At 40.4% G+C, this 136,668-nt stretch overlaps 6 protein-coding genes across 7 annotated transcripts; 1 reads left to right on the forward strand and 5 right to left on the reverse strand.

Annotated features, from left to right (window-relative positions):
- The first annotated feature begins 4,042 nt into the window (after positions 1-4,042).
- Positions 4,043-26,328, forward strand: Gp6 (glycoprotein VI platelet). 2 transcript variants are annotated; one of them, XM_075942400.1, is made up of 9 exons: positions 4,043-4,397; positions 7,595-7,866; positions 9,209-9,253; positions 13,657-13,692; positions 13,787-14,044; positions 15,261-15,548; positions 19,893-19,946; positions 21,251-21,301; positions 22,837-26,328. In XM_075942400.1, the coding sequence occupies exons 2-9, from the start codon at positions 7,833-7,835 to the stop codon at positions 23,007-23,009; spliced, it is 939 nt and encodes a 312-aa protein (XP_075798515.1). In that variant the 5' UTR covers positions 4,043-4,397; positions 7,595-7,832; the 3' UTR covers positions 23,010-26,328. The 2 variants fall into 2 exon arrangements, with proteins under 2 accessions (XP_075798515.1, XP_075798522.1); XM_075942407.1 differs by having other exon boundaries at positions 24,355-26,328.
- Positions 26,329-30,899: 4,571 nt separating this feature from the next.
- On the reverse strand, positions 30,900-44,749 carry Nlrp2 (NLR family pyrin domain containing 2). Its single transcript, XM_075987361.1, is given in 9 exon segments — positions 30,900-31,038; positions 33,332-33,408; positions 33,634-33,802; positions 34,825-34,885; positions 34,888-34,994; positions 36,765-36,956; positions 39,466-39,636; positions 41,901-42,356; positions 44,727-44,749. Coding segments are annotated over 9 exon segments (1,395 nt in total).
- Positions 44,750-51,675: 6,926 nt separating this feature from the next.
- Ncr1 (natural cytotoxicity triggering receptor 1) lies at positions 51,676-69,248 on the reverse strand. The gene is made up of 7 exons (XM_075942109.1): positions 69,064-69,248; positions 68,952-68,987; positions 68,484-68,768; positions 55,460-55,738; positions 55,211-55,258; positions 53,102-53,152; positions 51,676-52,975 (listed from the first exon to the last, which is right to left on the reverse strand). Exons 1-7 carry the CDS (start codon positions 69,209-69,211, stop codon positions 52,725-52,727), a joined length of 1,098 nt encoding a protein of 365 aa, XP_075798224.1. The 5' UTR covers positions 69,212-69,248; the 3' UTR covers positions 51,676-52,724.
- Positions 69,249-78,152: 8,904 nt separating this feature from the next.
- Fcar (Fc alpha receptor) lies at positions 78,153-94,795 on the reverse strand. Its single transcript, XM_075987442.1, has 5 exons — positions 94,762-94,795; positions 93,988-94,020; positions 91,097-91,378; positions 80,114-80,401; positions 78,153-78,319 (listed from the first exon to the last, which is right to left on the reverse strand). The coding sequence occupies exons 1-5, from the start codon at positions 94,793-94,795 to the stop codon at positions 78,153-78,155; spliced, it is 804 nt and encodes a 267-aa protein (XP_075843557.1).
- A 3,685-nt stretch (positions 94,796-98,480) lies between these two features.
- On the reverse strand, positions 98,481-100,011 carry LOC142842440 (killer cell immunoglobulin-like receptor 3DL1). Its single transcript, XM_075959164.1, has 3 exons — positions 99,850-100,011; positions 99,323-99,369; positions 98,481-99,225 (listed from the first exon to the last, which is right to left on the reverse strand). The coding sequence occupies exons 1-3, from the start codon at positions 100,001-100,003 to the stop codon at positions 99,079-99,081; spliced, it is 348 nt and encodes a 115-aa protein (XP_075815279.1). The 5' UTR covers positions 100,004-100,011; the 3' UTR covers positions 98,481-99,078.
- A 1,179-nt stretch (positions 100,012-101,190) lies between these two features.
- On the reverse strand, positions 101,191-109,679 carry LOC142858324 (killer cell immunoglobulin-like receptor 3DL1). Its single transcript, XM_075987538.1, has 5 exons — positions 109,646-109,679; positions 105,073-105,357; positions 104,446-104,751; positions 101,934-102,227; positions 101,191-101,249 (listed from the first exon to the last, which is right to left on the reverse strand). Exons 1-5 carry the CDS (start codon positions 109,677-109,679, stop codon positions 101,191-101,193), a joined length of 978 nt encoding a protein of 325 aa, XP_075843653.1.
- Positions 109,680-136,668: the final 26,989 nt, after the last annotated feature.

Below are 136,668 nucleotides of genomic sequence, written 5' to 3' on the forward strand. Positions count from 1 at the left end.
CTCTATAAGGGAGAAATACTAGTCATCACGGAAGAGGAAGCTGTGGCTGCTAGCTTTTGCCCATGCTGGTCAAATAATTTATAAACAGTCTTACTTGGACCAGAGGAAGGCTTTGCTATCCCTCTGGGCCCTACCTGGTGAAGGCTTTGCCATTTTCGTGGTTTGGAGGCATTGGGGTCCTTGGCATGGGTGTGTCCATGCCAACAATTCATATTTACATCAGGACATCATATTCATGTATGAAGTTTTTAAAGAATAAAAATTATAACAAAACAATGCTTTCAATAAATGTTGACAAAAGAAGGTAGGAAGTAGGCATGGTGATGAAATGGTTAAGTTGATGCCACCTTGTCCTTATTCTATTTTGTGTCTGCCTAGCCACTCATCAGTCTTCACTCTCATACCCAAACATAGGCACATCCACTTTGGCGATGCTTTTGGGACTGTTCATGACACTGGTCCTGGGTCAGATGGGCTAACTGGTGTTTGTTTATGCTAAAACACAAAACTAAAATAACTAAAAGGAAGTGTAAATCAGAAATAATTTTCATGTGGTATCTGGAAAACACCAAAAACTCTCTGCAAAAACATAGATGTTTCCCTCAGTAAATTTGGAGCCTGGGGGGTCACCGGAGAGGATAGAAGGGGAGAGGGGAGGAAGGAAGGGGAACGGAGAAAAAAATGTATAGCACAATAAAAACAAAACAAAACAAAAAACCAAAACCAAAAAAAAAAAAAACCGCATAGATGTTGCTCAGACCCTCCTCAAACACTGATGTAATTGTGATTTTTGTCTTTAAAAATACTGTACCCCTGAACTTTGACATCAAGAGACTCTGAGGGATGAGCCCTGATCTTGGCTGCTGGTTAACAAAAGGACCCACACACTGTGAATTGGCTTTGTTAGTGTGGTTGTCAAGATTTGTCTGTCATGGGTCATGTCAATGACTTGCATCTGCAGCCTCAGCTGCCACTTGAGGTAAGAGGATTACCTCTAGATCAAGGCCAGCCTTTGCACACAGTGAGTTTCAGGTCAGTAGTGAGCTCCCAGGTCTGGTCAGATGACTCCCTGGGTAGAGGTGCTTGCTGTTAAACCTGAAGACCTGGGTTTGATCCCTGAGATCTACATGGTAGGAGAGGACTGACTCTTGAGTAAGACCTTGCCTATAAAAATATGAAGAAAGGGGAAAGGAGGGGAAATGGGGGAGAAGTTATAAGGGAGGAACTGAAAGGTAGGTTTGATCCAATCACATTAGATACATGTGTGAATAATAAACAAAATATTTAGAGAGTTACCAAGGAGAAAAAGAATGAAAAGGAAGCTAAGAAGAAGGATGGATGCAGGGGTAGTGAGCTGTGGTGAGCTAGTTTTGGGAGGAATAGAAGAATTAGGAGAAACTGAGAGCACAGTGGACGCAAACTGGGAATAGTGGGGAAGTAGTGCGGCCATTTCTGGGGAGGGAGAGATGATTGGCACGTGGAGGTGTATCTTAGACTCTGCTTCTGAATCTGTTAGCCTCACAGGGTGCATGTATCTTGTAAATTGTCTGTTAAGAGAGGAGAGAAATGCAAGCTCATATCACCATATTAGGGTAATGTTCAGCACCGTTGGGAATTGGAGAAGTGAAAATTGTAGAACTGGGTGTGGTGGCACCTAGGTGTAATACCAGCACTTGGGAGGTGGAGGCAGGAGAATCAGGAACTTGAGGTCACTGTTGGCTACATGTTTTAGGTCAGCCTGCAGTACATGAGACCCCATGTCATAGCACCACCATTATCAAGAGCAGCAACAACAATAACAACAGCAAAATTCTTTTAAAAATTTTACTTAAATAACATTTTTTTCATTTATTTTTACATACTGACTGCAGTTCCTTCCCCCCTCCACTGCTTCCCATCTACCCCTCATCATCCACTCCACTCCTCTGTCTCCATCCAGAAAGGGGAAGGCCTCCCAAGGGCTTGAACAAAGCATGGCATATCAAGGTGAGACAGGACCAAATTCCTCCTTTTGTGTCAAGCCTGGGTAAGGTAATCCAGCATTTTGTTCCCCAAAGCAGCTAAGTTTCAGGGACAAGTCCTGATCTCACTGCTAGGAGCCTTACAAAGAGACTAAGCTGCACAACTGTCACACACATGCAGAGGGCCTAGGTTGGTCCCATGCAGGCTCGCTGACTATTAGTCCAGAGTCCATGAGCTCCCATGAGCTCAGGCCAGCTGTCTCTCTGGGTTGTCCTCTTCATGACCTCCCTGACTCATACAATCACTCATTTCTTCAGGAGTACTTCTGGGGATCAGCCCAGTTCTTGTCTGTGGACCTCTGCATCTGCTTCCATCTGTTACTAGATAGAGTATCTCTGATGACAATTAGGGTAGTCATCAATCTGATTACAGTATACGGCCAGTATAGGCCACCTCTCCAGTATTGCTAGGAGTCTTAGCTGGGGTCATCCTTGTGTATTCCTGGGGGTTTCCCTGGTGCCGGGTTTCTTCCTAACCCTGAAATGCGCCCCCATCAAGATGTTCCCTTTGGTATAATACCCCTCTGTCCTGCCCCAACCCATTTCCTGTGCCCAGCTCACTCATCCCTCTTCCTCAAGTTCCCAGATCTGTATCCCTCCAGCCTTGTCCCCAGATTACCAGGAGATCTCTATTTCCCCTTCCCATGGAAATCCATGTATCCCCTCGTGGGTCCTGCTCACCAGCAAAATTCTAAAGTTGTAGAAACAATGTGATATTATTTCATAACAACTATGTGGGATTTCATGGTATTCTCACATTTATATGTTGAAATCCTAACCTTTGGTGGTTTAGAATGTGAGCTTATTTAGAAATAGATTGTGAAGGCATAACTAATATAGTTAAAATGAAATGCTAGTGGAATATAGTGGAAGCCTAATCTGATATAACTGGTTACATCATGAAAAGAAGAAGTTTGGACATAGAGCATGCATACAATATGCATAGCACATACATACACCCCTAACAGTGCACACACACACACACACACACACACACATACACACACACCACATATAAAACACAAACACCACATAGCAAACACAAAGTATATACACACACCACAAGGAACATATACACTTAGCCTACACATCAAGCACACACATATACATGCACCAATACCACACAACACAAAAACATAGCACACACACACACACACACACACACACAAATGCCACTATTTTACAATGAAGACATATACTGGGTCAACACACCCATAAACAAAGAAGTGCCAAGAATTTCCAGTATCTGGGGTTGGTGGTATTAGAAAAAGGGGAAGATAGACTCAGTTAGAAGAACATAGTCTTCTTTGAAGGAACTAACCCTCAATTTCAGACTTCCAGTAAAGTTAAGTTTAGATCATGCAGTCTACGGCAAGTTCACAGACTGATGTGCCCTCAGATTGGCAGACCTTAGAAGGCTGGATGGCCCTGGAGTGTATGGGGGAGGTACAGCGACCCTCATTCTGCTGGAAGAGAAGAAGCTTGTGTGTTACTATTTGTTTCAACAATAATGATAACAACAATAAATAATAATAATAATAGGGTATATGTGTGTATGGACATATTTGCGCCAAGGTCCATATGTGGAGGTCAAAGGGAAACTTGATGGAGTTGGTTCTTTCTGTCCAACTTTAAATTGGTTCTGCAGATCAAACCCAGGTTCTTGGGTTTGCATGACAAGTGCCCTTACCCACTGAGCTAGGGATTGGATGCAGGTCACCTGGCTTGGCAGCAAACACTTTTACCTACTGAATCATCGGTCAGCCTCCAGCGTGTATCAGTTCTTAAATGAAATTTAACATCAAGTGAAGTAGACTTAACAGTTCGGATTACCAGGAGGTAATTCTCTCCTGAGTACATGAGCTGTGTTTAGCATACTGGTGTGCCATTTCATTCAACCATTTCAACCATGGGTTGCACATGCAATGGTGGTCCTATAAGATTATAATAGAGCTGAGACATCCCTATTGACTACTGAAATTAGTCATTGTAATTTGGTGACTCAGTGTATTCTCATTTTAATAGATCTACTGCACTGGTGATCACACAATAGTATAGCATGTACCCTTACTTTGTATAGTTAGAACAATTTTTTGTGGTAATCCATCATCTCCGGCTCTTATAAACTTTCTGCCCCCTCTTCCATGATGGTTTCTGAGCCTTTGGAGGAAGGGATGTGATATAGCTAATTTTTTTTTTACTTTAAAAATTACATTGCAACACAATGGATTTCATGATATCTTTATACAAATGTATCATATACTTTGCTCATATTTACCTTCATTACTTTCTCTAGCCATCTCTTACTGGCCCCATTCCTGCTCCAAATGGTTTCCCTTCAACTTTCGTGTGATTGTATATTGAAGACAGTCTTATGTAAGTACATTAAGGGTGCATACAGAGTGATGGCCAATTATTGCTTACAGTAAAGATATTTGCCAGAAGCAAAGACCTATATTTTGAGACCTGTATTTTGTTTATGCCATCTTAAATTCACAAGTAAGATATTCACCTTTGCAGGGCAAGTTCCAGACCTAGGGCTTTGTGGGAGCCTAGCCAGTTTGGATGTTCACCTTCCTAGACCAGGATGGAGGGGGGAGGACTTTGGACTTTCCACAGGGCAGGGAACCCTGACTGCTCTTCAGACTGGAGAGGGAGGGGGAGAGGAGTGGGGGGAGGGGGAGAGGAGTGGGGGAAGAGGGAGAGGAGTGGGGGGAGAGGGAGAGGAGTGGGAGGCTGGGAGGAGGCGGAAATTTTTTTTTTCAATAAAAAAAAAGAACACTGGCCACAGAATCAAAAAAAAAAAAAAAAAAAAAGAAATTAACCTAGTGAGACCTGCAGGCCCCAGGCTTTAGAAGCAATTAGCATTTCCTTTGTTAGTTCACAGTCACAGACCTCAGTATTTCCTTATCAGCTAGGGATGTCTCCAGACCTAAATTCTGGCATCCTACCACGCCTCCCCCTTGCCTGTTTGCTATATAACAGCTCCTGAGGAATAATAAAATGGGCATCTTGATGAGAAAGCAAGACTTGCTGTCATTTCTCATGTCTCTTGTTCCCTCCATTCCCTTCTCTTCCCGGTTTGTCAGGAACCCCAGTTCATGTCCCACTTGTCTGGACAGGTATTTGGATATAATCTGTCTGGTTATTCTTGGTAAAGTTGCAGAGCATACTGTGTTAGAAGTAGATAAATGTCCTGCAGATGTATAAGGAGAGGATAAACTCCTAGCATCCAAAGGACAGATGAATGATTTTTACACTACTGTGCAGTTTATAATACAACATATGGGGCTGAAGGTGTGATTCAGTGGTAGATAATCTGCATAGAATTTCCAGTGAAGGGCTCAGAGTGTGGCTCAGTGATAGAGCTCCTGCTCTAGAATCCCCCAGTAAGGGGTGGGGACATGAGTCAGTGGAAGAACACCTGCCTAGAATTCCCCAGTGAGGGGCTTGGGGTGTGGCTCAGTGGTAGAACTGCTGCCCTAGAATCTCCCAGTGAGGGGCTGGGGTGTGGCTCAGTGGTAGAGCTCCTGCCTAGGACCCCCCAGTGAGGGGCTGGGACATGGCTCAGTGGTAGAGCTCCTGCCTAGGACCCCCCAGTGAGGGGCTGGGGACATGGCTCAGGGGTAGACCATTTGCCTAGAATCCCTAGTGAAGGGTGTAGCTGTGACTCAGTGGTAGAACACTGGTCTAGAATTCACAAGTGAGGGTCTGATGATGTGGGTATGTTGTAGAGTGGAGTACCTGTTTAGTATCTGCCAAAGAGATACCACAGATGTGGCTCAACGTTAGCAAGCTTTGCTTAAACCTACCAGTAAGGGATGAGGCTGTGGCTCAATGGTTAGAACACTTACCTAATCCATGAAAGGCCTTGGTTCAGTTTGTAACATTGCAAAAAATTAATAGAAAAAAATCTTTCAAGACTCATTTTTGATGTATAAGTGGCAAGGTCACCACCAAAGGTGTGCTATGGTTAGAGTGTTATGGCTTCAGCTCCAGGCCCTGCCATGTGTTGACAAGATTCAAGAAGCAGATGCCAAGGCAAACCTTTTCCGACAGAGCTTGCACCACATTGTACTCTCTCCAGCAGGCACACCGGCTCCAACACCACCACATCTTCACAGTATTTGCTGGTTTTCATTTCTTATCACATATTCTGTAGTAATTTCATACATGAATACAACATATTAGATCATATCTATCCCCTCTCCTAGAACCCTACCACACAGCCCTCCCAACTTCACGCTTCTCCTTTCTCCTTCTTCTCTTCTTAAGATTTATTTTTAATTTATGTGTGCATATGCCACATGTGTGCAGGTACCTGCAGAGGCCATAGAAGGGTGTCAGATTCCACAGAGCTACAGTTATAGGTGGTTGTTAGCCACCCAGTGTAAATGTCTAGATGTGAATTGGGTCCACTGGAAGAGTGGCAAGTACTCTTGATCATGGTCATGTCTTCAGCCACTTTCTCTCCTCCTCCTCTTTCACTTCTTCCCTTCCTCTTCTTTTTATAATTTCCTAAATCAAATTAGTGCTGCCCATGCACAGAGAGTTGCAGGGCCATCCCCTGAAACATGGACAACCTACAATGGTCAAACCACTGAAGAAAGATGACTTTCCCTCCATCAGCAACCATTACCTGCCAAAAGCTCATTGATTAGGGCTGAGATAATTTTTAAAAAATTAATTATGTGTTTGTATGTGAGTTTGCACACATTAGTGTAATTGGCTGTAGACTCCAGAAGAGGGCATTGGAGTCCCTGGAGCTGGGGTTACAGGAAACCCACTGTGGATGCTGAAAGGTGAGGTCCTTTGGGGGAATAGCAAGTGCTGTGCTTTTAACTGCTAAGCAGTCTCTCCACCCTCCAGGAATGAGGTATTTTTCACCTTTTGGAGTATAATGATCTTAGTAGGAACATATGTTTGGAGAGCACAATAAAGTAACTACCTACATGGCCACTCCATTAGGAGGGAAGGTTTTTTTATTGTAAGCAAGATATAGAGAATATCCAGAGTAGAGAGGGAAAGAAACAGACTGGACATGGCAAGGGTTATGGAAGTGGGAATAGCAGAAGATGGCAGAGGTAGCAAGAGATAGTGGGGGGCTGGGGAGAAATCTTGCTGTTATATAGAGAACAAATGGCTATACAGGAGAAGGGAAGCCTGGAAAGGTGAGAAGGTCCCGTATGCCAGTGTGGGGCGTTTGAAATGTATACTAGGTACTTGTGAATAGGGACTGACTGTAGGAGTCTGGAGGCCAGCATGGGCTTTGATACGCAACCATAGGCATATACCAGCAGAGAGCCATATCTCCCTTGTGTCAGAGGTAAGGGAGATGACTCCTTTTGCAAGACTGGAGCTGTTTCACAAGTTCCTGAGGAATGCTGGCTTTTATATAGCTACCTTCTATAGTATAGCTCAAGCTGGGCCAAGAGAGTCATACTGCCCAGCCCTCTGGAATTTGGGGAATTGGAGTGTCCTTTAAACCAGACAGTATGAAGTTTGGACCAGCCTTTCCCCAGTGACTACTAGGAATTTTATGGGAGTCTAGGACATGCATCATGTTCCTGCAGGCAGACAGATGGCTGACATACAGCTGGCGAGAGGAGATAAGTGGTGGCTTCAAGAGCTAACGTGCAAGTCATTCTACTGAGGAGATGGCCCTGTCTTGATGACTCTCAATTAGGAAAGCCGAGGCTTGTAGAATCAGGAAGGAGGGAATTCTTCGCCCCCATCACATCCTGTGCCTATGTTTCAGGCATCTACAACTTCCCTGCTGGGCCACATGGCTCAGGACCAGACTGTAGAACCATGTCTCCAGTCTTACCTGCTTTCTTCTATCTTGGTGAGTCCTGAGGGTTGACCTGGGAAGTACTGTGAAACCGTCTCTGTGTACACAGGAATGAAAACCATCTTATCAGTGGTGAATCTCAGAACAAGAATGGGAGGCTATGAGGTTCCATTTGTTGGAAGGAAGAACAGAGATGTGATGCATTTGGGTTAATTGTTTCGATTTGCTTTGGCTTGGCCAGGACACTTGAACAGGTGTTTCAGGCCTTGCCACACTTACCACCTTTATACCAGCAACACGAGGGCTGTTTTCTTTCCTCCCTTCCTCCTCCTCTAGCCACTTAAAAGTCATTAATCATTTATTTATTTGCTTATTCAGGTGTGTGTGTGTGTGTGTGTGTTCTTGTGTACCATGGAGGTTAGAGGGCATCTTATTTCCTTCCATCATGTTATGTCTTGGGGAATCAAACTCAGGCCATCTATTTTGGTGGCAAGCATCCTTACTTATTGAGTCACCTCATTGGCCCTCTTTTTTTCTTTCCTCTTCATAGCTTTCTTTTCTTTCTTCTTGCCTTTTAAAACTTTACAAGTCATTTCTTTTTCACTTGCTTCTTTTCTCCCCCTCTTCTTCCTCATTCTGTTTTTTCTCTTTATTTCACATTTATTTGTTCCCATGTGGGCTTGATAACATTTGGGCTAGTTCACAATTCTAATCTGTCTGTATGTGCTTTGATAGCAGAGCACATTAGAATCTTTGCCAAATGACACACGGTGGAGCATGTGTTTTTCTTGCCCACTCTTTACCACGCGGGTACTTTCAGGTTGCATCATTACTTCCTTATTTTATTAGAAGAACTTCATGGCCTAAAGAGGTAGAGTAGACAGAGGACTGTTGAGTTCTTGGGAATAAGAGGAATCCTCTGAATACAAGCAATCTGTCACTCACTCTTTAATACAATAATGCAATGCTTATTATGGGTTAGACATTATTCTGTGACGTCTTCTTCTTCCCTCTTTGTTTTTTTTAAAAATATAACTCAATTAATGCCCCATAGCTGAATGAGGCAGGGACAGTAATTGACCTCACTTTATAAGTAAATAAACTAAAACTTCAGAAGGTTAAGCACTTTGTGACATAGCAGGGATTCAAATATAAACCAAGGAGTTTTGCTGCTATCTCTACATTTATTTTCCAACATGAAAGACCAATTTGATGGTTTATTCTGCTTATGAAAATAATTTATATGTTTTATAACAATTTAAATATCATGCATGTGACTCTGTTTCTGGACTTTGCTCAGTCACGGGTCTTTCTTTCCTTATACTCATGCCACACTCTTATTTTAAAATTTAATTTATCTCCACACTTTAAAATGCTTATATTCTTCCTTTTGTAGGTGGGAGGAGAGACCTGTCTGTTCCTTTTTTCATTGTCATAAAAGGTAAATATACTTACAGTGAAAGAAAATGATGTTTTGATAAATGTCCACACATAAAATAGCTAACTTAAGCTAATTAACATATGCATTGCATATATGCTAATTTTTGTTTTTAGGATATTTATTATTTTGTTTTTACATCCCAACCAAAGTTTCCCCTTCCTCTTCTCCTCCTAGTTCCTCCCCCAACTCCTCTTTCTCTCCCCCATCTACTCCTCTTCCTCTGTTTCTCTTCAGATACGGGTGGACCTCCCATGGATATCAGTCAGCCACGGTATACTAAGTTGCAGTGAGACTAGTTACCTCCTCTTCTACTAAGGCTGAATGAGGCAATTTGGTTGGAGGAATGGGTGCCAAAAGCAGGCCACAGAGTCAGAGACAGCCTCTGCTACCCCTGTTAGGAGTCTTACAAGAAGATCGCATATATTCTAATTTCTAAAATGATGAGAACATTAAAAAATTCAGAATAAAATACTACATGTTGCTACCTCTCAGCACTGAAAATACCTGTTGCAGAGTCCATGCTGGCATTTGGCTGTTCTCATCCTGCTCTCTACCCTAACCTTCTCCAGCTTATTAACTTCCTCCCAGGTTCTCATCCCTATATAACCCTTCCATTTCAGCCCTGTGCCCTGTTGGTGATCTCTTGGTCTCTTCTCTCATCCTCTCTCTGTCCTTTCAACACACAGCCTCTTTTCTCACAGCCCAGTTCATTTTACTGGTCATATTCAGTCTACTGCTTTCCTCTCCCTGCTCTGGAAGCTTCCAGATGGTTTGGGCTGTACTCTCTCCCTCACATCTACAATAAAAACCTTCCTCTCAACCATAAAATATGTTATTAATAACAAACGAACCATACACAGAGAGCATGTGGCAGCACACACAAGACCTGACAGGGTCAAGCCAGGCAGAGTCCCACTCCAATCAAGAAGTTATTTATAAGTGATGTCCACTGACAAAGGGAAAATCAGTTTTCTCTAATGGAGTGTTTACTGGGTACATTATACTCCATATTTCAGGGTAGGTTCATGCTCTGGAGTAAATATGAACCCCATGTTTTTGTATTATTTTTGACTAATTGCCTTTTGTTTGTTTGTTTGACTTTTTTTTTTTAAAGCAAGACAGAACATAAAGTTGAGAGGACAGGGAGGTGAGGAGGATTTTGGAGGAATTAGTGGAGGGCAAACATGATCAAAATACACTGTATGAAAATTATTTTATTATAAAAAGTTACAGTCCCCTAACACACACACACAGAGAGAGAAAGAGAGAGAGAGAGAGAGAGAGAGAGAGAGAGAGAGAGAGAAAGAGAAAGAGAGAGAGAAAGAGAGAGAGAGAAAGAGGAGAGAAATTAACCAGACACACAGACTACACAACTCAATGAACTTCTGTATAGTTAGTGTAGACATTCAGAACAGAAGCTGTGGAACTCAACATTGGATTTTACACTTTCACAATCAAATACATTTTTATGCTCTTGTCTTCGTTAGGTTAGGGTTTTATTTCTGTGAAGAGACACCATGACCAGGGCTACTCTTATAAAGTAAAGCATTTAACTGGAGAGGCTTACAGTTCAGAGACTTAGTCCATTATTGTCATGGCAGGAAGCGTGGTGGTGTCCAGGCAGACATGAGAGTTCTACATCTGGATCCTCAGGCAGCAGAAAGAGAATGCCACAGTGGGTGTGGCTTGAGCATCTGAAACTTTACAGCCCACTCCTAGTGACACACTTCTTCCAAAAAAGGCCACACTTTTTAATAGTGTCTCTCCCTATGGGCTTATGGGAGTCAGTTTTACTTAAACATCACACCATTTATCGATCACCCAAAACAAAAAAATCCATGACAGAATTAGAACTGGAAAAACAACAGAATTTACATCCTCTTTCCTGACTCATATCCATCAGCTGCATCCAGTTCTTCTTTATTCCCCAATATTCAGCCTTTCTCCCTCTCTTTTCTTCATGTTATATTGTACCCACATATATATTTGTTTACACATACACATATTGATTCAATGCCTCATACCTTGTATTCTAAGTCATCCATTTTCCTGTAAATGTTTTAATTACATTTTTCTTTAGAGTGGAATAATATTCCATAAAATATTGTTGTTATTGTAGTTACTACCCTGTTCAATATAGCTCTTGAATTTGTCTGTCTGACCGAAATTACTCCTCCTCTGATTACAATCTTCCCCAGTCCCTACCCCACCACCTATAACCACCATTCCATTTTCTTTGCTTTTATGAGTTTCCAAGTGCATCTTCTTTCCTGCTAAACTCTTCTGCTAGCATTTGGATCTGTTTACTACTAGATGTGAGGTCATGGGTGAGATACTGTAGGCTGATTACAAAACAGAATTGGAAGATGGTGGCTGTGAATCTAGACATCCAAATCTCCATCTTCATCAAGGAAATCAACATTTGTTTACAGTATGTATAGAGTTAAATTTTTTACAGATATGAAAATATGAAAAGGAAAAGCTAAAGGAGCCAAGAGCATGTGTATTGGGGGAATGATGGGATGAGTCTCGACAGGATGGGGAGAAATCCTTGTTTTGACTTAAAATATATTTTAAGATTTATTTTTTTACTTTTCATGTATGTATATTTATCCATATGTATATATGTGCACTCATGGAAGCCTAGAGAGGGTGTTGGATCCCCTGGACTTAAGTGAGCCACTACACAGTGGTGCTGAGATCCAGTCCTAGCTGCCTTGAAAGAGCAGCAAGTGCTCTTAACCTCTAAGCAATTTCTCCAGCTCCTTGGCTCAAAATTTTTTATTTAAAAAATACACATAATTATGTTAAGTGAAATAACTCAGACAAAGGAGTGAAAATACGGTGTTGTGGGATATTTGTACACTGTGTGAGGATGCATTGCTGTGATTGGTGTAATAAAGAGTTGAATGGCCAATAGCGAGGCCAGAGAAGATAGGTGGAATTTTCTGGGAGAGAGAGGAAGAGGAGGAGGAATCTAGGTGCATGGGTTGTGACAGCAAGATGCCAGGGAGATACTGAAGAGGTTGGACATATGGAACAGAATAGAGGTACCCAAGCCATGTGAAAGAACATAGGTTAATAAAAGCAGGTTAATTTAAGTTAGAAGAGCTAGTGGGACAATCCTAAACTAATGGCCAAGCATTTCTAATTAATAATAAATCTCTGTGCCATTATTTTTAGACTGGTGGTTTGATGAAAAAGTATTGCTACAATATAGTGTTTTCTCTCATATGGGGAACTTAGATTTAAAATTTTGTGTGTGGTGTGTGTGTGAGTGTGTCTGTGTGTGATTGTTATGTAGGTTTTAAAACCAGAGAGAGGATCATGAGAGAGTAGAAAGAGATCTTAAGGGATATGGAAAATAGAGAGGACAATGGAATTTACATATTAAGAAACTGGGAGGGGGCGGGACTGAAGGAAGGACTGTGGGAGGGGAGTGAATGAGTGAAGAGAACATAGTATATGTATGAAGATGCCACACTGTAACCCATTATTTTGTATGCTAGACTAAAATTAATTAAATATTGTTAGTGACATTTAGTACATTGAAGTTACGGTGCAGTCAGCACTTCTGTCTTCTTCCATGACATTCTTTCCACTCCCGAAGAAACTCTGCACTTATTGAACACGGACCCACTTCTATCCTCCAACATAAGCGCTGGGCTGCACCTATTGCTTTACCTTTTCTGAACACTTCACATAAGTGATACCGCAAACATTTCTTCAACTTTCAAAGAATGAGTTACTTGAGAATTTTGTGTGATGTGTTTAGATCACATTCACTTCCCCCATAATCCACTACTTTTCACTATTCACACAACTTTTCTTTGTGCGTGTATTTTTAAATTTAAACCTCTCAAGTAATTTGTGCTGTCCATGTAGTCTTGGGTATGTGGGCTTCCACTGGATCACAATCAAATTATGGGGCGGTAGCACACCCTTAAAGAAAACGAACTCTCTCTCCTAGTAGCTATCAAATGCCAATAACTCACTGTTGGGACTTCATGCTCACCATTCCTCTCCTGACTGGGATTTGGTTTTGAGAGCCAGCCTTTTCCAGCTGAATGATATGCAGCAGTATCTTCTGAAATAGTAAAGCAATTATGATCTGGGTGTGTAGGTCAGTTGAGTGACTTGCCTAGCATCGGTGAGAGCCTGGGTTCTATCCCCAGTACCACACAAAACCAGGTGTGGTGATGTATGAATGCCTACAATCCCAGCACTCACGGGATGGAGGCAGTGGGATCAGAAATTCAAGACCATCCTCTGTTACAGACCAAGTCTGAGGCCAGCCTAGGTTGCGTACATCAACACAAATGTGAGATAATTATGATACAAGTTAATGCACATGCATAGCTCTCCACTCAAGGGAGTCTCTAGTCTCTGGTTCTTTTTCTCAGGGCTGTGTGTACTGCAAGTGATGCAAGCCCAGAGCGGTGAGTACATCTTCCCAGTACCCCCATGCCTCCCCAGGATTCAACTAGTAAGAGATCATTGATGCTAACCTAGAGGCTGTGCTTCCCTCCCAAGGCCCATTCCCTAAGCCTTCACTCTGGGCTGAGCCCAGTTCCCTGGTGGCCCTGAAGCAGTCAGTCACTCTGAGGTGCCAGGGGCCTCCGGTTGTGGATTTATATCGCCTGGAGAAACTGAAATCTCAGAAATATGAAGATCAAAACTTTCTCTTCATTAAGAGCATGCAAATAAGCCACGCTGGACGCTACCGCTGCTCATATCAGAATGGGAGTCACTGGTCTCCCCCAAGCGACCACCTTGAGCTAATAGCTACAGGTAACTGGAGGGAGGGATGGGGTGTTGTTGGTCTTGTGGCTCCAGTTCTGGACTTGGAGAGGGTGAAAGTGAGGCATGTGGGTGCTAGATGGTAAACCCTAAATTCCCTGGTGCTAGTGTTAGAATGAGACAAACGAGTCTTGGTCTTGCTTAGTATATTCAGTGAATATAGGGGTGGTGTCTCCAGAACAGTCATCAGTCAAGACAAGTTTCATTTTAATGTGATGCAAGAAATTAAAAAATCATTCTTGGATAATTTCATGCCTGCAAACAATGAACTATAAATCATGCCCATCGCCTACGCCACACCTTCAACACTATGCCATTTCTCCTAACACATCCCTTCCCAACTTCATGTTTTCCCCTTAAAATAAAACTCACTAAGTCTAGTTAGAGCTGCCTATCTTTGCATGGGTATGGGGACATCCCTGGAAAAGATTTTTCTTCCCCCAACAGCTGTCAGCTGCTGGCAACTCCTCAGTTAGGAAGGCCCTCTCCCTTCCAATATTAAAATACTGGCTTGATCTTGTATAGGTGTTCATAGCTGCTGTGAGATCATATTTTATAAATCTTCTCCATGCTTTTAATTTTTTCCTGCTCCCTCTTCCTCAGTGTTTCTTGAGTCTTAGAAGGCATGTGCATTAAGTCTTCTGTGTAGGCCTGAGCTAGATTGTCATGTAGTCTCAGAGTTTTTTTTAAATATTATTTTTAAAATAATCTTTTTTTTTATTTTACATACCAATTCCAGTTCCCTCTCCCTCTCCTCCTCCTGCTCCCTTTACCTTACCTTTTCCCATTCCCCATCTTCTCCTCAGAGAGGGTGAGGCATCCCATGGGGAACCAACAAAGTCTGTCACGTCACTTGAGGCAGAATGAAGCTGGCCCCACCCCCGAATCTAGGCTGCGCAAGCCATTCCTCCAAAGGGAATGGGCTCCAAAAAGCCAGTTCGTGCACTAGGGATAGATACTGGTTCCATTGCCAGTGGCCCTGCAAACTGCCCAAGAAAGGATGCCTTAACTGCGCTTCCCCTGTAATCAGACTGAGACCTAACCTAATTATCATCATAGAATCTTCATCCAGTAACTAATGGAAGCAGGTGCAGAGATCCTCAGCTAAGCACTGGGCCCAGTTCTTGTATTTGCAGAGTTTTAAGCACCTACAGAGTCATCTCCTCCTCGTGCTTCCTGTCTTTAACACAGTTTTCTCTCTTTCCAGGCGTTTATGGTAAGCCCTCCCTCTCAGCTTATCCGAGCTCAGCAGTTCCTCCAGGCAGGGACGTGACTCTGCAGTGCCGGACAAAATATGGTTTTGATCAATTTGCTCTACACAAAGACCAGGATACTGGGCTTTATAAGAAACATGAGAGATGGTACCACCGGGCTAATTTCTCCATCATCAAAGTGACTGCTGCTCACAGCGGGATTTACCGGTGTTACTGCTTTTCCAGCTCATCTCCATACCTGTGGTCAGCCCCCAGTGACCCCCTGGTGCTTGTGGTTACAGGTAAGTAGGTCCAAACCCAAGATTCTTTTCTCTAGTATTTGTAAACCCTTGTGGAAATTTCGAGGGAGTCAGAGGTTTGGCCAACGAGAGCCTCCAGCTCCAGTCAGCTTTGGAGGTGTATGAGTGTCTTACAGCTGCTGTAACAAATCACAACAGACTCTCGCTGGCTCACTGTAATGTAAATTTATTGCCTTAGCATTGTGAAGGTCTCAAGTCTGTGAAAGGTCTCACGGTTATAAAATAAAGCTGTCAATTATTGCAGTTACAGTTGCATCAGGTACTTACACGGCCATCAACAGAGGGATGAATAAAGATATTAAATGTAGTTCTTAAACAAAGGGATATTTTTTAGCCATTAGGACAGATGTCACATGTTTTCTCTCGTTTGTGAGTCATAGATTTTATATAGATACATAAGGTATGGTTTCCTAGTCTGGTAGGAGTCTGTGGACAGCTTCAGATGTGTAAATCTCCACCAGTGTACCCTACGAAATTGTACTAGGATATACTTACTTAAGCCTGACCATATCTTCAGAATGGTAGAGTCACTGAATCTCTGCTTACTTGTTACTGAAAGTGACAGTTATCTGCAGCTATAGTATATATAGTGTGTGCGGTCATATGCTCACAAGGGAGCCAGTACTCAATACAGCTCAACTGCTCACACTCATAAACCTGCCCGTCCTGGGATGATGGGAGAGAGGATGAGGAACTACTGATTGGAGGATCATATGCATATGAGGCCTTTGTGAAAGGTATTGTTTCCCTGATTTCTTCCTCAGACAATTTGACATTTGTATATAAGAAAGCTACTGATTTTTTTAGTTACTCTTGTATTCAGCCACATTGCTGAAAATATTTATCAGTTGTAGCAGTTATATGGTGGAACATTAGGGTCATGTATGTGTGCTATTATATCATTTGCAAATAAAGATACTCTAACATTAAAAAAAAATCTTATTTCTACGTGCAACAGGAAAGCTGAAGCAAAACTATCTAGGGCAGTGGTTCTCAACCTGTGCGTCATGATTCTTTATGGAGGTTGAATGACTCTTCCACAAGGGTTGCTAAGACCGTCATAAAACCTACATATTCACATTACAATTCAGAACAGTAGCAAAATCACAGTTACGAAGTAGCCCTGAAAATAATGGTTGGGGGTCACCACAACCATTATTAAACTGGATTAAAGGGTAACAGCGTTAGGAAGTTTGAGAACCACTAATCTAGGATAAGCAAGGGGACTAATGGGAGGGATGAGAAAGTGGAGGGAAGCAGGGCAGGGAAAATCTGTTCAAAGTACATTATATACATACATATATACATACATATGCATTTTCATATAAATACACAAAATAGCCGTACATAATCTAGTATAATAAAGAAACAGTTAAGGACAACAAAAAGTTACAAAGGTCTGTGGTATATAAAAAAATCAAATTAAATAAAATGAAATGCATTGTTGAAATTTTAGTGGCAAAATCCCTTTTGTTTATTTTTTGGGAGCACTTTGGGTCTGTTAGCCTTAAATTGATTTGGACTAGCGGGTCACTCTTCGGTGACAAAAACCTGAGAGAGAGGACTGAAGATAGAGAAGACGAAGTTTGGGACTGGAAGTCTTGCACATGCTGTGACTTATGCCAAGCAAACCTTTTAGGAAACTCACTTAGATACTATTTTCAGGGGAGAAATGGGACAGAGAGAGCAGAAGCTATCATGCAATGAGATGAAAGTCAGCATGGGGCTGACCAAGCACTGTTACACAAAGGGAACACAGTGTCTCAAGATCATGCCAGAGTGAGCACACAGTGGCCTTATGACTGACAACTCCAGTTGTCTCAGTGGGGAAAGGCCAAGTTTCTAGGAACCAGAACTTTTGACTCTTTTAAGGTCCTGGCCCCCAGTCCGGAGCAAGGACAAAGAACTAAGTTACTTTTGTCCTTTCTTCAGGGCATCTGAAAAAGCCCTGGGTCCATACTGCTCTCTACATTTTGTCATTGTGTCAAGTTGCCTGGGAAAAATTTACAGGAAGAACGATTCATTTTTGTTTATAGTGTCAGAGACTTCACCCGTATTCCTGGGGTCATGGTAAGGCAGAAGAACTTCAAGGCAGAAAGATGTAGTAGAGCAAGGTCATTGAGCTTGTAGCAGTCAGGAAGGAAAATGACCATAGGAAGGGACTAAGTCAAGCTATACTCTCCAAAGACATACACCCTCAGTGACTGACTTCACATTCTCCCACTACCCAATAGCACATTCAGAATTTGAATCCATCGGTGGGTTAATCCATTGGTAGTGTTGGATCTTGATGTGGGATACCCCTCTGTATGCTGTGAATATCTGTTACTCCCATTGGTTGGTAAATAAAGCTGCTTTGGCCTATGGCAAGACAGGACAGAGCCAGGTGGAAAATCCAAGCAGAGAGGCAGGGAGAAGAAGGGCGGAGTCTGAGAGACACCAGCCTCTGAGGAAGCACGACATGTAAAATATAAGGTAGCAAGCCACCAACCATGTGGCCAAACATAGATAAACATTATGCGTTAATTTAAGTTGTAAGAGCTAGTTAATAACAAGTCTGAACTAATAGGCCTAATAGTTTGTAATTAATATTAAGCCTCAGGAACTGGCAGGTGGGAAAGAAACCTCCAGTTATAGGATGCTTTTTGATGTAATAGTCTCTGGAAATATTCTTATAGACACACCTAGAGGTGTGTGTTCCTAGTTTCTTAGGTATCTCTCAATCTAAATAAGTTGATAGACAAGAGGTATCATACACTTATTTTAAAAATATAATAGTATAAATAAAATCTGAAGGTTTTTCCTCTTTGATTCTCCAAACCACAACTAATCATTAGATTTTCTTCTTTAGCAATTTTACTGTCTGTGGAAATAATAAGCCTGAGTTAAAATGATTAGTTCACCAAGAAAAAGAGATATAAACATATCAAAGATTATGAGACAGATTACCAAGGTGACTCATATGACATAGGGTCTTCTAGACATGATATGGAAGCTGCACCAATGAAATTTCGACAGTATGGTTGCCCAAACAAAACAAGCATAATGGCAGCTCCAGCTGATGTTGCTAACTGGGTGAAATCTCACAGGGCCCCCCACTAGATGACGAGGTATAGGTAATCAGTGGCTCCTAAGAGAGGGAGAATTTGTCTTCTCTGGGGACAAACCTCATGATAGGTTATTCAATATTAAGTAGAAAGCCCTAAACACATATGTACATATGAGCAACATTAAAGGTACTTATTAGGTTATATGTTATATACACACAATAATGAAGAAGAGGTCATGAATTTGAGATGGAGAAGGGGAGACATGAGGTGAGCTGGAGAGAGGAAAGTGTGGGGGTGGTGGAAATGATATAAACACAGAACCTATGTATGAAATTCTCAAAAAATTAAGAAATCAGTGAACATGTAACAATATAGCAAGAATTATTTTACATTCATAAATTGCTGAGTTTTTACTTTTGCTTTAATTTTTATAGTACTTTATTTTTTTCTCCTTTAAAAATTTTATGTTTTAAACTTATGACCTTATGTATCCCAGACTGGTTTGAACTTACTATGTAGTGGAGGATAACCTTGAACTTCTGAGTACTGAGTTACAGGCCTCAGCTACTATGTTTGGTTTATGTGGTACTGGGGATGGAGCACAGGGCTTTGTGCATAAGAAAGCTATTCCAACTGCGTTGCACCTTCAGTCTACATTTTGACTTTTCAGTTTTTATTTTTCAATAGAATAAAGACAAGAAAGCATTATTAAAGAACTGAAATCCTGAATAGTTATAGATTATAAATATGATTTAAAATAATGAAAAGAATGTATCTCTGCTAGGGCACATACTCAGCTTGCACAAGGCACCCAGGTTCACTTCCAAGTACAAAAAATGTATGAATGAATAAATACAAGGAAAAGGACTATCTTATGCTGTTCTAATAATCAGAATACTGTATGTTGTTTTAAGTGTTTACCTCCTCTCTCATTGCATACTCCCTCTCACCTGTGATTCCTAATGCATTTCCAAAACTTTACCCATGGTTCATGTTTCCACATATAATTCCTGGGGACAAGTACCAATCAAGTGACAAATGACAAGTGAGGGGATAGGTGACAAGGGTCCATGGAAGACAAAGGTAAGAAAGCAACTGTACAATGTACCAGGGGAACAGAGCAAGCATGCTTTTCAATCAGTCAACAGTGGGAGCTTCTTCATACTCATTTGCTACATGAGAAAAATCAAGTCACAGAAATGTCTCGTTGTTTGTTCAGAATTCACAGTTAACAAACTTACAGGGTACTGACTTCTCTTCTTTTCTGATTTCTCAGGACCCTCTGCCACTCCCAGTCAGGTACCCACAGAGGTACCATCTCCCACAACAGGTGAGTTCAGTAGTTTCTGGTGTCTGGGGAAAGAAGTTCTATAATGAAGGTGCCCTCAAATGTAGTCCCCATCCTAAGAGTTTTATACTCACAGGCTTAATAGGTTCAGGAAACATTTTTGTTTAAACAATAGGCAATCTCATGTACAGATAATGGATTTAGGATAGGAGCATCCTGAACAAGAGGTGAATAACTGGTTCTCTTATGACACCTCTGTAAAACAGAGATACAATTCACATTCCATGTCCCCACTAAGATGGTTATAACTATACAAACACAAACTAACTAGACAATCAACCTATCAACCAACCAATCAACCAACAAGCTAAACAGTCAACAACCAACCAAACAAACAAACAACTAGCCAATCAACCAACAAACAAACCAGATAAACAATCAAGACATGTGTTGGAAAGATTTAGATAGTTCTACAGTACTGGGGGGTTGTCAAATAAAGCATATAATTTGAAAATTAGTCTTATAGTCTCTCAGAAGTTAAATAGAATTATTCCGTGACCCAGTGATTCTGAAATTCTTGGAGTGGTACTAAAAAATTTGAAAACTTATTTGTTTTAGTTACTTTTTTATTGCCATGATAAGACAGCACGACCAAGGTAACTTATAGAAGAGTTTACTTGGCCTTACAGTTTCAAGGGATGAGTAAGTCTATGACCAACATTGTGAGGGAGCATGACAATAGATAGGCAGGCATGGTGCTGCAACTGTAACTGAGAGCTTGCATTTTGATCTACAAGTATGTGGGAGACAGGGGAGAGAGAGAGAGAGAGAGAGAGAGAGAGAGAGAGAGAGAGAGAGAGAGAGAGAGAGAGAGAGAGAGAGAGAGAGAGAGAAACTGAAAACAGGTGTGGGCTTTTGAAGCCTTAAAGCCCACCCCAAGTGATATACCTCCAGCCACGAGGCCATCCATACCTGTTAAACTTTCCCAGTTTCCTCAAATGGGGAACAGACATTCAAATATATGAATCTGTGGAGGGAGCATTATCATTCAAACAGTTTCACTTATGTTCACACAAACTCTTACACTTGAATGCTTATAACTGCATCATTTATACAAGCCCCAAAGTGGAAGCAAGTTAAATGCCTATCTGTTGAGATATGGTCCAATTCTATGAAGTCTTTGGGTACTAACAATGGCTGTGTAATCTCAGTAGTAGGGCAATGCATGTTAGATGAGAGAACTTTAGAGAACTCAGTTATCTCAGAAGGGGTCTGGAGAGTGGGGCCACTTGGGATGAACTGTTATTATTCTATTTCCTTATAACATTCCTGCTTATAACTCTTAGAATCCCCCAGGAGATCTTCCATCTTACCCTCAACCAAGGTATCTACAGCTGGTAAGTAGGCATTTAAAGCTTAATGCAAAAGGAACATGAGGATGGGTTTTTGTTTCCCACCAGCAGAATCTATAGACATTTTTCTTTGATTCAGAATTTTATGTAGCTAGTCTAACCTTAAGCCCACTACCTGGCAGAGGATGACCTTGAACTTCTGTTTCTCTTGCTTTCAACCCTTGAGTCCTGGGAGTAAAGGCATGTGTCATTACTCTTCGTTTATGTGGTGCTGCTTATGAAACTCAGGGCTGAATGTGTGCTAGGCAAAACACTTAACCAGTGGAGTTATCTTTCTGACCCCCATATATATTTTTATTTTTTTGTGGCAGAGTCCCACCATGTAACCCTGACTTCAAAGTTGCTATGTGGACCAGGGTGGCTCCAGATTCACAGATTTATAGGCCTCTGCTTCTTAAGAGCTGGGATTAAAGATGGGCACTACCACACCAGGCCCACATTTATGTTTTATATACACATTATACATAGCCTAAAGGCGATTTTACATAATACTTTTTAATCTAAAAATTGTATATACAGTATATTATGATCATGCTCTTTTGTCTCCCCAATTCCTCTGGGTTTTGATTGCAATCTGTCCTATGAAGATTAGGTATGTATTTTCCTCACTTGTGGCATCATGTCAGTGCTTGGAAATGCCAAATTTTGTAGTATTTCATATTTTGGATTTCCAGATTAGCAATGCTGAACCTGTACTATTATGTATAAGTCAACCCATTGTATTATAGTATCGATTCCACTTGATAGATGATAAAATCGACTCACAGATGTTGAGATACTTTTTGGAGGTTTCTTATATAATAAGTGCTGTACAGGGAAGTCAAATCTGGGCAGCCTGACTCTATGGTTTATGTTCTTGTTAAATGTCATGGATTTCTGCCTCACAAGCACATGAGAACACATGTTTATATCCAACAGCGGCAATGCTTCCACTTCTTTATACTCGGCCCTTTCTTCATTCTTAAAGAAGTCTATGAATATCACTGTCTCTCCAGAGGAGTGAAGTCCTCCATTTGGTAAATGGTCCTGTCTATACCCACTTCACTTGTATCCCATCTCTTCATTTAGAGATTTTTCCCTGTACATGGAATATGTAGATCTGTTATCTCAGGACCTGATGCATAAAACATCAAGGGAAGTAGAATATTAGCATATAGAATTCAGAAATGACCAAGAAGGTTAAATGGGAAGGGTGAAAATTTCCTAATAGTCAAGTAAGGACATTCCCACTCTCCCTATTCTCTTAGAGTTTTCTTCTCTTATAAGCCACCAATATAACCAGGTGTTGATTGTCTGAGGAGGGATCATACTGGGATTCTAGGAAGGGATTGATGAGAACATCACTCGATAGAGAACTGGGCTTCTTCAGTTCTGACTCTTGATGGGGGATGGAAGGACCCTATGGGAATGTGATGAACATCATAGCTGATGGAAGATAATAGAATCTCAATAAGGGATATGGAGTTAGACCTGGAGAAGAGCCTTTTTAGCATCATTTTCAACTTTCTTCTTTTGTTTAGGGTTTTCCCACCAGCACTATGGCAATGGGAATCTGGTTCGGATATGCCTTGGTGCCATGATTATAATATTCCTGGTGGGGCTTCTGGCAGAGGATTGGCACAGTCGGAGGAAACATCCACCACCCAGAATCAGAGCTGTGCAAAGACCACTCCCACCCCTCCCACTGGCCTAGAAATAACATGACTTGTAGGATAGAGGTTGATCAGATGTTCATAACCATGGACACCACCATTAGAACCTCAGACATGGATATAATCAAAAATGGGGAGGTTTTATATAGAATGTGTATGGAGAATGACTCAGTTAACAAGGTAGGATGGAGGGACATACACCTTCTTGGTGTTCAATCAAACAGTTGAGCCAATGTCTTCTTTGCTCTAAGAATTTGTTATGTTATGGGAAAATCTAGGGAAGGTCTATCTTTTTTTATATCTTGCACATTGTAGACCTCATAATAGACCTTTGTAATGGCATTTCTTCAACCTTATCTAACATGGCTTCTAGATTGATTTATCTATCTTATACAACTGACCCATTCCATCCTTTATATATCCAGTGTTCTCTGGCAGTCTGTGTTCCTCTATGGTAGTCAATAGATTTAGCCTTTACCCTAATCTCATCTTAAGTCAGAGTTGGATAAATCTTTTACATTTTAGAATGGAAACCTGTTCTCCAGAAAGTAGACTAGCATGTTACTTTTCATTAATATATAATAATCTATATGATTTCCTTTTGTTTATAGCAGATATATTTCAAGACTCTAAATGGATACCTAAAAGTACCAAATCCTGTACACATCATGTTTTTCCTATATATATTACTACATTCTGAGACCATTAAATAAGAGGTGTGTGATCAGGATCTCTGTGACAGTTGATCTGTTAAACAATATGGCTATGACATTCTCATGAGAAGCCAGGCAGTGAATACACCTCCCAAAGTTTGATTAACCCTGGAATGTGATGGTGTAGGATGGCATGCGAGTGTATCCTGCTACACACAATTTAAATAGTATCATTTGTCTATTTTTAGAATTTCTCCACTTAATATTTTCAACCTAAGGTTGATCACATGTGATGGAAACCATATAAAGCAAAACCATACATCAGGAGACACTCCCTCCAACAACAACAGCATCAACAAAATAAACCACGTCTATGGCTCCCTTCATATTAGAAAGAGTCCTAACCTTATCTGAAAGGCTAGAATAGTTAAATCCAGAGAGACTGGAAATAATTATTTCTGGAAGCTGAGAAGGGTAGTGGAAGGGAATGCTGGGATTACTACTTGATGAGTTTAGGACAATAAATTTTTAGTATCATTGTTTTGGAATTAGAGGTGATGGTTTCCTCACATTGTCAGTGTGCTAAGAGCCATGAAATGGTTCACTTAAAAATCCAGTAAGGCAGCTGAGCAAAGTAGGGAGCGTCTAAAATCCTAGTACTTGGGAGGAGAGGTAGGAAGCCCTTGAGTTCAAGACCAGCTTGCACTAATATGAGTCCCTGTCTCTGAAACAGATGCAGTCTTGTGACCTCAGACAACCATAATGCACTGCGTATTAAAAGAGCACAGAATGATTTTAAATGTTGTCAACATAAAAGATATATTATTAAATGTACATATGTATACCTCATAAAATGTGAATTTTTTATGTTTGTCAAATGTTGATTTAGAAAGGGAATAATTTATATTATATGACTTATACACCCAAAAATATTAAAAGAAAAATCTTTCTCTTTGTGGGGTTATATTGGAAATGTTTACCACTTGGCTGTTATCAAGTCCTGACATCCAGCTAATAGCTGGTACCTTCCTGGAAACTGAAACTTTTATTTTGTTGGTATTTTCAGTCTTCAGATTATAGTATTATTCAGATTATGCTACTTAGGGACAATGGAAAGGGTGTCTGGCTAGTTATTAACGGATACACACACACACACACACACACACACACACACACACACACACACATATATATATATGGAAAACTTTTGGGCTTGTTTGCATATTTATTTTGTGGTGTTTTAGTTGAAACTTGAGACTTCCCACATGTTAGGCACATATTCTACCACTGAATTATGGCTTTCTGCCCTAGAATTGTTAAAGTAGGTTGATCTATATATTTATAATAAGATAAATTGATGAGAACACATCTTTTATGGGGTTTATTCTGTTAGTAAGGAGAATTAAGGACAGAAAAATCCTTAAAAATTAGCTTCTAAAAGAGTTTTGAAAAAAGATTTGTTTTAAAATCAAGTGTTGTGTCTCATAGATGCCCAAGGTTAGGGCTTCAGTCATTCCCACCTGAGTAGCCAGTCCCTCCACCTATAGGCAGGAAGTTGACCTGGCTCAAGCAGCTTCTGAGGGCCATGTCTGGGTCCGTGGTCCAGCTACAGCTGGGGTCTGTGTGGCTGTCTGTGTCACATCAGGAGGCCTTAGGAACCATGCAAGATGAAATCAGAGGGCCATGTTGACATGGCTATGCCCCTTGCAGGCTCTGGGAAGGCTGGACTTGCCTCTCATTGGACACTACAGCAAGAGAGTTGGTCCCTGCATGCTGGAGAGATGGCCCCGCCATCATCACAGCAAGGATAAACCAACCCTGAGGGCATGTACATAGGGGAACTGTCTCTACCCCCTCTCCTAAGGCAGGTTGCCCCAGGGGTCTAGATTGACCATGTTGGCTACCATCGAAGTCCATAGCTGGGCTGTGGGTTGACCCATCTTAGCATCTACACCATCTAGTACCTAGTACCTGCTGGAACTGATGAAGGAATTGACTGCTTCTGTGGAACAATACCAACAAGATCTCCAAGACTCATGGCTGTAGCAGGATATCCCAGAGGAGTTCCCGAGAAGACCAAGTGATGATGGTGTACTTATGTGGAACAATTGTATTCTTTAAATTATATTTTAAATAAACTCTGATTGGTCAGTAGCCAGCTAGGAAGTATAGGCGGGACAACCAGACAGGAAATAGAGGTGGATCAATGAGAATTCTGGGAAGAGGAAAGCTTGGTGTGCAGTTGTGAGCTGGCTACAGAAGAAGCAAGATGTGACTGTCTCGCTGAAAAAGGTACCAAGCCATGTGGCTAGCATAGACAAGAATAATGGACTAATATAAGCTTTAAGAGTTAATAAGAAGCCTGAGCTAATGGGGCAATCAGTTTATAGTTAATATAGACCTCTGTTTGATTTCTTTGGGACTTAATGACTGCAGGAACTGGGTAACAACAGTGTACCAGAAACCAGAGGCCTTGAACCTGACCAGTGACTCATTGTAATTACCATTTGCCAGTAAATTCTGATGGGACAAAGAGGTATACAGTATGGCACACTGAAACCTCCATTGCTACCAGGAGGAATGGAGAGGTATTGGAGAAGCAGGAAAGGAAAAGCAAAGAGGTTTTTCTGTTGGTGTGGTTTTGTTTTGTTTTGCTTTTGTTCACTTGATTGCTTACTTTGATTTGTTTCCTTTGATGGGGGCATAGTGGGGATGATGGGAGGATAGAGGGGAACTGGGAAGTGAGCAGAATTGGGGTTCATGATGTGAAACTTCCAAAGAATCAATAAAGAAGTTAAAAATGAAAAAAAATATTTTAGGGGTCTTGGAAAAAATCTTCCTGAATATAGTCTGGCAAAGTTCTTTCTTAGCTGATTCTGATGTTTTAATAAAATATGTACTTAAAGACTTAAGAAAATCAAGTGTGTCTCTTTGTGAGTCTGTGCACATGTGTGCAGTGTCTACAGAGGCCAGAAGAGAGAGTAAGATACTCTGGAGCTAATGTTCATGCAGTTGTGAGCTACCTGATGTCCGTGTTGGGAACTGAACTTGGGTCTTTTGGAAGAGCAGCACTTGCTCTTAAGTGCTCAGCCATCTCTCTAACCCTCTTTCCAGGACAGACAAAAATCTTAATATTATTTTTCTCAAGGGAAAGGACTTATCAATGGAGAAGAGTTCTAATGCAAACACTCGTTCTTACATCACACACCCACTTGTACTTAAAAAAGATTATATGCCAACTTTAAAGTATCCAAATAACTGTTATGATAACAAGTAAATATTACAATACAACAAAACTGTAGGTAATCTTGAGTGGAACCACTGGTGCTACAGGCATTTAGAGATTAATAGTCAAGTTACCAAATTACAACACAGTAATTCAGCCACTCAGTCTGGGGATCCCATCTTCACAAATAAAAGAATCAGTAAAGAAAGTGAAGAGGAGTTAAAAAGAGATTATTATTACCTCAGATCATCCCAAGACCAAGTTCTCAGCCCAAAGGAGATTTATTTGCCCCAGAGGGACAGATGGCAGGGAATAAGAGACAAAGACAGGAGACAGAGGACAAAAGGAAAGGGGAAGAAAAAAAAAGAGAGGAGTGGGGGTATCTGTTTCCCTGGGATTAATGACTGCCTCTGGATAGAGAGGAGACAGCCGTGGGCCATCAGCAAATGTTTTTTTTTTTAAAGTTATAAGGTGAAACCCTATGTTAAGATGAGGTGTTTAATTGGACATGTGTGTTCTTCTTAAGGTCTTCCTTTTTACCTAGCTTCCCTGGGGCTGAGGACTGTAATCTTGTTATCCTTTGCTTTACATCTATGTTTGTCTTTCTGGGTCTGGGTTACCTCACTTGGGATTTTTTTTTCTAGTTCCATCCATTTGCCTGAAAATTTCAAGAGATCAAGGCAACTCTTGCTAAAGGAAGCATTTAATTAGGAGCTTACTTATAGTGTGAAGGGCTTAGTCCATTATCATTATGACAGAGACGATGGTACTGCAAAGAAAGTTAAGTGTTGGAGTATTACCTGAGATCTTTACATTCTGATCCAGAGAGAGAGAGAGGGGGGGGAGAGAGAGAGAGAGAGAGAGAGAGAGAGAGAGAGAGAGAGAGAGAGAGAGAGAGAGAGGAGAGACCCTAGGCTTTATGTGAGCTTTTGAAACCTCAAAGCCCACCCCAATTGACACTTCCTCCAACAAAGCTACCCCTCTTAATCCTTCAAATCCTTTCAAATAGTTTCACTCCCTAGTGACTAAACATTTAAATATATGAATGAGCCTGTGGGGGCCATCCCCCAAGAGTGGTATCAGTAGATCTTGAGATAGATCAATTCTTAGGTTTTTAAGGAAACTCCACACTGATTTCTGTAGTGTTTGTACCAGTTTGCACTCACACCAGCAATGAACAAATGTTCCCTTACTCTGCATCCTCACCAGCAATGAACAATTGTCCCCTTCCCCTGCATCCTTACCAGAACCTCCTGTCTTTTGTTTTATTGATCTTGGCCATTCTGACTGGGATGAAGTGAAATCTCAAAGTAGTGTAATTTGCAATTTCCTGATGGCTTAGGATGCTGAACATTTCTTTAAAGTGTTTCTCAGCCATCTCTGTTTTATCTGTTGAAAACTGTTTGGGTCAGTACCCCCTTTTCTAACTGGGTTATTTATTTTCTTTAGCTCTTTATTCTAGGTATGAACACTTATGTAATTGGCGAGATCTTTTCACACTCCGTAGCCTACTGTTTTGCCTGAATAATAGTGTCGTTTGCTGCACAGTAGCTTTTTGGCTTTGTGAAGTCACATTTATTGTTGGTCTTAGTTCCCGTGCTGTCAGCGTTCTATTCAGAAAGTCCTTTCGTGTGCCCGTGAGTTCAAACCTATTCCCTACTTTTTCCAGTTATCTGGTCTTTTTTATTTTTTTTTAACAATCTCTTTTTATTTTACATACCAATCTCCCTCCTCTCCTTCCACCTTCCCCCACCCCACTCCCCATCCACTCCTCAGAGAGGGTGAGGTCTCTCATGGGGCGTCCACAAAGTCTGTCACATCGCTTGAGGCAGGACCAAGGCCCTCTGCCCTGAATGTAGATTGAACAAGGTAGCCCTCCTCAGGGAATGGGCTCCAAAAACCCAGTTTATGCCCTAGGGATAAATCCTGGTTCCACTGTTAGTGACCCCACAAACTGCCCTCTAAGCTTTAAAGTTTATTCTTGTAGTCCCAGGCTGCTCTTAACCTGGGTCAGAGAAGCTTCTTGGACAGCAAAAACAAAACAAAATCACAACTCGGTGGGCCTGCAACCCCAGTGCTGGAGTGGTGGAGACAGGCTCACAGGACAGTCAGTTTCATCAAATCGGGGAGTTCCAAGTTTAGTGAGAGACCCTGTTTTGATATGGTAAAGACACCAAACATTGACCTCTGGTCTCCACATGCACATGAATGAACACACATGCACACACACCCCCACACACCAGGATCATAACTCAATGACAAAGTCCTTAGTTACTGTGACTTATATAGCCTGGATCTTAAAACTCTGACTGGGGTGGCAAGAGGATGAAGAAAGGACAGATACACACACATACAAAATATCTGGGATCACGTGAATGTCTGCTACCACTGGAGGGCAAAAATTACTTCCAGCCACCCTGGTCATCAGTACGTTTATGAGGTACTAAACAAGGGGATAGGTTATCAAGATTTGATAAGCAGTCTCTGTAGGCAAGCAGTCTATGGTTATAAATGCCATGGTTAACATTAGAGATTTTAGTAACTATGCTTGAGAAATGGCAAAATGCAAAAAATTTATCTAAAATGTAAGCCTATAGTTTGTACAAACTCGAATCTAGCAGCCCATCTCCTATTTTCCCAAGACATTAAAGACTGTTTTTAAAATTGACTGATCTGGTAAAATTGGTGTTCTTGCAAGACAGTAGGTCAGAAGGTTAACTGCTATTTCTGATTTTGTAATCAAGCTTGTTTACTCTGCAGAATACATGTAATCTTGTAGATTTTGCCCAAGGCTGGGGCTGATACCATTTAAGGCTACATTTTTAGAGCACTCTCAGGGGCATCAATCAGTCCAGGTACCAGTATCTAAATAAAAAGCCTTGTATGAAAATTTATTCTCTGAGCAATCCCAGATTCATAACAGTAAAGACCCAGGAGGAGGAAACTGCAGCTTCTAGTGTCTACACACACTTGTCACTCAACTGCACTTGGATTCTATAGGAAAGCTTGGCCATCCTTCTTGTACCTAACCCAGGCAAGCCTTGGCCAATCCTGTGGGGTTGAGGCATTGGAGTCCTGGACGTGGCCATGCTTAGGTCAATAATACACACTCAGTCAGGCCTTTAATCTCTCAGGGTCTCCTCTACTCCCTACACCTAGTTAGCTGTGCAAGGCCTTGGCTTGGTCCCAGAGCTGCACACTAAAGCATACACTGGCAGGTCTATAGAAGTAGGTGCAATCAAACAATTGCCTCTGCATTCTCCCTTACTGTTGTCTAGCAATTTCTTCTGAGATAAAAATTCTTCCGTCTTGGAGGGAAGCTCTTTAAGGTGCAGGGTGTTCTAAAGGAGGTGAAACATTCTGCCCTGTGTGGCAGATCCTTAAGCCCAGAAAGTAAGCAACTCAGTGCTTCAGAATGGCCCCGAAACTGACCAGATATACTAGGGCCCTTCCTCCTCAAGCATGCATAAGTAGTAAAGCTGCTAAGTGGTACTCTCAGACCAGACCAGACCAGACCAGATCAGACCAGCGACCTGGTGGAGAGTCTCCAACCTGTTGAACTATCTGCAAGTTGTGTAGCATGCTCCAGGTTGTCAGTTTTCTTGAGCAACACCCATTCTGGGGTGGACTTTGGTGATGCAACCATCTTTGTAAGTAATCCCAACAAAGCTCATTGGCTCACCAAGTTGGATTTTCCTGGTATTCATACTTTGGTCTGTTTTTGGTTCCCTATATGGGGTGTATATCTTGCATATACCTGGGAATAGTGTCACATTATAACCTAAGATCTCTTCAGTTTTGTGGGACCCCATTAGTAAACACAGCTGTTCATGAATGTTTTCATCATTATTTCTCAATATACCAGTGATTATAAACATTTCACACATAACATTTTTTTTCAGTGACTTGTATGGTTTATACAGAGCCATGGGTGGAATGAAGGATAAAACATTTATCCCAGCTACCAAAAGATCAGACAGGGTAGCCAGAGGGCCTTCACCCTCACCTTCAAGGCCCATTACTCCTTTGGAGAGTAATGATGCCAGGTGGCATCAAGAAATGAAATGAGGGAAAGAAAGTTCCTTTTTCTTAGGATCCGGTTGGTTACTGTTAATGGTCAATTGTGGATGGCTTGTCTTCATTTCTTGAATCAGATTTTGGATTCTCAGGTCAGTGTTATCAAATTTCAACCTAGGTAACAAACAGGGGAGAAAAATAGTTTCTTGTAGCTTATGGAAAATTCATTTAAATTTCCAACATACCTTAAATATTTTATGGGTCACTTTAACACTATACTGCAAAGTAGAATTGCATATTGATATTTTAGATTTTATTTGGTATATGGTACATGCATATGTGCCCATGTGTGTGTTGGTAGAATACACTTCTGGACTACATATAGAGGCCAGATGTTGTTATAGGGATGGCTTTCTCAATCAATTCATTACCATACTGCTCCCACCTGATTTTTTGTGTGTGTGTCTATGAATGTTTTGCCTACATGTATGTATGTGCCCCACATGTGTGCCCGGTGACTGTGGGAGCTCAGAAGAGTGCATTAGAGCCCTAGAACTGGAGTTACAGATGGCTGTGAGCCACCATACCGGTGCTAAAAACAAAATCTAGGTCCCCTGCAAGAGAAGCAAGTACTTTTAACTGCTGAAACCTCTGTCCATACCCCCACTATCTTGGTTGTCTTAGTCAAGATCCCTCACTGACACCCTGGAGCTCACCATTTTGGTTAAACTGACTGGCCAAAAGCTCCCTGAATCTTCCTGATTCCATTCCCAAGTACTGGTTTTATAGACCTGTATGGTCTATAGCTTTTATTTAGGTATTAGTGATTCAAACTAAAGTCCTCATGTTAGCACAGCAAGAGTTTTACACACTAAGCTAACTTCCTAGCCACAGCATATTGGGTCTCCTTAGCCTATGCCAACCTCAGACTCACTGTGTAGCTGGTGATGGCCTTGAATTTCTAATCTTCCTACCTCCGTCTTCTACATTTACCACCACACCCAGTTTTATGCAGTTCTTAGGATCAGATTCAAGGCACACATTAAGTAAGCACACTACTGACTGAATCCCACACTTAGCCCTGCATATTGATTTAATAGGGCAAAGGTATCTGCAGTAATAGAAACACTGCATATGTGCACATCCTTCAGTCTTGATCACACTGTATTTTGAATCAGGGTTTCTGACTGCAACAAGAGCTCATTGATGGGCAAGGTTAAGTTGTGTATCAAGTATTTGGGACCTACCTGCCTCTGTAATTACAGCTTTCGAGAGGCAAAAAAAAAAAAACCCTATTTTTTCCCTCTCTTGCCTCCAGGATCCTGACCTGTTTGAGCTCCTGTCCTGACTTCTCTCAATAATAAAAAGCAATACAGAAGTATAAGTCAGATAAACCCTTTCCTCCCCTACTTGCTTTGTGGTCATTGCGTTTTGTCACAGCATTAGAAATCCTAAAATAGCATAACCTGTTAGCCAAATTAGCTATGAGAAAAGGTTCACATCTCAACTCAAGGGGACTGCTGCTTGATCATGGGAAAAGAATGTTGTTTCTAAGGCAGTCTACTGAAGATAGTGTGAAATGCAACAAAAAGACTAAAAGAACCAACATTTGATATAAAGGAGACAGTTTTGGGGAATGGCTCCATAGAAGGGTATGTGGGACTGGTTAATATACCCGGGTCTGCTCTCTGGTATAGCTCTCCTTTCTTAAAACCTTAGCTTGCTTATTCTTCTGGATGATGGGTATCTCCCAGAATACAGGTCATTAAGCTACAGATGGGCAAACATATAACATAAAGCCTGGCATTCATGTGCACGCTGGGGTTCTTGTGTTTGAGTTCAGTCACTTTACTAAGCAAGCTCTCTCCCGACCATTGTGAAAATTTGTGCTCTTTGAAAGAACACCTCTTGCTGAAGTCTAGGAATGCTTGAAATTCAGTGTGTAAGTCCAACTTGGACAATCTTATCTCATATTCCCAAGATCCAGAAATCATGGCTGTGCCATCATACCGGGTTTCCACTTTTTTAGAGACACCACATTAGACTTGTCATTTGTTTTCATTAATAAGACAAATACCGAACAATGATGGCTTCTTGGTTTCTCGTGCAGTGTTGACTTTATTCTGTGACCCAGTTTACCCATCAGTGCAACAGAAACATTCAGGAGAAGGTTAATATTATTTTGGGACCATTGTTTGTGGTGACACATGCCTTTAATCCCAGCACTCAGGAGGCAGAGACAGGTGGATTTCTGAGACTGACTTATTCTATGAAGTCACTTCCTGGATAGCCAGGGCTATACAGAGAAATCCTGTCTTGAAACATTAAAAAGATATTATTGGGTGAGCAAATGCAATGACTGCCAGTGACTAATGTCAACAGTGAACTGTTCAGTATCATTGGATATCTCACCTCCACCAAACCACCATGTAGGAAACCTTTTATGAAATAGGAAATAGAATCACACCTGAGTGTTTGGAAGGGGCAAATGCGAAGTTTCAAGTCTCCACAGAGTGTCTTTATTGCATCAGTTCCCAAGGAATTCTGAGTACAATGGTGAGAATAATAAAGTCAGGGCTCTACTCATGCTGTATATATCTGCTAGCATTAGGATGCAGCCCCAGCCAATGACGTTTCTTATATCACTCTGACTTGGAAGATCATTGGCATATTTCTGCTAGCTAGAATAATCATGAATTTCTTTCATATGTATCATACTTACGTACACATACAAACCCTCAAACATCTGCAGGCAAAGACGACTTACACGAGAGTTTGTAGTTTACACTCAGGGTAGCTTAAGCTTTCACACAGGGTCTTCACGCCACCATTTCCAAGATTGTTCTTGGCCAGGCTGAGATGTGTCAGAGTCTGGCTGACCATCGAAATGGAAGCGAGGTCCTTGCAGCAGGTTCCAGTGAGGTGACAGTTCTCCAACCTGTGGATGAATCACACACCTGGACCACACAGGAGCGCCTCTGCCAACTTATCCCTCTAGGAAGGGGAGAGGCTCACAGGCCCCACCCTTTATCTCTCAAGTGTGGCTCTAGATAGACTTTAGGAGAAGGAGATTGCTATCCTTATTTGTGTCTCTTCTGCTGAGCCCACCTGACTCCAACACATAGCTTCAAACATAGTCTCACAGATAGCCTGGTTAATCTTAGTGAGTCACAAACCAAAATGAAAAGGTATAAACGAGAAAGATTTGTCAGGAGGATAGATTGGGAGATTAGATTGAATGCCATTATGCATAGTACACATGTCATTTTGGAATTGTAAAAAAAAAACCCACCCACCTAAAACAAAAATCCGAAGCCAAAACAAACAAGCAACAAAAAATCATATAGCTATTAAAAGAGGAGATGACATTTCCATTTGTCTCCAGAAGGTAAAATCCTCATGTTCCATCACACAGCCGTGATCACGTGAGGAATTTAGAATGAGGAAAACATATGACCAAGCCAGCCAAAATCATGGCTGAGGGAGGGGCTCATGTTTCCACCCTACAGCTGAGGAGCTATTGGCAGTTGATGGATACTGGGGGGAAGAGGGGTCTAATTTTCTTCAGGGACAAGGTTTCTGAGACGTGACCAGTGCTCTAGAAGATTGTCCCACTCCCATGTACAATAAATAAACTCAGTTGGTTTAAGTAAAAAGTTTGTGAAATTGGGAGGGAATGATGACAGGGCTAAAGAAAATTCATAGGAGAGAAAATAGGGATGAGTTTTATCAAATGACATATATATGATATATATCATATATATTTGCATCTATGAAATTCTCAGTAAAAAAGAATGAGAAGAGCAAAGTGCACGATGCAGAGTCAATAACTCAGAAGCAGGTATCTGCATCCAAAGTGGACTCAAATGGATTGCCTCCTAAGTGTGGTGTCAACATGTCTCTCCTCTCTACAGCTCAGACTTCAGAGAGATGCTCTGCAGGAAGAGAGGATATACTTACGACACCCTCTGCAGTTTGCTTTTCGGTTGCTTCCAAGTCTTACATAGCAGCTTGATACCCTGTCCCAGAGTTTGTTGTTTGTGAGGTCCAGACATGTCAGGGACTCATTGACTTTCAGGGCCTGGAAAAAGTCATGCCATTTCTGAAGAGCATCAGGACAAGAACTCACACTGTGGGAGAAACAAGAACCAGTATGTTCTGAATGGTCCAGAGAATGACACATGAGAGCTGATCTTCCAGTTGTGAGTTCATTAAGTGCATAGTAAAAGAATAAATTTCAAGAGACAGCAGAATGTCAAAGCAGGCTCTAAAAAGCTAAGAGCAACTGACTGGGGCTAGTTGAGGTGGTCATATTTCTGAATAAGCTTGTTCTCCTTGGTTGAGCTTTCCATGGAAAAACTTTTGAGTTTCCTTTCCCATCGTAGGAATGAGTGCTTTACTTCCTAATGTTCAAATGTATATACTCTTGGGAAGTTTTGTGGTCTCCCTCTCTTGGCTGAGTATGAATATATGGTCTAGTTACCTAGGTTCACCAAGTTTCATTCTTTCTCACATAAATTTTGACCCCACATACCTTTAATACAGCACTCAGGATGCAGAGGCAGGCTGATCTCTGTGTGTTCCAGGCCAGGCAGAACTACACAGTATAATTCTGTCTCAATTTTTATTCTTTTAATATTTTGTTTGCATATATAATGTATCTCATTCACATCCTCTTCTACTAATTCCTACCCCTGTCAAGTCAACAAATTTCTTTTCCAAATTCATGTTCTCTTTTAGGCCCACTCTTAGCTGAAGAGATTGGCAGTTGATGGCAGTTAGGGGAGGGAGAGTCATATTTTCTTTGGTGCTGTGGACACTGGTAGGTTGTCAGTGAATGACCACACACCCATGTGCAGAGGTATAGTGCTAATTGCACTGCCATGAATTTATGAATATAGGATTATTAATTTATGAATATAGGCTCTCTTAGCACCTACACCTTAACTAGGTAACTAAATTAAATCAAGGTATTGGCATTTTATGTGGCCTTCCAACTGCTTTAACAAAATTACATACATTAACTTACATAGAATTTCATTTAATTTTGGGCATTAGCTTATTCACTTAAAATGAAAATGGATTTCCAGATATTCAAGTCATACTTTCCTCCCAGATAATTTTCTCAGAAGAATCAAAAAAAGGGTCATTTGCCACGGATGGTATTGAGAGCAGTAACAGCTTGTCTCATGACTTGTTTGACCTCTTCTCCAAGTCCTTATGGGATGCATGTTAACCCCTTTTTTATTGACAAGAAGACCGAGTCAAATGGGTGAACATCACATACCAGGGAAAGCAGAGGCACAGTGTGTGGTCTTACAGTGTGTTCCTGCTGCTTGGTTCAAATGTGGTCTTGCTAGGATCCATGGATCATAGTATGGGGGTGGTAGTAGAGAACATCTCAATTAAGGGTGATGTTAGGGGAAGGTTTAACTGATACTCTGAAGAAGGCTTTTTTTGCTGGGAAGGAAGATGGGGTCTTCAAGCTTACATTCTGAATTACAACTCAAGAAGAATATAACTACAACCACAAACAAATGACCTGATAGGGTTGTTACTCAGATTCTAGGGGTTTCTTGGTCACAGGGTTATTAAATATGTATATATTTGCATATAAATATATACATATCTAACACATATACACATATCTATACATATACATGCACATAAATATACACATGCATATATACATATATGCATGCACACACATATACACACACATATATGTATAGTTTAAGATGTTCAGAGGTCAGGGAAGATGAAGACTGAATTCTTTGTTCACCTCTGGTACATGTTCCCTGAGTAGTGATATTTTATTTGAAGAATAAGCAGCCTTTCCTTCCAACTTAGATTTGCTATACAGGAAGAACTGATAGAGTTTTAGGAATGAAGAGATGTACCTGAGATACTTCAGGTTGCACAATGAGTTTTTCACAACTCTGCCCAGTGAGGGAAGCACGATGCTCATGTCATCACCTTTCAGGGTCAGATGTGAGAGGGTTATATAACCAGTAAAAATGAGGCACAATTTCTTGTATACATCAGCTGGGGAAATATTTTTGAGGTTGAGGAAAAGAATACAGAGAGGAAATCTTGAGTGCCGATGAAATGGCTCAGTAAATAAAGGCACCTGCCACCAAACTTGTCAACCTCAATTTGATCCCTGGGACCCAAACAGTAAAAAAGGAAAGAACCAATTCTGGAAAATTGTCCCCTGGCCTCCATTCACATAAATATATACACCACATGCCTCTCCACTCAACAAATGTAAAGCAAATTTCTAAAGAGATGAGAGTTTGACTTTCTATACCTCTCCTATACATAAACAGAAACAAAGGAATGCACTATGTTTAAACTTTAGCTTCCTCCTACATTAAACCACTCTATTCTTCAAGGCATTGTTGACAAAAAATTGTATTTAAGACATACAAAATTGTTTTGTTATATGTATGCTTTGTGAGATAATTGACCCAATCTAGCCAAATCACATATTCATCAACTCACACAGCTACCTCTTTTTGACTTCATGACTACAATCCTACACAAGAGAAATGATCTAGAAACACATTGCTTTTGGGCAAGATGCTCATTTTCTTTTCTTTTGTGTATGTGTAGCCATTAGATATTCTCTCTATAAGATAGATATTAATACGATTTATTGTGGGCCAGGAGGTGGTGGCGCACGCCTTTAATCCCAGCACTCGGGAGGCAGAGGCAGGCGGATCTCTGAGTTCGAGACCAACCTGGTCTACAAGAGCTAGTTCCAGGACAGGCTCCAAAACCACAGAGAAACCCTGTCTTGAAAAAAAAACCAAAAAAATAAAAATAAATAAAAAGATTTATTGTTAATTATGTGATTATATGTATATGTGTCTGTATGTGCATGTGTGTGGGTATATGCATGGAGTGCAGTTGCCCTAAGAGTCCAGAAGGGGGCATCAGACCCTTGGAGATAATGTTACCAAAATGGATGGAACTTAAGATCACATTGTGTGAAATAAGCCATTTTCTGTTTTGTGTGAGAGAACATGGAAGACCTATGCTCTCCTGCCATGTGTGGCGGCATTGGTCTGTAACAGAGGCAGGTGGATAATCAGAAGTCTGAAGCCAACTTAGTCTATAGAGGAGTCATGGGAAAGCCATGGCTACACAGTGAGACCCTGTCTCTAAACCACCCTCTCCGACTCGCCCCAACTCTTTATAGCACGGATGGACTATGTATCATGATATTGCCACTATAGTGACGTTAGAGTAGATGCTACTTTCTAGACCTCATTCACCTCAACTAAAGCTTTCTTCCCATTGACCAAAAATTCTCTTTAGAGACTATCTGAAATCCTGGTTTCTTAAGTCATTTCCAACACCTACGAAAAGAGAGTTATCATCCACACAAAAGCCATCTCTCTCTCTCTCTCTCTCTCTCTCTCTCTCTCTCTCTCTCTCTGATGGAGATGAATCAAAGAGGCAAGGTCGATTCTCTCTGAAGTGTTACCAGAGGGCACCTTTACACAGACACTGTGTCTTATGGAAGGCTGTGAGGTGCTCTACTGTATTTAAAATAAGACTGAACATCCAATGCAATCCTTATTGGATGAGGGCTTTTATTCTGATACACCAAGAAAGAAGAAGAAATGTCAGAGAGATGGCTCAGTGGTTATGAAACTTGTTACTCTTGCAGATGGCCCAGGTTTGGTTCCTAGTACTCACAGGGTGGCTCAGTACTGTCTGTCACTTTAGTTTCAGGGGATCTGACATCTTCTGATCTCCAATTGGCACCAGGCATGCACATGGTGCAGGGAAAAACTCTGTATGAACACAGAAAATTTTTCTGAAACCCTTGTGACTCACATCTTTCTAGATTTAAGCCTTCTAGCCATATAATCCACAGATGAACATCAAGGAAGACCGAAAGTTTTCCACACTCTGCACTCATTCATTTACATTACATATTTATCTTTCTCCTGCTGTTATTTTTACCTGACACCTTTCATCCCAATCTCATTCATTTGTGTACATTTTCGGTCATGGATGTGCACACCTTGCCCAGATGACTTTCTATGCTCAAGCCTTAGGCACACTGCTCTCTATCTCTACACCAGTGTTTTCCAGCCTGTTATGGTGCTGCATTCCCTGGGGCACTAGATGATACTTGCAGATACTAAGGTATCTCATGACTGAAGGAAGGAAATGCTGTTGATATCTGGCATGTGGAGGTCAGAGGCACCGCTCACTATTCTACAATGCACAGGCCAACATTTCTTTCTCCAACAAAAAACCCAAATAGCTCAAGTGTCCAAAGAGGTTGGGGACTCTGTTCTATTTAAAGACCAATGGTTGCCACAGTAGGACTCAGGCTGCCTAGGGATCTTGATTATTTTTATTATGGTATTTGTGGACATTAGAAATGTATCCTGCATTATACTGAAGTTACTGTAGGATCCTTTTCAAGGTAAAATTAAGGTTAGGGTCAACTAAATTCCCTGTATCTTGGTACAAGATTAGATTCTAGGATACAAGTCTGAGGATTTCTTCTAGTATTAAAATGTAAGTGCTTTGGTCAAATGCTAGAGGGACCTTCTCCGGAGATCAGGTCCTACTTACACCACTTTCTGGAGATGACGGGGAGCAGAGGACAGTTTATAATAAAGGATCTTCAGTAAGGAACTGCTGAAGTAGCTATTGCTGATGTCCAGAAAGACCAGTTTCTCATTTGAATGAAACATGTCACAAAGGTCTGTCCAGAAAGTTAACAGGTGTTGGTTGTCCTGAGACCTACAAAAATAAGAGAGAGGCTGATTTTAATTTCTACATGTATCCATGTATGCTCCCATGCCTCTATAAATCCTCAGGCACTTTCTACCTTTTGCCTGAGGCGGAGTTTTTCATGGGTTTGGCTCTTCACTGAGTAGACCAGGTCAGCAAGACGCAAACTTCCAGGAATCCACCTGTCTCCACTTTACCATCGCTGAGATTAGAGGTATGCACTACTTTGGCTTTGGGTAGGCTCTGAGATCTGAGACTCAGGTCTTTCCCTTTGCCTCTATTTAAGTGATTTAAGGATTGAGCTCTAAGGACTGAGCCATCTCCACACTTTCTACAAATGGTTTTGAAACTCATCTTTTATATCAGCCTCCAAAGGGATGGTTGTCATGGCATTTTCCTATTCTTCATTCTTGTCAGTCTACTCTACTCACCTGCCTGTTTCTTTTTGGTTCCTTTTGTTTCTAAATAGTTCCTTTATGTTTTCATGCAACACATATGACCTGCATTTCTTCTGATGAGATATCTGCCCATCTCATGGTATGTGGTGGTCTACTTTGCTTCTCTGCTGCTGTGATTAAACACCATGACCCATAGCAATTTGTGGAATGAAGCGTTTACCTGCCTTTTTCTTCCTTATCACAGTCCGTGACCGTGGGCAGGATCCCAAGGCAGGAGCAGGCCACAGAAGAACACTGCTTACTGTCTTGTGCAATCTGCTTTCTAATACCACCCAAGACCACCAGCTCAGTCATGAAACCACCCAAAGTGGGCTGTGCCCTCCCATAAATATCAACCAAAATAAAATGTCCCACAGACTGGCTTATAATGGAGGCATTCCCTTAATTTTATGTTCTCTTTCCCCAGGTGACTATAATTTGTGTTCACTTGGCATAAAACAGTAGTCTTTGGTACTACCATCACCTATGTGTATATACACACATAAAAATAAAAATCTAGCCGGGCAGTGGTGGCGTACGCCTTTAATCCGGAGGCAGAGGCAGGCGAATCTCTGTGAGTTTGAGGCCAGCCTGGTCTACAAGAGCTAGTTCCAGGACAGGAACCAAAAGATACGGAGACACCCTGTCTGAAAAAATAAAAAAAAGTGAAAATCTAGAATTAGTTTATTAGAGAGAACACAGTATTTGTCTGAATCTGGATTCTTGGCCTGGTAATTTTCAATTCCATTCATTTGCCTGCAGCTCTTATGATTTAATTTTTTTTTTACAGAACAATACAATATAGTCATTTGCAGTAACACAGGGAACTAGAAGACATTATGTAAAGTGAAGTAAGATGATCCAGAAGGACAAATATTGAATGTTTTACATATATAGCAAGTTGAAAAAGGCAACTTTAGTAATGAAATAGTGCTTGATGCTGAAAAAGGTATAAGGTGAAGGCAATTAAGGCAAAACGTATGTATCTGAAGATTTATGATTCATGTGTGTGAATGTTCTGCCTACATTTATGTCTATGTAGGCATGTCTATGTACATGCCTAGCACCCATGGAGGCCCCAAGAGGACACCAGATCCCCTGGAACTGGAGTTATAGATAGCTGTAAGCACCATGAAGGTGTTAGGGATTGAACTCAGCTCCTCTGGAAGTGCTCCTAACGGCAGAACCATCTCTCCAGACCCTCAATATACCTTTCATTTCTGCTTCCATGATGGCTAATGATGTTGCATACTTAGGAAAACCACAAAAAGACCTATGAGTGGAGAAAACAAGAAAGGCTTTAAGAGAGAGGATAAGAGAGTACATGTAATAGGAGGACAGGCAAGATGATTCACTGGGAAAGACAGTTTGCTCATGGCTCAGGTAGAGAACTGGTCTCATTTAAGAAGCTGTCCTTTGACTTCTGTACAAAAATACATAGTAAGTTTAATAAAAACACATGTGCTATAAAAGTGGAAGTGGGGATACCCAGGAGGAAAAGGGCTTAAACACAGAGAGTGGACAGGGAGGTGAAGGGATCCAGGCAGGAGAATCAAGTAAAATCCTGTGTGAATATGCCATAAGGAAATAATATGAGAATTGGTCACCAAAAGAAAGGCGACTATAGGTTTTACGATGTTTTCCTTTTAGCTTGGCATCCTTAATCATGCAATTATTTTCACTTTTATTATTAAGTAGGAAGAAGTCCAGTAGGTATAAAATGTCCTACCTTGCGCTACAGAGGATGAGCGATTTCAACCTCTTACTGTCAAACATGGGGTGAGATGGAGGATACAAACATCATTAAGAAGCCTGAAAGGAAAATAAAGTTTTTACCTTTGATCCTGAGCTGTGGATCCCAATGCAGCATCATTCTCTGGGAAGATCCCCTTTGCTACTTGTAAGGATATTGTTCGCAAATTTTGAGAATTCTTGAGGCAAAAGGAAGCATGTATGAGGTCTGTGTTGGTTTTCAAAGGCAAGGAGATTTCCTCAAAGAGGGCCATGACTTCCTTCACAAGCCCCTTCTCCTGAGATTCATAGAGACAGGACAAAATTTCTTGTAGATCCATCAGTAATAGGAACAGTTTATTTTCCCCTGACTCACACTCCAGGAATTTCCTCTTGGCTGCAATTCATATTTGGCAGTCAAAAACTGCCACCAACTCTTTAATTCGAGTCTCATTCAAGATGCCAAATGCAAATAGTAGCACCCCCGACAGGTTGGGGTTCTTTAACCTTGTCTCCCTAGAAAGCATATTCTGCATACTATATTTTGAGACACCCTTGTTCCTTCAAAAAGGGAATCGAAACCACTTTCAAGAAATTATGTACCCTGGCTGCTGATAGTCTGTTGGAACAACTGCCCTTACTTTGTGTAGAAGACATCTTGAAATCACAACTGAACCTGAAAGAATTGCACCGTTTTGTGTACAGGAACGTCCTGGATATGGACTGTTTCAGTGACTCTCCTCCACATGGTCCTCTTCCTCCTTGCCCTCTTTATCTTTAAATTTGCTCAGTGGCAGGATCTTGTTAAATCAGACTATTTTCAGGGAACTTGACTGACAGTTGGGATGTTTGCAAAGGTCTATTGTGGGATGTGGTATCTTTGAAGTTCAGCCAACAGAAATGCATGTGTGTGTCAAACAGACATCGGAGTGAACTCTGGGGACACACAACTTGGTCACCAAGGTATACGGTGATCGTTGGATGTTTTCACTTTCTGAGACCTCATGACTTTTGACTAACATCTCCTTTCCTCACTCTAAAGAAGTTAAACTCATAGAATAATCTTACATGCTAATTATATTATAAAGGTGGTCTGGTTAGAAAAATTCATGTCATATTCATATGAAATGTATGTCAACCTCTCCTGTTACTTTGAGGCAGGGTCTCAATAAATTTCCTTGACTGGCCTCAAACCTGCCTCTGCCTCTCTTGAGTGTTGAGATCAAAGGCAAACACCACCACACTTTGCCTTTTCAAACCTCTTAAAATTTCACAGACATGCTAGTTATTAGGTAAATTTCTTAATTTATTTTTGAGACTTTCATTCATACATAGAATATATATTTGTTCACACACATATTATGATGTGAGGTGAAAGGTTAGGATATTTAGTTCTAATTGATAGAGAAGCCTAGAATAGTAACAAAAAGGCTATTTTTTAGGTATCAGGGTATTGTGAGGGTTAAGATTATTTTATATATATAAAATTATATATAATTAAGATAACATATACATACACACATATAAAAATGATGATTATATTCACCATCAAGCTAACTCCTATCCCCCTTGACATGTTACCTTTCAATTAATGTAATTTTTATTTTTGATAATCCATGAAGTCCAATTAGTGTTGCCCATATATGTCCATGTATGGGTATGGGACATGGGGACTGAAGCCTGCTAGTGCCCACATCCTCAAAAAAGTTCCCCCTCAACAACTATGAACTGCTAAAAACTTTTCAGTAAGAACTGTGGTCTGGAGATAATCTATCCCATCTAGGTTGTGATTTTGGCTGGCAGGTCTTGTGTAGGCCTTGTGCTGGTAACCACAGCTGCTGTGAGTTCACAGTTGTACAGTCACACTGTGCCTTGCCAAGTCCAGAAGATGGCACCCAACAGCACTTCCCATTCTTTGACTCTTACAGCCTTCCTACCTTTCTTTGTGATGTTTCCTGAGCTTTGGTGTGGTGGAGTTAATACAGATGCCTCATTTAGGGCCAAGCACCCAATTTTATTCTTAGTATTTTAACTCATCATGGAAAGGAAGTTTCTCTTACCAAAATTGTGAGCATCCCATATGAGAGCAAAATACAAACATAAAATATTTAGAAGGTAAGTTGACAGCATGATAATTTAGAAAAATAACAGTATCAGGTTATGACTTCCCCAACCATGGGCTTTTGACTAGGATTACAGTACCAGGCACGGCATTCTCTCCTATGAATAGACCTCAAATCCATTCTTACCCTAGAACACTACAATGGTGGACAGATTGTTATTGTGTCATGCAATGTCCAGCACTGGATACGAGCATTGGTGTCTTTCCCTGCTAGTAGCCTGCACCAGCAACTTCTGTAGCTATGAAGGTGAACCAGCAGAGATAAGCCAGAAAGGATGATGTTTAGGGAAACTTTCTAATTAAACATTTTTATTAATGGGCCTGGAGAGATGGCTTAACAGTTTAGACTACTGCCTACTCTTGCAGAGGACACAGGTTCAATTTCCAGCACCCACATGACAGATCACAACTGTCTGTAACTCTAGTCACAGAGGATCCAACACCTCTTAGATCAAGCATGCATCTAGTGAACAGATACACATGTAGAAAAAACACCATCAAACATAAAGCAAAATTGAAAAATTATTGGTATGTGTTCATTGCCCAGAGTAGGTTTCACAATGACATTCCCATTAGAATATCTCATGCACTTTGTCCCTATTCACCCCCATTAACTTCTACTGTGCTCTTTTGTCTTCTAGTTCCCATTATATCCCCAAATAATCCCCTTCTACTCTCATGTGTGCATTCGTATAAAATCCTAACTCCACACATTTCAGAAATCAAGACATTTATCTCTGAATAACAGAGACAGAATTCCATCTGTTTTATCTCCTAAGATTAGAGCTGTCCCTCCTATGACCACTTACCGGGATATCTGTCTAGCTCTCATTGGTAAGAACACACTGACTTGGCACCCAACATGGTCTACTAAGTGTTGCGGGAGAATTGTTTGTATTCTGTCAATCATGTTTTAAATAAATGCTGATTGGCCAGGCAGAAAGTATAGGCGAGTCAACTAGACATAAAGTAGAGGCAGGGCCATGAGAACAGGAGTTTTCTGGAAATAAAAAAGCTCTTTCCACTCCAGAGTTCCTGCCCAGACCACCGAAGAAACAGGATGTGACCTACCCCACTAAGAAAGGTACTGAGCCATGTGGCTAACATAGATAAGAATAATGGGTTAATATAAGCTACAAGAGCTAATAAAAAGACTGAGCTAATGGGCCAATCAGTTTTATAACTTATGTAAACCTCTGTGTGATTTTCTTTGGGGTTAAATGGCTACAAAAACCAGACAGAACAAAACCCCCAACAAACAGCCTCTTCTACTACACTGACTCACTTGACCTTGGCAGGTTCTGTCTAGGAGAAGACACCATATCTGATGCTTCTGGGTGAGATGCACAAGAGATGTAACCTGCAGCTCCTGAGGTAAGTTGCACAGTCACTGCTGTCCTCCAAGGTAACCCATCATGTTGCTCTATGGGAGAATACATGGTATTTCCTGTTCTCTAAGGAAGAACTCTTGGTCGGTGCTGTTCCCTGGAGTAGACCCCAAGGTTGTTGTTGTCTCTTATGGGTAGGTCAGGTGATCAGTGCTGTCTCCCCCCTCCCCCCGCCCAGGGAGTAGAACCCATGGTTAGTGTTGCCCCTGGTGGTAGAACCCATGGTTCTGCCCCTGGGGATAGAACTCCTTGTCAGTGCTGCCCCCTAAGGTAGAACCCATGGTCGGTGTTGCCCCCTGGGAGTGGAACCCATGGTTAGTGCTGCCCCCTGGTGGTAGAACCCCTTATTCAATGCTGGACCCTGGTGGTACAACTCATGGTTAGTGCTGCCCCCTGGTGGTAGAATCCCTTATTCAATGCTGGACCCTGGTGGTAGAACCCATGGTCAATGCTGGACCATGGTGGTAGAACCCATGGTCAGTGCTGCCCCCTGGAGGTAGAACCCCTGGTCAATTCTGTACCCTTGTGATAGAACACATGGTTAGTGCTGCCCCCTGGAGGTAGAACCCCTGGTCAATTCTGTACCCTTGTGATAGAACACATGGTTAGTGCTGCCCCCTGGAGGTAGAACCCATGGTCGGTGTTGCCCCTTGGGAATAAAACCCATGGTTGAGACATGGTGAGACAAATTTAAATTTAACATTTAAGAATACTGTAGGTGCCCATATGCCTTTCCATCCAGACAGTATCTTACACTATTCCAATTTCAGGCTGTTCTGGAACTTGCTGTGTAGCTAGTGTAGGCTGGCTTTGAACTTTTGGCAATCCTCTCACTTCAATCTCCCAAGAGCTGACATGACAGCTATGAATCATCATGCCTGGCTTTAAAATTTCTAAACCAGACAGTAAAGAAAATAGGCTACTTTATAGGCAATATGTGAGTACTGTGTTTTAATAAAGTTTTTCACAAGAACAAAACAGGTATATGGCTGGTTTTTACCAGTCTGCAACAACTTGCTGACCTCTGCTCTGGTCCTTCATTCATCACCTCTGCTTCCATTATTTATTTTCAGATGGAACAAGAGTAGTGATGTGAGGCCAGGATTCTGTTCTATTGCTTACTACGCATGAAGCATTTTGGTGAACCGACTCATTGTCATAGCTGCTCAAAGACTTCAGTACTCAATTTCTGCTAGGAATCCCAAAGGAAAATCAAATTACACAACTGTGAGAAATATGCAGAGGACCTAGGTCAGTCTCATGCAGGCTCCCTAGTTGTTGGTTCAGTCTCTGGGAGTCCCTATGAGCCCAGGTTAGTTGGTTCTGCGGGTTTTCTTGTGGTGCCCTTGACCCCACTGGTTTCTATAATCCTTCCTTTCCCTCTTCTGCAGGATTCCCAGAACTTTGCTTAATGTTTGTTTCTCTCTCCCTGCCACCACCATGTTTTTGTCTCTCCTGAGTCTCTGGGGTATCTGGCCTCTGTATCCTGGCCCTAGGGGGTGAGCTCCCTCTTTAGGGTATGGATCTCCAGTTGGGCCGTCATTAGTTGGTCACTCCCACAATTTCAGCGCCATCTTCACCCTCACACATCTTGTAGGCAGGACAAATTGTAGGTAGATGAGTTTGTGGCTGGGTTGGTGTCCCAGTCCCTCCACTGGAAATCATTTCTGGTTACAGGAGATAGTTGGTTCAGGCTCAATAGCTCCCATTGCTAGGAGTCTTAGCTAGGGTCACCCTCATAGATCCCTGGGAGTTTTTATTGTTCTAGGTTTCTAGCTCATCCAAGAGATGTCCTCATATTCTAGTTGTCTCCCCCAGTATTCACCCCCACCAGAAGCCTTTTAACATTCCAAGTTTACTCCTAATACCCAATTTCTTCAGTACATCTTAAATCTCTCCAAACAGTGTCATCAATGGGAACCAAGCCTGAGACTGTGGGGGTAGTTTATCACTCAAACTATGACAAGGGAGTTTTAAATTATAGATCTGATGACTCTCAGATCTGGTTTAAGGATTTGGGAGTATAACCATGTATGGTGAGGCATGCCTCTAATCCCAGAATTTAGGAGGCTGATATAAGAGGGTTTATGTTCAAGTCAACCAGAGCTACATAGTGACTTTTGAGGCTATCCTGGGCTCTTGCCCCCAGGGACCCTTCTCATTGTCCCGACTACATATATGTGGTTTAACATGACAACTATAGTAGATCTAAATTTAATATTCATCTTGGAGTTGGTTTGACATGTTAATTCAGTTTTCTTTGCATTAGAAGAAGTTATTCATTCTCACAACATTAATTGGCATCTTAGTAGAATTATTTGTAAAATGTGCTGTTAATGCATGTATATATTATGTGCCGATTAAACAAGGTGAGTAACATTTCTATCTCTTTACCATCATTTCATGTTGAGTACTTTTGAGTGCCTGTCTTCTATAACTTCTTAGAATATTGTAGGTTATGGCCACCTCATTGTGCTGTAGAGTGTATGAACTTCTCCTTTACATCTGTTTGGTACCCATTATCTCATCTTCTTCATCCGTACTCCTACAACCTTCCTACACACTAATAAACAGATATTATATGATAAAGATTTCCTTTGATTTATCATATAAGAAAATACATGCAGTCATTTTCTAGTTTCATTTAATGAAATCTTCAGATGTGACTAATCTGTTTTGGGTGTGCTGTGTACTCACTTCCAGATGGTAGATATAGGTACACAGGAGGGGTTGATGTGGGGAGTTGTACAAGGGATACTTAGATATCCTTAGATACTTAGATAATACAATGATTATAATGATTATGGAAGCCACCAAAACCATGAGGATGCCATATCAATAATCTGATTTTAGCCTTTTTTTTTGTATAGTGCTGTTCTGTAAAATCTAGAGAATCACCTATGACAGCTATGCTTTTGGTCACAAATGACTAAATTTTAGAATTATGTAGCAGGCAAAAATAAAAGAATAAATAGCAAGGAGCAGCTAAAACAACTGAGAGCAGAGCACCATCAGTGTACCCCACTCAAAAGAGATGACTAGAATAGCTGATTAAGAGAACAATGAATCCTTTGGGTATATACCCAAAAGTGGTATTACTGGGTCATGAGGAAGGTTGTCTCCTAATTTTCTGAGAAATCACCATACTGATACCCAAAGGGGCTGTACCAGCTTGCACTCCATCAGCAATGGAGGAGTATTCCCTTTACCCCACAATCTCTCCAGCATAAGTTGTTATCAGTGTCTTTTTTGTTGTTGTTTTATTTTATTTTTTGTTTTTTTATGTTTTAAACTTTATTTTAATATATATATATATATATATATATATATATATATATATATATACATATTTATTTCAGAACTGAGCATGGAATCTAGGGCCTTGTATATGCCAGGCAAGCACTTTCCCATTGAACAATACCCTTCCTCTTCAGAAATCAAGTGATTTGAAACAACCGTGTACACTTATTTATTCACCTACTTCTTTATTTCTCCTTTCTCTTTGGTAGAACTAGGGACTGAACCCAAATTTTCACACAGACCCACCAAGCTCGCTACCACTAAGTACATCCCCAGCAGAATGCTACACAACAGGCAAGCAGCAGGCTTCATGGGAATATGAATGTATGGAGATGCTTAGGGCTGGGAGCAGGAGTGAGAACTTGCCTGCAGCTCTATCTTTAATTTGTTCTATAGCTTTAAACAAGGTACCTTATCACTATTTCTCTATTTTCTTATCTGTTTAAGCCAGGATTATGTTGGCTGCTCACCCAGCAAATATATTTTAAAGATTAATGGAAGAGTTCTTACACCGTAACTTTGAACCCTTTATGTCAAAATGCTGCACCATCCTTGTTACACCATTAAAATTAATAAAAATATTGAACTTACTTTTATCTAAATGCCCAAAGGCTGTATCTAAAAGACCCGAGCATTTGGTTTCAATAGTTGCTACAGGTACAGAACAGGAGAGGTTAGGCCCAGCTCAGGGCTAGTATTTGCTTTGAGCTGCCTGTATACAAGCACACCTACAAGATGCTTTCTTTCTTTTCTTTTTTTAAAATACCAATCCAAATTACCACTCCCTGTCTTCTTCCCATTCTCTCCATATACCCTCCCACCCCGCCCCCTCTAATCCTAAAAGATGGTAAGGTACTTTGCTTTGTGAAGGGTCCAAGGTCCTTCCTACTACATCTAGGTTGAGCAAGGCATACATCCAAAGAGAATAGGATTGCCCAAAACCAGTACATGCAGTAGGGATAAATTCCAGAACCACCGCCACTGACTCTCAGTCTGCCCCTGCCATACAACTGTCAACCACATTCAGAAGGACTAGTTTGGTCCTATACTTGTTCCTTCCCAGTCCAGTTGGAGTTGGTGAGCTCCCATTAGCTCAGGTAAACTTTCAGTGGATGAACCCTTTATGGTCTTGACCTCTTTGCTCATATTCTCATTTTTCCTACTCTTCAACTGGAACTTGGGAACTCAGTCCAGTGCTCTGATTTGGGTTTCTGCCTCTGTTTCCTTCTGTTGTTGACAAAGGTTCTATAGTGATACTTAAGATATTCCATCAATCAGTGTTTTTGATCTTGGCCATTCTTACGGGTGTAAAATGGAATCTCAGAATTGTTTTGATTTGCATTTCTCTGATGGCATTTCCTTAAGTGTCCTTTGGCCATTTTCGATTACTCTATTGAAAGTTCTCTATTTAGGTCTGTACTCCATTTTTTTATTGGATTATTGGTTCTTATGATGACCAATTTCTTGAGTTCTTTGTACCTAGATAACAATGAGGACACTAAGAGAGACATATATGGATCTAATCTAAATGGGTCACACTGTTGAATAGAGGTATGTAGTAGGCTTAAAAGAGAAAAGAAATAAAGAGTATAGAAAGTCATAAAATAAAGTTAATGCTTTAAAAAAGGGTAAAGTCTTTAAAGAGACAGAGTACAGATAGTCATAGATTAAAAAAAATAAAGAAAAATAAGCCACTTAAAAATGGAAAATTCACAGAGACTCTGGATTATGTGTATTATTGTGTTTTCTTTAAATTTTTTCACTTTAAAGGAGCTAAGTACAGAAAAACATTTCATTATGTGGTCTGCTAAGCTAATCCAGCATGTATATCATAAAGATATCTTGACTTCAGAATTTGGGTCTCAGGATATGATGCTTTGGAAAAGAGGTTCTTCTTTTGTTTTCACAGAGGATGAGATCCTGTTGATTGCTTCTAGACCAATATGATATGATAGACCTTCAATTTGAAGTTCCCCCGGTAATGGATACAAACAACCATCAGTTGCCTATAGTGCAGTGAGTGACATGTATGCCAGAGTTTAGGCTACTTTCTAGATATCACTCCTCATTACATTTTTGTATCAAACCAGGAATAGTGGCACATGTCTATAATCCCAACTCTTGGGAGGCCGAGGATGGAGGATCAAGAATTTGAGGGCATCTTTTTTTTTATATTTTTATTTTTCCATTAAAAATTTCCACTTCCTCCCCTCCTCCCATTCCCCTCCCATTCTCCCACTCACTCATCTCCCTCCCCCTCCTGTCTTAAGTGAGGGTAGGGTACCCTGCCCTGTGGGAAGTCCAAGGCCCTCCCCCCATTTGAGGGCATCTTGAACCACATAGTGAGATTGTGTCTCAAAAAACAAAACAAAATAAACAGCCTAAACCAATCAACCAACTAACCAACCAATCAGCAAAGAATAACAATAAAGCACCTTATAGCATTTCTTTGGGTTTAGGAATATCCTTAACAGTAAACTTAGCTTTAGAGATGGGTTTTACATTCCTGATGTGTCTGTATAGTAGGGAATGATGATTCATATTATATATTATTGGAGCAATCAAATAGTTCAAGGAGGAAAGAGCTGCGGGACCTTCTACCTCATATCAAGACTCAGGAGTCTCAAGTTCCATGTTGTATTCATGTGCCCACTCACTCTGTGTGTTTCCTGATATCTTCTTGAGGACTGATAATATAATCACCAAATTGATCAACTCAATTCACATGAAACCTATACTACAGATGGGAACATGGACATTTCGAGCACTAACAGGGTTCTGGTGCTATAATATCAAGGGAAGGTGTAGTGGTTCAGATGGAAAAGTCACTTGACTCCAAGGGTGATCACAAGTTCAATCCCTAGGACCCACATGGTATATAGGTGGGGGAAACCAAAGATTGGGTGAGAACCAGCTAGGACACACCTTTATCTCGGAATTATTTGTTCTTACTTTGCATTTCTAATTGTATGTTTTGGTTGCAATGGTTTTTGAAACATTTCATACATGTTTAGTTAGGGTTTCTGGTGCTGTGATAAAATACCATGACCAAAAGTAACTTTGGGAGAAAAGGGTTTATTTCATTTTTCAATTCCATACCACAGATCATCGCTGAGATAAATCAATATAGGAACCTGAAGGCAGGAGCGGATGCAGAGGCCAGGGAGGGGTGGTACTTATTGTCTTTTTTCTCATTTTTTTCAGCCTGCTTTTTTACAGAACCCAGGACTGCCAGTCTAGGAATGACACTGCCCACAGTGGGCTGGGCCCTCTACATCTCTTATCATCCAAGAAAATGCACTGTAGGCTTTCCTACAAGCCAATATTGTGGGAACATTTTCTCAACTGAGGTTCCCTCTTTCAGAATGACTCTAACTTGTATCAAGTTGACATAATTTTAGCTAAGACAGTATATGTTTACTTATTGGTATTGTTGTTCAGTACTATTTTGAATGGAATTCTTGCAGACAAAGGAAAGAAGAAGGAAATAATGATAGATTAGGAAGGCGAGGGCTCAGTAGGTTAAAAACACTTGCTGTATATGTCTAACAATCTGTGTTCAATCATTGGAACCCACAAAAAGCTTATGTATTTAGGAACATATATGTATATACATATATGTGTGGCAAACAAATATGCTGCAATAGCTTGGTTGTTCAGGACACTTGTTGCTCTACCAGAGGACTTGTGTTCCATTCCCGGCACTCACAGGGCAGCTCACAGACATCTGTAACTCCAGTCCCTAGGGATCTGACACTAGCTACATACATGGTGCACAAACATACATGCACAAATATACTCGTACACATAAAATAAATAAATAAAATTAGAAAAAATGCTAAAGACAAAAGTAGTAAGTAAATATTCCCACGGCCAACATGTTTTTTGTTTTTTGGAAGGTAGTTTTTTTTTCCTAGGAAAGACCAGAGTGTTTAAAAGTATAGCTTGCAGTAAATAAACTTTAAACTTAAAGTTTAATAGAGACAGAGAATTTGTCTATAGTAGAATCTTAGACATTTCATCTCACCATGCCCCTTTAGGATGTTTTGCCAGACTGGGTGACACTACCCCCTCATTCCTGCAATGATGCCTTCCTTCCTCCAGGAGGCAGCATAGAGCTCATAGGGCCCCAGGTCCAGGAGTTGCCTTCAGTTCCCGCATTGAAATTGCATTCCTTTGTTCCTCTTCAAGGGAATGTTGGACTCTCCATCTTCTCTTGTACTCCCGATTTGGTGATCTGTTGGCCTCCTCTTTATCCCTCTTCCTGCTGAGCCAGTCTTCAACCAAAAGCCATACTAGAGCCATCAGGACTATGCATGCCAGACCAATCCGAATGAGATTTTGGGCTGTATGATTCCAGAAGGCAAAGTCTGGAATCAGAAGACAGGGTCACTGTTGGCAGAGGCTACTCACCCACCCCATCCTCCCTCTTCTTTGACATTCCTGCTTTTCCCTGTGCCTTTATTCAGAATCTATGCTTCTAGATGTTCTCTTACCCTTCTGTAATCCTGATTCTTCTTCGGCTGAAAGGTTGTACTCCCAATAATCTGAGGATAAGGAAAAGAAGAAGGGATGAATGAACAATGGTGTTGGATCCTTCCTTTGAAACATTTCTTTTTCTGTATAGGCCCCATGGCATCTCATGGTTTTGCAACGTTGGTTCCCACCTAGAAACCCAAGTCCTCAGAGCTTCATCTGGAAATAGAGTAGACTAGTAAAGGAATGGATGTACTTAAGTATGAGTTCACACAGAGTACTAATGTATGGTCATGCTAGACAGAAACTCTGGGGAAGCCTCATTTTCATCATTCATTCAATATAATCTCCTTTTCACATGAAGACAAATTCACACATGACATTTTTTTTACCATCTGAAGTAAGTTCCACCCCTTCCCCATCATCACTCCTATGATGCTCTGTTTTAAATGTCAATTTGCCACAATCTAGAACTGTCTGAAAAGATAGCTGAAGTGAGGATTTATCTAGATCAGGTTGGCCTGTGGGCATGTCTCTGTGGCATTGCTTTTATTAATAATCGATGTGTGAAGACCCAGTCTATTGTGGACGTCACCATTCCCTGGGCAGGGTTGTATGAGTGACATCGGACAGGAGAACGCTGGGTGAAAGCAGAAACAGGTGGCATGGAGGTATTTCTTTCTTTCTGTGCTTTGTTGTGGATGTAATGCAACTAGCTGCCTGAGCTCTTGCCGTGACTTTCTCTCAGAGATGACCAAATAAATCTTTTTTTATCAGAGTTGCTTTTAACCAGGGTGTCTTATTACAGCAACAGAAATGAATTTTCCACCAGAGAAGAAGGTAACTAAAATAGAGACCCGTAGTTGCTCAAGGAGCAGGGAATAAGAGAGACTGTGGAATTCTCAGCCCTAAATGAGCTTTATCACATCCCTTCTCCCAAGGATTAGGGATTATTGTGGAAGAGGGGGTGGAAAGACTGTAAGAGCCATAGGTAGTGGATGATTACAAGGAAATAGTGTCTCCTGATCACATAGGGCAGATGCACATGAGAACTCATGGTATTATGTTAGCATTTATACGGCCTGTGCAAGCTCAAGCTAGACCAAATCCCAACATGGAAAGAGGAGATAGGTGTGAAGTCTCACCCCTGGAGGGGGAGCCATTAGCATTTGATAGCTGCTAAGCAAGGGAAGAGTAGGTTTCTTTAGAGTTTTTGTCCCCTGGTAGACTGACCATACTTTTGTGGAAGGCTACACACACAAGATATTTATGAGTTTTAAAAAAAGTGAAGGTACAAAAGTTGGGTAGTGAGGGGGTGAATCTGGTAGGTGTTGAGTATGATCAAAACATCACATGAAATTCTCAAAGAATTAATACAAACTTAAAAACTGAGATGAAACTAGCCCACACAACTGTGTTTGACCCCAGTGCCTCACAGGAGTTCTGTATCGTCTTCCACATGGTTATGCGTCTCTCTCCCTTTGTACCTCCAAGTAGTTTCCCTGTGGCTTTTATCTCAGATGCTTTCCACTCTGGGAAACCATCTTTCATATTGTTGCCTTCCTCCCCGATCAATTTCATGCATTATCTTTTCCTATATCACTGCTTCCCTCTTTATGTGCTAGAGAACACATTTATTTATTTATTTTTTTCTGACTTGTCTTTTGGTTTGCTTCCTATTGCTACAACATAAGTTTCACAAAGGTAAGGATGTTTGGCTGACTGACTCTGCAGCAGCTGCTAGTTGGGTGATGTACATTAAATGGATGTTATGAGTAAATACCTCATTTTAGTGCCATTAGAAAAGTTTGATCTTTCCCATGGTGTGTGTGTGTGTGTGTGTGTGTGTGTGTGTGAGTGAGTAGGCCAGAGGTCAACACTGGATACCTTTTTCAAATCCTCTCCATCTTAGTTTTTGAGACAGGGTCTTTCAATAAACCTTGAAATCACCAATTCAACTAAACTGGCTTGACACTGATTCCCCCCTCCATAGCATCAGGATTACAGATGTAGGGTACCATGCCTGGATTTTACATGGGTGTTGTAAATCCAACTTGGGTTCTCAGACTAAGTACTTTACCAATAGCTAATTCTCCAGCTCTTTTCTGGTGAATTTGGAAGTGACTCACCAAGAGAAGTAGGGTCTATGGGTGCAAGGCTGGTGTTATCAACATCTCCTAGAAATGGGAAACAATTTTAAAAAGTGAGAATTTTATGTCTCCTCCTATATCCTTTATTCCTTCACCTTTCTCTGCCCCTCTGGGGTTCCCGATTGGCCAGCTGTATCTCTAAAAAGCAAAGAACTCTTTGTTACCTTTTAAATCTCTGTCAAGGGCATCCCCTAGGGCTGGGTAAGACACAGGTGAGAGTGTCCTTACCTGGGATGAGTAGTGTCACAGGTTTACTAGGGAAAGACCACACATGGTCATTGTAAGAGCCAAAACATCTGTATGTCCCTCTGTGGGCTCTGGTCATAGGGCCCATGGGAAACTCTGCTTTGATGTTCCCAAGTCTGTGCTGGACATGGTTGGATCTTCCCTCCTTGAGCAGAAAGAATTTGCTTGTCCCAGAATCCAGATGACAGAAGAAGGTCACATTCTCTCCCAAGGTTACTTCAGGTCCTGGATGAACCCAGAGGTTGGGCGTGTCATACAGACCTGTGGGGGGAAGCAGGGATGGTATATACAGTGCATTATCTTACGGCAATTCCTCAATCCACTGCTTTCCTTTCCCTATGACCATGTATCACTCTTTGGAGTCGTGCTCATTCTACTTCCTAAACTTGTGGTTGTCACAGATCGAGCCATTATCTTTTGGGACTAAGGCCTAGTTTCTGCATCTCTCTCTCCCCATGGCTTTGAGTTTGGCTCTCAGGAACAAAACCACGAACACCAACAGAAGCCTGAAAGTGCTCTACCCCTATCCAGAACCATTGTATTAGAAACCCAGGGATAGGATAGCCTTTTATGCTTTAAAAATTGTTAATTTTTGAGATTATAGTATAATTACACCATTTCCTCTCCCCCGTTCTCTCTCCAAAACCTCCTGTATACCCCTCCTTGCTCTCTCTCTCTCTCTCTCTCTCTCTCTCTCTCTCTCTCTCTCTCTCTTTTGGTTTTTTCGAGACAGGGTTTCTCTGTAGCTTTGGTGCCTGTCCGGGAACTAGCTCTTGTAGACCAGGCTGGCCTTGAACTCCCAGAGATCCGCCTGCCTCTGCCTCCCGAGTGCTGGGATTAAAGGCGTGCGCCACCACCGCCCGGCTTCCTTGCTCTCTTTCAAATATTGGTAGCCTTTTTTTCATTAACTGTTGTCACATACATATATGTATACACATATATATGTATGTATATGATTATACATGTTCCTAAATATGTGAGTACAACTGTTTAGTCTGTATACGGTTACTTGTTTGTTTGTTGGTATGTTTTCAGAGTTGACCATTGGGTATGGGCTAACCGATTGGTGCACTCTTTGCTGGATAAGACTGTTTCCTGCTGACAGCATTCCTTAGTTGCCTTTAGTTCTGTGTGTAGGGTTGAGGCCTCCTGGGCTATATACTGCCCTAAAGAAATCTTTTTGGGAGGTTGGGAGGAGAGATCTGGGGAAGTAACTCAGTTGATAAAGACCTGAGTTTGATCCTTGGATCTGGGTTTGATCTCCAGTATCTACATAGAAATCCAAGCATGGTGGTGCATGCCTGTGATCCCACTGATGGACAGGTAGAGACAGGCAGATTTGTTGGTCAGTGGCCTAGTGTATGTACTTGGTCAGTCCCAGATCCCAGTTCCTGGAAAATGATGTCTGAGACTGTCCTCTGGTGTACACATGTACACACACACACACACACACACACACACACACACACACACACTTCTCTGTGCACCCATGAACTTGCACACACTTGTTCAGAGCCATTAAGCATATGACACTGCTATTAGTATCCTTTGCCTCAAGAACTTTTTCTTCTCAAAACCAGAAACTTTTCAACTACTATAAACAACCCCCTTTCTGGCTTCCCAAGATCTGGCAATCACCTTTCTACATTTTTTTTTTGTCTCTATGAACTCAATCATTCCAGGTAACTTGGTTAAGTGCAATCAGACAGTATTTGTCCTCCTGTGACTGGCTTGTCTCCATTTATGTAATGTCCTTGGGCTTCAGCCACGTCATAGAGTGTTCCAGAATTTTCTTCCTTTGAAAGGTAGAGTAATATTCTACAGTATGAATATAGCACATTTCGTTCATCCATTTATTCACCAAGAGACACTGGTGTTATTGTTTCCTTCTTAGCTATTGGTTTATTTAGTTACTTATTTATTTTTTTCTCTGTGTGATTGTGCGTGCTATGTGTTGTGTATGCTCCTGTGTGTATATAAGTGTGTGTACCTGTAAGCTCATATGTGGAGGCCGGAGGTGGGTGCTCTGCTCTATCGTTCATCTTATTGCTTTGAGACAGGGTCTCACTAAACCCATAGCTAGGCTGGTGGCTATCAAGCCCCAGCAATCAGGTGTTGTTCCCTGCCCAGTTCTGGTGTTGCAGACATACCTGACTTTTTACGTGGACTTGGCGATTGAATTGAGCTTCTCATACTTGAACAGCAAGCTCTATTATTCATGAGCCATCTAACTAGCCACCTTTTGACTGTTGTGACCAATGCTCTCATGAGCATGTATGTGAGAGCTACCTGTGTTTTAAACGGCCTCTAGGTGTTTTTCAAGCTAGGTTAAATTTGAGAGCCGTGTGCGTGGCTACATTTTCTGATGAAACTTCATTATGTGCCAACCTCTTCTTGCCCAGGTTTGATTCTCCTGTCCATCAGTTCTTAGACATACCCTGGCACACAGTGTCTACTGTAGACAGCTTGTTCAGAGATCATGACCTAAGATGCCTTTGATGCCAGGAGAGAAAGCTGACCCTGAAGTTTAATCCTGCAGAAAGTTGCTATGATTAGACACATCGCCAGACTTCCAGTCAAGATAAGCAGTGTCAGAGTGAGGCATAAAGAGTTTTCAGTGAGTGGGACTCTGAAATACAGCCCGCTACTACACAGAGAGGACCAAGAGGTGAGTGCTCAGCCACTAGGCAGGACACCCCACTCTTTAGGCCCTCCATACAGGGGCAAAACCTGGGCTAATCCCCCATCTGCCTCAGCTTTTCTAGCCAGCCAGCAAGAGAGTTTCCTGCATGAAGGCTGCTCCAGTACTCCCATCTCATTTATTGGACCCTGCAAGCTATAAGTCTCACCCTGTCCCCAAACTTTCCTATCCCCCATCCCCTGCAACCTCAGTGGAACTCTGAAACACAGCCTGGTACTGCACAACTGCACACAGAGGACCAAGAGGTGAGTGACCAGCCACCTGGAAGGACATCTCACTCTCTAGCCCCTCCGTACTGGGGCAAAACCTGGGCCCCTCCCCCACCTGCCTCTGCTTTTCTAGCCAGCCAGCAGGAGAGTTTCCTTCAGGTAGGCTGTTCCAAATCCTCCATCCAATCCATTGGACCCTGAAAGCTCCAAGTCTCACTTGGCCTCTAAACCTTCCAAAATGGCCCCACCCCGCAACCTTGGAGGAATGCTGAAACACAAGCTGCAACTACACAAAGATGACCGAGAGAGAGGACCAAGAGACAAGCTCTGAAGCACAGGCTGTGACTACACAGAGTGGACCAAGAGAGTGAACCAGGAGAGAAGATCAAGGGAGAAGGCCAAGAGAGAGGGCCAAGAGAGACCTCAGTGGCTCCCTGAGACACAGACGGGGACAGTACAGAGAAGACTAAGAACATTTCCCAAGACACAGACAGCCACTGCAAGGATTGGACAAAGGCACAAAGATACTGCCAGCATCAACTGAAGGAAGAGATGGACAGGTGCCAATGCAAGAATTCATCCAACAACCTAAAAAGCAACATGGTAACACCAGAACCCAGTGGTCATACAACAGGAAGACTTGATCATCCTAACCAAGAAGTAGAATAAAACGATTTTAAACGTAACTTTATGAAGATCATTGAGACCTTTAAAGAGGAAATAAAAAACTCCCTTAAAGAAATGGAGGAAAAGACAAACAAAAATTGGAAGAAATTAATAAATCTCTCAAAGAAACCCAAGAAAACCAAGAAAAAACAATTAAATAGGTGAAGAAAACTGTTCAAGACTTGAAGAATGAAATAGGGACAATAAAGAAAACATAAAGCAAGGGAATTTTGGATATAAAAAATCTGGGTAAATGAATGGGAACTATAGAGGCAAGCATAAACAACAGAATACAAAAGATGGAAGAGAGAATCTCAGATGTTGAAGATACTATAGAGGAAATAGATTCATCAGTAAAAGAAAACATTAAATTGAGTAAATTCTCAACATAAAACATCTTGGAACTCTGGGACACCATAAAAAGACATATACTAAGAATAATAGGGGTAGAAGGAGAAAAACTCCAGCTCAAAGACACAGAAAATATATTCAATGAAATCATAAAAGAAAACCTTCCTAATCTAAAGAAGGATATCCCTATGAAGGTACAAGAAACTTACAAAACACAAAATAGATAAAAAGGCTTCTCACCATATAAAAATAAAAATGCAAAACATGCAAAATAAAGAAAGAATATTAAAATGTGCAAATAAAAAATGGTCAATTACATATAAAGGTAGACCTATCAGAATTACACCCAGCTTCTTAATGGAAACCATGAAAGCCAGAAGATCCTGGACAGATATGTTGCAGAAATTATAGATCATGGATGCAAGCCCAGACTACTATATCCAGCACAGCTTTTAATCACCATTTATGGGGAAAACAAGATATTCCATGACAAAACCAGATTTAAACAATACCTATCCACAAATCCAGACCTACAGAAAGTACTAGAAGGAAAAGCCCAACCCAAGGAAGCTAACTTCACCCACAAAAACAGATAACCCTCCACCATAAAGTCCCAAAGAAGGGAAACACATGACTACTACCACTGAAAAATAACAGGAACTAATAATTACTGGTCATTAATATCTCTTAATATCAATAGACTCAATTTGCCTATAAAAAGATACAGGCTAAGAGAATGGATATGAAAACAGGATCCATCCTTCTGCTATTACAGGAAACACACCTCAAAGACAAACAATACCTCAGACAGAGTAAAGGGTTGGGAAAAGATTTCCAATCAAATGGACTTAAGAAACAAGCATATGTAGCTATCCTAACATCTAACAAAATAGATTTCAAATTAAAATCAACCAAAAGGGATGGAGAAGAATACTTTATAGTCATAGCAGGAACAATCCATCAAGATGAAGTCTTAATCCTGAACATCTATGACTCAAATATAAGAAAAACTCACATATGTAAAAGAAACATCACTAAAGCTGAAATCGACATCAAACCACACATATTAATAGTAGTAGTAGGAGACTTAAACACCTTTCAAGCCAACTCTCCCCAATGGACAGGTCAACCAGACAGAAACTTACAAGAGAAATAAAAGAACTAACAGATGTCATGAATTGAATGGACTTAACATATCTACAGAACATTCTACACAAACACAAAAGAATACACATTATTCTCAGCACCTCATAGAACCTTCTTTAAAATTGATCACATACTTGGAAACAAAGTAAACCTCCACAGATACAAAAAACTGGAGTAACCCCTTGTATCTTTTTGAATCACCATGGTTTAAAATTAGAATTCAACAGCAACACAAACTTCAGAGAGCTCACAAACTCACAAAAATTAAACAGTGCTCTATTGAACCACCCCTGGGTCAAGGTAGAAATAAAGAAAAAATTAAAGACTTCCTAGAATTTAACAAAAATGAAGACACAACATACCCAAACCTATGGTACACTATGAAAGTAGTGCTAAGAGGAAAGTTCATAGCACTAAGTGCCCACATAAAGAAAATGAAGAAAGCTCACATTAGTGACTTAACAGCACATCTGAACGCTCTAGAACAAATAAAACAGACTCACCCAGGAGGAGTAGAAGATAGGAAATAACCAAATTGAGGACTGAAATCAATAAAATAGAAACAAAGAAAACAATACAAAGAATCAATGAAACAATGGGTTGAAACTTTGAGAAAATCAACAAGGTAGACAAACCCTTAATCAAAATAATCAAAAGACAGAGAGAGGACATCCAAATTAACAAAATCAGAAAAGAAAAAGGGACATAACAACAGACACTGAGGAAATTCAGAGAACTATTAGGTCATACTACACCAACCTGGACTCCACAGAATTGCAAAATGTTAAAAAATTGGACAATTTTCTGGATAGGTACCACATTCCAAAATTAAATCAAGACTAAGTAGATAATTTAAATAGACCTAAACCTTCATGGAAATAGAAGCAGTCATCAAAAGCCTCCAACCAAAAAAAAAAAAAAAAGCCCAGGGCCCAACGGTTTCAGTACAGAATTCTACCAGAATATCAAAGAAGAGCTAATATCTATATGCCTCAAACTGTTCCACATAATAGAAACAGAAGGAGCAATGCCAAACTCTTTTTATGAGACTACAGTTACCTTGATACTAAAACCACACAAAGACTCAACCAAGAAAGAGAATTAGACCAATCTCACTCATAAACATAGATGAAAAAATACTCAATAAAATACTGGAAAACCAAATCCAAGAAAACCTAAAAAATATCATCCAACATGATGAACTCGGCTTCATCCCAGAGGTTTAAGGATGGTTCAACATATGAAAATCTATCAGTGTAATCCACCATACAATAAACTGAAAGATAAATACCATTTGATCATCTCATTATATGCTGAAAAAGCATTTGACAAAATCTAACACCCCTTCATGATAAAGGTCTTGGAGAGATCAGGGAAACAATCAACATATCTAAAAATAATAAAATCAATATACAGCAAGCCAACAATCAACCTCAAATTAAATTGAGAGAAACCCAAAGTAATTCCACTAAAATCAGAAGCAAGACAAGACTCTGGACTCTCTCCATATCTATTCAGCATGGTTCTTGAAGTTCTGGCTAGATCAATAAGACAACAAAAGGAGGTCATGGGGATTAAAATTAGAAAGGAAGAAATCAAACTTTTGTTATTTGCAGATGATATGATAGTATACTAAGAGACCCCAAAAACTCTACTAAGAAATTTCTACAGCTGATAAATACCTTCAGTAATGTGGGAGGATACAATATCAACTGAAAAAAAATCAGTAACCATCCTATATACAAATGATAAAGAAGCTGAGAAAGAAATCAAAGAAACATCACCCTTGGTGTGCCCAACCAGTGGCCAGGCAGACCCCCGTAGAAAGGGAGCTCAGCTTGCCCCTCAAGTATCCTTTTCCATCTGGGGGTCATAGGATCCCCCAACTCAGCCTGCTTCGGGGCTGAGGGTATGGGGACAAAGTGGTGAGGGCAACTGCTGCAGAAGTTTCTTTGTCCCACTGAGCCTGCACCCAGCAAGCACACTCTTGTCTGCAAGGTCCCTGGCCAGCAAGTGGCCCAGATCCTGTACCAGAAGATCCGTTCTGGAGGGCATTTGAAGGAAGAGATGGGCAAGTGCCAATTCAAGAATTCCTTCAACAATCTGAAAAGCAACATGATAACACCAGAATCCAGCGAACATACAACAGGAAGACTTGAACACCCTAATCCAGAAGACGTACAAGAAATAGACTTTAAACGTAACATTATGAAAGTGATAGAGTCCCTTAAACAGGATGTGAAAAACTACCTTAAAGAAATGGATGAGAAGAATAACAAAAAGTTTGAAGAAATGTAAAAAAAAAATCCCTCCAAGATACCCTATAAAACCAAAAAGCAACCAAACAGGTAATGGACACAGTTTAAGACTTGAAAACTTTCTGCAGTACCTCTATCCAGGACCTTCTTTAGAGCAAGCAGACAGCCAACATTAAACGGATACCCTATAAAACCAAAAAGCAACCAAACAGGTAATGGAAACAGTTTAAGACTTGAAAACTTTCTGTAGTACCTCTATCCAGGACCTTCTTTACAGCAAGCAGACAGCCAACATTAAACGGAGAAATACTCAAAGCCATCCCACTAAACTCAGGAACACGACAGGGCTGTCCACTCTCTCCATACCTCTTCAATATAGTGCTTGAAGTTTTGGCAATAGCAATAAGACAACATAAGGGGATCAAGGGGATTCATATTGGAAAGGAAGAAGTCAAACTTTTTTTATTTGCAGATGATATAACAGTGTACATAAGCGACCCCAAAAAACTCTACCAAAGAACTCCTACAGCTGATGAACACCTTTAGTAATGTGCCAGGATACAAGATCAACTCCAAAAAATCAGTTGCCCTCCTATACACAAAGATAAAGAAGCAGAGAGGGAAATCAGAGAAGCATCACCTTTCACAATAGCCACAAATAGCATAAAATATCTTGGGGGTAACTCTGACCAAGGAAGTGAAAGATCTATTTGACAAGAACTTTAAGTCTTTGAAGAAAGACATTGAAGAGGACACCAGAAAATGGAAGAATCTCCCTTGCTCTTGGATTGGGAGGATCAACATAGTAAAAATGGCAATTCTACCAAAAGCAACCTGTAGATTCAATGCAATCTCATACAAATCCCATCAAAATCCTTCACAGACTTTGAGAAGACAATATTTAACTTTATATGGAAAACCAAAAAACCCAGGATAGCCAAAACAATCTTATACAATAAAGGATCGTCTGGAGGCATTACCATCCCTGACTTCAAACTCTATTACAGAGCTACAGTATTGAAAACAGCTTGGTATTGGCATAAAAACAGAGAAGTTGACCAATGGAATCGAATAGAAGACCCGGACTTTAACCCACAAACCTTTGAACACCTGATTTTCAATAAAGGAGCTAAAAGTATACAATGGAAAAAAGAGAGCATCTTCAACAAATTGTGCTGGCAAAACTGGATGTCAATCTGTAGAAGAATGAAAATAGATCCATATCTATCACCATGCACAAAACTCAAGTCCAAATGGATCAAAGACCTCAATATAAATCTGACCACACTGAACCTGATAGAAGAGAAAGTGGGAAGTAGGCTGCAACACATGTGCACAGGAGACCACCACCTACATATAACCCCAGCAGCACAGACATTAAGGGCAACATTGAATAAATGGGACCTCCTGAAACTGAGAAGCTTTTGTAAAGCAAAGGACATTGTCATTAAGACAAAAAGGCATCCTACTGAATGGGAGAAGATCTTCACCAACCCCGCATCAGACAAAAGTCTGATCTTCAAAATATATAAAGAACTCGAGAAACTGGGTATGAAAATTCTAATTAACCCAATTAAAAAATAGGGTACTGAACTGAAAAGAGAATTCTCAGCAGACGAAGTTCAAATGGCCAAAAGACACTTCAGGTCATGTTCAACCTCCTTAGCGATCAGGGAACTGCAAGTCAATACAACTTTGTGATATCATCTTACACCTGCCCTAAAGGCTAAAATCAAAATACCAATGATAGCCTATGCTAGAGAGGATGTGGAGTAACAGGAACACTCATCCATTGCTGGTCAGAATACAAACGCGTACAACCACTTTGGAAATTAGTGTGGCGATTTCTTTGGAAATTGGTAGTCAACCTACCTCAGGAACCAGCAATACCACTCTTGGGAATATGCCCAAGAGATGCCCAATCATACTACAAAAGCATTTGTTTAACTATGTTCATAGCAGCATTATTTGTAATAGCCAGAACCTGGAATCAACTTAGTTTCCCCTCAGTGGAAGAATGGATAAAGAAAGTGTGGAATATGTACACATTAGAGTACTACTCAGCGGTAAAAAACAATGACATCTTGAATTTTGCATGCAAATGTATGGAAATAGAATACACTATCCTGAGTGAGATAACCCAGACCCAAAAAGATGAATATGATTAGTGGACTTTAGCCATAAACAAAGGACATTAAAACTATAGTTCGCAAGCCTAGAGAAGCCAAATAACAAGATGAACCCAACGAAAAACATATATAGATCCTCCTGAAAATTTGAAGTAAACAAGATTGCTGGGCAAATGTTGGTGGGTGTAGGGGTTGGGATTGGGCTGGGGAAAGGGGATATGGGGAGAGAGAAGGGAGAAAGGAAAGATTGGAGAGAGCTTGTGGGAGTGGGAGGGTGGAGATGGAGGTATGGCAGTTATAGGAGCAGGGAAGAAGATATCTACATTAAGGGAGCCATTTTAGGGTTGGCAAGAGACTTGGCTCTAGAGGGGATCCCAGGCATCCACGGGGATGTCCCTAGCTAGGTCCTTGGGCAGCAGAGCAGAGGGTCCTGAACTGGCCTGCCCCACTATCATACTGATGATTATCTTGAATATCACCATAGAATCTTTGTTGGCATTGGATGGAGATAGAGACAGAGACCCTCATCAGTGCAAGGGACTGAGCTCCCAAGGTCCAGTTGAAGGGCAGAAGGAGGGAGAAGATGAGCAAGGAAGTCAGTTCTGTGAGGGGTTGGTCCACCCACTGAGACAGCGTACTTGTTTTAATGGCAGCTCACCAAATCCCGTTGGACTGGTACTGTACGTATATGTGATCAAACCGGACTCTCTGAATGTGGCTGACAATGGGCCTGACAGAGAAGCCATTGATAAATGCACTGGGACTTGTTTCTACTTCATGTACTGGCTTTTTGGGACCCTAGTCTATTTGGATGCAAAGCTTCCTAGGCCTGGATGTAGGGGGGAGGGCCTTGGACTTCCCAGAGGGCAGGGTTCCCTGCCCTCTCTCAAGGAGGGAGGTGGAGGTAGGAGGGTGAGTGGGAGAGTGGGAGGGGAATGGGAGGAGGGGAGGAAGTGTAAATTTTTGAAGGGAAAAAACAAATAAAAAAAAGGAACATCATCCTTCACAATAGCCACAAATAACATAAAATATCTTTGGGTAATACTAACCAAAGGCATGAAAGACCTGTTGACAAGAACTTTAAGTCTTTAAAAAGAGAAATTTAAGAAGATACCAGAAAATGCAAAGATCTCCTATGCTCTTGGATAGGTAGGTCAACATAATAAAAATGGCAGTCCTACCAAAAGCAATCTATAGATTCAATGCATGGAAAAACAAAAAAACCCAGGATAGCCTAAATAATCCCATACAATAAAGGAACTTTTGAAGGCATCACCATCCCTGACATCAAATTCTATTATAGATCTACAGTAATGAAAACAGCTTGGTATTGGCATAAAAGAAGAGGGGATGACCAGTGGAATCAAATTAAACCTCAGATATTAATCCACATGCCCACGAATACCTGATTTTTGACAAAGAAGCTAAAATTATACAATGAAAAATAGAAAGCATCTTCAACAAATGGTGCTGGCATAACTGGATGTCAACCTGTAGAAGAATGAATATAGATCTGTCGCCATGCACAAAACTCAAGTCCAAATGGATTAATGACCTCAATATAAATCTGACCACACTGAACCTGATATAAGAGGAAATGGGAAGTAGTCTTCAATGCATAGGCACAGGAGACCACTTCCTATCTATAACCCCAGTAGTGCAGACACTGAGAGCAACAATAAATAAATGGAACCTCCTGAAACTGAAAAGCTTCTGTAAAACAAAGGACACAGTCAATAAGACAAAAAGGCAGCCTGCTGAGTGGGAAAAGATCTTCACCAACCCCACATCAGACAGAGGATTGGTCTAGAAAATATATAAAGAATTTAGGAAATTAGACATCAAAATTCTAAATAATTCAATTAAAAAGTGGGGTACTGAACTAAACAGAGAAATCTCAACAGAAGAATCTCAAATGGCCGAAAGACACTTAAGGAAATGTTCAACATCCTTAACCATCATGGAAATGCAAATCAAAACAACTCTGAGATATCACCTTAATCTTACACCAGTGAGAATGGATAAGATAAAAAACATCAATGATAGCTTATGCTGGAGAGAATGTGGAGTAAGGGGAATACTCCTCTATTGCTGGTGGGAATGCAAACTTGTACAACCACTCTGGAAATCCGTATGGCAGTTTCTCAAAAAATTGGAAATCAGCCTACCTCAAGACCCAGCAATAGCCCTTGTGGGCATGTACCCAAAAGATGCTCAATCATACTACAAGGACACTTGTTCAAATATGTTCAGAGCAGCATTATTTGTAATATCTAGAATCTGGAAACAACCTATATGCCACTCAACTGAAGAATGGATAAAGAAAATGTGGCACATTTACATGTCAGAGTACTACTCAGCAGTACAAAACAATGACATCTTGAAATTTGCATGCAAATAGATGGAACTAGAAAAAAAATCATGCATGAGGTAACCACGCATGACCCAGAAAATTAAACACGGTATGTTTTCACTCATAAGTGGATACTAGCTGTAAAGGTTATTGAGCTTAGAGAAGGTAACTAACACAGTGAACCCTAAGAGAAACATATACAGATTTGCCTGGGAAGGGGAAACAGTCAAGATTACCTGATAAAATTGGGAGTATGGGGTTGGGGTGAGTAGGGAGGACGGAAGGGGAAGATGACAGGAGAAGGGGAGGGAGGAAAAGAACTTGAGGGAATGGGATAGTCAAGATGGAGGAAGGACAGAGACAAGAGCAACGAAAGAGGTATCTTGATTAAGGGAGCCATTATGGGGCTAGAAAAAAACCTGGCACTAGAGAAATAACCAGGAATCCTCAAGGATGACCCCAGCTAAGACTCTAAGCAATAGAGGAGTGGATGCCTGAACTGGCCTTGCCCTGTAGTCAGACTGATGAATATCTTAAATATCACCATAGAACTTTTATCCAGCAACTGATGGATACAGAGGCAGAGACCTGCATCAGAGCATTGGACTGAGCTTCCAACGTTCAGTTGAAGAGTGGGAAGTGTGCAAATATGAGCAAAAAGGTCAAGATCATGATGGAGGCGTCCACTGAAACAGTTTACCTGAGCGAATGGGAGCTCACCAACTCTAGCCATACAGGGAAGGAAACAGCATAGGACCAAACTAGTCCCTTTGTGGTTGACAGTTGCATGGCTGGGGCAGACTGAGGGGCTACTGGCAGTGGCACTAGTATTTATCCATACTGCTTGTACTGGCTTTTTGGGAACCTATTTTCTTTGGATGTATGCCTTGCTCAACCTAAATATGGTAGGGGGGCCTTGGACCTCTTCCAAACAATGTGCCTTACCCTCTCTGAGGAGTGGATGGGGGGTGTGGTGGCAGATAGGTAGAGGGAATTGGAGGATGGGAGGGAGTGGGAACTGGGATTGGCATGCAAAATGAAAAAAATACAATTTGTTTTCTTTTTAAAAAAATAAAAAAAGTTAACAAAAAATAATGGCAAGGGGAAATAAAAGAGTTTTCAGTATTTATGAACACTGGCATTCTCCATGATTCATACCAAGCTGACTTTACATCTAATAACAAGACACTCACCGGTAACTATTAGATTCAGGCCTTTGCTGCTCTTTGATTGACGCTCCCCACTCTGATAGCAGCAGGTGTATTTCCCTGCGGTATGTGAGGTCATTTGTGGAATGGTGAAGTTGACTTTATTCATTGCTCTACTTGGCTTAGGTCTCTCCAAGGCTGAAAAGCTTCCTTCAAAGTACAGTTGATAATGGGTAGCACTGTGATGTCCCTTGCACCAGATGGTCACAGCATTTCCATTTGCGACCCTGGTACTGGGTTCGGCCCAGATGACAGGTTTCTGGAGACTCTCTGAAAAGGAACCAGGGGCACGAGCCCCAGATGAGCCATTACCTATCTTCTCCACTTTCCCGCAGCCACCAGATTGTGGCCATCATAGTGAAGCAGAATGCTCGCCTGTCTCTGGATGCTCTCAGATAAACCCTTGAAATGAAAGCACGAGACCAATCCTGAGGCTCTCAAGGAAGTACTTACGTTTCTCTGTATTGATCCTCTGGCTCAGACATAGCCCTAGAAAACAACAATAATGATAAAATGTCTCCCCGACTCCTGCTCTGGTTCCAGCCCCCTTTCCTGAAGGACTCACCCAGGCCCAGCAGGGCAGTGAGTATCCGCAGCATTCCACTGGCAAGACCAGTGCTGACCTGTGTGTGGACTGAGTCCAGTGGCTGAGGGAGATGCACAGGATGTGGTGGGTGAGCCCCAACGCCACTCATCATGGGACTTTCACACATTTTTTAAACAGAAAGATTCACAGCTTTTCCCTCACCACTAACCTTAGGCTTCAAGGCAGAGATGTTGTTCACACAACACGTTTAACCACATTTTGAATCTAAAAGTTTCCCTTGACCATTATCTGCCCAGTCTGAAATGCATTTCTAGGTCAACCTATAAATTCATCTGGGGAAGTCATGGGGGAGATTTACAGAGCAAAAAGTCTGAGTATTTCCTAAAATGGGTATTTTAACCTTTGTATTCCTGTGTGTAGCATGCATGTGTTTGAATTTGATCATTGGTTTAATCAGAAAGCAACACTAATGCAATATTAAAATATTTGTTATTTTATTCAAGAAAAATGCTATTATTATTTTTTATTTTCAGGTGCATGTGTGTGGCATGCATGTGTAAGTGTATGTGTGTTTGCCTATGCATAGACACATCTGTGCGTACGTGTGTATGTGGAGGCCTGCGGTTGATGTTATAGATCAACTTTGATTTCTCTACCACTTTATTCACTGAGTCAGGGGCTCTCAATCAATCTCAGAGCTCACCAATATGATGAATCTCCCTAGACAATGTGTTCTGGAGATCCCTTGTCTGCATTTTCAGGCTGGAATTACAAGTGGGCTTTGATGTCCATCTGATATTTTATGTGGGTGTTAGGGAGCTGGACTCAGGTCTTCATTCTAGCATTGTAAGCATTTTAATCACTGAGCTATTTCTACAACCCTTACTAAGTTTGTGTGTGCGCGTGCACATATCCACATATTTTTGTATACAACAACCCTCCAGAGCCAGAAACTTGCAAAGTAGATTAGGTCAGCTGATATATAAGTCCTAGGTACCCACATGTCTTCCCTTCCCAGCACAGCGATCATAAGCATGTATTGTTACACTTGGCTTTTTTTTCTTTTTTTTGTGGCTTCTTTTTTTTATTGAGAAAAGGAAGAAAAAAAAAAACAAGTTTCCACCTCCTCTCAGCCTCCCTTTTCCCTCCCCCTCCTCCCACCCTTCTCCCCCTCACTTGGCTTTTATGTTTTAAAGATTTCATTTTTAATTTTGTGTGTTTGTGTGTGGGTATGTGCACATGAGTGTAGTGCTGGTAGAGGCCAGAAGAGGGAATAAGATTCCCTAGAGCTGGAATTACAGGTGATTGTGAGCCTCCTCATGTGGGTGATCTTAATTGCTGAGCCATCTTCCCAGCTTCTGCCTGGCTCTATTATCTATGTGGGTTTTGGGGACTGAACTGAGGTCTTCATACTTAAGGGACGAGTGTTGTACTGGCCTGTTGTCAGATGTTTAGCTCTTTCTTTCTCCTCCATTATTGTTGAGGTTTTCTGGTTTATTATGTTGGACACCGTGGATTCCTTCCTCTCTTGTATATCTCTTCCTCTCATGAAATTTGTTATTTCCCATACCCTTGTGACCGAGAGCATTTGTAGTCGTCATCATCATCCATGCCTTTGCAATGCTTAAGCATGCATGAGCAGCTCATTTATGGTGGTTCTACAGTTATTCCTAGCCTGGGCAGTCCTAGCTGCTTGTATTATTGTCATACCCAAGGTTCCACAGTATTCCTTTATGCTGTCTATCCAGAGTTTTTTTTTTTTGGGGGGGGGAGGCCTTTGCCTTATCCTGTGCACTCCTCCAAGCAGGTATCTGCCATCATTTATTCTCATAACATGGCCAAAGTATCTCACGCGCCTTGTCTGTATCCAGTAGTTTACTTCCTTCTGTAGATGGAGATGTGTCTTAATGTTATCATTGTGTAGCCTATATTCTTGTGACACCTAGAATCCTCCTGAGACATGCCATCTCAAACACATTCAACTGCTGTTCTGAGGAGCGTTTCATTGTCCCGGTTTCAGAGTTGTAAAGAAGGCAGCTCAAGACTAGTGTCTCATAGAATGTAATTTTGTTGTTGTCATTATGTCTCTTGCTGCTGACTAAACTTTTTCTAGTGTCTGGAATGCAGCCCTCACATCCCTCTTGATGTCCGAAATAAGTCCCTCCTTTGAATTGAGGTTTCCTCCCAGATAGACAAAGTTGACTGAGGTTATGATTCTTTATTACAGTGTTAAAATCCTGTATGCCCTTCACATGTGTTGTATCTCAGTCTTCTTGATGTTTACTTTCATACCAAGGTTTTTCATTTACTTCCACCACTCTATTTACTGTGGCCTGTAGCTCATTTGGACTTTCAGCAAGTAGTGCGGTATCACCAGTGGAATGCAAGTTATTGATTCGCACAACTGTCTGCATGCCTATCTCCTCATCCTCCAGGGTTGTTGCTATTATTAATTCCAGGAATATACTAAAAAGGAGTGGTGAGAGGATGCATCCCTGCAACACTCCTATGATTGGCTTAAACTGATTGCTTAGTTCTCCACAGATTTGACCAATGCAAAAATATGTTTATAGGCATTCTCTAGGATTCTTATGATTTTTCTCTGGTTATCTGTAGAACCTCATTGTTTCCCAAAGTCCTTTCCCCCAAATGCTATCAAATGCATTCCTAAAGTCAATGTAACAGGCATATGTCTTTCCCAGATTCTTCGTATTTTTCTGCCAGTTGCCTTAAAGGGAAGATCTGATCAATTGTGTTCCTGTTAGTTCTAAATCCGCACTGGGCCTCTGCTAGGATTTTCTCTGTTCTGCCCTTGATGCTTTGCAGGATAATGGAGGAGAAGATCTTGCTGCTATGTCACAACAAACTAATGCCCCTGTAATTTGAGCACTCAGCTTGTCCTTCTTGTGTGTGGGAATTATGACTGAGTGCTTCCATTCCATAGGAATTGGTTCATGTTCCCATATCTCCCTGAAGAGTTCTGAGAAGCACCTCAGCCTAGCTCTTGAGTCTATTGTAGCTGCCTCCAGCTCCTCCACTGTGATGCCATCCATTCCTGAGATTTTCCTGAATTTCGCTCTCTTGATAGCTTCCTCTATCTTGCTCCTGTCAATATTTAATATTTTTCATCATCTCTGGTGTTGGAGTGGCTGCTGATGTGTTTCTCAGTCTAGTCTATGTTGGCAGCATTAGAGCCATTGTATAGGATGTATTGTCTCCATCTTTGCTTTACTTTCCCTGGTTCTGTTAATAAATGACCTTGCCGATCTTTAATCATAAAGTCTGAGGAGCATATCTGGCAGCTATTCGTCTGATAACTTTGTAAACCAGATGTGTTTTATTATAGAGTCTAGCCTCTTCGACCTCTTTGCATAGACTTTGTATCCACAGCTCTCTATCCTTCTTTGCTCTTCTTTTGATCTCCCTGCATAGTTGTGGTGTTTTGCTGCCTGTGGTTAGCCTCTCTGTTTGCTTTTTAGCTTCCTTCTTTCTTCTGCCAGATTGATCATCTTTGCAGAAAGCCATTCTTCTGGTGTTGTCCTTTTCGCATAACAAATGTCTCCTTTGAAGCCTCTTGTATAGCTCTTTTGATTTTCTCCCATTTGCTTTCTATATCTGTAAAGGATTGTTTAGTGATTTCCCTCATCTTTTTCTCAGTGGTTCTTTTATACTCTCTCCGTATAGCTGGGTTCATCAGTTGTTTACTGTCTATCTCTGTCTTGCCTGGCATGCCTCTCCTGAGTTGAATGTTGGCTATAACAAGTTGGTGATCTGACCCTAAGTCAGCACTAGGGAATGATCAGCTGTTTTGGATACTAGATATGAGTTTCCTGATGACCAGGAAACCAAATGTAGTCAATTTGGCTGTATGTGCATTTGTCAAGGGATTCCCATGTCCAGAATCTTGATGGTTTGGCCTGCTTGAATTTTGTGTTGGCTATGGACAAATCATTTGCATAGCATAGGTCAAGCAGTTGTTCCCCTCTAACGTTCCATTGTCCCAATCCATATGTTTCCATGACACAATAATCCATTCTTTCTCCAGATCCTACTCTTGCATTGAAGTCACCCATAATGATTAATATTTCATTCTTATTCTTATATGCCCTGCTAACCTCGATTTGAGATCTGTGTAGAAACTGTTGATGTCTTCCTCTTCTGCTTCCACTGTGTGCGGATATACCTGTATGATAGTGACTGTATGTGTCATTGTCTGAAATCTGACTGATAAAACTTGTTCATTTACAGGTCTGTACCTGAGTGTGCATTTTTGGGTCAAACTGGATATCACTAAAGCTACACCTGCTGTGTGTTTTCCCTCTCCTTCTTAGTTTTAATATTAGGTCCATTTACTATGAGTTCTTGTGTTCCTGTCCAATGTGTTTCTGCCAGTTCAGTGACTTCGCACCTGAGGTGACCGAGCTCAAGCCTGAGCAAGCTGGTTCTCACAGCTCTGTTTAGTGTTCACATTCCAGGCCCCTGTTGTGGTAACTCTTCAGCATAAGGAAGTGCCTTTCTTGTCCATTTCTATCAGCTCCCCTCCCTGCTTTCAGCTTTAAGAGAGAAGCATCATCTGTCCTGTGCTTAGGACTTGGAGGTACCAGGGCACTGTCAGATTCTGGGAATTAGCCCAGGTGTTTCTGTTGAACTTGTCCATATTGATGAGGACAACAACCCAAGTCATTTCCTCTTCATGTGGTAGCCTTTATCTGGCCAGATGGACCTCTTTCCACCCACGTACTAAATTCCCCAGGTTTCTAGAGGACCTAGCTGGTTATTTACAGTCTTGCCATCGAGGAGGCACTTACCAGGAGACCTTCCTCCTGTGTACATTATATTAATTTCGTTATCTTCTTTGGTGGTCATGACCAGGCTTAGTTTGTATTTATCTTGAAATGTCCTTACTTCCTTGCCAACTTCACAGCACAACTTTCCTGGAAATAGCAGCACTAGTTGAGTTAATTGCTTTCAAGTCTTGAAATATATCATCCCACATTTTTATACCTTTTAGGGTTGCTTGGAGAGCTGACATTATTCTGATTTATGTACCTTTATAAGTGAGTTGATGTCTTCCCCTTATGGCTTTAAATGTTCTTTCTTTGTTTTGTATTTTTTTTAAGATTTATTTATTATGTATACAGTATTCTCATTATTCTGTCTACATGTATGCCTGCAGGCCAGAAGAGGGCACCAGATCTCATTACAGATGGTTGTGAGCCACCATGCGGTTGCTGGGAATTGAACTCAGGACCTCTGGAAGAGGAAGCAGTGCTCTTAACCACTGAGCCATCTCTCCGGCCCTGTTTTGTATTTTTGATATCTTGACTGTATTATGTCATGCAGAATTCTACTCTGATCATGTCTACTTGGAGTTCAAGACAACACTTGAGTTTGGATGTCTAGGTCTTTCTCTAGACTTGGGAGATTTTCTGCTATAATTTGATTTTACAGATTAACTAGACATTTAATGTTTTTTTAACAACATTCTTATCATCTGGTGGATTCTTGAGTTTTGTCTTTTAATCACTGTCTAGTGTCACTTTCATTGCTGTGGTAAGTTACTCTGGCAAAGGAATACTAGGGAGAAATTTATTTATTTATTTATTTATGTATTTATTTTTGGATAACAGTTCCACATTAAAGTCCATCGCTACTGGAGCATCAAGGCAGGAATTCACATCCTATTTTCTCAAATTCAGAATTTCTTGCTTTTGGTTTTAAGTCTAGCTTTTAATAGCTGAGCCATCTTTCCAGCCCCATGATTTCTTTAATGGTATAAATTTTCAATTAATTTCTTGGAGATTTTCTTCAGTTTTACTGGTATATATTAATTGCTTTAGGTTTGGCATTTCCATACATGTGCACACTACTCTGTGGTTCTAAAGATACCCATCCTCTCCATTACTTTTTGTCACCTTTCCCATTTTCTCCTTCCACATTTCTAATAATCCCCATTATGCTTTTATGTCCTTCTTCCACCCCAAATTACATATACAATAAAAAATGCATGTTACTAGTGTTTGTTAGTCTGGTTTATTTCTTTGAACTTTTTGAGATATACAATTACTGGTTCAATAGTGTGAAATACATTAGTACTGTTAAAAGACAAAATTGTATCATCTTTTAAAGTTGTAAATGTAAACTCTGTGCCTCAAATAAAGTTGTCATTTAATATGGTTTCATATTTCCCAAATAGGATTGTGACCTTCATTTGCTCCTGTGTTTATTCATTTAATTTACATTTAGACAAAACCAATACCTTAAGGTCAATGCAGGGGACTTGCTATCACAGCAAGCCTACTAGTTTTTTTTTATAATTGGTGGATACACATTTAAAAAAATCCAAATCCCAGTGTAGATGGGGAATGGGGTCACAAAGTTCCACCCCTAGTTGAGGAACTATTTTGGTAACTGACAGGTGCTGGTAGAGGGGCCACTTTTTCCCCCTAGGGTACAGTCATTGAGAGGCTGCCCATGTTCCAGCGTATGGCCCTATAGCCATGCACATACTGGCAGTACTAACTAGGCTCAGTGAGTTTTAAAATGCAGTATATGAAGTAAGGGTGGGAGTGGTGGTGTGGATAGGGAGTAAATAGAAGGGGAGGAGATGGGAGTGGATTCCATCAAAATATATTCACACATGGAATTCTTGAACAATAAAAATGAGACTATAAAAAAGAAACATAAAAAATAAAGAAGAAAATCTGAGAAGAAAAAGAGGTTCGAGCCTGCTGGAGCAGACCTGTCATCCTAGCTACTCAAGAGGCTGAGGCAGGAAGATTGTGATGATGCCGCATAGAAGAAGAAAGACTGTTGGTTTTGGGTACTCAAGCATGGGCTGGATATATTCAGAAGAGTTTTGGTCTTTCTTGTTCTAGTATTTGTCTAATCTAAAACATGTCTACTATAAAAGCAAATGGTTTAATCTAAGAAGCAGTGTGAATAAAGGCCCTGCTCTCTACGTATCAAATGACACAGCAAATACAGCTGCAAAAAGGAATGAGGACCTATTTTCTTAATTTACAGGAGTCTGTGAGGTAGAAAATTGTGCTCCTGGCCTTACTCACTCAGAACAGCATGCAAAGTCATAATCACAGATCATCATTCTATACCCAAATGTTGCTTCCAACATATTTTGCATGTGGGTCATTGCTTTCAACCCCTCAATGATTCCAGCACATAGTCTTTTTAATTATTTTATTTAACTAACATTTTTTCATTTATTTTGAATACTAGTCAGTTTCCCCTCCTTGCTCTCCTCCTGTCCTATCCCCTCTCCTATTTACCCCCTCCCCATCCATCCCTCCTCCATCTCCATTCAGAAAGGGACAGGCCTTCCATGGGATTGCCCAAAGCAAGTTGAGGCAGGATCAAGCCAGGTAATCCAGCATGGAGAACAGGTTACACAAAGCTACCAAAAACAAGCTAAGTGCCAGGGAAAGGTCCTTCTCTCACTGTTAGAAGTCTACATGATTGTCACACACATGCAGGGGACCTACATCAGTCTCATACAGGCTCCCTGACTGTTGGTCTAGCATTCATGAGCTCTCGTGAGCTCGGATCAGCTGTCTCTGTCAGCACACATAGTCTTAGATCTATTCACCATATCTCCCTTCTCTCTCTCTCTCTCTCTCTCTCTCTCACACACACACACACACACACACACACACACACACACACACACAATTCAGGGCGTGAATGTATCATGAAGTGAAATGGGGAATGTGGTACAATTGAGCCTGTGTATTCTGCCTAGCTTGGAGAAGTTACTTACATTGGAAGTCCAAAGAACAATAAGTTTGACTGCAAGGTTATCTCAGCGTTCAGCTAATTTCAAACAGGCTGAGCCTATATTTTGTCAGAAGAATTAGTACATAGCTATAAGGATCTCAAAGCACATTATTGACTTGATTATGAGTTGGATGGAAGTTTAATTTGTAAAGGCAAACTTTAAATAGCATTTCTCAAAAAACATTCTCACAGTGGACCACAAGTTTGAGGTCAGTCTGTGCCACAAGGTGAGTTCAAGGCCAGCCTGGACAACTCTATGAAAACTTGTCTTAAAATGAAAAGAGGGCTGGGATGTAAGGCACTTGTAGAAAACTCATCTGGCATGCATGAGAACTTCAGTTAAATCCCCTGTACCACAAAAGGAGGAACATAAAAAGGTTGTAAAATGATGGAAATTATAATTATAATCAATGTTCTTAGCTTGTTTTCTACAGCTATGGTAAAACACCATGACCAAAGAAACTTTGGAAGGAAAAAATTTATTTGGCTTACAGGTTACAGTCTGTTATCATGAAAAGTCATTGTAGGAACTCAAGGGAGGAACACAGAGGCAGGAACTGAAACGGAGGTCATGGAAGAGTACAGCGCACTGGCTTTCTGTTTATGTCTTTCTCAGTTTGCTTTTCATAAAACTCAGAACCACCTGTCCAAGGTGGCACTACCCACAGTGAGCTGGACTCTCTCATGACAAATGTTAATCAAGAAAATATTCCACAGAATTGCCTACAGGGCAATCTGATTGAGACATTTTCTCAGTTGAGGTCTCCTCTTCCCACATGACCCTCAAATGTGTTGAGTTGAAAAACAAAAAGACCTAACCAAGGGATGTAGTTATATTATAATCTCACAAATAAAAGAAAAATGTATTTATAACTAACCTGAATACTAACCAGGAGAAAAGATCCACCTAGGACCACACTGTGTGATAACTCTGTGTACTAGTCAATTTATTTTTGTCTTGAAAGAAAAGAAGGCAAGGCTAACTCTGGCTCATGTTTTCAGAGGGAGTATTCTATTGTGGCAGGAAAGCATGAAATAGGAGCAGCTCCACAGGAGTATACAGTGGCAGAGAGCTAGGTGGGAACCTGAAGTGAGTATAACATTTAAATAGTAGCCCTAGTGACCTACTTATAGCTCATCTTAAAGTTTACACATCCTCATAAACAGTACCATCTGCTGGGGAGCCAATGTTCACACACATGGGTGGTGGATACTTTACACCCATGCCTTGCATTCTGCAAATGGATCTGAGCCTCTAATTGCTTTTCCTTTTTGCAAGAAGCCTCCCCACCTATAGCTCCCATCCCCACCCACAGTCACTGTCTGCTCCATCTTGGTGCAGTCAATTCCTGACAGTCTTCCTTGTGTGATATCCTGTGGCTGTTCCAGTCTTCAGCTAGTATCACCAAGAGGACCACAAGCACCAGCCCTGCCATACTCATCCGGACTGAATTCTCCATCATGTAACCTTGCTTCTTGGAGTCTAGAGACATAAGGGAAAGAAATAGGTAATTGTTGGCCATAATCCATTCTATCCTAATCCTTTTTAATGAGCTCATATATTCTCAGGCACCACACTTCTAGGGTATGTAAGATAGAGGGAGGCCAAGGGTGTGAAACTGTGGTTCCTAGAAAAGGAAGTGATTATGGGGAGTTTGTACTTTGTCTTTCTCACCTCTCTTAACGGTTTCATTGTTCACCCAACTGTTTTTTCAACACCGCCCTGTGTCAGGAGCTCTAAAATTTTTTCTTCATACTTTTGTCACTCTACATGACAATTTATATTACTCTCAAATGTGGCAAAATAGACACTCAGCCACTGCTGTCTTGGATATATATGGTAAAATTTAAGATAAATTTAGCTAAAACTCATCTCTACTTAAAAATAACCCATGTGATGAGGATGGAACCAATTGCTGTATGCATGATAGGCAGGTGATCTGTTGCTCAACTTCATTGCAACTTCTCATCACCAATTATTGTGTGACATTTTATAGACAATGATGCTCAGTGAATAACGTATTTTTATTTTTATGTATTAGACAATCTTTATCATTGTTAACCTGTTTCCTCCTCCATTGGCTGAAATGTAATATGTGAGCCTACAATGTTTAGAAAAATTAAATATTCAGTACCGTTTTCCTGGTAAAAGAGGGTTTGTCTAGCATGCATGAGTTTGTGAGAATCTATCTCAGAAAACCATGGTGATTCTATTACCTAGTCAATTATGCGAAATGTATTTTTCTCTTTTTATTATTATCATGAACATGCATTTTAGGATTTAGTTGGGTTGAATTCATTAGTCCTTTGCTATAGAGCAGGCAGGTCCTGCATTTTGTTTTAGAAACCATCTTCTATGTCAGGTTCAAGGTAATTCTCTTCTGTGGTCTCCCACAGGATATATTTTGCTGCTAGGCCTCTAATCCATCAGAAATGTGTTCTTGTTTAATTGTACTTTGATTCTTCTGCATGGAAATTCACTTGTCTCCATGCCACTAATCAGAAAGATCTACCCAGCTTTGCAGCAGTGCAATGCACAGCTACCACGCTGCAGAGCTTATTGCATGACTGGGGTGATGACACCTTATTCAGAAGATGGGCATGAGATATGGATTGTGGTCAGCCCACTCAGCTACCAGCAACTGATTTCCTGCCTGAAGTCTGACCTTTTTCTCCTTCCTTCAAGCACAATGGTATATGCAAACCACATAAAAAATGACTCCTACAATTCAGTCTTTATATTCAACCACTCCCAGTGGATTCTGTAATGAAAAATTATGCAAATGAAAAAAGATGCACCAGACTAGACTGTGTTTGGATCTTCTGTATCAACACAGATCCCTCATAAGTGATTCTGAATGCGGACCTTTCCTTTATCGATAAACTAGGAGGCTGAAGGGATGATGCAGTGGTTAGAACCATTCGCTGCACTTGCAGAGGTCCTGAGTTTAGCTTCTAGCATCCACAATGGGTGATTCAGAATCATCTGTAAATTCAGCTCCAGGGAATCTGTCACACTCTCTGGTCCCTGCCAGCATTGTGCTTGCACCCCCCGACAAACACCCTGAAAAATATATCATAGGTTTCTGAAGGGTATGCTGGAAGACTTCAGAAAATGTATGAAAGATGAGTGTGGAGTAAATGTAGAAGCCCCCTTCTCTTCATGTGCCTCAGGAGAGTGAGTCTACTGCCACGCTCATGGATCTCAGAGCACCTCTTCCCACTCCCGCCTAGACACCGGGATGGTGGAGAACAAAGAACTGGGATGTGCCTCTACCTGTGACAATGAGCTCCAGGGCATTGCTAGGGGCTGACCACACATAGGGACTGCTGTTGTGCCAGCCGTAGCAACTGTAGTTCCCAGCAAAGTTAGGGTTCACGGGACCAAGAGTGAATTTGCCTTGGTACCCTTCATGTTGGTGCTGTGGCAAAGAAGCATCTCCCTCCTTGACCAGTGAAAATCTGTTGAACAGGTCATGTGCTGAACTACACTGGAAGGAAATGCTTTCTCCTGCTATCAGCACACGGCTTTGATCTGTGGAGAGGACAGGCTCGTTGTATAAGCCTGAAAGAGAAGACAGTGAGCTGTTAGCATAATTTTGCTCTTTAAAAAATTATTTTCAGGGGCTGGGGCCAAGGGCCAGCAGTTAAAAACACTAGCCAGAGACACAACTGTTTGTAACTCTAGTTCTTGGGGATTTGATTCCCTCTTCTGACCTCCACGAGTTCTGTATTCACATGGTTCACAGACAAACATGCAAGGAAAAATCCATTTACAGAAAATAAAAAAAATCAGTTGATGGTGGTGGAGAGATGGCTCAGCAGTTAAGAGCACTGGCTGCTCTTTCAGTGATCCTGAGTTCAATTCCCGGAATGCATATGGTGGCTCACAAGCATCTATAACTGTAGTCCTATGGAATATGATACCCTCTTCTGATGTGATGTGCAGACATACTTTCAGACAAAACACTCATAGACATAAATAATAAATATTTTAAGGAGAAAGTATTCAGTCGAGTAAGTTGACTAAAAGATGTTCTCTTTTTGGTGTTTAAGAAATTATTTACACCCAGGCATTATGGTTTGTGAGTATAATCTCAGCACTTGGGAAGTGAGGTAGGAACATCACAAGTGAAGAGTAGCATGGGACATGGAGTGATACTTGTTCTCACAAGTAGAAAAAAGTTACGGAATCAACTCTATGTCTTTCTGGGGCATGTGATGTACAATGGGGTTGTTTCCAACTGTGAAGATAAAATTATGCCACTGGTAGGAAAATGGATCCAACTAGGGAATTATTATATTAGGTAAGTTAAGTCAGACTCAGAAAAAGTATCACATGTTTTCTCTTATTTGTGGATCATAGACTTTTACATTGATATATAAATTAATGTATGGCTATATGACATGGAAAGAGAAGCAATACTAAACACACACACACATACACACAAAAACAAAAAACCCTACAAGAACAAAAACAAATTTATTATTATTATGGAGTTTGAATCCAGCGCCTCATGTATAAGAGGCAAACACCGACTACTTGTTATGTATTAACATGTTAATTTTTGAAGAAAGAGTAATTTTTAATGGTTCTTTGGGAAATTCACATCATGCATCTTAATCCCACTCATTTCCCAGTCCCCCCATATCTGCTCTTCCCCTTGTAACTCCCCAAAAGAAAATAAAAAATAAAAATATTAGTGAACAAACAACAAAGAACCCCCCCTAACACTTCATTCCTTTGTCTTTCCTGCTTCTCCATCACCTGTTCATTCATCTTAGCGGCACTGGTAGCTGTGGTGTGTCGTGCGGCAGACCCTTCTGTCCAAACAGCTTTACTTGCAATTGTTCATTATAATCAGTTGTTGGCCTGGTTCAAGGCCTCTGGCTTGCAGTACACCAACCATACTGGCCCTGCACTGATACTCCTCTTAGGCATCCTATTGTTGCCCGGAGTCAAGGAGATCCTGCAGCCATGGTTCCACAGGACCAGTTCCTTTATGTGCTCCATAGATGGGGTGGGCCAACACAGAGAGCTGGATATGATACTTGCATAGTAGCTGAGCTGGTCAGTCCTGGCCTCCCCTGGGACAGTCCCCCTCAGGTGACTGCATCCCCACCATCAATGTCAGCTCTCCTGTGTCCACGGTGAGGAATGTGGCCAGATCTCCCAGGGTCAGGGTCATTAGAGCCAGCTCTCCCATGTAGGGTGGGGGCCTGTTCTCATGCTGCAACAGCCAGCGAGGGTCAGGGCCAGATCTTCTAGAGACAGGCAAGGGTGGGGCCAGCTCATGGTGGCCATAGGATTTCTACATGAATGGTTTACATTTCCCCCTCCTCTCCAAGGTCACAACATGGGCCACAAAAATTCATACAGACCCCAACTACAGCAGGACCATAAACCCAGATATCATCCTTGTGAGTCCAGGCCTGGTCGTCACCCTGGTCCTGGGGTACAGTGCAGGCCGCTCATATCAGTAAAGACTCTGGTAATAGCATGGCACTTGGGCACCAACATGGTCCAAAGTGGGAGCACAGATCCCTGGCACCTGTATAGCCTTTTATGGTAACAGGAGCCACAGACAACAACACAGACCCTGGCAGAGGCAGGCCACAGACTCAGCCATGGCTCTCTGTGGCATCTTGGGCTTGAATGTCACCATGACTCTGGGTGACAGCGCAGGCCACTCAGATCAGTATGGTCCTTAGGCACCAGCATGGTCTCAGGTAGCGACCCACTACCTGAGCTTCCACATGGTCTTCAGTGGTAACAGAAGCCATGGATATCCACACAGACCCTGGCTGCTGTGGGGCCACAGACCCAGACATGGCCCTTGGTAGAAGCCCAGCCAAATATCACTATGGGTTTGGGTGGCAGTTCAGGTCACCCACATCAGTGTCTTTCTCCCTGCCTTAACTTTTTCATCTCTGCCTCTCTCCCAGTACTTGAACTGCTCTGCTCCTCTTTCTCTCCCATTTTTCCTTCATAATATTGTCTTGAGCTGCTGGGAGAGCCCGTGGGTGTCTTCCACCTGCCCAGGCTGAGCAGGGCCAGGGCCCGTGGGTATCTTCCACCTGCCCAGGCTGAGCAGGGCCAGGGCCCGTGGGTGTCTTCCACCTGCCCAGGTTGAGCAGGGCCAGGGCCCATGGGTGTCTTCCAACTGCCCAGGCTGAGCAGGACCAGATGGTTTTGTGGGTAGATTTTCTTTTTAATTTACTTAGGTTTTGAGATAGGATCTTGAACTCATGATCCTCCTGTCTCAGCTTCTTGAGAGCTGGGATCACTGGTGTGTACCAACACACCCAATTTCTCCTCCCCTCCCCTCCCTTTCCTTCCCCTCCCATGTCCACTCCTCTCTCCTCACCTGTCATCTTCTTCTCTTTCCTTTCCTTCCTTTGCCCTCCCCCACCCCATTTCTTTCAAAACACTCTCATGTAGTTGGGACAAACCTCAAATTAATTATGAAGCAATGGATGACCTAGAACCTTTGTTTCTCCTGCCTCTACCTCTGGGATTATTGGATTACTAGTGTGCCTCATCAGACATGGCCTAGTTTTTAAACTAAAAAGGTTTTGTGTATTTATCATGTATACTATGATATTTATCACATGTATACATTGTATAATGATTAGTTAGAGCGAATAGCATATATATCACCTCACACAGTTATTTTTTTGGTGGTAAGAACATTCAAAATACAGCATTCGTCACCTCTGTTTTTCTTGTAATGAACTATGACCCAGTGTAGTCATGAGAAAAGTATCAGGCAATTTCTAAGAATGGGAAGTCCCAGAAAATGCTTGCCTGTACTTTTCAAAACTGTCAAAACTATCAAAAAACAATAGAGAAGCTCCTTTGTCCCCATAGCCTGCCTGCAGCAAGCAGGGTGGGCCCTTTGTTTGCGAGCTAACCAAGCAGCACGGAGTTTCGATCTGGGCACCCAATGAAACATCATTGTGGTGAGTGAGTGCTGCGGCACCTGGGAACAGCCCGCCTGCACTTCCTGGTCATCCTACAGGGGTTATACTGCCCGATACCTTCTCTCTCTTCCTATCCCATCCAGCTTACAACCAGATCCCCCACCCCCTGTCTCCCTCCCTCCCTCCTTTCTTTGGTGGCATAGCACATCCCAGATCAGCCTGCTTGGGCGCTGGGACCGAACCCGAAGCGGAGGGCAAAGGGGAGGGCGGTAGCTCCTTTGTCCCCATAGCCTGCCTGCAGTGAGCAGGGTGGGCCCTTTGTTTGCGAGCTAACCAAGCAGCAAGGAGATCCGATCTGGACACCAGGAGAAACATCACTGGGGAGTGACATCACTGGGAAGGTACATCAGTGGGCAAGAAGACCTGATCCTGTAAAAGAAGATCCATAGGAGAGTATTGGGAGGAAGAGATGGGGAGACGCCAATGCAAGAATTCACCCAACACTCTGAAAAACAACACGAAACCACCAGAAGCCAGCGACCTCACAACAGGAGGACATGAACACCTTAATCAAGAAGAAGTAGAAAAAACTGACTTCATGAAAGTGATTGACACCCTTAAACAGCATATAAAAAACACCCTTATAGAAATGGATGAGAAGTATAACAGAAAGTTCGAGGAATTGAGTAAATCAGTGAATGATACCCTAGGAAACCAAGGGAAAACAATCAAGCAGATAATGGAAACAGTTCATGACTTGAAAACTGAAATGGAGGCAAAGAAGAAAACACAAACAGAGGGCCGGCTGGACATGGAAAATCTAGGTAAACGAATAGAGACTACAAAACAAGCATAACCAGCAGAATACAAGAGATAGAAGAAAGAATCTCAGATTCTGAGGATAACATAGAGAAAATAAACGCACTGATCAAAGAAAATAGCAAGTCCAACAAACTCTCATCACAGAACATTCAGGAAATATGGGACACAATAAAAAGACCAAACCTAAGAATAATTGGGGTAGAAGAAGGAGAAGAAGTGCAGCTCAACGGTCCAGAAAATATACTTAATAAAATTATAGAAGAAAACTTTCCCAACCTGAAGAAGGATGTACCTATGAAGGTTCAAGAAGCATACAGAACACCAAATAGGCTGGATCAAAAAAAACCATCCCCTCGCCATATAATAATCAAAACAAAAATATACAGAATAAAGAAAGAATATTAAGAGCCGCAAAGGAAAAAGGCCAAGTTACTTATAAAGGTAAACCTATCAGACTTACACCTGACTTCTCTATGGAAACCATGAAAGCCAGAAGGTCCTGGATAGATGTACTTCAAAAACTAAGAGACCATGGATGTAAGCCAGACTACTATATCCAGCCAAGCTTTCATTCACTATAAATGGAGAAAACAAAATTTTCCAGGATAAAAACAAATTTAAACAATATGTAGCCACAAATCCACAGAAAATAATAGAAGGAAAATCACTAACCAAGGAGTCCAACAATGACCACAATAACTCAGACATCTAGAGACCCTTCACCAACACAACTCAAAGAAGGGAAACACACAAACCCTACTACTAAAAAAGTGACCGGAGTTAACAACCACTGGTCATTAATATCTCTTAATGTCAATGGGCTCAACTCACCTATAAAAAGGCACAGGCTAAGAGATTGGATACAAAAACAGGATCCAACATTCTGCTGTCTACAAGAAACACACCTCAACCACAAAGACAGGCACCTACTCAGAGTAAAGGGCTGGGAAAAGGCTTATCAAGCAAATGGACCTAAGAAACAAGCAGGTGTGGCCATACTAATTTCTAACAAAGTTGACTTCAAACTTAAATCAATCAGAAGAGATGGAGAGGGACATTTTATACTCATAACAAGAACAATTCATCAGGAAGAAGTCTCAATCCTGAATATCTATGCCCCAAATATAAAAGCAACCATGTACGTAAAAGAAACATTGCTAAAATTCAAGGCAGCCGTCAAACCGCACACACTAATAGTAGGAGACTTCAACACTCCTCTCTCACCAATGGACAGGTCAATCAGACAGAAACCTAACAGAGAAATTAGAGAATTAATGGAGGTAATAAAGCAAATGGACTTAACAGACATCTATAGATTATTCCACCCAAAGAGGAGAGAATATACCTTCTTCTCTGCAGCTCATGGAACCTTCTCGAAAATTGACCACATACTCGGTAACAAAGCTAACTTACACAGTTACAAAAAATATTACTAACCACCTGTGTCTTATCAGATCACCATGGATTAAAGTTATAATTCAACAACAATGCTACCCCCAGAAAGCCTACAAACTCATGGAAACTGAACAGTCAACTACTGAACCATACCTGGATTAAGGAAGAAATAAAGAAAGAAATTAAAGTCTTCCTTGAATTCAATGAAAATAAAGAAACAACATACTCGAACTGGGACACTATGAAAGCAGTCCTAAGAGGAAAGTTCATAGCACTAAGTGCCCACTTAAAGTAAACAGAGAAAGCACATATTGGAGACTTAAAAGCCCACCTGAAAGCTCTACAAAAAAAAGAAGCAGACTCACCTAGGAGGAGTAGAAGACTGGAAATAATCAAACTGAGGGCTGAAATCAACAAAATAGAAACACAGAAAACAATCCAAAGAATCAATGAATCAAAAAGCTGGTTCCTGGAGAAAATCAACAAGATTGACAAACCCCTATCCAAATTAGTCAAATGGCAGAGAGAAAAGTTGCAAATTAATAAGATCAGAAATGAAAAGGGGGACATAACCACAGACACAGAGGAAATTCAGAGAGTCATTAGATCTTACTACAAAAGCCTGTATGCCACAAAACTGGAAAATGTAAAAGAAATGGACACTTTTTTAGATAAATACGATTTACCAAAATTAAATCAGGACCAGGTGAACAATCTAAACAGACCTGTCAGTCGTGAAGAATTAGAAGCTGTTATCAAAAACCTCCCTACCAAAAAAAGCCCAGGGCCAGATGGTTTCAATGCGGAATTCTACCAGAACTTCCAAGAAGACCTAATACCTATACTCCTCAATGTATTCCACAATATAGACACAGAAGGGTCATTGCCAAATTCCTTTTATGAAGCTACAGTTACTCTGATACCAAAACCACACAAAGACTCAACCAGGAAAGAGAATTACAGGCCAATCTCACTCATGAAGATTGACACAAAAATCCTCAACAAAATACTGGCAAACCGAATCCAAGAACACATCCGAAAAACTATCCATTATGATCAAGTAGGCTTCATCCCAGAGATGCAGGACTGGTTCAACATATGAAAATCTATCAATGTAATCCATCATATAAATAAACTGAAAGAAAAAAAATATGATCATTTCATTAGATGCTGAAAAAGCATTTGACAAAATTCAACATACATTTATGTTAAAAGTCATGGAGAGATTAGGGATACAAGGGTCATACCTAAATATAATAAAAGCTATATACAGCAAGCCGACAGCTAACATCAAATTAAACGGAGAGAAACTCAAAGCCATCCCGCTAAACTCAGGAACACGACAAGGCTGTCCACTCTCGCCATACCTCTTCAATATATTGCTTGAAGTTCTAGCAATAGCAGTAAGACAACATAATGGGATCAAGGGGATTCGAATTGGAAAGGAAGAAGTTAAACTTTCGTTATTTGCAGATGATATGATAGTGTACACAAGCGACCCCCAAAACTCCACCAAAGAACTTTTACAGCTGATAAACAGCTTTAGTAATGTGGCAGGATACAAGATCAATTCCAAAAAATCAGTCGCCCTCTTATACACAAAGGATACGAAAGCAGAGAGGGAAATCAGAGAAGCTTCTCCATTCACGATAGCCACAAACAGCATAAAATATCTTGGGGTATAGCTAACCAAGGAAGTTAAAGATCTATTTGACAAGAACTTTAAGGCATTGAAGAAAGAAATTGAAGAGGATACCAAAAAATGGATGGACATCCCTTGCTCTTGGATTGGGAGGATCAACATAGTAAAAATGGCAATTCTACCAAAGGCAATTTATAGATTAAATGCAATCCCCATCAAGGTCCCATCAAAATTCTTCACAGATCTGGAGAGGACAATAATCAACTTCATATAGAAAAACAAAAAACTCAGGATAGCCAAAACAATCCTATACAATAAAGGATCTTCCGGAGGCATTACCATCCCTGACTTCAGACTCTATTTCAGAGCAACAGTAATGATAACAGGGTGGTACTGGCATAAAAACAGAGAAGTCTACCAATGGAATCGTATAGAAGACCCGGATTTTATCCCACAAACCTATGAACACCTCATTTTCAATAAAGGAGCTATAAGTATACAATGGAAGAAAGAAAGCATCTTCAACAAATGGTGCTGGCACAACTGGATGTCAACCTCTAGAAGAATGAAAATAGACCCATATCTATCACAAAACTCAAGTCCAAATGGATTAAAGACCTCAATATCAGTCTGAACACACTGAACCTGATAGAAGAGAAAGTGGGAAATACCCTACAACAGATAGGCACAGGTGATCGCTTCTTAGGTATAACCTCAGATCACAGACATTAAGGGCAACATTGAATAAATGGGACCTACTAAAACTGAGAAGCTTCTGTAAAGCAAAGTACGCTGTCACTAAGACACAAAGGCAACCTACTGACTGGGAGAAGATCTTCACCAACCCCGCAACAGACAAAGGTCTGATCTCCAAAATATATAGAGAACTCAAGAAACTAGACTTTAAAATGCTAATTAACCCAATTAAAAAATGGGGCACTGAATTGAACAGAGAATTCTCAACAGAAGAAATTCAAATGGCCAAAAACACTTAAGGTCGTGCTCAACTTCCTTAGCAATCAGGGAAATGCAAATCAAACTTTGTCTACTTCCCATAGCCAAGAGGATAACTATATGTTTTTCCTTTGGTTCCAAAAAAAAAAGATATCATCTTACACCTGTCAGAATGGCTAAAGTCAAAAACACCAAGGATAGCCTTTGCTGGAGAGGCTGTGGAGGAAGGGGTACCCTCATCCATTGCTGGTGGGAATGCAATCTTGTGCAACCACTGTGGGAGTCAGTGTTTCTTTTTCTCAGGAAATTTGTGATCAACCTACCCCTGGACCCAGCAATACCACTCTTGGGAATATACCCAAGAGATGCTCTATCATATGACAAAAGCATTTGTTCAACTATGTTCATAGCAGTATTATTTGTAATAGCCAGAACCTGGAAACAACCTAGATGCCCTTCAATGGAAGAATGGATGAAGAAAGTATGGAATGTATACACACTAGAGTACTATGCTGCGGTAAAAAACAATGACTTCTCGAATTTTGCATACAAATGGATGGAAATAGAAAACACTATCCTGAGTTTATCCCAGACCCAAAAAGATGAACATGGGATGTACTTACTCATAATTGGTTTCTAGTTATAAATAGGGGTCATGGAGTCTACAGTACGTGAACCTAAAGAAGCTAAGTAAGAAGGTGAACCCAAGGAAAAACATATAGTTATCCTGTTGGCTAAGGGAAGTAGACAAAATTGCTGGGGAGAAAATTGGGATCTTGGGGGTGGGGTGGGATGGGGGTAAGGGGAGATGGGGAGAGAAAACTTAGAAGGGAAGGAGGGGGGGACTTGGGGAAAAAGGAGGATTGGGATAAAGGAAGGTTGGATAGGGGAGCACGGAACCATAATTCTTAGTTAAGGGACCCACTTTAGGGTGGGCAAGAGACTTGACCCTAGAGGGGCTCCCAGGTTCCCAAGCTGAGGTTCCCAGTTAGTTCCTTGGGCAGCTGAGGATAGGGAACCTGAAATGACCCTACCCTAGAGCAATACTGACGAATATCTTGCATATCATCATAGAACCTTCATCTGGGGATGGATGGAGATAGAGACAGAGACCCACACTGGAGCACTGGACTGAGCTCCCAAGGTCCCAATGAGGAGCAGAAGGAGGGAGAACATGAGCAAAGAAGTCGGGACCACGAGGGGTGCACCCACCCACTGAGACAGTGGAGCTTATCTATTGGGAGCTCACCAAGGCCAGCTGGACTGTTACCAAAAAAGCATGGGATAAAACTGGACTCTCTGAACATGGCGAACAATGAGGGCTGATGAGACGCCAAGGACAATGGCACGGGGTTTTGATCCTACTTAATGTGTTGGTTGGTGGGAGCCTAGCCAGTTTGGATGTTCACCTTCCTAGATATGGACGGAGGGGGGAGGACCTAGGACTTACCACAGGGCAGGGAACCCTGACTGCTCTTAGGACTGGAGAGGGAGGGGGAGAGAGTGGGGGTAGGGGGAGAAGAGTGGGAGGAGGGGGAGGGAAATGGGAGGCTGGGAAGAGGTGGAAATTTTTTTTATTCTCCTTTTATCAATAAAAAAACAATAGAGAACCAAATGCAATGTAAGATCTTAGAAGCGGTCCTGGAGTAGATAAGGACCATAGTTACCAGCCAAGGAACTCTGAATATGTTTTAGATACCAACTAAGATAGATATGCCAATATATGTTCATTCATTCTTGGTCTTCTGAGTCTTCAACAACTCAATTTTTCTATGAACCTAAAGCTATTCTAAAAATACGGGAGGTGGGGAGGATCTGGGAAGAATTGGGGGAGAGAAAAGAATGTGCTAAAAATACATTATGTGAAAACAATTTAAATAAGAACTAAAAGAGGAACATCATTGAATGCAGAGACTCATAGCTGCCCAAGATGCACAGAATAAAGACAGTTGTAGGCCCAGACATAAACAAGATGTTTGTGTTATTTCTGTCTAAGACCTAGGCAACACTGCCCAAAGGTGAACAGGAATTATGTAAGAGGTGGAAGACAGGGTGGGGCCTACTAAATGTCACTCTCTAGACTTGAAAGAACCACCACAATTATTAACATTCAGTTGTAATTACCTGCAAGAGCAATCCTGTCAATAATAAGTCAAGGAAGTAGGGGAGATGGTAGATGAGGCAGTAATCAAGGGGTCCTACCTTTTGTGATGGAATTACTGGCTATTGAAAGACTCTGGGAGAGGGGGAATCATTGCCTTTAGTTGTATACCTACTGCTGAGCCCACATAAGATACCTTCAAACCCTTAGTAATAGGAATGGCCCTGGTTAATCTCAGTGGGTCACAAAACGAAATGAGCAGAAGTGGGGGTGAGAGCCGTCAGTATGTATTGTGTACATTGTATGAAGTTATCTACTAACAAATGTAACTAACAAAAAGCAAATACAAAAACAAAACAAAGTCTGATAAAGTTAAGACAAAATAACTATCAGAAGACCAGGCTCCCAAAGTACCTCCTTACCTGTCACCACCAGCTCCAGGGGTTTGCTATACTTTGACCAGTGGTCCTTAATCCTGTACTGACACTGATAACATCCTGCTGTGGTTGTATTCATGTGGTTGATGATGAATTCGGCCTCTTTCTGAAATCCAAATTTCTTCTGTATTACTGTGTGTGTGGAGTTTTTCATCAGAGACAACTGGTACAGGAAGGCTTCAGGAATTCCCTGGCAGAGGATCCTCACAGACCCATTCCAGGGAACCACAGGACTTGTGGCAGCAGATATGGTAGGAATGGGAAATTCTGAAAGGAAACAGCCTAGGCTCAGATGGCTTGTAGAAGCTATTTTACTCCATTAGTGTTGGGGGACATGAGTTAACTACAAAGAACCTGTGACCATTTCATTTAAAAATAGTATTGTGTGTCTCTGGAGATAAATCTCTGTTGCTAAAGTGTTTGACTTTCAAGCTTCTTCTTAAAAATTTATTTTATTTTATGTGCATTGGCATTTTTCCTGCATGTATGTCTGTGCGAGGGTGTGAAATCTTGGAGTTTCAGACATGTTGGTGCTGGGAATTGAACCTGGGTACTTGGAAGAACAGCCAGTGCTCTTAATCACTGAACCATTTCTCCAGCTCCCTTGACTTTTAAGAATGAGCACCTAACTTTGTCACCCCAAAATCCACACAAACAGCCAGGAGTGGTGAGGTGCACTCACAAACCCAGTGCAGAGGCAGAGACAAGCAGATTAGAGGCAAACATATTTCTGGGCTTTCGGGCCAGTCAGGCTACTCTAATCAGTGAGCCCCAGGCTAGTGAGAGACACTGCTTCAAGCAACAGCAGTGAAGACAAAGACTCATGGTTTCCTGGAACTGGAAATGGGCAGATCATGGTGCTGATCCAGGACCTCAGAGGGAGCCAGAATATGTTACTTATCTTCTTGGCTTTCCTAATTACTGTTGATTTGCCTTGATCAAGTGATTTGTGCATCTGGAAGACTTCATTCTCAGCTTTTATTCTTTATACGGAACAGGCAAAAAGCACTGAAACCCCTCGGGTTCCCTTCATCTGTTCTGTGGGAGCAGCTCATTTGGTGAACACTTCCTACCATACAGAAAGTTCTGGGTTTGACCTTTGGTATCACAAAGCCAAGCCAAAACAAAAATACAAGTACTGTATGTTCACTCTCATATGTGGATGTTTAGAAAGGCTATTTTAAGACACCCTTTTGTTCTCAAATATGCATACAATAAATTTTGGCCATTTTTGCCATCCTCCATTTCCCTCTGTTCTTGCTCTGTTGCTGAGTCCACTCTTGTCCAGAAGCCCATTTATACTTTAATGTGTTCTTTTGACCCACCAAATGCCACCAGAGTTTCCTGGACATGCGTGGTATGTTGTTATTTAATGGTATTTGGGTATTTAGCAGAGACTACACTACTGAAGAAAATGACATCCCTTCCCCAGAACCCATTAACTGTCCTAGACCCACAATGAGGTTTATGAATACATCCATGATTTTGTATAGTTAAAACAGCTGAGTAATTTTATAGCTGATCCTAACAGTCAATAAATCAATCATTTAGAATAATTTATACCTGACATAACTGTCCTGTAGAAAAAGGTTAAATAAACAATAATTGATGATGACAATAAATTTGACATGAATATAGAATAGTGATCACTAGAGGCTGGGAAGTATGAGAGAGTGGAGACAGGTAGAAGTTTAATAATGTTCAATAAATGCTCTCCTTTACAGCACAACTAGAAAATTATAATTTTCAATAATCTATTATATATTTTGTGAATAAACAGGTGAGAGGAATTTGAAAGGCTCTAAACACATATAATACCAGGGTAAAAGGCAAGGACAGATATCCAAGTTTGTCTAATGATCTTCACATGCATGTTGTGGTATTTCCATGTACTGAGATCGAAATATTAATTTACCTGGCTTGATTGGTACATGTGGCTTGATTTCATTGTGTGTTATATCGAATTGTACCCTGTAAATTTGTGCAGTTTAACATTCCAAGTACACACGTATGACTCTGTGATCAACAGTGTTATTACAGAAAGAAGATCAGGTGACTGGTGTGGAAGTTCAGAAAGGGAAGTGGAGGAGCTGCCAAGAAGGTGTGCATGGGGGGATGGAGGACCGCAGAGGGAAGGAACCATTACAGGAAAGACTGAGACTTGATACATGCAAAAAGTGAAAGATAAGCTGAATGAATGTTAGCATAGGAGAAGAGAAGACACTATGGAGGAGTAGATACAAGCCAGGAAGTGGAAGGTGGGTTCCATAGACATAAGACATATCTGAGGAGCTATAAGCAGGAGATACCTAGAATTTTATCATAAGCATACAAACAACCCAGTCTTTGGAAGGACGCTAAAGAGAGAAGACATGATAGATGAGGGTTCACATGCACTAGGCGGTCATAACAGGAGCTAGAGGGACAGTATGTAGAATTTAACACCATTAATGCTTCCGTTAGTTTATGTTGATGCTTCCCTCAGTACTACTTAGGTCTCAACATTGTGGAAGAGTACATGAATGTACAGTAGAGCTAGGATAGATTGACTTCCTCTCAATAGGTGAAGTAAATAAACTTGGAGAAAAAAGGGAATCAACAATCAGAAAGACAACTCATGACTTCCTCTTATGAATAGTCAGTAAAACACAGGTCTTTGTTAGACACCCCGCTAGCAGATTCCAAGGCTGTAGCTCCAGAGGACTCCGGGGTCCCCTTAATGAGATAACACAGTGATGTAAACAGAAGACAGTAGGATGAGAGTAGAGGGGGAATTTACCTGATCTTAAGACCATCTTTCCAGTCATTATCCTACTCCACAGCAGTTGTGAGTAGTACCTAAGTGTTGCAAAGGAGAAGACTTTGGGGGCACTTACCTTTTTGTGCCCAAATTGTCTGTCCCAGGAAGACTGCTGGAAGAGAATCATTGGTGGAAATTTAACCTCCAGTATCCAACCTCTGGTGCAGATCTTTCTGCATAATGAGTTATGGAGTAAATCTATGTGTGTGTGTGTGTGTGTGTGTATGCATTGTTTGTTTGTCTATTTATTTATCTACCACCTATCTATTATCTATAGTAGTTTTCAGGTATCTCTTTATATCGATTATCTGTCTATTATGCATGTGTGTATATATATGTGTCAATCATCTGTCTCTACATGTATTGCCATTATTTATTAATTGATCATCTTTTGTCTATAATCTGAAATCTATCAATCAATCTACAGGTCAGTTTCAATCATTTATTTATCACCTTTCTTCTGTAGATCATCTAGTTTTGTCTGTGGTATATCATTTCTTCTATCTAGCTCTTGTTTTGAGATGTATGTCTTTTTATTCATAAGAGTATTTTTCCCAAAATAACCAGTCTTGAGGGTCATCCTTACATTTTTAGTCCCTTTCCCTCTCCTCTCACAAAGCCCAGCAATGGTCATGAAACCCAGACAGTATGTCATGAATTGAATAGAGGCAAGCAAGTCCCACAGCTCAGATTCTAACAGAGACCCAGTTACTACCATCTGAGCAGAATGCTGGGAGACTAGATTACTCTTGGCTGCCAGTAAAGTCCCCTATCTTCCGTGTTAAGAGAGGTGCTAGCTTTTGTGGGAACCCTGCCTGTCTTGCTAACCCACTTTCAGTGCCGGACTCACCGAGACACAGATAGGTGGTGTCCTGTGGAGCCATGATGCTGATATGGCCTCAGCCCAATTATCGTCCCGTCTGTGTGCATTCAGACAACAGATACTTGTGAGACAGTAGGACACACAGGATGTTTGAGGTCTGAGTTCCTGACCGCAGGATTTCTACATCTTTTCCTCCATAGGCAAAAGGAACAGTTCCTTTTTGAAAAGTTCTCAGTTGCTCTTGGGTGGACTCTTAGAAGAGACCGAGAATGCTTCTTTTTATATTTCAGACACGAAGGAGGGTTTTCCTCAATGCAATGGCTAGTGATGTTCAAATTCCTTTTTTTTTGTCGGCAATTTTTTATTTTTTCCTGGCAGTCTCTATTATGCAACACAGTGTATTCCAGAATTCACTATGAGGTCCAGACTATACTTAAACTGAGTTCCTTCTTCAGCTTGACAAATGCTGGAAACACAGGTGTGAACTACCACCATGCTTGTTTTAATAATTTTTATTTCTAATTTTTTCTTTCCATTTTTTTTTATTTTACATACCAACCCCAGTTTCCACTTCTTCTCCTTCTCCTATTCCCCAACTCTTCCCATCCCTATCCACTCAAAGGGATAAGGCCTTTCTTGGGGAGTCAACAAAATCTGACAAAGTTGAGATAGGACCAACCTCACACCCCCGGTCTGTATCAAGGTTGAGCAAGGTATTCCACCATAGGGAATGGGCTCCAAAAAGCCAGTTCATGTACCTGAGATAATTCCTGATCCCATTGCCAGGCCCCCTACAGATCAAATCATGTAGTTGGCACCCACATGCAGAAGGCCTAGTTTGGTCCCATGTAGGTTCCCCAGCTGTCAATCCAGAGTCCTTGAGCTCCCATTAACTTAAGTAGGGTGCCTCTGTGATTTTCCCCATCATGATCTTGACCCCCCTCACACGCTCATATGATTTCTCCCACTTCTCTTTAACTGAACTCCAGGAGCTCAGTCCAGTGTCTAACTGTGAGCCATTGTATCTGCTTCCATTAGTTACCGGATGTAGGTTTTATGATAACTGTGAACCATTGCATTTGCTTCCATCAGTTACCGGATGTAGGTTTTATGATAACAAATTAGGGTAGTCACTAATCTGTTTCTAGGGGAATCAGTTCAGGCACCCTCTTCATTATTGCTAGGAGTCTTCATTAGGTTCATCCTTGCGGATTCTTGGGAATTTCTCCATAATCCCATAATGTCTCCCTCTATCAAGGTATCTCGTTCTCTGCCCTCCCTCTCCATCCCTCTTCCAACTTGGCCATCTCAATCCCTTATCTCCCATGCCCTCTCTTCTGTCCCATCCCAGTTTACTCAGAATATCTTAACTTCTTCCCCTTCCTGGGGCCCTCCATGTGTTTCCTTCTTCAGGTCTTCTTCTTCTTTTTTTTTTAAAGGAAGAAAAGGTTTATTTGACTAACAGTGTTACAGAGACAGTCACTTGAGATAGACATAGTGAGAAAGCAGAGATCAAGGAATGTATTCTTATGCTCAGCTAGTTTACTTCACTCTTAAATAGTCCAGGATATCTTGCTTAGGAAATGGTGTCGTTTCTTAATTTGTGGGTAGGTCTCCTCATACCAATTAAACTAAACAGGAAAAACATTTCCCAGACATGCCCATAGGCCAATTATCTCTTATTTAGACAAACTTTCTTTGGGATTCTATTTTGAAGTGATTCTAGATTGTGTCAGGGTGACATTTAGAACTAAAATTCAAAACAGCAGTAACACCAAGATAACACTGACATTTGCAATTGCCTACATATTTAGAAAGAAGTCTCAATACTTTATCCTACTACACCACTGTTGAGAATATACCTGAAGGGCTTTTATTCACCACGCCATTGGAGACTTCTGCATATTCATATTTATTGATAAACTAGGTAATAACACCTGCTGTGAGTTCATGTGTGTAATAGCTATACTCAGAGGCTCACATTTCACAGCGTTCCTTCCTGTTCTCTGGCTCTCATATTCACACTGCCCCTTATTTTGTGATGTTCCCTGAGCCCTGGAAAAGGGTGACCTACATTTTTCTAGCCATTTGCGGGATTGGAGTGAGCATTGAATATGATCAAAACACATTTCATGCACATATGAAACTTTCTCCAAATTAAAAAACTTACATTAAGAGAACTTTTCATTTATTCCCATGATACTTTTTCTAGTTCTTTCTCTCTCTCCCTCCTTCTCTCTTCTCTCTCTGTCTTTGTCTCTCTCTGTTTCCCTGTCTGTCTCTCTCTGTTTCTCTGTCTCTTTCTCTTTTTCTCTTTCTCTCACATACACACAGTATGATAAATATGTATAAAGATGTCATGTTGAAATACCATATGTTGTATGCCAACCTAAAAGTTATTACAAAACTAAAAAGTAAAAACCTAATTTAAAATCTATTTTACACATATACATATATACATGTATTTATCTTCCTGAATCCAGCTTATTTTGCTACATATAATGGTTTTAAGTTGCATCCATTTTTCTGCAGATGTTCTATTTGATTTTTTGCTATAACTGTGTTGATAGTCCAACCCAGTCCCTCAGCTGTTCAGTTCCAAAGAAACACACAGAGGTCTAAATTAATTATAAACTGGTTGGCCTATTAGCTCAGGCTTCTTATTAACTAATTCTTACATCTTAAAATTGGCCATTATTCTTTTTTTTTTGGCCATTATTCTTATCTATGTTAGCCACGTGGCTTGGTATCTTATATCAGTGAGGCATTCTCATCTTGTTTGTTCTGTGTCTGGCTTTCTCTGTGATGACTCTAGACTGAGCTTTCTTCTTCCCAGAATTCTCCTGTTCTTATTGCCCCATCTCTACTTCCTGTCTGGCTACTGGCCAGTCAGTGTTTTATTAAAAATAATACAAGTGACAGGATAAAAGATTATTGTCCCACAGCATAACTGGATTAAAAAAATTATGTCACCTGGGCCTGAAAGCATCTCTCTGCTGAATTCTTGAAACACTTTTGGAAGGGAACTTGGATTAAAGAGACTTCAAATAAAATTCCTTCTTCAGGGTGCTCACAATCCCTGTAACATTATCTCTTGGGAGGTTGAGGCAGATAGATCTGAAATTGGAGGCTATCTAGCAAGTCCCTGTTTCCAAAGAGCAAATAATCAGACAGACAGACAAAGATGCATCTCATAGTAGATGCAGGAAAATTCAAAAGAGAACCTTTGGGATAGTGAAATAGTTGTGGTTTTGACCAATGTGACACAAGCTGTAGTCACTAGACAAGTGGGACTTTCAACTGAGAAATGCATTCATATGATTAGCCTACAGGCAAGTCTGTTTGGCATTTCTTGATTCATGTGGGGAGGCCTAGACTTCTGTGAGTGGTGCCTCTCTTCATGAGGTCATTCCAGATTGTATAAGAAAGCAGGCTGAGCAAGGCATAGGGAACAATTCAGTATCTGGTGAACTCCCATCGGTTCTGCTTCAGTTTCTGTCTCCAGGTTCCTGACTTGACTTCCCTCAATGGAGTGTGGCCTAGGATTGTGAAAGATATGTAATCCAAAGGAACCCTTTACCCCATTTAGTTTGGTCAAAGAAAGAGCTGTGGTCTCCACAGAAGACTTCTTCAGATGTTTCTTTTTTATTTTATTTTTTAAAAACAATCTTTTCTTATTTTACATATCAGTCCCAGTTCCCCTTCCCTCCCTTCCTCCTGCTCCTCCCACATTATTCCCCCCCACATCCACTTTTCAGAGAGATAAGCCCTCTGGCATAACTGGATGTAGACACATAGAAGAATGCAAGTAGATACATGTCTACACCCATGCATAAAACTCAAGGACAAATGGATCAAAGACCGCAATGTAAATCCAGCTATAGTGAACCTCATAGAAAGGAAAGTGAGAAGTAGCCTTGAACACATTGGCACAGGAGACCACTTACTAAATATAGCACCAGTAGCACAGACACTGAGAACAACAACTAATAAATGGGGCCTTCTAAGACTAAGAAGCTTCTGTAAGGCACAGGACACGGAGAACAGTATAAAAATGGCAGCCTACTGAATGGGGAAAGATCTTCATAAATCCCACATCTGACAGAGAGATGATCTCCAAAATATATGAAGAACTGAAGAAACTAGATATCAAAATCCCAAATAATCCAATTAAAAAATTCTCAACAGAGAAAGCTGAAATGGCTGAAAGACATTTAAAGGTTGCTCAACATCGCCAGTTATCAGGGAAATGCAAATCAAAACGACTCGGAGATACCATCAGAATGGTTAAGATCAGAGGTTTCCTTGAGAACTCATGAGGTAAAGAAGATATTTCATCTCGGCTTAACATTTCCTGACTTCCACGTACACACTGGGATCTGTGGAAGATTCCTTTGGAATCTGGGAAATGGGAGTGGGTAATTTCTGCTTGAAGATCAACTGATCAAATTCCAAGTATTCCACCTCCTGCACTTCTTGTCTTTCAGGGTCCTAAAAAGAGGTAAATATTAAGTAATGTATGTACATCATCTTGTAGATAATGAAGGAATATTAGACTTTAGGAAGAGGCGGTCTCAGGGGGACCTACCTGTCTGTTCAGTGTTGTTCTCAATTCACACTCTTGGTCCATGGTAGCTGTAATTTTAGTGGACAGAAGTAAACAAACATATATAATAAAGTACTTCTGCACTCTCATTTCAAATACAAAGTACTAATGAGAGATAGGGTAAAACACAAGGTTGCTCACCTGCCATCAATTAGATTTAGAAGTTTTGCCACTCTATGTTTATAGCCCCATCCTACAACGCTGTACCCTAGTAATTCTTTTTTAGTATATTCTCTCTCCTTCCCTTCCTGCTTCCCTCACTCCGTCCTTCAATTCTTCTTTCCCTTCCTTTCTCCATCTCTCCCTCCCTCTCGCTCTTGTTAAACCTTTTCCTAGATATTAGTGTATGCTTTGGAGGTGAAGATGCAAAAGTGCATTGAGGAATTAGTGTCTGAGAACTGAGGTGAAGTGCAAGACTTTCTTTCCTGTTTAGAAAGCCCTGCCTCAAAGGGTAACTAAAGGATAGTTGTATTATTCCAACTATCCTTTTGTAAATGAGGAACACATACCTGTATTTTTCCAGTCTTGGTTTCTCACACTACTCAGATGACACTTACGGGCTTGTTCCTGAGATTTACTCTTTTTGGACGAGCAACAAGAATAAAGGAGGATGATAAGGAAAACAGATATCATGGTAACTGACAGCCCGATCAGAATATTCATGATCCTGTGGTTATCTGGAGGGAGATGTAAACCCAATAAGAGGTAAAACTTTGGATCCCCATTTTTATAGACTGCATAGTATTCATTTATTGGAGGATAATTAATATAATAGTTTTTTTAGGAAAAGCATCTTGATGGAGAACCTACTAATAATATTCTGCTCTATGGAAATAGTACTAAACTGACTTCTAAAGACTTACCCCTATAAATAATGCATTTCTCAGCTCTCAGGAGCAGGTTCTATATTCATGAGAGGTGGTGATTAACACAGATACCCACAACTGGGCAAGCTGTGGAGAATAAGAGACCATAGAATTCTTTGTCCTAAATGAGATGTTTACATCTCATATCCTTCTCCAAACGTTCAGCATCATTGTTAAAGAGATGGAAGAAGAGATTGCAAAAAGATGCTCTGGATAATTATAAGGAAACTGTCTTCTATACACTGAGGGCAGCTTAATATGAGAACTTCACAAGACGGCAAGATAACATGCCAAAGAGCAGGGCAAGATCAAGCTAGACAAAAATCCCATCATGGAGAAGGGAGGTGGACATGAAGTCCCACCCCTAGTCAAGTGGCTCTAATAATTGATAACTGTTGGCAGAAGGAGCGTCAGTTATAGCAGTGTTGTTGCTAGTAAGTTGTCCATGCACCAGCAGAAGTCCACACATGCAAGAATACATGGACATTATGCCTGTGGCAGAAAACTGCAGGACATTGGGTAAAGGTCATGTGCTCATTATTTTAAGCTGAGATTTATACCAGTGCTCACTTAATCTGGTTAGCAAGTTCTACATCTACAACAATCTAGAACCAAACTACTAATTCTTACAAAGGGCTAAAGTAAAGTCTAGTAGTCTATCACAGGTAATGTCTTTTTATAAAATTGTCCTTTCTGCTTGCTTGCTTCCTTTTTCAGGCTCTATGATCTTCTCTCCAGGAAAAACTGAGCTAGAAAGAGCACTTCATTGTTCCTGGAAGGGGGCTGAATCTGCTTTCCCTTTTACTTGTAGGAGATCTCAGGTACAGTTCCCATGCTGCTCCTAAAAACTTTTAGAGTTGTAGAGTTTAAGAATAAGATAGAGGAGACGATTATGTTAAGACTACTAAGATGTGAAGAAGGCAAGTCAAAATATGAGCCCAAGAGCATTTGGTCCCCAAGTTTCCACAATAGAGAAGGGGAAAATTACTCACTAGTTTTGGAGTCTGGTTCAGTGTACGAAGTGAAATTTCTTGATGAGTTTACTAGGGAAGAGGAGAGGAGAGGGTAATAGTTCATCAAAAGACTATGTGCCTTCACCACATGCAAAGTCCTTTAAATTTGGAGAGTAAGCAGCACCTACTCCACCTCTTAGCGATGAGCCTTTAGAATCATAGGATGCCATTATGTGATTTGCTTTGAGGTGTTTATTTCACATTGTGATGAGTCAATAGGAATACTGTAGAGAGCTATGTGAGGGAGAGATCAGGAGGCTGCTCCTTCTGTGATCTGTCCAAACTGATTGCAATCTTATCCTTAATGAATCTGTCCTGACCTTTTTCTTATTCTCTGTGGATACATACACATCCCAGTGTGGCTGACCGATCAGGATAAGGATTTTTTGAGAGGCTCCTTATCTATTATTTTGTAATTTGATATTCTTTCTTAAATTCTTTATCTTTTAAAAACTTCTTAAATGAAATATAATTGTATCTCTTTTGTTATTCTTTTAATCTCTTCAGCACATCTCAGGTATCCGTCCTCCAGGTTTTTCCATACACCCCTTACATTGATAGCCTTTTTGTCTGATTAATATTTTTTGTATACACACATATTATGTATATGTGTATGTTACTGAGTCTCTCTATCACCAGTAAATGGTTCTCAGACATGGCTTCTTTAGGATCTCCTTAGTCACAAGATATGAGATACATATAAGACTTTCTTACCTGAGACAGAAAGGAACAATGGGTCACTTGGGGATGACCACACATGGGAAGAGTTCCTAAAAGAACCATAGCATCTATACGTCTCTGCCTGGATCAAAGGAACAGGAAGGAAATTGGCCTGGAATGTTCCACTGTGGCTCTGCTCTGCAGGCAACCCATGTCCCAGAGGCAACCCTTTCATGGACAGATGGAACATGTCAAACTGATGTTGAGAGATGCAGGACAAGGTCATGTTCTCTCCTGATGTCACCACAGTTCCCATCAGGGCAGACAAGGAAGGTTTCTTGTATAAACCTAGAAGGAAGGAGGTAGAGCCAGTGGAGGAGCAGTTCCTTACCAGTGTTCAGTCACTCCTCAGTGTCCTATCTCCATGCTTCTATTTCTGTGATGTCTCTCTACTCCACATTTATCTTTCCCTTCACTACATCCATTTCTTTCCCATCTCCTTCTTTTCTTCTAAATTACCTTACTCATCTCTGACTTCAATCCTATACTGATATATTTTATTTCAATTCTCACTTTTTGACAGTTTCTGCCTTGATATTCATTAGTTCATACCATCTTTCTTTTTAAGTTTGTTTTTATAAAACAGATATTTAATTTTTGTAGTAATTGGATTTATTATGAAACATTCAACTAATGCATTTTATATTTGTTTTCATTAAAAATTTGAAGTTAAAGTATAATTACATCATTTTGTCACTTCTTTTTCTTTAAGTGTTGTTGTATATGTTTATATATGTAATCTTGATCATATTTATGCTATCATTCTTTCTTCTCTATCAATTTCCACTGATTCCATTCCTTTTCCCATTGTTCTTCTTTATACTTTCAGTTTTTCCAAATGTTTTGTCAATCATTGGGTTAATTAGAGATACTTATTATTTTGTTTTAATTAAGATATAAAGCAATGAACTTCATTGAGACATTCTCAGACAGTTCATTTTGTGCATTTCTTCCTAATCGCTTCCCTTATACAACCTTTGCTGGTCCTTCCTCTCATTTCTCCTTCCATGTCGTATGTATTTCTTCTCTTTTTCATTCCACTTTCTTAATATCCTTCCCCTTCTCATGGTTTGTTCCCAATTTCATGACTTATAACTTCCTTATCCTATGTATATTAAAAATGTAGAATCTGACTTCATTCTAAATAATTAGTTTTATATCTGACCTTTCCCCCCATATCTGTGTTAATGGACCTCTCTTTTCAAAGGACATAATATCCAATGAATGTGTTTGTTTCCTTGAACAGGGGCCATGATGAACTTCCCTCCCTTGGTTCTCGTAGTGTGTTTACTGCTCAAGTGTAATGTACCATCTGCTCCCTATTCCTGCTTTGAAATACCCAATTTTAAGCTTAAAACTTTTTGCAGATTTTTTTCTTCCCACACATGCCATGCTTATTATTTCCTCAGTATTTAAATCTTTCTCTCAGTCTGCCTGTTTGTATATATTTCTGTTGCAAGGAGAGAGGGCCTGCTTTTTCACCCCTCCTGGCTAGCTTACACCTGACATAACCACACAAATATTGTATTAATTAGATTACTGCCTGACCCATTAGCTCTAGCCTCTTATTGGCTAACTCTCACATCTTGATTAACCCATTTCTATTAAATCTGTGTATCACCAGATTCTTACTGGCCAGATTCTAATCTACGTCGATATCAGGCCAGAGATTCATAGTATCTGCCACTTTGCCCTTCTTCCCAGAATTTTGTTCTGTCTTTCCTTACTACCTGAGTTCTGCCCTATCAACTAGGCCAAGGCAGTTTCTTTAATAACCAAGGAAAGCAATACAAACCTTACAATCCTACACCATAGGGGCCCCTCTTCCTACAACATATGTCCATGCCTCTGTATTATTTGCATATGTCTATTCCAGGGGGAACCACTATAGGATTTTTTCACCAATCCTAGAATGTGTGAATGAATTTGAAACATGGGCTGACAACATTTTGGAAATGTAGAGAACAGACAGCGACTGGTGGTCATACCTAGGGTTATGCTATTCTTTGATGAATAGTTAGTCAAATACAAGAATGGAAGAACTGTCAAACTTGACAGAAATTCTATGGGTGCCATCTGTACCAAGACCTCAGGACCCATGAAGAATCAACCGCATTTGGCACATGAACACAGGTCAGACTTATATGTCTAGGTCTTCTGACAGATGTCTTTTAGAGGGAGAAGCCAAACAAAATTATAAACTTCTAGGCCTTTGAACATTAGTAGAAGGATAATATGTATCAGCCATTGTTTCTGATACATATTAGTCTCACAAAGCTGTTCCGTTCTATTTATCTCTAGGTACGATTCCTTTGACATTTCTGTATCGGCGCTTTACGTTACAACCAATGGTTTGTTCTTGTATCTCTGTTTTTATCGTCTATGTCATTAATATGCTCTCCAAGTCTGCCTTTCTCTAAGCTTCTCATACTCATCTAGGACATGCTGTCTATATAATAACTGTTCTCATCACAGAGAGGCTGGTGACCAGGTAACACCCTCTTACCTGTGATCTTTATGTCAACAGGGTCACTGGATTCAGACCACTCATATGGTGTATGCTTGTAAGAACCATAGCATGTGTAAGTCCCAGCATGCTCAGGTGTCACAGGTCCTATTGGGAAGTTGGCATTGGATCCTCCAAAATGATATTCTGCAGAGAGCTGATAAGAGTCCTTGTTTATTCCCATTCTATGTGAAGTCAAAATGAAAATGTCAAACATAATCTCTGAGTGGCACTTCAATGTCGTCTTCTCTCCTAATTTTACCAGAGGAGTTGGTAGGGCCAGGAGGAAAGGTTTTCTGTAGATTCCTAGGAATAGATAGATTGTGAGTATGAACCTGCTATCAATCTATGTATCCCAGAAATCCTATGCTATTTTCCCCTTAATCTGTTCTTTTTATCAGTATCCCAGTGTCCTTTACATTTATTATATCCGCTCATACACAGACTCCTCCATCATTCTATGGACCATTTCCAACTTATTTGACCCTGGTAACAGCACAATATTTTCCAATTGCATGTGTAGCATATTCCTTTATAATGCTGAGATTCTGACTAGAACTCATTTTAAAAATTCTCCTGTGGGGAGGTTTGGCAGAATGAAAAGACAAAGCAAACATGATCTCTGACCTGAAATTATGATCTTCAGAGGCTCACTGTGTGATGAGAGTTTATTATGGTATTGATGTTTGTAACTATAGCATCTGTAGGTTCCTCCAAATGCTGGGGTCACAGGCCCCAAGATAAGACTCCTCCAGAATATTCCATTATGGACCTGAAGTTTAGGATCCCCATGCTCTTTGTACAACTTGACTATGTTAAACACACTGCGAGTGTCACAAGTGAGGGTCACATTCTGTCCATGAGGAATAACATGGCTTGGCCAGGCAGACAGTGTAGGTTTGTTATTAATCCCTGTGGAAAGATACACAGAGTAAAATATTTAGTGATCCACCACCATTCCTGAGATCAGTGTCTCCAAATTTTACTTCTTCAGGGTCCATCGTTTGACTCTTTTCTCTGAACTGAAACATCTCTGTTTCAATGTTAGAGCTTTAAAGGCTCAGGGTACTCAAGAGGTAAACAAACATTAAAAAATTGGAGAGCTGAAACTTGCAAGATTCACCAGTGGCCCTTCCTGCTAGATAGAAACTGTAAGTTACTTTTCCTGCTGAATTCTAAAAGGAGTTATCCAAGACCCATTCAGCTGCCAGAAAGTTGTGCAGGGAGCTCCATGGTTTTGGCTTTCATGAAAATCACCCATATTGAGATGTGTTTTCAGTAATGCTTTTGAGTCATCCTTTGTTTCAGTGAATAAACCCGTATCCAGACTGCTATTAGTAATCTCAATAGATGTACAAGTTCAAAGATTTGGACATTGATGCAATCATTGTTTGGTCTGTCCTGGGTTTCCTTTATGGGGTTATCAGAATTGCCTGTGTTATATCTTTCCAAGGAAAGTCTTAAACAAAAAGTGTCATTTTCATGTCTTGTGTGTCACCCAACTACCATGTACATATGGAATATCTTTTTATGCTAAGATATGTTAACTGAGAATTTTGAGTAAGTATTAAATAATGAAGTAGATTTAGTTGTGAAAAAATGTAATTTAAGAGAAAATTATATTAGAGGATTTGAGGAAAAGATTCATTTGTGAAAAGACAGATTGGAATTATGGCCAAGAAGTTATAAAAAAGGAATGCATTTGACTTACCTTCATAGACTCTAGAAACTTAACAATACTGGATTAGAAATACATTGTGAATGTTCAATATCTCAGCAGTGAGGGAAGTCAGCCCCTAGGACCATGGAATCGAGAAAATGAACAACAAACAGGAGGAATGAATCCTTTGTACTACTCTGTCTCTTAAGTACTCTTGTACAGAGCTTCATTCACAGAGATTACATCGGCTCATGTTTCTACACTGACAGGTTAGATGCAGACATACAGTTTCTTAACCATTTCAGGCTCCTTGCATGTGGAACATTGAGAGAACAGCATTGTTCTGCCTCTCCAGTCACTTGTTGATAAAAATTATTTGGACTCATGATTGCCAGCCCATGAATCTTGGTCATTCTTTTGTATCCACATGGGAGATGTTTCTGAGAAAAGAGACAGTAGACCATATAGACACCAACCTGTGTGCACATCTTGAAACACTGCTCAGGCAGAGGCTCTCAGGTACCCTAGTGAAAAACTGTACCTGATTGTGATAAGTGGCCAGTAATTTACTCTACCAGGAAGCCCAGCTACCAAAAGCATCTGATTGAAAACTGAGGAAGCAAGTTAGTGAAACATGGGAAACTGACATCAATGCTATCCTGTCCAGGGTTGCATCCAATTTACCCAAATCCATTCTCAGGTGAGAATTAATAGAAAAGATCTATTAACACCCATAGAACATCTGCATTTGACAGAGGTAATGGCTCTCTAATATGAAGGTTCTTTGTGTAAAAACTTGCGTATGAAAATCAGAGAAGTCAAACATGCCAGAAAACAATGCTGAGGCTTTGGTAGTAAATACAGCGGAAAGGAAGATTTATGAAGCCCATAACAGATAATTCACTGGAGCATTTTTAAAACAATTACAGAATTGTAAGATATCATGAATAAAGTTTCAGAGCTAGGAACATGACATAAGAGAGAAAATGTGGCATTTTTATGGTCTATGTAATCTTACTCAGTAAAATATTTTCTAATCATTTCTATTTCTAAAAATTTCATGATTTTGTTATTACTTACCATTGACTAGTATTACAGAGTGTGTATGTGACACATTTTTATTAGCCATTCATCACTTGAAATACATCTAGATAGTTTCCTTGTTTTAGTTCTTGCGAATAGAACAGCAAGAAACATGACTGGGGAAGTATCCATGGCATAGGGTATCAAGTTCTTTGGATATATTCAAATGGGTAGAAATGATGCAAATATACTACTTATGTATGAAAGTCTCAAGAAATTAAATCAAAGAGAACAGTCTTTTATAAAACAAAAAGGTGTTATCTAACTATAAAAAATTAACTCTGATTAAAATGTTTTATAAAATTTGGAGGTAAATCATTGAACAACATAAAAATTTTAGCAACATCTCTCTTAAGCAAAACATACAACTACTGAATTCGACAAACTTGTAGACCAGCTTGATGTTTAAGGAGGTAAAGCTGTTGCTGCCATGCCTGACTCTCTGGTTTCCATTGCTGGGACCCACATGGTGAAAAGAGAAAACTGATTCCAGAAGTTTTCCTTCACTTTCACAGTTGTGTCATAGCAAATGCACACCCAACACACACATACAGACACAGACACACACACAGACACATACACACACACAAACATAAACACACAGGCACACACAAAAACGTGAGTTATTTGCGCATGGGTAAAACTCAGATAAATGCAAAAATTTACAAAGTTAATAGATTATTTCAATAGTAAATATGATAAAATAAGAAACTGAATGTGCTTAGGTCAGGCTTTATATAATCTGATGGGAAAATGCAGAAATGAATGAAAATTCAATAAAGAAAAATGTCAGGATATTTTTGAGTGACTCCCAATACCAAATTATCAGTCAGAATTTCAAGAAAGAGTAAAGGAACACAGAGGTTCTCTTTAGTGTCTAGTAGAGTGAAACTAGGATGATGTTACACCGGAGGATGCATATAATTAAATACATTGTATTAAATTATCAAAGAATTAACAAAAGAAAGGAAAAACAGCCTATTAAAATAAACAAAATGTAGAGAAGAAAGAATAGAAAACTCTTGAACTTGGAGTAAAATTAACATGGTCAGGTCCAAGAATATCAAATGGTAAAAAAGAAATTCAACCCAAACGATCATGATCACAGAACATATTATTGTCATAAGAGATCCTGAAATCACAATAATAAGAGAAGCAAAGAACATATAAGGAACTTCTAATTACAGCTAATGGAAGACCTACAATTCACAAGAGTTCAGGATGATGTATTCAATGAAGTCAGTAGAAAAAAGAAAAAACCCTACCTATAAATATAAGCAACACTGTCCTTCAGAAAAACAGTAGCATACAAGAGTTCATCCTTATAAACACTGGAAATGCTGTGAAGATCTTCAAGCAGAAAGAAAGGCTGGTAATGGGTGACCTGACATCCTCATGTGGAGAAAGTAACAGTAGCTCAGTAAAGCAAGCAAAAATGAGATGTGTCAACAGTGTGCTGGTGATACACAAATTCTTTCTGTAGCAAAGTTGTTTGAAGACAAAAATAATCTCAATGGCTTGTCAAATGACACACATATTTAAAAAGGAATAAATGATAGCATAATATCAAAAATAAGTGGTGATGGTCAGGTAAGAGTGTAGAAAGGGGAAGACTATTTTTTATTTAAAAGTATTGCTTATTCTTGTTATGGCCCACTCTTTTAATTTTTTTTTTTGATTTTTCAAGACAGGGTTTGTAGCTTTCAAGCCTGTCCTGGAACTAGCTGTTGTAGACTATGCTGGCCTCGAACTCACAGAGATCTGCCTGCCTTTGTCTCCCAAGTGCTGGAATTAAAGAAGTGGCCACCACTGCCCAGTTATATACACTCTTTTAATCCCAGCACTTGGGTGGCAGAGTCAGGTGAATATCTGAGTTCATGGGCAGCCTGGTCTTCACAGTGAGTTCTAGGATAGTAAGAGCTACATAGAGAAACCCTGTCTTAAAAAACCCAAAAATGTTTGTCTGTTCAAAATTGATGCCTAATTGAGCCAGGGGCAGTGTCCTGTACAATCTGGGACAGGACTGAGAGGTATGTTTTCAAGGTCCTAACTTCACAGTTCAGGAGACTAACCAAAGAATCACTCACAGATTCCACCAGACAACACACCGTGATGCCGACTCTCCTGTTAGAATGAATCTTTTCTATTGGCACAGGTAGTAGTATCTCATGGCTGAGGCTGGACTCACCTGCTTGTGCCAAAGTCCTCAGGAGTAGGATGAAGCCTGGAAAGAAAAGCTCATGATGGATGATCTATCTCCTTCCAACAGCTGAGCGATCTAATACCCCGGTCCCTGTTGGATCTCTGTACAGTAGAGTCAGAGCTCACTTCATTACGATGAACTCATGCACCAATATCAACCACGGAAGCCAGTGTTTCTTCTGTGGAAAGATCCAGCCTCCTATTATGATATTTCCTCCCTTTTATTGCATCCCCTTCATTCCCAGCAGGACTCACCAGTACACATAAGATTTAGGTGCAGAGACCGCATGGTGCTGCTTCAGTTGACAAGAGGCAAAGCCAGAATAAAACTTACAGGATGTTGTAGGAGGCTCGATGCATCTACCTGACCACAGCACGGAAAGCTGAGCAAGAGAGCATATCCGCCAAGGACAGTTTCTCTGTAGCCATGGCTGCCCTGACACGCACTTTGGGGGCCAGGTTGACTTTGAATTCAAAGATCTACCTTCTAGTAATTTGATTAAGCATTTGAGGGTTCATAGATGCTTCCCCTTTATGATGTATTATGATTATCTTTCTAAAGGTTTGCATGTTTTGCTTTTTAAATCTGAGACTCAGTGTCTCTTTTTGTGTTCTGTGCAACATGTCCAATGAACATTCATGGTATAACAGCAATACTAATGTGTCAATCAAAATGATTACTCTGTTAAAATTCCATTGTCAGGTTCCAATTATTTAATTTCTTTGCTTATTAGTTCTATATTTGTTTTTTATTTATTTATTTTTTTACAGAAGAATAATTTAATTGAGTTATATGAAGGGAAAAGATTACAGACCCCAACTTATCTAGAATAGCACTCAAAATTACAAACAGCTCTTATTAAATGATATCCAATGGTCTTTAAAATTTATTTACTTATTAAAAATTTCCACCTCCTCCCCTCCTCCTATTTCCCTCCCCCTCTCCCCGTTCCCCCTCCCCCTCCAGTCCTAATAGAAGCCAGTGTGCCCTGTCCTCTGGGAAGTCAAAGGCCCTCCCCACTTCATCCAGGTCTAGGAAGGGATATGGTATATACTCACTCATAAGTGGATTCTAGCCATAAACAAAGGACATTGAGCCTATAATTTGGGATCCTAGAGAAGCTAAATAATAAGGTGAACCCAAAGAAAAACATATATTTATTCTCCTGGATATTGGAAGTAGACAAGATCGCCAGACAAAAGTGGGGAGCATGGGGGCGGGGATTTGGTGGGGGTAAGGGTTATGGGAGAGAGAAGGGAGAAGGGGATGATTGGGGAGAGCTTGGGAGAATGGAGTGGTTGAGATGGAGGAAGAGGGGATATGGGAGCAGGGAAGAAGATATCTTAACTAAGGGAGCCATTTTAGGGTTTACAAGAGAAATGGCTCTAGAGCGGTTCCCAGGTGTCCAAGGGGATGTCCCCAGGTAGGTTCTTGGGAAGCAGAGGAGAGGGTGCCTGAACTGGCCTTCTCCCATAGCCACACTGATGAATATCTTACATATCACCATAGAACCTTCATCCAACGATGGATGGAGATAGAGCAGAAACCTACATTGGAGCACTGGACTGAGCTCCCAGGGCCAGATGAATAGAGGAAGGAGGGAGAGCGTGAGAAAGGAAGTCAGGACCACGAGGGGTGTGTCCGCCCAAGGAGACAGTGGGGCTGATCTAATGGGAGCTCGCCAAGGCCAGCTGGACTGGGACTGAACGAGCATGTGATCAGACCTTACTCTCTGAATGTGGCTGACAATGAAGGCTGACTGAGAAGCCAACGATAATGGCCCTGGGTTTTGATTCTACTCCATGTACTGGCTTTTTGGGAGCCTAGTCTGTATATTTATTTAGAAGAAAAATACCCCACTTATTTTATAAAATCAAAGAAACAAAGAAAATATAGTTTTCTTTCAACTGAAATTTGTTTTAAGAACTAGCATTCATATTTTTAAAAAAATTTCACTTTAATTTATGTGTAAATAGGTGCATGTGATTGCTGGTGCCTCATTTGGCCAGAAGAGGGCACTGATCAGATCCCCTGGAGCTGGAGTCACAGGCAGTTGTGAACTTCCTGCTGTGTGTACTGGGTACTCTGCAAGTGCAGAATACACCCAACTTCTGAAAGATTTCTCAAGCACTATGTACTTACCATTTTTAACCAAATATTCCAGATAAATATTTATTATGATGTGTTGTTTCCTTTCATTGTTGAATGGTTGACATAGAAATATCTGAGAATGTTTAATATGTACAATTGAACAAGTTGTTTTACATTTTTGACATGTCTAATTTGCAAGACTCTTTCCTGACTACATAGCACTAGTTCTTTATTTCAATAGGACACATAAAGTAAATGACAATGGACCTAGATAAGAAACATCAATATTCTTATAATATATTTAGAGAACAATCTGTCAGAGGCCAAAAAGCTACAAGACACTGCAAAAAATTGTGAACATTTGAAAAGGGACTGACTATTGTTGAGTGTGGTATGCATTTAATGCATTTATTATCTGCTATGTTTATTACATTGTTGGAATTTTTCTCATATATTGTTCTATATTATTAAAGTTAAAATTTTATTAATACATTTTTCAAATCAATTATAATTAAATCATTTATCTTTCTTTTACTCTTCTCAATCACTCATGCATAGCTATTTTGTTTTCTCAAATAAATATTTATCTTAAATTATCTATATATGGTTCATCAGTTAAGAGCACTGCCTACTCTTCCAAAGGTCCTGGGTTCAATTTCCAACAACCACATGGTGACTCACAACCATCTGTAATGGGATCTGGTGCCCCCTTGAGGAAGAGATCTGGTCAGTTGTACTCATCAACTTGAAATCCAATATGGGAATGGACAAGTTCAACAGAACCACTGTAGACTTCAGAAGGATGTAATATTACCTAAATAAACAGAAAGTGTATTGTACTTTCTGTACAAAACTGTAAAATTGACAGAGACATCTGGCTACCTGGACAGTCACCCAAAGTTCTTTTGTGCCTTTGAGGCATCAATCCTCAGCCTACTGGCCCATAGTATCCAGCAGACTTTACCACAAAGCAGGGAAATTTAAAGACAGTTCCACCTATACTGGAAGTTTGTCAGTTGCTTTCTTCTGTGTCCTGCTGTGTCTAGCAGACTCTTTCATGTAGGAGGAACCCCAAAGGACCATCTCACTGTTAGGCAAGTTCAGCAGTTCATTTCTCTATGGGTCTTGCATGTCTAGTCCAGCAGTCTACGTAGGAGCAGATTTTGCCCAAATGGCTAGCAAAAAACGTAAGGAGCATCTCTGATGCCCATCATCCTCTTGAAGTAGCTGGTGCTGCCAGGAGCAGATGTCTCTCACAGAAGGACTTCCCATACCAGTTGGAGTCATCCTTGTGGACTCCTGGTAATTTCTCTCGTGCCAGGTTTCTTGGTAGCTCTATAATTTCTCCCTCAATCAAAATATCTCTTTCCTTGCTCTCATCATTGTCTTTCTTCCATTGCAATTATCCCATTTCCTCAAGTTCTTCTTTACCCTTTCCTTCTCCCCTCATCTTCCCTTTCCATCCTCCCTACTCTTCCCCAACCCCATGTTCCCAATTTTGTCAGACGATCTTATCTGTTTCCACTTTCCAAGTGGATCTATGTATGTTTTATTAGGGTTCATCTTGTTACTTAGCTTCTCTAGGATCATGGACTATAGGCTCAATAGCCATTGCTTTACAGTTAGTATCCACTTATGAGTGAATACACACCATGTTCATCTTTCTGGGTCTGGGTTACCTCACTCAGGATATTTTTCTAGTTCCATCCATTTGCATGGAAATTTCTGGATGTCATTGTTTTTTTACTGCTGAGTAGTACTCTAATGTGTAAATGTGCCATATTTTCTTTATTTATTCTTTGGTTGAGGAGCATCTAGGTTGTTTCCAGTTTCTGGCTATACAAATAATTCTAAGAACATTGATGAACAAGTGTCCTTGTAATATGATTGAGCATCTGCCCCTTAATTCACATTCTCTCCAGTATAAGCTATCATTGGTGTTTTTGATCTTAGCCATTTTGACTGGTGTAACATGGTATTTCAGAGTTGTTTTGATTTGTATTTCCTTTAAGTGTCTTTCAGCCACGTGAGATTCTTTTGTTGAGAATTCTCTGTTTAGTTCTATACCCCATTTTTAATTGGGTTATTTGTATTCCTGATGTCTAATTTCTTGAGTTCTTTATATATTTTGGAGGTCAGTTTTTTGTCTGATGTCAGGTTGGTGAAGATCTTTCCCATTCAGTAAGCTGCCTTTTCATCTTTAGGAAGAAGTTATAATATGAGCAAAGGAGTCAAGACCACGATGGGGAAATTCACAGAAATAGCTGAACTAGTGAGAGCTCACTGATTCCAGATTGACAGTGGCAAACCTTTCTAGGACCAAATTAGGACCACTGAATATGGGAGGCAGTTGTGTGGCTTGGACAGTTTGTGGGGTCAATCTCTGTGGAACCAGTATTTATCCATACTGCATGAGTTGACTTTTTGGAGTTCATTCCCTATGGAGGGATACCTTGTTCAGTCTAGGTATTGGGAGGGGGCCTTGTCCTGCCTCAAATGATGTGACAGACTTTGTTGCCTCTCTACCTGCTCCGAGGAAAGGATGGGGATTGGGATGCAGGGAAGGTGGGATGAGTAGTAGGAGGGGAGACAGAGGGAACTGGGATTGGTATATAAAAAGATTGTATAAAAAAAAATCAGATGTCAAAGAATTCATGCTCATTCTTAGCTTGTTTTCTTTATGTTAAAATATTTGAAGACATCCTATTAAGGGAATGGTGACACTCCCTAAATAGTGGCAGTCAGGTCTTCTCATAACACCTAAACTAAACAGGAAAATACTGCCCAGACATTTCCATAGGCCACCACTTTGATTTAGAAGAACTCTCAGACTCTATCTTTTTTTTTTTATTTTTTTTTCTTTTATTATTTTTTTATTATTTTTTTTATTGATAAAAGAATAAAGGAAAAAAAAAAACAAATTTCCACCTCCTCCCAGCCTCCCCTTTCCCTCCCCCTCCTCCCACTCTTCTCCCCCTCCTCCCACTCTTCTCCCCCTCCTCCCACCCCTCTCCCCTTCCCCTCACTCCTCTCCCCCTCCCTCTCCAGGGTGCACCCACCCACTGAGACAGTGGAGCTGATCTACTGGGAGCTCACCAAGGCCAGCTGAACTATTACCAAAAAAAGCATGGGATAAAACTGAACTCTCTGATCATGACGAACAATGAGGGCTGATGAGACGCCAAGGACAATGGCACGCAGTTTTGATCCTACGCAATCTGCTGGCTTGGTGGGAGCCTAGCCAGTTTGGATGTTCACCTTCCTAGATATGGACGGAGGGGGGAGGACCTAGGTCTCAGACTCTATCTTGAAGTGAGTATAGATTGTGGCAAGTTGACATTTAAATAATCACACTAGGAGAACTACCAAGATAACACTGCCATTTTCAATTGCCTAAAAATTTTACAAACAAGTGTTACTACTTTATCTAGCTATACTAATCACCTTTGAGAATGTGAAAGACATTTAGTTGTCAGCACACCATGGATACCATTGCATATTCATGTGTATTGGTCCACTAGGCAATCACAGGTGCTGTGAGTTCATTTGTGTAACAGCCATGCCATCAGAGACCAGTCTGTCACAGAACTCCTTACCATCCTTTAGCCTTTATGTTATTTTCACTGGTCATCTTTTGTGATGTTCGCTGTATCCTTGGAAAGGGTGGTGCAGATGTTCTAAGGTTGGTGTGTGTCTCTGTACTTTGTTTAGATCACTTGGGCTAATGTGTCTGAGAAATGACTGAATTTGTTTTTGGAAGACTTGAAGTCATAACCTCCCCTGATCCTGCTGGTTTCCTTTCTTTTCCTAGGTGGTTCTCTCTTCTGCTTTCCTATTACATGGATTCTGTTATCCATCCTACTTACTCTCCAGTCTACTTATTATCTCCCTTCCTCTCTATATTGCACCTGTCTCTACCAGTTCAGGAGTCATAAAAAAGATAAGGCTTTAGTTTTTTCTATCTCTCTTTTTCACACACACAGTATGACACATATGTATAAATATGTCATATAAACTCTATCCTTCATTAGCTAAACTAAAAGATAATGAATCTTAAACTATTACAGGTAGCCTATCTCTTGAGCCTATGTTCTTGGAAGAAATGGCATGTACTTTGTATTGAGTTTTGATTTCATTTACTTCCCTTTTTTACTGGTGAATGTATTACACCAGGAAACTCTTCATCAATGTGTACTCTTTTTGAAGGTGCTTTAAATAAACTGCTTGAGATTAGGCGGAAGAAGTTTGTAACAACCAGGCTAACTAAGTCATGCTGAACTGTGCTTCCTCATTGCCTCTTGAGGCAGGCAATTTATTTCTCTGCCAACAATAGCATTTTCAGGTTTTCCCACAGCTAGCAACCAGTGCGAAGAGCTGAGTACTTAGAGAAGGGTAGAAAATTTTCTTTAAATAGAGATTAAGGGATAATGTAATTTTGGTTTCTCACAGAAGAGTTCATTGTGAAGGTCCAAAAATGTGAGGTTATTTCTACCTTGTCTGAAGGTCAGAGACCTTAGGTTGCTCAAAATTGTTGACAACCACCGGGGCTACACAACCTGACCAATGATGTGGTTACTTGGTTCTTTTGACATTAAGATGGCTCATACTGGTAGATCCACTCCACCCTGACAAATGGTCAGAATGTGCAAGCACATTTCTGCTCCTTCTTTTGAAGTAGGAGTTTTGACCTTGAACGTGACTGCCTTCAGGATACTTGGTTGAGGGTGGATTCACTGCCTAAACAACAGAATGTTTTTCTCATGGATTAATTGCTTGATGGCTCAAAGTATTGAAGCAAAGAACTGTTCAAGTTGTCCTTTGTATCATGTTAAATAAGTCTTTTGTTGCCTTCTTCCCCTTTTTGTGATGGGGTATAAAATGTATGGAAAATTAAGTGTGGGGATTTCAGTATTTACTGGAACTCCCTCCTGATACTATCTTATGTTTTCTGTTTTATTATTTTCACTCATGTCTTCATATTCTTTACTAATTTTCTTATCCCCATACCCCTACTCTGGCAAGTAGTATTTTTGTTGAAGTTTCTCTGACAGTTCATCACCATAAGTTGGAGTGGAATTAACACAGATTTTAATCAATGTTATAAGACAAATCATCTTGCATAATCATTGGATGTTTGCTAGGATTCAAAGTAAATGTAACTAAATATTTTGCCCAACTTCCCTCTAACTTTATTCACACAGGAAGAAGTGTATGGAGAGCTTATAAAGGGAGAGAAAAATTCTTGTCAATTATTTTGCAAGCCAGAGTATAGTATTATTTTTCTTTGAACCTCTTATGTAGATTAAATGCAAAAAAATAAATAAAGAGAAAAGGGGAAAGAGGTGGATTAGGGTGTAAACATTCTTATGAATACATTTTGGCAGGTCTCAGCAGATAGACAAATGGACTTTGTAGTTGCTCAGATTCCAGAACAGCCATACCTATTCAGGCCTAACTTCCCAAGCAATCTGATTGAAACACTTTATAAGCTACACCAGTCTTGATTATGTGCCTGAAGGAATGCAAGTCCACAAACCCTGCAAACAGTAGCATATTCATTTGTACTGATCTACCAGGTAATCACAGTTGCTGCTAGTTTCTGTGTGCAATAGTCATGCCTTGTACAGTGGCCAGTCTCTCACAGCACACTTCCCAATTCTCTGGCTCTTATATTCTTTGTACTTTCTTTCTTATGAGGCTTAATGAGACCTTCAAGGTTGTGATGTAGATTTGCTAATAGTTTGTGGGAGGAGTTAGGGAGATAAGTGATCATTGAATATGATTAGAATGTATTATTGGCATGTATTAAAAATAAAATTTGCTGACAAATGGATAATGGAGCTTGAAAAGTTCACCTCTCCTGAGTAAGGTAACCAAGACCCAGGAAGAAAACCCTGGTATATACTTTCTTATAAGTGGTATTAGCCATAAAGTAAAGAATAACTAATTAACAAGGAGGTTTTAAGAAAGGACACATGGATCTTTATGTGAAGGGGGGAATAGATTAGATTATTACACATAGGTACAGAGCAGGGGTCTAGATGGGGTAGTGGGCATGGGAACAGGGGAGATCAGGTGGATGGAGGTTGGATGGGGAGAGTACTGGGAAAAACAAATGGAATCAGGGGCATCTTGGATATGATCTCTAAACCTAGTACAATGGAAACTCCCAGGAATCTAAGAGGGTGACAGTAGCTAAGAATCCTGGCAATGGGAAATTCGCAACCTGAGCTGGCCATCTCTTATACTCAGGGAAGACTTCTTAATGAAGAAAATGTATCCCAACCCAGCTACATAGCCTCTGACCTACAAGTTGCCCTGTCTACAATATATGATGTGGTAATGAGGGACTCTGAAATTATGGCCAACAAATGAATGGTTTAACTTTAGAACCACACAAGAGAGGAAGCCCACTCCTGACACTGCCTGGGGTGTCAGGATCCAGAGGCTGGATATCCAAGAGACCTAGGATAGAACCAAACATTACATGCCAAAACAATTCGATGAATTGATTCCTAGTGATATTCTGCTATGCTCGTAGATTGTTGCCTAGCCCAATTGCTACCAGAGAGGATTTACCCAGTAACAGATGGAAACAGATGCAGAAATCCACAGCCAAATGTTAGAAAGACTTTGGGAAATCCTGTTAAAGATGGATAGAAAGATTTGTGAAAGCTAGAGGGGCCAACAGCACCACAGGAAAACCACAGAATCAACTAACCTGAGGTCATAGGGGCTCACAGAGAATGAACTTCAAACTAGACAGCTTGCATGGTATTGACCTAGGACATCTGCGCATATATTACAGTTGTGTAGCTTGGTCTTCTTGTGGCAAATCTAACAGTGGCAGCAGGGGAGTATCTGACTCTGCTCTGTGTTTTTAGGACCCTTTCCTTCTACTGGGTTGCCTCTTCCAGCTTCAAAGGGAAAGGAGATGACTGGTCTCACTGCAAATTTATATACCATGGCAGACTGATATCTATGGAAGGCCTGCCCTATTCAGAAGAGAAAGGAGGGGGAATGGAAGGGTGGAGGGGATTTTGGAGGAAGGACTCAGAGGAGAGGTGTGAGGGAGGAGAGGGAAACTTTGACTGGGCTGTAAAATTTAATTAATTAACTAGCAAAAACCATATAAAAGGAAAATTTCTACAAATTTAAAAGTCTTATGTTAAGAAGATGTCCTTCTTCATTCTCATGTTCTTCTTTCTAGATTTCTCTGTTTCTCTCTAAATATGGATTATTTTTATAAAAATAACACTTTTTATTTGCATTCATTTTCTTGAATTTGACTTTTTATTCTGCATAAAAATTTAAGTCTCATGACCCTTGAAAGCACCTCTCTGCTGCATTCTTGGTAAGGAACTTCAAATAAAATTACAACTTCTGGATTTTCACAGTCCCCGTAATCTTAACTCTTAGGATTTCTCAGCAGAAATCTGCCAAGTTAGAGGGTGCTTAGGCCATCCCTGTTTCATATTAACAGACGGGCACACAGACACACAAACTAACAAAGATTCGTCTCATGGTCCTGCCAGGAAAATGTAAAAGAGAACATATCAGGTAGTGCCCTAGTTGCAGTTTTTGTTAATTAGAAATAAGTTATAGTCATTGGGGAAGTGAGGCTCCTCACTCAGAAAACTCATCCATATGATTAGCCTATAGGTAAGCCTCTTGGGCATTTTCTTGAGTCATGGTTGATGTGGTAAGGCCTAGACCACTATATGTGATGCCACTCCTTGGCATGCCATCCTAATTGTACAAGAAAGAAGACTGAGAAACTCATATGGAACATTCTAGTATGTGATGAATCTTCATGGCATCTGCTTCAGTTCCTTCCTCCAGGTTCTTGCCTTGTCTTCCCTCAATGAACTGTGACCTGGGATATTTCAGATATGTAAGCCAAAGAAACCCTTTATCCTCAATTAGCTTTTGGTCATGGGGTTTTATTACAGCAATAGAAACCATATTTAAGATTGGTAGCGTGTACGAAAGTTGTATGAATCTTTCTAATAAGACATGAGCAAGTATATGTTGATCTCAGATAGGACACTAATGACAGATCCAATAAATAATCCAGACAGGTCTATTAACCTGAACTAATAAAATTATTAGGATTGCTTACAGGATCATGGTGCTATGGGTGTGATATTATTCATAGATTCACCTGTCTGACATTTAATTAAATTTTAACAAAGCAGATGTTTTTATTCATATACTGATTTAGCTATATACCTGGGACGTGGGCTTCCCAAAGGAAGCCCCCAGACACCTGAGACAGGGATTTTAAAGGCAAAGTATCTAATGTTATATGCTATCCACATGCAAAGAGAAGGTAATCTGGTACAAGGCTAGCTTTTATTTACAAAAGCAGACGCAGCAATTTTGTTAAGGTGGTTCAGGCAATTACAAAAATGAATCCTTAGGAGGCTTTCCAATTTCAAGTCTGATTCTGCTTTAAACACAGAAAATGTAAACTTGTAAATATATATATAATTAGGCCACAAATATAACATTAGTCATCCCAATGCATGAAGAGATAATTTTGGGAGCATGGTGACTCAAAGGTGACTGTACTTCCTTAAACCCATGCCAGCCTGTGTGATGCTACAAGAATACTGTATCTCTTGAGCTTCCTGTATGCCTTGCAGGCGACTTGGTTAACTGAAGGGTCTCCTCTGCTTTGCTATTGCTATTACTCATAAAATCTTAGGGAGGGCACTTGTGAAATTGTGAGTCTTGTATGTTTCATGGTCTTCCTGATACTTGCGAAGTTTACTTCCTGAGTCTTAATGATTCCACTTTTAAAAGGCAATGCTTCAATTCAGAGGAACTACCTTCTCAGGAGCATAGCAATGGAACTTGGCCTTACCCCAATCACATTTTAGAAAACTTTTCTCAATAGAGAATTCTACATTGAAAGGTTAAGGAAATACATGGATGCTTCTGATGAGAGATGACTTTGACAGGACATTTTGGATGCACAAAACAACATATGTTTAAGACACTCAGTGGCTTCTGCCTGACTCTTATTCATTTCTATGGAGAACCAAGAATGAATCAGGAAGATGAGGAAGGAAAATATCATGAAAACTGACAGTCTAATCCAAATATGCAGGATCCTGTTCTCATCTGATGGAAGACATGAATCCAATAATATGCAAATCTTAGAATCCCTGTAAGATATTTCCTAACATTTATTGAAATATGTGTAATCAATGGATTGTTAATCTTTAGGACAATATTCTTGATGAAGAATCTACTATTCTTATTCTACTAAATGCATACAGTATTAAACTGACTCCTAATGACTTTTCTTTAGACTCCTATATTAATGAGTCTTTTACCCCTCAGCAGAGAATCTTTCATCTGCAATAGATAGTGACCAATACAAATACCCACAACTAACCAAAGTAGAGGATACAAGACTGTGGAATACTTGGCTCTAAATGGGACATTAGCTTCATGTATACCTCTACAATCCTCAGTATTCATTGTGAAAAAGATGGACCAAAAATGGCTAAAAGAGGTTGATAATAACTACCAAGAAGTGTATCTCCTGACCACAGGAGGGCAGTGGCATATATGGATTCAAAAGTAGTTGTGACTTCATGCCCAAGATCAGTACATGCTCAAGTAGACCACATTCCAGCATGCAGTAGGGATGTGGACATCAAGTCCCACCTTTGGAGAGTCAGGTTCAAGGGTGTTGCTATAAATGAATTCATGTTTCGATATAAGCTGCACATTCATGAATATGTGGGCATCACAAAGTGAACTTCATGGCTAAAAATGATAACAGCGTTTGGTAGGTAGGTCCAGAAGAAGTTGAGAAAGGGTCTGAATATAATCAAAGCATATTGCTTGATATTATCAAAGAACTAATGCAAATAAAATTATATGAAATAAGGACTTTATGTTCTGTATTTTCCCATGAAATTCTAAAGATAAATATAATATGTGCTAAAAATGGTATGAATGGAGGTAAGTAGGAACCTTCCAGAGCACCCTGGGATCTGTTCCTATTAACATTACAAAATGTCTTATGGTTTTAACTATATGTTCCTGAGGCTTTAGCACATAAATTCAAGATGAGCATTCCTTCATCTTCCATGAAAAACTGTGCAAGGGAAAGATATTGATGTAATTTAATTGCCAGTATGCATCATTCCTTAACCTTGGCAGACTGGAATTCTATGAAAAATTTCATTTTAAATTATGTGAGAATATGTACATGGGAGTGCTTGTACCTCGTTTGGCCAGAAGAGGACACTAGCAGATCCTCTGGAGCTGGAGTCACAGGCAGTTGTAAACTTCCTGGTGTGGGCATTGGGCACTGAACTGGGTTATCTGAAAGTGCGGAACCACTCAACTTCTGACAGATCTCCCCAACCCTATACACTTACCATTTGTTTTAACCAAAAATTTCACATATACTTATTGTGATGTGTTGTTTCTCTTTATTGTTGAGTGGTTGACATAGAAGTTTCTGAGAATGTTTAAATGTACAATTTGACAAGTTGTTTTGCATTTTCCCTGAGATTTTTATTTTGCAAGGCTCATTCCTGACTCAATAGCACTTGTTCTTTATTTCAGTAGGACATATTAAATAAATGACCACGAACCAATATAAGAAACATCAATATTCTTTTTTAAAAAATCTTTTTTAAAAAAATTCATTTATTTAACATTTCTACTTCCTCCCATACTCCCCTTTCCGTCCCCCTCCCCCACTTATCCTTCCCCTACTCTCCTTTTCCCCATTACAACTTCCCCCACTCCTCCTCCCCCTTGCTCTCCAGTCCTAGGAGAAGTCAGCGTTCCCTGCCTTGAGGGAGTCCAAGGTTCCCCTCCTCCATCCAGGTCTAGGAAGATGTGCATCTAAACAGACTAGGCTCCCAAAAAGTTAGTACATGCAGTAGAATAAAAATCCAGTGTCATTATCTTGGGTTCTCAGTCCACCCTCATTGTCAGCCGCATTCATAGAGTCCGGTTTGATCACATGCTCTTTCAGACCCAGTACGGCTGGCCTTGGTGAGCTCCCATTAGAAAAAAAGAAGCAGACTCACCCAGGAGGAGTAGAAGACTGGAAATAATCAAACTGAGGGTTGAAATCAACAAAACAGAAACACAGAAAACAATCCAAAGAATCAATGAAACAAAGAGCTGGTTCTTTGAGAAAGTCAACAAGATTGACAAACTGTTATCCAAACTAATCAAAAGGCAGAGAGAGAACATGCAAATTAACAAGATCAGAAAGGAAAAGGGGGACATAACAACAGACACTGAGGAAATTCAGAGAATCATTAGGTCTTACTACAAAAGCTTATATGCCACAAAGTTGGAAAATGTAAAAGAAATGGACTTGTTTTTAGATAAGTACCATTTACCAAAATTAAATCAAGACCAGGTGAACAATTTAAATAGACCTATAAGTCATGAAGAAATAGAAGCGGTCATAAAAAACCTTCCAACCAAAAAAAAAAAAAAAAGCCCAAGACCTGATGGTTTTAATGCAGAATTTTATCAGAACTTCCAAGAAGAGCTGATACCTACACTCCTTAATGTGTTTCACATAGTAGAAACAGAAGAGTCATTCCCAAACTCTTTATATGAAGCTGCAGTCTCCCTGATTCCAAAACCACACAAAGACCCAGCCAAGAAAGAGAATTACAGACCAATCTCACTCATGAACATCGATGCAAAATTTCTCAATAAAATTCTGGTAAACAGAATCCAAGAACACAATAAAAAAATTATCCAATATGACCAAGTAAGCCTCATCCGAGAGATGCAGGCCTAGTTCAACATACGAAAATCTATCAATTTAATTCATCATATAAATAAACTAAAAGAAAAAAAAACCATGTGATCATTTCATTAGATGTGGAAAAAGCATTTGACAAAATTCAACACCCCTTTATTATAAAGGTTTTGGAGAGGTTAGGGATACAAGGCTCATACCGAAATATAATAAAAACAATATATAGCAAGCCAACGGCTAATATCAAATTAAATGGAGATAAACTCAAAGCCATTCCACTAAAATCAGGAACAAGACAAGGCTGTCCACTCTCACCATATCTCTTCAACATAGCTCTTGAAATTCTAGCAATAAAAATAAGACAACATAAGGAGATCAAGGGGATTCAAATTGGAAATGAAGAAGTCAAACTTTTGTTATTTGCAAATGATATGATAGTGTACATCAGTGACCCCAAAAACTCTACCAAAGAACTCCTAAAGCTGATAAATAACTTCAGTGATGTGCAGGTTACAAGACCAACTAAAAAAAATAATCAGTAGCCCTCCTATACGCAAAGGATAGAGAAGCAGAGACGGAATTCAGAGAAACTTCACCTTTTACGACAGCCACAAATAGCATAACGTATCTTGGGTTAACTCTAACCAAGGATGTGAAAGAATCATTTGACAAGAACTTTAAGTCTTTGAAGAAAGAAACTGATGAGGCCAACAGAAAATGAAAGGATCTCCCATTCTCTTGGATGGGTAGAATCAACATAGTAAAAATGGCAATTCTACCAAAGGCAATCTATAAATTCAACACAATTCCCATTAAAATCCCAAGAAAATTCTTCACAGACCTTGAGAGAACAATAATCAACTTTATATGGAAAAACAAAAAAACCCAGGATAGCCAAAACAATTTTATACAATAAAGGAACTTCTGGAGGCATTACCATCCCTGACTTCAAACTCTATTACACAGCTACAGTATTGAAAACTTCAATATTCTTATAATATATTTCTACTACAATCTCTCAGAGGATAAGAAACTACTACAAGACACTACAAAGAAATAGGAACATTTGAAATGGGACTGACTATTGGCCACAAAAACCTGGAAATGCACTATGCATTTATAGTATTTATTATCTGCTATATTTTATTACATTATAGGTTTTTCTTATTATTTATTACTTTACATTTCCTTTTTTTTGTTTTTTTTTCTGAGACAAGGTTTCTCTGCATAAGCAGTTCTGACTGTCCTGGAACTAGCTCTTGTAGACAAGGCTGGCCTCGAACTCACAGAGATCTGCCTGCCTCTTCTTCCCATGTGCTGGAATTAAAAGTATGCACCACCACTGCCCAGCTTTTACTCTACATTTCTAAAGTTAAAATTTTAATATTTTTCTCAAATGAATTATAATTATACAATTTCTTTTTCCCTTACTGCTCTCAATCTCTCTTATATAGCTCTTTATTCTCTCAATTCACCTTTATCTTTAATTATCTTTATATATTTCTCCATCCCCACACACATACACACATACATTTATATTCCTAAATATATAAATACAACTTGATAATCTGTTTGATGTTATTTATTTGTGTGCCATTTTAGGGATGACTAAATATCTATTAGATGCAATCTCACAGCAAACTTCCTGTTCCTCTAGATTGACAATATTTCTTATCACATTTGTATAATGTTCTCTGGGCCTCAGGTGCTGTAGCGGCGTAAACGAATGCAGACAGTTTGTAAAAATATATATAGTTTTAATGTAGAAATAGACTTACAGAACCACCGTTCCCGCGGAGACCAGGAGAGTAGAAGAGACAGCTCGGAGCAAGCTCGCCAAATTTATAGGCAGACATTAGCCCGAGGCGAACATGCCCCCTAAGGGGCGGGACTTATCCCTACATCTCCCCTTTTTGTCTAAATAAGACAGAACTAAACCAAATAAAACTACATACAATAACAACAAATAATAAATATAACAAACAATATTGAGAACAAAAGCTTTGCTAAACATTCTATCTCAAGGAGTCCAAATAATGTAAAGAGTAACTACAATTATATAATCTTCAACTCAGTCAAAGATCTGAGAAGGGAATAAACACTACTCAACAAACGAGATATATCCAAAATGTGCAACAATTGACAGAGACAACTGACTACCTGGGCAATCACCCAAAGTCTCGTTTGCAATGTTGAGTCAACCAATTTTGGCTAAGGCCTAACATAACTGACATACCATTATTAAAGGCAAGGAACTTTTCAAAACTATCTTACCCTGTCTTGGCAGGATATGACAGTCCTGTTTTATCCATTGATGCACGCTCTGTATCTGTGTCAGTGGTTGAGGTATAGGCATTTCTTTGCCCAAAGGCCAGTTCTGCCAAATAGAAAGGCTCCAGGTGGAGTGTCTTTGGTGCTCAACATTCTCTCGGGAATGGAGTGGTGTTGCCAGGAGCAATTGTGTCTCACTATCACGAAACTCTGAGTTAGATTAAAGGCCATTTTCTACAGCTCTTTGAAGAGGTTGAAGATTATCTATCTATACTGAGTATAATCTCTATATATCTAAAGAACCTGATTAGTCTGATTATAAATGACAAACTTAGATGACTATTTATCTATATAATTCTCAATATCTATCTAACTTAAAGACTAAGACAATAAAAAACTGTGTAACAAATGAGGATAATGACCTCCAAATGTAAACACTGTACAAATATACATTGCAATATGGTAAATATATATCAATGCACAAACATTATATAAGTATCTTAATCAGAGGTAGAAATGTACATTGCAATATGGTAAATGTATACAATATATATATCAATACAATATATGTCAATACATAAAAATGTTTTAAACAGACATAGAAACATGCATGCATACAATAGTCAATATAATTTAACTTTGTTTCAATATACAAGAATTGATACCAATATATTTGTCTAAAAGCAGTAACTCACAATTATAAATCTATAATCCCATCATTCCCTCTTTTTTTTTTCAAAATGATCCCTGAGCTTATAAAATTCCTCCCCCAACGTCCCAACCCCTAAATGATGTCCCTAAACCCAGGGGTAAACTTTACTGGGAGAGGGGACGTCGTCCTCTAGAATTACTTCCAGCTGTCATGGGGGCGACGTTCTTTCTGGGGGATCCTGTGAAAGTAAAATGATGGTTAAATTTCAAGATCAATGTCTTTTAAAATTGCAAATAGTCTCTGAGTATTTTGTGGAGGTCTGGCCAGAATGTTGTACAAGATGTGCACCATTTCAGCTAACCAAGTTGGGATCGTCTTGTGCAGCTGGTATCCAAAACAGGTCTTGTAGTAGCGCTATCAGTATCATGACGTCATATTAACCAGGTAGAGTTGTTGTCGTGGGGCCCCATCTTCTTCCTGGAAACTTCAAATGTCACTTCGGGAAAAACTCATTGTTCATTGTGAAAAACTTAAACATTAATCATATAGACATATATATATACATACATATATATATTCAATAAAAGGCATGATATATATATTCAATGAAAAGTATGATAGATATGAAGAAAAGCAAGGATGTTTTCTAAACTCATATTTCTTTCTGTCCCATATCATGGCTCTTGACATGAGACAGAAACTCCAGAAACTCTGGGTTTTTCTCTTACTAACAGGCTTGGAATTGGAGAGGGACTGAGCCAGAGTCCAACTTCAAAACCCGCTCTATATATTTATAAAGAAATGTTTAATAAGATATATAAATAAAATTAATACTTACAAAATGTGTCCATCCATCAGTAATTAAATATTCAGGGTCCCTCAATTTCTTTGAAGATGAGCATTTTCCTGTGGGGATAAGAAAAGAACCCTGCCTCCAACCTATCTGTATTTCTTACCATCAGTATGTTCGCCATCCTTATGAAAGAATTGTTATTTATCTTTTCCAAGTGGCTTCTCTTCTTCAAACCGAACCTTTATTAATTTTGATGGTATCCACAATTTTTCCTCACCTGTGGAGATAAGAGCAAAACCCCTTCCCCAACGTAGCACATATCCTGGCTTCCATTGTGAGGTCAGCACATCCTTGAAATAAACTGGTTGATTTAGTTCAGTAGACTTTTCCATTATCCAATGTCTTTCTGCAGCCGTTGTTCCCTTCTCATTAGCGTTGAGAAAATTCAAGGTTAACAAAGCATTATGTAGCCTATTTCTGGGCTGGGGGTGTTTTCCACCCCTTTCTGTTTGTTCAACATATCTTTTATAGTTCGATTTGATCTTTCTATGACTGCTTGACCTGTAGGATTGTATGGTATACCTGTAACATGCTTGATATTGTAATAATCAAAAAACCGTTTCATTTTCCTAGAAACATAAGCAGGACCATTGTCCGTTTTTATTTGTGTAGGTATACCCATGATAGCCATGACTTCTAATAAATGAGTGATTACTGAATCAGCTTTTTCTGAACTTAAAGCAGTTGCCCACTGAAAGCCTGAATAAGTGTCAATGGTGTGATGAACATATTTTAATTTGCCAAATTCTGCAAAGTGGAACACATCCATCTGCCAGATTTCATTCCTTTGGGTGCCCTTTGGATTAGCCCCTGAAGGCAGTGGCGTTTGGTTATAGAAAGAGCAAGTAGGGCATTTCTTTACAATCTCCTTAGCTTGTTGCCATGTAATTGAAAACTCTTTCTTCAAACCTTTTCTATTAACATGATGTTTTTTATGAAATTCAGAGGCTTGTAGCACACTACCAATCAGTAATTGATCAATTTCTGCATTACCTTGTGCTAGAGGACCTGGCAGACCCGTATGGGATCGGATGTGTGTTATGTACATAGGGCAAAGCCTGTTCCTGATCAAATCTTGAACCTGGAGAAACAATGAGGTTAGTTCAGTATCATCAGGTATAAATTCAGCAGTTTCAATATGTAAAATAACTCTTTCTGCGTATTGTGAATCTGTAACTATATTAATAAGTTCTTTAAAATCCCTTAGCACCATAATAATGGCATATAATTCTGCCTTCTGGACAGAATTATACGGACTTTGTTCCACCTTATCCAAGTCTTCTGATTTGTAACCTGCCTTCCCTGATTTATTGGCATCAGTATAGAATGTACGGGCTCCAGTTATTGGAGCATCACGGACGATTCGAGGAAGAATCCAAGAAGTTCTCTTTATGAAGTTAAGCCGCTTGCTTTTTGGATAGTTGTTATTAATGTCTCCCAAAAAATTAGCACAAGCTCTTTGCCATGGTTCATTATCTTCCCATAATTTCTTTAGTTCATCAGCAGTGAAGGGCACTATAATTTCTGCTGGGTCTATGCCTGCTAGTTGACGAAGTCTCAGCTTGCCTTTTATAATTAACTCAGAGACTTTTTCCACATAAGTTTTCAGTTTCTTACTTGGTTTATGTGGTAAAAAGATCCATTCCAAAATAATATCATCTCTCTGCATTAAAATTCCTGTAGGAGAAATTTTTGATGGTAGTATGACAAGAATACAATCGAGCTCTGGATTCACCCTGTCCACATGTGCCTGTTGTAATTTTTCCTCAATCATTGTCAGTTCCTTTTCTGCTTCAGCTGTTAATTCTCTGGGACTGTTTAAATCTTTATCACCATCCAAGGTTTTGTTCAAATGAATTATTAGATCAGGTGTTATTCCAATAGCTGGTCGTAGACTGGAAATGTCTCCTAACAGTCTTTGAAAGTCATTAAGAGTCCGTAGGCGATCTCTCCTAATTTGTGCTTTTTGTGTCTTAATTTTTTGCAAACCTATTTTATAACCTAAATAATTAACAGAATCTCCCTTCTGAATCTTTTCAGGAGCAATTTGCAATCCCCATTTAGGTAAAAGTATCTTTATTTCTTCAAACAGTCTGTTCAAGGTATCCATGTTTGAATCGGATAACAAGATGTCGTCCATGTAATGGTATACTATAGATTTGGGAAATTTCTTGCGTATTATTTGCAATGGTTGGTTCACAAAATATTGGCACAGGGAGGGGCTATTTAACATACCCTGGGGGAGAACGGTCCAGTGGTACCTCCTCGAAGGTTGAGAATTGTTATAAGTAGGCACTGTGAAGGCAAATTTTTCTCTATCTTCTTTTTGCAAAGGTATAGTGAAAAAACAATCCTTTAAATCAATAACTATGAGAGGCCATCCTTTTGGTAATAAAGAGGGCAAAGGAATTCCAGATTGCAGAGGGCCCATAGGTTGAATAACCTTGTTGATGGCCCTGAGATCTGTCACCATTCTCCATTTACCTGATTTTTTCTTAACCACAAATACAGGAGAATTCCAAGGACTGGTAGATTCTTCTATATGTCCAGCATCTAATTGTTCTTGTACCAGCTGTTCTAAAGCCTGTAACTTTTCCTCAGCTAAAGGCCATTGCTTTGTCCATATTGGTTTCTCAGTCAACCATTTTAGAGACAAGGCTGTTGGTATCTCTGAAGGGACATCAATTGCTTGTTCTTGTACAGCCCGAATGGCCGGTTTTCTCCGTTTGTAATATCTTTTAATATTATTCTCAGAACTATAGGCTCTAGAAGTAGCAGGAATGTTAATTTCGGTATTCCATTGTTGTAATAGGTCATGACCCCATAAATTCATTGCGATATTGGCTACATATGGCTTTAATTTTCCTATTTGTCCCTCTGGCCCTATACATTCAACCCATCTCGTGCTCTGCCTTACTCGAGATAGGGTTCCAATTCCCAGGAGCTGAACATTTACATTCTGAAGAGGCCAATACGGATGCCAAGATTCTGGGGTAATGATACTTACATCAGCACCTGTGTCCAGCAGGCCAGTAATAAAAATGCCATTTACACACACTCTCAGTTTAGGTCTTTGATCATTTATAGAAGTTTGCCAAAACACACGTAACTTATCTTTCTGATCATTATTGCTTGTAACAGTAGGCATGGGGCTTCCTAATTGTCCTGATGAGGCACGTTCTCTGCAGAAACTGGATATGACTGAACCATGTTTGCCATGGGGGCCTGTGAGGCCCCCCTCTCACGTTTCCCGACTGTATCAGGTTGCCTTGTCTATCTCTTGTAGACCTGCATTCATTCGTCCAATGTCTGCCTTTTCCACATCTTCTACATAAACCTGAAGGCTGAGTCCTCCTATTTCTGTTATTTCTAGAAGATGCATTATTATTATTATTTCTGAAAGATGCATTATTATTATTATTTCTGAAAATCCATTGTCTACAATTCCTTTTCATATGACCCATTTTGCCACAATTAAAACATTTGGTATTCTGGTGTCTCCTTTTACCATTGGAAATTGCTTCTTCTACCCATGCTTCAGTGCCATAATCAAATGTATCAACATTGAGTGTATGCAAGACCCATTCTTCCAAAGGTGCTGATCTGAGCTTTAAAGGCCCCAAAATCCTTTTGCATTCCACATTTGCATTTTCATAAGCCAAAGACTCAATCATTATACGTCTTGCTTCTGGGTCAGATATCCCTATTTGTACAGCCTTAGTTAATCTTTGTAAAAAGTCACTAAAGGGTTCTCTCTGACCCTGTTTAACTCTGACAAATGATTCTATTCACTGTCCTGGGTCTTGTACCCTGTCCCAAGCCCTTAAGGCTGCTGTAGTACACATGGAGAGTGTGTTTTCATCCAAATTAGCTTGTTCCTGAGGGTCGGAAAAGAGCCCTTCCCCTAGAATTTTATCTAGGGAAATGTCAATTCCCTTTGCTTTTTCCTGCTGTTCTAAGAGTTTAGCCTCTTGCCTGAATAAGCATTGCCATTTCAATTGTGGTCCACTCTCAAGTACTACAGAGCTCAGCTGGAGCCAGTCCAAGGGGGTTGCTCTGTTTGTCGTGGCCCAAGATCTTAGCATCTCTTTAACAAAAGAGGCTTGCATCCCAAAAGTCATGACAGCCTGTTTAATTTCCTTGAGGTCATTCATACGGACAGGCTCCCATGTATCCTCCTTGATGACCCTAGGGTTTCTGGAACCAACCACCTTCTCTGTTGTTATTACTGGAAAGGCAGGTAGAGCTGTCGGTAGACCTTTGTGGAAATTGTCCCGGAGAGATTTACCAACAGATGTAGTTAAAATTTGCCCTTCTACCCTTTGCTCTTCTTCATCAGAATTTAGAAATTCCTCAATCTTTTCAATTCTATTCACTATTGCCTTCTGCAATGTCTGAATCTCCTGTCCAGAATTATGTTCCAAAGCCTTCATTGAGGATTCTAAAGTATGAAGTTTGTCCGTTAGAGATAACATCTTATCTTTGGACATAATTTTTATGGCATAAACTGTGCCTTCTTGTATTGACACTCTTTCCATCAATTTTTCATAAGCTTTAGACAAAATCCGATTGTCACATTCAGCAGTTTTGATTCTCTCAGTTAATGTTTCATTTCCTACAGAAAGGGACTGAATCTTATTGTCCAAATCAGCTGTTCCCTCTTCCATAGTAATGAATTTCTCCTTAATATCAGCCACTAATGTTTCAGTTCCTACAGAGAGGGACTGAACCTTACGATCCAGATCAGCTGTTCCCTCTTCCATAGTAATGAATTTCTCCTTAACATCAGCCTGGAGAACCTCAAACTGATTCTTGAGAAGATTGTTATCAGCCTGGAGAACTTCAAACCGATTCTCGAGAAGATTGTTATCAGTCTGGAGAACTCCAAACTGATTCTTGAGAAGATTGTTATCAGTCTGGAGAACTTCAAACTGATTCTTGAGAAGATTGTTATCAGTCTGGAGAACTTCAAACTGATTCTTGAGAAGATTGTTATCATTCTCAATTGTTTTTAAGCGTTCTATCTCTGCCTTAAGAATCCTGGATTCGTCTCGTAAAGACTTTATCATATTTCTATTATCAAACCATTTGGTGCCAATGAAAACTACGAATCCCAGAAGGATCCATAGAGGTGGCGTGATAGACACCTCTTGTAAAATCTCCCACATGGTACAATTAAAAAAACTGTTAAATTCTTGAACAGTAATGTGTTCAGACATTTTATTTATAAAAGAAAAATTTTTTTACCTGCAATGATCGGTTCCTGCTAGTTGTTGGTCTCTGTGTTTTTGGAGCCTGTCCTAGAACTAGCTCTTGTAGACCAGGCTGGCCTCGAACTCACAGAGATCCGCCTGTCTCTGCCTTCCAAGTGCTGGGATTAAAGGCGTGCACTACCACGGCCTGGCAGGCCTCAAACTCACAGAGATCCGTCTGCCTCTGCTTCCCAAGTGCTGGGATTAAAGGCGTGTGCTACCACTGCCTGGCAGGCCTCAAACTCACAGAGATCCGTCTGCCTCTGCTTCCCAAGTGCTGGGATTAAAGGCGTGTGCTACCACTGCCTGGCCGGCCTCAAACTCACAGAGATCCGCCTGCCCTTGCCTCCCAAGTGCTGGTATCAAAAGCGTGCGCCACCACTGCCCTGCCAAGTCACTTTGTGTCAGACCAAATCTGCCGCTGTGGCAGCTTTTGTTGCAAAACCGCAGGTACTTGAGCGTCCGCTAATTCAGGCAGTGGGGTTCCGCTGTAAAACTTAGCCAAGGCAGGCAGAATGGGCCTGTGTGGCCGAGTATGTCTCGGACTCAGCACTGGGGCTGGAGTCACGAACTGAAAAACAGCACCCAGGAGGTTGCTGTGTTAGCTAGCGGGCTACCCGCTTGAGTCGGGGGCAAAATAGCCCGACGTTGGACGCCAAAATGTAGCGGCGTAAACGAATGCAGACAGTTTGTAAAAATATATATAGTTTTAATGTAGAAATAGACTTACAGAACCACCGTTCCTGCGGAGACCAGGAGAGTAGAAGAGACAGCTAGGAGCAAGCTCGCCAAATTTATAGGCAGACATTAGCCCGAGGCGAACATGCCCCCTAAGGGGCGGGACTTATCCCTACAAGGTGCAGGAAGTTTTAGAGAGATCGACTAAGGCTGGGGAGGGCACAATAACCTGTTATCTGTATTTTTAATGGTTTCTGTTGTTGTAGTGGTGATTGTGTGAGGCTAGTAGAAATTTTATTTTTGATGAAGTGTGAGAACTATATTTATCACTGGGTACAAGAATAAATATTCATATATTTATATTAGAATTAGCAGCTATGCATATTTAGTAAAATTATAGTTATATTTATTTTTCAAGATAACTAAACAATACTAGCCCTGGATAGTTGATTAGCTTTTCAGAACCAGGCAATATTTCCTTGCATTTGAGATGACCTTCAGTCCAATTAGATAGCTATTATCTACCACTAAAATATATGTGCCCCTACTGTACCCTAATGTTATTGTGCCATCCTGGTCATGAGGAGACTAAACAAGACTTCAATCCTTCATCTTCAGAAATACTGAAGAATCAGCAATAGATTCCTGGTAATGCTACTTGAAGATAAATGGTCCAATGTGTCTACAAGACTAGATTGAAAAATCACTGCTTGTATATTAGAGAGATGGGTCAGTGATCGAAAGGTCTGACATATAAGCCTGCCGAAATAGGATCCAACTGAAGAAGCTAATTAAAACTGTAGGACAAGTTCTGACTCCACAAAGTGGTCCACTGACCTCTACATGTGTTGTAGAAAGCACCGCACCTTTATCCTATCCATACTATCTTGTGATGGAGGAAGGTCATTGGTTAAGTAATAAAGAAACTGCTTGGCCTCATAGGTTAAAACATAGGTGGGAGGAGTAAACAGAACAGAATGCTGGGAGGAAAAGGAAGTGAGCTCAGAGGCTATGCTCCCCTCTCCCAGGCAGACGCCATGAAGCAAGCTGCCGGGTCAGACATGCTAAATCTTTCCTGGTAAGACTGATGCTACACAGATTATTAGAAATGGGCTAGTCCAGGTGGGAGAGTTAGCTGAGAAGTGCTAGATATAATGGGCCAAGCAGTGTTTAAAAGAATACAATTTGTGTGTTGTTATTTCGGGTAAAGCTAGCAGGTGGCGGGAGCTGGATGGCAGAATGCAACCCGCAGCTCCTACTACAATCTTGAAGTGAGTATAGACTGTGGAAAGTGGACATTTTAAAATAAAGATCATACTAGCAGAGATACCAAGATAATATTGCCATTTACAATTGCCTAAAGTTTTTAGAAATGAGTGCCACCATGTTATGTAGCTATACTAACCACTCTAGAGAACATGCCTGAAGGACGTTTGTCATAGCACACCATGGATATAGTTGCATACTCATGTTTATTGATCTACTAGGTAATCACAGATGCTATGAATTCATTTTTGTAATAGCCACGTCATTAGAGACCAACCTCTCACAGCACTCCTTCCCATCTTTTAGCTCTTATGTTCTTTTCTCTGGTCCTCTTTCGTGATGTTACCCAATTCTTGGAAGGTATTGATTTTGTCTTGGAAGATCAGATCACAGCTTCCCCTGACCCTTCTGATTTTCTTTCTTCTTGTTGGTTCTCTCTTCTGCTTTCTTATTACATGGATTCTGTTACCCACCATTCTTTATTCTCTACCCTACTTATGCTCCCTTCCTCTTATATCACACCCATCTATAAGTATCAGGAACCATCATAAAAGATAAGGCATTGGTTTCCTTTGTCATTTTCATATACATAGCATGACACATATGTATAAATATACCATAAAGCTCTATATTTTGTTTGTTAACCTAAAAATTTAATCAGCTTTAAGCTAATACAGGTAGCTTATTTCTAGAGCCTATATTCTTGGAAGAAACGACATGTAGTTTATATTAAGTTCTGATGTCACTATGCTTTTTTTTTCCACTGGGGACTGTATTATATTAGGGAGTGGCCAACCAACAACCGATCCAGCTGGAGACCCATACCACGAGAGGGAGTCTATCCTTAACACTGCCTGGAGTGCCAGACCCAGAGGCTGGACAGCCTAGAGATTTAGGATAGAACCAAACATGACTGGCACAAACTGTCAATTAAATGATTATTAATGATATTCTGCTATATTCACAAATTGTTGCTTAGCTTAATTATCATCAGAGAGGCTTCATTCAGCAATTGTCAGGAGCCATTTCCTTCTAGGATTATTGCAGGAACCATCACCCTGGGGAGTCTGCAGAGAACCCCACACCCCTAATTGTGTTAGGAATCGTTCTATTGACAGAGCCTACCCCACACTCAAATTGGCTGTTAATGGAGAGCTATCTGTTAGCGGAACCCGCCCCACATTCCAAACTATTTAGAGAACTAGGTGTGTTATCTCCTAGTTTTGACTTCCTGGCCTACATGACCTGACCGAAGGTAACCTCCTGGACCACATGACCAACGTGAACCACGCGGCAAGAGCCCAGGACCCTGTGCCCACCCCCCAACTCCTTACCCTATATAAGCTATACCCCATCTCTAATAAATGGAGGCTTTGACAAGAACACCCCCCCCCCCCCGCTTAGCCTCCTTCTTCTCTCCTAGCCCATTATCTTCCAGATAGTGCCTCTCCGGGACCCTGGAATAACTGAACTGCCAGGCGGGTTACAAACCCTAGACCAAGTAACCCTCCAAGGCAATCAACAAGCAATAGATGAAAACAGATGCAGAGACCTACATCCAAACCTAAGGTGAACCTCAGGGAAGCCTGCTGAAGAGAGGGAGAAAGAATTGTAAGAGTCATAACAGTCAAGGACAGTACTAGAAAATCACAGAATCAGCTAACCTGGGATCATTAAGGGCTCAGAGACTGAACCGACAATCAGTGAACTTGCATTTGACTGGCCTAGGCCCTCTCCGTGTGCTACAGTTGTATAGCTTGGTCTTGTAGGTCTCATAAGGCTCTCTCTGACTGTGTTAACCCATTTTGGGCACCCTTCCCTCATACTAAGTTGCCTTGTTCAGTCTCAATAGGAGAGGAGGTGCTAGTTCTTATTGCAACTTGATATACTACGGCTGGTTATGTTCATGGGAGACCTCCCTTTTCCTGATGAGAAAGGAGGAGGAGTGGAAGGGGAATAGTCAGCTGGGAGGAGAAGAGGAGAAGAAGAGGAATGGAGAGGAAACTGTAATTGAACCACAAAACATTAATTAATTATTTTAAAAAATGATAAATAAAATAAAAAAATAAAAATACAAAAAAATAAAGAGAAAACAAAATTTCCTCAAATAAAAACAATCTTACCTTAAGAAGGTCTCTTTCTTCATTTTCTTGTTTTTCTTTCTAGATTCTCCCTCTCTGTCTTTGTCTCTCTTTCTTTCTTTCTCTCTCTCTCTCTCTCTCTCTCTCTCTCTCTCTCTCTCTCTCACACACACACACACACAATATTATACATATGTATAAAGATGTCATAATGAAACCCAATCCTGTGTATGCTAACCTAAAAAGATAATTAAAATGAAAAAGTAAAAATGTAATTTTATATCTAGTTTACACGTATAAATTTGCAGTATTTACCTATCAGAATCTGGCTTATTTTGCTAAATGTGATTTCTAGGTGTATTCACTTTCATG

This window comes from Microtus pennsylvanicus, chromosome 1 (genome assembly GCF_037038515.1).
Source record: "Microtus pennsylvanicus isolate mMicPen1 chromosome 1, mMicPen1.hap1, whole genome shotgun sequence".
NCBI classification, from domain to species: domain Eukaryota; kingdom Metazoa; phylum Chordata; class Mammalia; order Rodentia; family Cricetidae; genus Microtus; species Microtus pennsylvanicus.

What these genes read in the sequence shown, in the direction of transcription:
- Gp6 (XM_075942400.1), top strand. Translation starts at nt 7,833, where the DNA reads ATGTCTCCAGTCTTACCTGCTTTCTTCTATCTTG. An exon ending in ACCTGCTTTCTTCTATCTTG is followed by an intron (nt 7,867 to 9,208) that starts GTGAGTCCTGAG and finishes TTCCTTTTGTAG; the next exon opens with GTGGGAGGAGAGACCTGTCT. An exon ending in TTTTTTCATTGTCATAAAAG is followed by an intron (nt 9,254 to 13,656) that starts GTAAATATACTT and finishes TCTTTTTCTCAG; the next exon opens with GGCTGTGTGTACTGCAAGTG.
- Ncr1 (XM_075942109.1), bottom strand. Translation starts at nt 69,211, where the DNA reads ATGTGTGAAAGTCCCATGATGAGTGGCGTTGGGGCTCACCCACCACAT. An exon ending in CACTGCCCTGCTGGGCCTGG is followed by an intron (nt 68,988 to 69,063) that starts GTGAGTCCTTCA and finishes GTTGTTTTCTAG; the next exon opens with GGCTATGTCTGAGCCAGAGG. An exon ending in CCTGAATCTAATAGTTACCG is followed by an intron (nt 55,739 to 68,483) that starts GTGAGTGTCTTG and finishes TTCCCCCCACAG; the next exon opens with GTCTGTATGACACGCCCAAC.
- Fcar (XM_075987442.1), bottom strand. Translation starts at nt 94,795, where the DNA reads ATGGCTCCACAGGACACCACCTATCTGTGTCTCG. An exon ending in GACAATTTGGGCACAAAAAG is followed by an intron (nt 91,379 to 93,987) that starts GTAAGTGCCCCC and finishes GTTTCCTTTCAG; the next exon opens with AATTTCCCATTCCTACCATA. An exon ending in CCTGGAGCTGGTGGTGACAG is followed by an intron (nt 80,402 to 91,096) that starts GTAAGGAGGTAC and finishes CTTCTCTTTCAG; the next exon opens with GCTTATACAACGAGCCTGTC.
- LOC142842440 (XM_075959164.1), bottom strand. Translation starts at nt 100,003, where the DNA reads ATGAATATTCTGATCGGGCTGTCAGTTACCATGATATCTGTTTTCCTT. An exon ending in CCAAGACTGGAAAAATACAG is followed by an intron (nt 99,370 to 99,849) that starts GTATGTGTTCCT and finishes CTAAAATTACAG; the next exon opens with CTACCATGGACCAAGAGTGT. An exon ending in GAACAACACTGAACAGACAG is followed by an intron (nt 99,226 to 99,322) that starts GTAGGTCCCCCT and finishes ACCTCTTTTTAG; the next exon opens with GACCCTGAAAGACAAGAAGT.
- LOC142858324 (XM_075987538.1), bottom strand. Translation starts at nt 109,679, where the DNA reads ATGCGGTCTCTGCACCTAAATCTTATGTGTACTG. An exon ending in TCTGAAGATCATAATTTCAG is followed by an intron (nt 104,752 to 105,072) that starts GTCAGAGATCAT and finishes ATCTATTCCTAG; the next exon opens with GAATCTACAGAAAACCTTTC. An exon ending in ATTGTTCCTTTCTGTCTCAG is followed by an intron (nt 101,250 to 101,933) that starts GTAAGAAAGTCT and finishes CCTCTTCCCTAG; the next exon opens with TAAACTCATCAAGAAATTTC.